The following is a 144,179-nucleotide window of genomic DNA, read 5'->3' as shown; positions in this document are numbered from 1 at the left end:
TAAGTAAAAGCTTTGATGAATGTGATAATATTCCTTAAAGTATTGAAAAGGATTTTGAATGATAAATTCTGATAAGAATTGCTGATAAAATTTGTTGTAAGGCAACAAATTAGATCTTAGATTTTGCCATAGACTCTGAACCCCCAATGGATTAGGCACTGATCAAGTTATTTCAGCTGAAGGAGAAATATCTTACAAATGGTTTTTTCAAATGCATCATCAAATCAAATTTTACTTTTATTTCCTGTAGATCTTCAAAGTTGGCCAGCACTTGTCTGCATGGAATTTTTTTTAGCTTCAGTTAGCCATTTTTGTTGAAAATGTCTGCAGATCTATAGAAGACTTCTTGGCCATATCTGTTTATGGGATGTGTTTAGCAAGTTAGTGAGAATTATGTATATATTTGAGGATCTTGAAATGAGAATCAGAATGAAATTAAGAATAATCCTGATACAGTCGTTTCAATTTTGAACCATCCCTGGGTATACCCACCCTGGTTGTGCAGAGCCAAAAGAGTAGAAAACCATTTGTGGTTTTGTTGAAGTTGGGTCCAAATACCTTACATATGCAATTGTTGATAAGAATAGGCTAGTCTTTAGATTGTGTATGTACTGTCATTTTGGTATTAAGCATTTTTTTGGTTAGTATTTTTAGTACCAATTTTTAAAACACCAACAAAATGGCGACTCTGCTGGGGACTTGTCCAACACCTCTGTGAAAAGTACTGCAGTTTCTTTTGTCCTTCTATGTACGTGTGTGTCATGTGATCTATGTCTTGCCTGTGGTTATAAGGGAATCTTTTAGTGTCAAACCTTGATAATTTAGAGAAGATAGAGCCCAAGTACCATTGCTACACACTGACATATCCAACCTATCCAAGTGTCTTATCTAAACAAGCAAGAGTTGCAGTCTTACGACATCAGTGATTGGTCTGTCTGTGCCATTTATTTTTGTTCTTACTTGTGTATCATTTTCTTTTGATTAGCTAAAAGTGTCATTATATATTTTCCTGAAATAGGGTGGCGACTCAGTCAAGGTTTTGAAGCTAGTGCTTATTGTAACAAAAAGGTAAATATGGCTGACAAGAGGAAAAATACAAGAGCTTACATGAGAGCCAATCCTGATGTATCAATGTATACTGATTTACCCCAAGGTGGTAGGAAGAACCAAAATAAGAAAAAGATAGATCCAAATCCCACTTGGAAACCCAGAGGTAATGCATCCGTCAATTCCCGTTATCAACCAGTAATAAGAAGAGTCTTCTTCGCTTAGCTCTAAATCCGAAACTACAAGACTCTTAGGAGGCATTTTTAGTACCCCATTACCAGATGAGAGAGTTTTTCAAGACAAGGACGTGTCTACTATGGGACTTTCTTCATTAAGACCAGATCCTATAGCCGATATAAATTATAGGCTAGGATTTAGGAGTTCATCTAATAATCTTTTTAATCCCAGAGTAGCCCCATACATAGAACCAAACCTTATAGATTTGGATGACCCTGCTGATTCTGAGGAAACTTCTATAGATCCTAAAGAAGTGCACTCTGAGATAGAATTTTTGAAGAAATGGATTGCTGAGGAAGAAGCTAAATGCATTCGTCTTGAAAAAGAGAAGGAGCAAGCCACCTTAGATGCCATAATAGAGAGAGATGCTCTGTTATGAAGGATGGCTGCTTTGAAAGAGCAAAATAAAAAATTAAAAGAGAATACCACAACTCTCCATAAGGATATTTTTGGAGATGTTGATAATCTGAGAGATAAAGTGCAAGAATAGGAGAAACACCTAAATTGAAGGCAAGAACCAGTTATTGCTCAAGTTCAAGCCTATAAACTTGTTCAAGTTGATCCTGTAGAGCCCACTGCAAAAGCTCCAGATAAAGGGAAAGGCAAGGCTATAGGAATCCAAATAAATGAGCCTCAAGCTATACAAGCAAACCTATACAAACCTCCATGTCGAAGTTAGATCTAGATCTTGAGAAAGCTCAAAAAGAGAGGGAAGATCTTGCAAAAGAGCTTGAGAAGGTTGAGAATGAAGCTCAAGCTGCAGAAACTAGAAGGAAAATCCAATTCATAAAGTTGGCTTCATGGCCCAATTTGTCTATCCCACCTACAAATCCTACACTAGCTAGTGCTCCCACAATTTCAACTCAGGGAATACCCCAATCTGCCCCTACCTCATCCTCAAATATTGGCACCCAAGTCCCATTTGTCCCACCACAACAGTCCTAAGCCGCTCCCCTAAGTCGAGCTAATATAGCCAGCACCTCAAATGCTCTTGGTCTCAGAAGAAACCTATATACCTGGAAAAATACAGACAGATATCATTTGTTGGTATTCCTGGTGCCCCCCATCCCATATCATTTGATTTAAGGGATAAAGTGGTTAAGTTTTCTATAAATAATGATGTTACTGGTGAAGAGCATTTGAGGATTTTCATTGACATGTTGAATGATTATGAAGTTGAACACGAAGACATGGTAATGAAATTGTTTGTGCATTCACTAACAGAGGATGCAAGGGATTGGTTCAGGAGGTTGTCTGATGACAGTATTACCTCATGGAGTGATCTAGAAAAGTTGTTCAAAGAGTAGTATGGGGACAATACCAATGCAAGATTCATGTTGAACGAGTTCAACAATATCAAGAAGAATCCAAATGAGTCCACATTTGATTTCAAAGTGAGATTCCAAAAAGGTATGTACAAACTTTTTCAATTTATGAGGTTAAATGAAGACGTCTGTCTCACAACCTATTTCAATGCTTTTGATAGCAAAATGGCTTATCAATTGAGGGATAAAGATCCTAAAACTTTGAGAGATGCCTATAGAGTTGCAGTAAATATAGAGAATAATAGAAAGGCATCTGGAAAACTAGGTAGGAGGGATGATCCTAAGCTTTTGAATTCTAAAAACAATAATAAAAGGGAGGGTGACAAAACTCCTATAGGAAAAAAGCCCGAAGAACCTACTATAGGCCAAGTTTTAGAAATGCTCAAGAAGATGAATCCCACTAGTTTCAATAAGCCAAATGTTGCTAAAAGACCCCTTGTGAATAATAACAACTTCAATAGATAGCCTAGGATGCAGAATTACCCTTATACCACCCAGTGGAAAGATGGTAAACCAGTTCCCAACCAGACCCAAAATGTGAAGGATAAGGGTAATCCAGACCCCCTGCAAAGGAACATTGTAAATATGAATGATGATGTACCATGGTGTATTATATGCCAATCACCTCATTTTGCTGATTACTATGCTATTGCTCAGTCATTTGCCCAAGCCCAAGGAGTGCAAGCTGAAGAAGAAATTGAAGAGAAAAGCCATGATGATATAAGCTACAATATGGTGAGCATGTGTGATGATTTGATAGATTCTGATTTAGAAGAGCTTGAGAATGATGTTACTAGCCAAAGGATTGCTTACCAGCTACATCATCAGCAAGTACTCTCAGATGATGAAGGGTATGATACAGATAAGGTATGCAGTACATTTTCTGACGTAGGTCTCACAAGTCTAAGAATGCCCTCCAAGGAGGAAATTGATAGAATTATAGCCGAAATGATTTCACAAGTCCATAGTAATTATAATTTGAGAAATAGAGCAATAAATAATGATTCAAGAAAGCCATCTAGTGTCTTCATCAAGGACATCACTCATAAGATAAATGATCAAGACAAGAAAGTCCATGTAGATGTGCCTAAAATCAAGGAGAACAAGGGTAAGAAATGGGAACCAAAGAAGAAGGTTCAATTTCAGATAAGTGAAGCAACAAACCCAGTTGTGCAACCAAAGAAGTCAGAGCCGAATGTTGTCAAGCAAAATGTGGTGCCTACTGCTCAAAAGACTCTGACTCCAGGTACTATTGTAAAACCTACTGTGGTTGAACCTGTTGATATGATATCCATGTTATCTCAAATTACTATAAAAGTGCCCCTGTCTGAACTTTTTAGAATTGAAGAACATAAGAATAAGGCTTTGTCATGGTTGGGTGGAATAGCAAACAATATTATTGTTGACCAAACTATGCCCCAACAGACCCCATTAGTAATAGAGGACAGTGGTATCATATCCTAGATTCCTAAAATGTTTCTAGATGATTCCTTAGTGGCATTCATTGAAGATATTGATCCTTTTTTCCTTAGTCTAATCATAAAAGGGAAGACACTAAAAAATTGCATGATAGACTCAGGAGCTTCCAACACTATAATGCCTTTCAAGGTAATGGAAGCCTTAGGATTGAAGGTAGATACCAAGCAAGGCAGATGCAGAGGGATGGATGCTAGAGAAGTCCCAGTCATAGGTACTATAAATGCCCTACCATTCAAATTGGCTGCATATCCTAAAGTAGAATTAACCATGTCTGTCCTTGTGGTAGATATACCTCCACACTACAGAATGTTACTCTCCAAAAAATGGAGTGTTGCCATGGGGGAAAGCCTACAATGTGATCTTACTTATGCCACTTTTCATATAGGGGACAAAGCTATCAGGGTAAATAGGGAACCAAGGGTTAACCACATCTTAGGTGAAGAAATTGACAAAGATACCACTTGTTTCCTAGATACTGGGATTAATGCTTTCAGGGCTGAATTAATTATTCAGGAAGTTGATAATTTACCTACTATCATAAAAAATGAGGTTGAATGTTGCATGAATTCACCAAAATTATGGACAATGTTCTTTGATGGGGCTAGTTCTAAAGAGGGTGTAGGGGCAGGTGTAGTTTTTGTGTCCCCTGAAAATAACACTTTTAGGTATTCATTCACCTTGAAGTTTGCCTGCACTAATAACACTACAGAATATGAAGCATTGCTGCTAGGACTCAAAGTTTCCATACATCATAAAATTAAGAAATTATGTGTCATAGGGGATTCTGAACTAATTATCTCTTAGATTAAAGGAACCTACTCATCCAAGAATAGGAGATTGAAACAATATAGAAATACAGTCTGGGATCAGATAGAATTCTTTGATGCATTTGGGATCTCATGGAGAGATAGAACCCAAAATAAGATGGCCGATCTGTTAGCAAATGTAGCCATCAAGCCAAAAGAAATATCATTTGCAGGAATCTCCCAGATTGAGGTGCAAAATAGGCCTTCCATACCCGACAACATTGAAAATTGGCAGGTATTTGAAGATGACAAAGATATTACAAATTTTTTGTCAAATGAAGACAAGTATCACGGTCAGGAGATGGATTGTAGTGGACTGATTGAAACCATAAATGGGAAGGAAACCATTTTTGACCAAGAAATAATGCAATTGAAAACAAATAAGATGCCAAAGGGGTTAGTAGTCTTGGAAAATATTTTTGATAATCAAGACAGAGTAAAATCCAGAGTAAATGACCCCAAACCCCAGGAGTTAGAAGAAATAAACTTGGGTACTGATGAAGTTCCTAAAAGGGTTTATATTGGCCAACATCTGCCTGTTGAAATTAGGAAAACAATGATTGACCTACTTAGAAAATACAGACATGTTTTTTCTTGGTCATATGATGACCTTAAAGCTTACAGGGAGGATCTTTTCCAGCATGTCATACCATTGAAGGAAAATGTAAGACCTTTTAGGCAAAAACAGAGACCAACCAATCCTACCCTTGCCCCAAAAATGTAGGAAGAACTAACAAAACTAAGAGATGGTGGAATAATCAAACCAATTAGGCATTCCACCTGGGTTTCAAACCTGGTTCCTGTTAGGAAGAAGAATGGAGATATTAGGCTTTGTGTTGATTTTAGAAATTTAAACATTGCATCTCTGAAAGACAATTATGGCTTACCTAATATGGAAGCCATGTTACAACAAGTAACTGGCTCTGAATTGATGTCAATGATGGATGGTTTTTCTGGATATAATCAAGTTCTAGTAAAAGAAAGTGAACAATTCAAGACAGCCTTCACAACTCCTTGGGGAGCATATGTGTATGTGAGGATGCCTTTTGGCTTGATTAATGCAGGAGCTACTTTCCAAAGAGCAATGGATGTAGCATTTCATGAGTATATTGACAAATTTGTGGTTGTGTATTAGGATGATCTCACAACATATTCTAATAAGGATGAAGATCACTGCAAACATTTGGAAAAAATCTTTATAAAAGCCTTGGTATATGGAGTATCTTTAAACCCAAAGAAATGCACATTCGGGGTCATAGAAGGAAAATTATTAGGACACATAGTGTCTAAGGATGGGGTAAAAATAGATCCTGAAAGGGTAGTAGCTATTGACAAAGTCCCCAAACCAAAAAATGTGAAAGGAATTTAGTCCTTTTTTGGCCAGGTCAATTTTCTGAGGATATTTGTTACCAATTTTTCTGAAATCAGTAGACCCATCTCAAAGAAGCTGAAGAAAGGAGCCGTTATAGATTGGAATGGTGAACCCTCACAAGCATTCCAAGATATAAAAACTACAATAAAGAATGCTCCAGTGCTGAGGACCCTAGATTATGCAAAGCCCATGCATATTTTCTCTTTTGCATCATTCCATACTGTGGCTGCAGTCTTATTGCAGAAAAATCAAGAAGGATATGAGCAGCCTATTGCCTTTTTTAGCAAGTCACTACAGCCTGCTGAATTGAAGTATGAAATAAATGAAAAGCAAGCATATGCTTTGGTAAAAGCTGTAAAATCTTTCAGAAGTTACTTGGTAGGTGCTACTATTATTGCTTTTGTACCTAGTGCTGTAGTCAAGGATATATTCTCTCAGTAGGAAGTTTTAGGTAGGAGGTGTAGGTAGATCGATAGAATCCAAGAATTTAACATTGATATACAAATAAAAAAATTAGTAAGAGGTCAAGGTTTGGCCAAACTCATGGCTGAAACTAATCTAGAGGCTATTCAGATAAATCTGGTAAATGAAGATCTCAGAACCCACTTATGTGATATGGACCAGTGTGATTGGTACACCAATGTCATACATTATTTGCAACATATGGAAGCTCCTCCCCATCTGCCTGATAATGAAAAGAGGAATACTAAATTGCAAGCCATCAGGTATGTAATTGTCCAAAATAACCTATGGTGGAGAAATTTTGAGGGAATTCTATTGAAATGTGTTGACAAAGAAAAGGCAAAAGAGATTTTGAAAGAAATGCATGCTGGAGTATGTGGAGGACACTACATGGCCAAAACTACTGCACATAAGATAATGAGGGCTGGATTTTGGTGGCCTTCTCTGTTCAAGGATGCTCAAGTTATGGTTAGAAAATGTGATCCTTGTCAGAGGTTTGCTGGAAAGCTGAAATTCTCAGGAAATACTCCATTGAAGCCAATTGAGACTCAAGCACCTTTTCAACAATGGGGTCTCGACTTCATAGGAGAGATTTTCCCCAAGTCTAGCACTAGCTATTCTTGGATTCTGGTTGCTACTGACTACTTTACAAAATGGGTAGAGGCTATCCCCACAAGAAATGCGACAAGTAAAGTGGTAAATAATTTCCTATTGAATAATATTATTTCTAGATTTGGATGTCCACAAAGAATTGTCATAGATAATGCTATGTGTTTTAGATCTAAGGAGTTCATCAAATTTTGTGATAAATATGGAATGACAAGATCATCATATGCTCCATATCATCCACAAGGGAATGGACAAGCTGAGTCCACAAATAAGAGCCTGTTAAAGGTCATTAACAGAACCTTGGATGATAATAAAAAGGCATAGGATTCCAAGTTACAGTTGGCAATATGGGCTGACAGGGTAACTATAAAGAAAGCAATTGGTGTAGCTCCATTTGATTTAGTGTATGGAATTCAAGCCAGAATGCCTTAGAACAACTTGATGGGACTATACAATTACATCCAGTTATATGATGAAGATACTACAAATGAAATGCAAGAAAGAATGGATGAATTGGTAGGATTGACCGAAACTAGAAGGGAAGCATCTTTGAGGAACCAAAAGTTGCAAATGCAAGTCAAGACACTCTATGATAAAAGAACTGTAAGCAAAAAATTTGAAAATGGAGATCTAGTCTTGATGTGGAATGCCAAAATTGAAGATAAAGGAAAACATGCCAAATTTGATCCTATTTGGTTAGGCCCATATCTCATTGAGAATACTTGGGGTGAAGATTCTTATATAATCAAAGATATATCTAACAATATTCTTGAATTGCTAGTTCATGGACAGTTCTTGAAGAGGTATTTTTCTTGAAAAATACTTATTTTCTTCCATGAACAGTAGTTTTAGGGTTTCCTGTTGTTTTTCTTTTTCTGTAAATCCTTCTAAATATCCTGGTGCAGTCTGGTTCCTTATTTTTTTGTGTTCCCTTGTGCTCTTTGAAGAAGTTGTCATTTTACCAAGTATGTGGTCTGCTCTCCCAAAAAAATTTGAATTCTTGCATAGACTCAGGTAGTCTATCATCCCCAGATAGAGCCACTGTTGGTGTGATTTTTCATAGTATAGGATTTGTTCTGATATTTGGGTGAAAAATCAGCTATGTCTTTGTTCTGTGGTGCCCTAATTTTCATTTTAAAAAAAAGGTACTTACTTCAAATATGTTGGCAGGGTTTCTTTATCCTAAATATTTTATTTACGTCAGAGTGCTTTTTTGAAAACCCTTTGTATGCTTTTAGTTGCGGTTTTCCGTCTGAGAAGATGCCAAGTTAAAATGTTTTTGAAATCATCGTTGATCTATCAAGAATCAAGGGTCAGCACATCCCCACATAATAAACAAACCAAGTTTTTAAGTAATGCGGGGAAGCGCAGTAGTGACACGTAGCCCCTGATTGTTTTATGAGATCCTCTAGGCTGTAAAAGCTCCTGTATGTCTGATTTGTCAATAATTTTGCACATTTTATTTTTCCACTGTATCATTGGTGGATTCATTAGTAGAACTATGGAGCTTACTTATCAAGCAGTATCACCATTGATTATGTCATGATCAACGGTTGACACTTCCCCGCATAATAAAGATGCAAGTTTTTAAAGTAATGCAGGGAAGCGCAGGAGCGATGACATCAAACCCTTGCTTGCTCAAAAGATGATATGGTATTCGCTGAAGTGAAGTGTTATCCGTCAGTATAAGCTATTATGGCAGTTTCCTATTGGTATGTACAGCTAGCTGGCCATCAATACGAAATTAATTATTCTGATCACCGATCTTGTCTTGATCAACGGTTGATGCTTCCCCGCATAATAAAGATGTAGGTTTTTAAGTAATGCAGGGAAGCATGATGATGACATGTAGCATGTTTCAGAAAGGATTGTGAAGCCTTGTTATTTTAAATCAGGACCATGTGATCTGATAAAATCTACGGATGGGATTCAAATTTGAGTGCAAATTGCAGGCAACAGTTACTAAGAGTAAATGTGATCCAGACCTAGTGCGTGCGATTTTAATTCATAAAAAGAGCCCATGATTTCACCACTAATGAATCACCAAAGTACAAAAAGAAAAGGGAGTTCAAGTTTTCAGAGCTAAGGCATGGAATTTCTCGGTTAATACTCCAATAAAATGGTAGAAGACATCATATAGCGCCGAAGTGCGATTTCTGGTGGGTAAGTGCTCCACGACTTTCTGAGTAAAATTTCAAGCATCTGCTCTTGTTAATTTTCCATAGTTTTGATTAAAATGCCGCACCAAAAAGAGTTTACTGGACAAAAAGATTATCTAAAACGTTTAGTACATGATGATTTTCTTGAACAATTCCCTTCATCAGTACATGAAATAACAAAGGGAAGGGAGCTCATTCCAAAAAATCCTAGATTGGTTGTGGTAGAAGGATTTTATGACAAAGCTAATTGGATAAGGGATGCCCAGGTTTCCATGGGAGGTTTGGAGTTGTTTAGGAAATGGTTTTCAGAGTGAAAACTAGACACTCCTATGAGCAATGTATGGGAATTTAACTTTGGAAAATTAGTAGTCCCTAGTGTTTTCTTTGATATCAATTTATTGATGGACCTGGCAAAGAGGTACGACCCTATCACAGGATGGGTAAAAAATTATTTAGGGGTCAACCTTTTTAGGGTTTGCCCTGAATTGTTCAGTGAGATTTTCAACCTAAACCCTAACCACGATGTGCATGAAATCATTGATCTGGATGATTTGCAAGCTAGATATGATGCACAACGAGTGTACTTGAGAATAGGGCCACTACAGGAGCATGCTACTAGGGTTGGAAGTTTGCCTGTGATCACAGCTAGTACTCCAGAGCCATTGTTAAGAAGACATTTCAATCTGAGAGCTCAGGCACTATATTTTTCCCTTTGCAAGATCTAGGAGATAGATGGGGGTGATCAAATTCCAAGTTTTGTGGTCCTTATAATTGCTCAAACCCTTGAATTTGGAATGAGAACCATTCTGGATTTTGCCACTTTCCTAGCAAAAGAAATTCACAACGGGTTGGTTGGAATAGCAAAGGGGAAAGTAAACAAACCATTCTGTTGGTATTCATTGATGATGCATGTATGTTTATACAAAGGATATTCTTTCTTCTCCAAAGGTATGGAGTTAGAAACCATAAAGGATGGAGAAAGGAATCCAGTGCAATTGTGGAGTGTGAATATGACTTCAGAGGCCACTGATGCTAGTTATGTAAGATTTGACAGGTATTTTGCATCAAAACTTAGACTGCTTTTAAGAGGAGATAGCTCTAGAATCCCACAAGCATTATTAGAATTGGTCAGACCCAAGGACCATGCTAAGGGGCTACTTGTCAGTCACAACTGGGGGGATATAATTCCCTACAATGTTTCAACAGTAATAAGAGTTTATGGTTTCTTAGGAAAACCTCATGTGTTACCTTTTCATGTACCTTTGAAGATAGGGATAGCCGAGCTCTTATGGCAAATAGGCACTATAGATGAGAGGGAATTGGTAAAGAAGGGCACTTTCTTTCCAATAGTTACTATGGTGCATGATTTTGTTTTTTTTAAAAAGGGGTGGAAGCATTTAAATTTGTTTTTGAATAAATACAACATGGAAGAGTCTCACGCCATATTCATTGACCCTGAAGGATTCTATGACCTGTTAAGAGAAAGGGTGAGAACTTCCCATATGGTACATCGGGTTTACTATCTAGAAGATGTGATCAAAAATGTTTTCACATTGTAGGAGCAGGAATTAATGAAAGAGAAATGGATAGTTTTCAGTAAAAACCTAGAATTCATTAATGCTTTGGACTCCCAATATGACCCATTGAAAGATAAGAAATACTGGGGAGATAAAATACAGGCATTAATGAATAATTTTGCAACAATAATTCAGACTATGAATGAAAAGAAAGATATACTTATTAAGGCATACCCAGACAAGGCAGCAGAAATACAAAGAAGAATGAGTAGTAGAAATATAGTAACTCCTGGCCAATATACATTGCAGAAAAGGACAAGTTATATCATGGTTCAGAATGTGCAACAGGTACCCACTCACGCGAAGTCAAGGTCAAGAAGTCCATCTGTAGCCAGATCTCCAAAATGACAAAAATTGGAGCAGGGGTCTTCTTCTTCTCAAAAAGAACAATACTCCCCAAGCCAGTCTCCAATCCAAATAGATGATGAGACATCTCTAAAGGAATAGCTTAGACAAATGGGAGGAAGGGAGATATGATTGTCACTTCTACAGACCTAAATGTTGGAGAGCCACAAGAACCTCCTACACCTTCCTTGGACCTGACCATTGCTAATTACCAAGGTAAGGAAATTGACCCAATTGTTGCCCAGGCTTCTGAAAGATTTATTAATAATGAAAATATTTTAAGATCTAGGGCTTTTGCTCAGTTTTTATGGAGATTGAATATAAAGAATTTTGAGAAAACCTGTGAGAAGATCAAGGATGAGCAACCAAATAAATCTGACCTGGTTATCAAGGAAGAGGTAAAATCAAAGTTCTTGAGTGATTTTTCCTAGTTCACTCCTGAAGCTGGAAGGCAAATAGTTAGACAATCAGGAGTCCTCCTTCTGCCAGAATGGGATATAGCGAATGCTATTGTTTTTGATTTAGTAAGGAAGCAGAAGGATGTTCAACTAACAACTGCTGAAGAGATCTTGCAGGCTCATAGAGGGATAAAATTTAGTGATGACCACCAAGCCCTTGTTTTGTGGTCCATAAATAAGAGGGAAAATACCAGGATACATGAGTTTCCCACTGCAAAACTATTACCTCTGGTTTTACCGCTAAAGACTCAAATATAAATCCGCGGCTTGTTCAATGGTTAGCCTAAAAAATTGTTATTTTAATGCCCCAACCCGCCAAAGTTTCTCTTCTGTTAGATTTTAGATGGACCGATGGTCGGCGCGATCTTGTCATCGAAAGTTGCACGGGATATAGTATCAGTGACATCGTGCCCGATTGACACGTGTCCTCGCAGGTCCGGTTTTCGACGTGGCGATTAGCTAATAGTCAGCGGTTAGATGGTAGGGTGACACGATTAGTTCGATGAAGGCGGTCAACCACGGAAGGACTCTCCAGGTGGAAAAACAAAGGATTACGGTTGGCCCGCGTGGCCTAGTCGGCATATAAGAAATCGGGTCGACTGATAGGCTAGGATGATTCATGAACCAAGATGCAGAGACGATCAACGTATCTTGCGATCTGATCTTCGCGATCATTTTCGACCTACCAGGAATGAATGCAGGACATAAGGACACTCCATCCACCCGGTTGATCCATCTACCATGTCAGGGAATGTTGTGGCGTCATTTCTATCTTCTATAGGCTCTTCTCAGAAAGAAATTTTTCTCGGTATGCAGGCCAGGATTTCAATCAGATCCCCGATTGGATTCTCAAGATGGGAAGTTAATGCCAGTAGGTAAGAAGTGAATGTAACACAGAAATCTTCAGTTATGCCTGATCTATAAAGGCAATTTTGTGATCTGTTCTAGGGGATTCTTTTTGATTTTCTCTGCTACTGCTTGCAGACTTGCAGTGTAAAATCCCTTTGTCTCTGAGCCATGTAATAGCCTGTATCATCTCTTTCAGCCATCAGTGTGAATGTGCATCACTTTGCCTCCCATTGGTGTATTGTTGAGATCAATGATCTGCATACTGTATCTATCTTTGGCCTATTGGATAATACATAAGTGAAATCTCCTTTTCCTAGTGTCATTCGGTTGGTTTTTTCTGATCTGTATGTGATTATTGATCGATATAAGTCTGGACGTGTATGACTTTTGTATGTTATTCTGGTTTTGTAGTATATATATGGGTAGGAATGAGTCTGAACACTCTGTTTTGGTGCATCACCGCCTTAGATTAGACTAGGTAGATTTGCTTTAACGCTCTCTTTCTCCCTTTCCCTTTTGAGAATAGATAGGTGCGCCCTGACAGTAAGAGGAAGCTCGCCTTCTCTGGAGACTCAACCTCGTAGTTCAAGTCCCACAGCTTGGAGGTTGTTTCCATGTTTCACTAGGTTGTCCTCGCACATAGGCCTTGGACAAGGGTGCAAACCTAAGTGACAACAATTTTTGGCATGCCCGGTGGGACCTATATCAGAAGATTTCATGTCTACTGGTGTCAAAAGAAGAAAGAGTTTCTGAGATTAATGCTGAAGAAGTAGTGTTGGCTTCAGTATTCAAGCCTTCAAGAGGCTGATTCATCAAGTACTTGGTGACTCTGAGCATCAACAAATCTGGTTTCAGGCCAAAGTTGCATAAATTCATGCCCAAAGCTGAAACAAGGGCATCTTCTAGAGGTAATTTTCAATATCAAGAACTCTCACTTTCAAGTCCTAGAAGAAGGAGGGATGGAGCTTCATTATCACCAGTTAGAGGTGGAGTAACAATAAATATACCTATGAGATCTGTCTCTACTCCTCCTACTATCCGAACTCAGCCTAGATTGCCATCAGCACTCATCAATAGAACACTTGTTTATATGGCACAACCAAGAGTTCATCCTTTTGCCACTTTTAATGGTGGAAGTCCTCTGTTGTTAGCCCAAAGACATGATATACCAATAGCTGCACTAAAAAGCATACCTAATTTTACTGGTGAAACTTCTATTTCCCCCCTAGAGCATATCCAAGAGGTAGCGAATGTCTGCAATATTCATGGTATTACAGAAGATGATATTGCCGTCAGACTTCTAGCCTCATCTTTAAAAGGAAAAGCATTATAGTGGTATAGAGGCTTAGCTCATGGTTCCATAACTGACTGGGATGGACTAGGAGCAGGATTATGCAAACATTTTGAGGATAAGAGTGACCATTTGTCACTATTAGAGCAACTGACTACAATAAAAAGAGCCCCCCATGAATGTATGACTGATTTTAATTACAGATTCCAAAAGACATGGGATAGAATACCTACTATAGTGAAACCTACCCCTAGTAATGCCTTCTTGCATTACCTTAGAGCTTTTAACAGTGATATTGCCACCACAATCCAAACTATGGGAGGAGATACATTACCTAATGCTTATGAGACAGCCATAAAAGCTGAGAACATTCTAATACAAGGAGGAAAGTTCACTCCAAGGCCTCCTATGCCTTTCGTTCCTGATGTTCCCAACCACCAACCAACAATAGCCCCTCTCCCTACAAGTTCTACATCGCAAGCCCTTGCTCTAGTCCCCCAAGCTTCCACATCCTCAAACGGAATAGATGAACTCAAGGAAATGCTCCAAGGTCTAGTACTGAACGCAGATAAAAGAGAAAAGACCCTGGATAAAAAATTACAAGAGCAGGGGAGGGAGTTGAAGGACCAAGGGAAGAGACTAGAGGATAGTTTTTCTCTAATACAAAAGATGAGTAACAAGGTGGTGGCCTTAGAAAGACAGCAGGCCCAAGGTGACAAGCCTCCCCAATTGCAATATTAGGCTCCAAGTGGTGGTAGGCCTCCTAATCAGTGAAATAGCTCTTTTGATCAGAATAGGAAGAATAGTCATGCTTCTGCTTCAAGCTCAAATCAGAACAGAGCTATAGTCCCTCAAAATAACTTGGCCCAAGGCCAAGATTTTTTTCCCTCATGTAACTATTCTTATACCTACTGCCTATGTCAGAAAGCAGAATCTTATTTGGCCCTAACTGTCCAAGAGTCCACAGTAAAGAAATCACACAAAGAAGATCATCCCAAGGAGGCCTCATATGTTCAGAGGCAGGGTGATTGCTCTTTTATGAATCACCAGATGGAGGAACATTGTAATGTAAACCAGGACTCCGTTGCTCATAACACAAGAAGCAAGAAGAGAGCTATGGAACATGCTGCTCCTCCTTCTCTTAAGCAAGCCTCAACTTCAAGTGTTATACCTAACACACAAACAACAAATGAGTAGATAAACACTTCACAACAGCAAAAGCAAGGTCCGAGAAATGAGGACGCAAGTGATCCTTTTGTTGCCCCATCTCAACCTCTTGTAAGTGCAGCCCCCAAAGTTTCTACCAAAATCCCTAGTGCCCCATTAAGTGTGGTAGAGAAAATGAAGAAGACCAATGTAAACATTTCCATGTGGGATGATGTTGCTACCATACCAATGCAGAGGAAGATGTTGCAGCAAGAATTGGAAAGGATTGAGCCCAAGGATCAGTCATCTACCATGGAGAGTGCCACTAGTTTAGTACAACAAGCAGGAGATGTGGAGGCAAATAAAAAGGTTAGACCTCCTCCATTTTATGTTTCTCTGATTATAGGGGCCAAATTAGTCCATAATTGCATGATAGATTCGGGGGCTAGCAGCTCAGTAATGCCTAGGTGTGTTGCTGATGCTTTAGGGATGAAATATGAGCCCATTGTTAGGGATGTGTTACAACTAGATGGGAGTACTGTCAAAACTGTAGGCATCCTTAGAAGTGTGGAAATGGCCCTACATGCATGCCCTGGTTGTACTGTGATTCAAGACATATCTATTGCTGAGGTTAAGCCCTATTTTGCCATCTATCTTTCGAGAGACTTCACCGTTCAAATTGGTGGATTCATATCTGCTGATTGGTCTTACATGTCATTTAAGACCAGATATGGGGCCAATGCTTCAATAAGAGCAGAACCTCAAGCCCTTCATCACACTGAACCCTACACTCCCAACTTCATCAATATGAATTGCCCTATCCTAGAGGTGAACGAAAATAACATAGTAAACGAGCCTGTCACTTCCATTGTAGGGATTCCTGATTTCTTCTTGGATGAGTGGGCAAATACATGTTAGTTTGAACCTATGTCGGAAACCCTTGAGATAGGCCTTAGTACATATTGCATAATAGAGAAGGAGATTCAAGTTCCTGACCTTGTTAGGACTAATGATGACATAAATGGAGTATGGAGTATGTACTTTGATGGCTCAAGGAATAGAAATGGATCAGGGGCTGGTGTTATGTTGATCTCTCCTACACAAATAAGATACTACTTCTCTTTTAGGTTCCAATTCAGTTGTACCAATAATGTGGCCGAGTATGAATCCTTGATCCAAGGTCTCCTACTTGCCCAAAAGAGGGGAATTCAAGCCTTGAAAGTATATAGGGATAGGGAGTTTGTAGTGAACCAAGTGAGAAATCAGAATATCACAAAAAATGGCCTGCTCAAGTCTTATAAACATAGAGTCTGGGATTTGCTTGAGGGTTTCAATACATTTAACATTCAGAGCATTCCTAGGAAAGAAAATAAACATGCTAACAGACTTGCAGCAGTGGGTGCATCTTATGATGTGCCAGGGAATCTTGAGGAAGAAAAGAAACAACAAATAAGGGTAGTGGTGAGGCCTGCTGTTCCTGATAATAATACTCATTGGCAAGTGTTCGAGTCTGATGAGCAAATTGTGAGCTTCTTGCAGAATGAAGCAGAATTTTCAGAGAGAAATCAGCTAAGACTACAAGATCAATATGGTGATCAGATCATTCATCTCAGTTCCAACAAGCTGCCCAAGGGTCTCATTACCTTGGAGGGCATCTTTAATCTTGATGATCAAACAAGAGGCAAAGGGATGAATCTAGCTGCAGAAAAGGATGACCATGCCCCAGTTACTATTGCTGATGGAAAATCTCTTAACATGGGGAAGGTATGTTCTAAACCTGAGCAAGAAGATTTCATTCATCTATGTCAAGAATTTAGTGATGTATTTGCTTGGACATATGATGATTTAAAAGGGTTTGACCCTAGTTTGTTTCAGCATACCATAGATTTAGTTGATAGGGTCAAACCAGTAAGGCAAAAATAGAGGCCAGTGAATCCCAAGATTGAACCTTTAATAAGGAAAGAACTATCCAAACTGATTGAGGCTAACATAATTTTTCCCATCAAACACTCATCATGGGTAGCTAACCTTGTCCCTGTGAGGAAGAAGAATGGAGAAATCAGATTGTGTGTGGACTTTAGGGATCTCAATCAGGCTTCCCTTAAAGATCACCATCCTCTCCCTTCTATGGAGAAAATTTTGTCCAAGGTCAGTGGGTCAAGGAGATTCTCTTTTCTTGATGGGTTTTCTGGTTATAACCAAGTGCTAGTTAAAGAGTCTGATAGATACAAGACAACATTTACTACTAAATGGGGCACCTATGCTTATTGCAAAATGCCATTTGGATTAACAAATGCAGGTGCCACATTCCAAAAGGCAATGGAGGTAGCTTTCAAAAGATTAATTGACAAGTTTTTCTTGGTATACCTTGATGATATAACTGTGTATTCCAAGAATGTGGAGGATCATCTTGATCATTTGAGACAGGTATTTCTAAGATGTAGAGAGTTTGGGGTATCTCTCAACCCAGCCAAATGTGTCTTTGCTACAAACCAGGGAAAACTATTGGGACACATTGTATCTAAGGATGGATTGACCGTTGATCCAGAAAGAACAAAAGCAATACTTGCCCTTCCTCTCCCTAAACACAAGAAAGGGCTACAAAGTTTCCTTGGTAGGATAAATTTTGTAAGAAGGTTTATTCCTAATCTTGCCACCATGGTGAAACCCCTTACAGCCATGCTCAAGAAATATATGGTCTTCTCATGGACCAAGGAGGGGAAGGAGAGTTTTGAAAAGATCAAGGCAGCCATAGCATCGGCCCCTACCCTCATGAACCCAAAATTTGAGAAAGATTTCATCCTCTACACCTTAGGTGGTGAGTCAAGTATCTCTACTGTCTTGACCCAAACAAATGACAAGAATGAGGAGCAGCCCATAACCTTTTTTAGTGAAGGGCTTAAGGAATATGAAGATAAGTATAGCTTTGTTGAGAAGCAAGCCCTTGTAGTCATTAGAGCCTTGAAGAAGTTCAGACACCTCTTATCCCATAATAAGATTCATTTGTTGGTACCCCATGCATGTGTAAAAGACTTCCTGTTAAACAAAGATGTCAGTGAGGAGAGAGCTGGATGGATCACTAGGGTAATGGAATATGATGTTGACATTCAGATTACCAAATTGGTAAGAGGAAGAGGATTATGTAAAGAAATGTTATCAGATCAGAACTCAGATGAAGAAGTTACCATGGTGATAGCAGAGCAGCAGGAGGAAAGGTATGCTGACGGTCCAAGGAGCTGGATAAATGACATGAAGAATTTCTTATTAGGGAATGGATACCCTCAGGGATTGGACAGAACTAAAAGAAGACAATATAGACTACAATCCATTCCCTATGTTGTGATTGACGATATCCTATTCAGGAGGGATTTTAATGGGACCCTATTGAGGTGTGTTGAAGAGAATCAGGCTGAAAGGGTGATTAGAGAACTCCATGATGGCCCTGATGGCAGCCACTTCTCTGCAAGAACAACCGCTATGAAGATCATGAGGGCTGGATATTATTGGCCATCTATGTTCCATGATTGTTACAGGTATGTGAGGAAATGTGAGAAATGTGCTTTTTTCTCAAGAAAACAGAGACTTGCAGCTCTTCCTCTTCATCCTATTCAGGTGGATCAGCCCTTCACTCAGTGGGGGTTGGATTTTATGGGCCCCATTAATCCTCCATCTAGTGCAGGTCATAAATGGATCTTGGCTGCTACTGATTATTTCACTAGGTGGACAGAGGCAGTTGCCTTGAAGGATGCCACAGAGCCATCAGTTGTTGAATTCCTTGATGGAATTGTATCTAAATTTGGTGTTCCTTCTACTATCATCTCAGATAATGCCAAGTCTTTTGTTGGAACCCAAATTTTTGCATGGGCCATGAATCACAATATCTACCTGAGCACATCATCGAACTACTATCTTCAGGGTAATGGTTTGGCTGAATCTTCCAACAAGAATCTGATAAGAATTATGAAGAGGACAATCGAAGACAATCAGAGGACCTGGCACAAGAAATTAAGGACCGCTCTGTGGGCTGATAGGATAACACCCAAGAGATCTATTGGGAATTCACCTTTTGTGCTAATATATGGTAGGGAAGCTAGACTCCCAATCTCATTGGAGTTCCCATCCTTGGAGTTGGCTCATCAGCTGGAACTGGTTGAAGATGATGCCATGTCAATAAGAATGGCAGAACTAATTGAGTTGGAAGAAAAGAGAAACAAAGCCATGAAAACTCTAGAGATTCACCAGCAACAGATGAAGAGGAATTTTGACAAGAAGGCAAGGGCCAGAATCTTCAGAGAGGGAGATTTAGTTCTCAAGTGGGACTCAGACAGAGCAAAACCAGGAAGGCACTCCAAATTTGACCCATTATGGAGTGGCCCTTATCTGATTTCTAGTTGCAAACAGGCCAACGCATTCCAACTAAGCAGGCCAAGTGGTGAAATTCTACCCATTCCAGTCAATGGGATCTATCTGAAGCCCTATTTCTGAAGGGTTGTGAATCCATGTACATAGTTAATCTAGTTGCTTCCTGCTTGTTTCTATTTTGCAATAAGTGCACGAGTACATGGCTCTCTTCGTGAGTCATTTTTGACATGTCTCACGCTACTGAGGAGGTCCTATTTTTTTTGTTTCCAATCATAGAAGTAGAGCTAGAACCTTAAGGGTTTTTAATGTTTTGATTTCCTCTTTAAGGGTTAGGGTTCTTGCAGCTCTCAGCTTTGTGCCTCCTGGTCCTCTTTTCGACTCCATAGCCCAATGGATCATTCTCAGGCACTAGTCATGCATTGAGTAGGCTCATGCCCCCTGCGAGTCGCCAAAAGTGTTACCTCTGGTTTTACCGCCAAAGACTCAAATTCAAATCCGCGGCTTGTTCAATGGTTAGCCTAAAAAATTTTTATTTTAATGCCCCGACCCGCCAAAGTTTCTCTTTCGTCAGATTTTAGATGGATCGATGGTTGGCGCGATCTTGTCATTGAAAGTTGCACGGGAGATAGTATCAGCGACATCGCGCCCGATTGACACGTGTCCTCTTGGGTTCGGTTTTCGACGTGGGGATTAGCTAACGGCCAGTGGTTAGATGGTAGGGTGACGCGGTTAGTTCGATGAAGGCGATCAACCGCGGAAGGACTCTCCAGGTGGCAAAACAAAGGATTACGGTTGGCCCGCGTGGCCTAGTCAGCATATAAAAAATTGGGTCGACTGATAGGCTAGGATGATTCATGAACCAAGATGTAGAGACGATCGACGTATCTTGCGATTTGATCTTCACGATCATTTTGGACCTACCAAGAATGAATGCAGGACATAAGGACACTCCATCCACCCGGTCGATCCATCTACCATGTCAGGGAATGTTGTGGTGTCGTTTCTATCTTCTCCAGGCTCTTCTCAGAAAGAAATTTTTCTCGGTATGCAGGCCAGGATTTCAATCAGATCCTCGATTGGATTCTCAAGATGGGAAGTTAATGCCAGTAGGTAAGAAGTGAATGTGACGCGAAAATCTTCAGTTATGCCTAATCTATAAAGGCAATTTTGTGATCTGTTCTGGGGGATTCTTTCTGATTTTCTCTGCTACTACTTGTAGACCTGTAGTGTAAAATCCCTTTGTCTCTGAGCCATGTAATAGCTTGTATCATCTCTTTCAGCCATCAATGTGAATGTGCATCACTTTGCCTCCCATTGGTCTATTGTTGAGATCAATGATCTGCATACTGTATCTATCTTTGGCCTATTGGATAATACATAAGTGAAATCTCCTTTTCCTAGTGTCATTCGGTTGGTTTTTTCTGATCTGTATGTGATTATTGATCGATATAAGTCTGGACGTGTATGACTTTTGTATGTTATTCTGGTTTTGTAGTATATATACGGGTAGGAATGAGTCTGAACACTCTATTTTGGTGCATCGTCGACTTAGATTAGACTAGGTAGATTTGCTTTAACACTCTCTTTCTCCCTTTCCCTTCTGAGAATAGATAGGTGCACCTTGACAGTAAGAGGAAGCCGGCCTTCTCCGGAGACTCAACCTCGTAGTTCAAGTCCCACAGCTTCGAGGTTGTTTCCATGTTTCACTAGGTTGTCCTCGCGCATAGACCTTGGACAAGGGTGCAAACCTAAGTGACAACAAGAACATACTGCCACATTGATAGTATATAGGCCTAATGAGGTAAGTAGAAAACAAGTAATAGGAATGGCTATAGAAATGCTTAAATTGGGTGGTGTTGTATCTGGACAAGAAGAAGATAAGTTTGCCCAACTCAATGCTAGGTTTGAAGAAGTTTTGAAGGCATATGAGGAAAGGGGTATACAGATACAATCACTGGAAAAAAAAATGTCTCAAATGGAGATGATACTAGGGAAGAGAAAAATGGGAGAGTCCAGTGCACCTACAATTGCATACCCTTCACAGCCATTGGTTGGATCTGGATCAACCCCTATTATTGAAATACCTGACACCCCTGAAAGGCCACAATTCTATACTACAGAGGAATTTGAAGAAGAAAAAACAAAATTGCATGAGTTGCAGATAGAATTGAGAAATCAATATGAAGAAAAGTTAAAGGAGGGTATAATATATTTGAGGGATAAAATACAATGGTCAAAATTCTTTGATCAGTTGGAAAGAATTGCAGCCCTCATGGATGAGTTGAACAGGGATAAGGATAAGCTGACTCTTCTTGCACAAAAATGGAGGGAGAGAAATAATGATATTACAATCATATGTATATTTGCAGTCCAAATGCCTCATCATCAAGTTGAGAAGATTATTGATTTATTAAATAAGCTAGAGAATTTTGATGATGAAAGGGCTTCTTTACAGAGAAGATTAACACTCTGCTTTTCCCAATACATCGCTGAAAATTTCACACTATTTCCTTGTGCTTTAGAATCTGTTGATATGCTAAAAGAAAAAGAAAAGTGGAAAAGGGAGATGGATGAATTATTAAATGAAAGAATAATAAACATCATGAGTGAGACTGCCCACTGGTTCTGGGAAAAGACAAATGAGGAACTAGTAAAAGTACAGTTATTTTATACTGCTATGGGGAAAGAATTTGATGTTTTAGAAGAAAATGAAAATTCTTTAATAATGATACAAAGAGAAGCTCTGAGCTTTGATTGGCCAGATGATGATGCTTTTAATAAATGGAAAAATTAGTTTCTAGAACAAATATTAGAAGATGATGAGGAAGAAAATGAAAAAGTAACAATCACCCCCGAAGTTAATACTAAGGAAACGAAAAATCCCCAGGTTGAAGTAAATTTACAGGTAACTAAAGACAATACATCACTTTCAAACCTCATGGCTACTTACTCTGAGGATGAAGAATAATTGGAGAATTAGATCCTATCTTCTTGTTAAAACAAATGAGAAGTATAACAGAAAGGGACCCACCTAGGATGTTTTGATGTGTTAGCTTTTCTGTTATTTGTTTTTTGTCTTTTACTACAGACATTTGTCAATGTCTTTTATAGGACACACATCACTCTCTTTAGCCCTAAGCTTGTTGCATCTCGCATTATTTAAGTGAGATCCCAAGGCTAAAGAGTGGTCCGAATTCTTTTTCTTCTAAGTATTGTGCTTAGTCTAGTTTTTGGTCCAAATTTTGAAGGCAAGTTTGTAAGGTATTATTTCTGTCAAATTTTCTGAAAATACATGAAGATAGAATGAATTGTGTTTCTTTTGGAAGGCTATTCTGAGTTTATTGTAAAAGATGTACCATCTTCAAAGGAAATGAATACAAACTATGAACTATCCCCATATCAGTTCTTTCTAAATTTTGTCTCCTTCTCAATACTTAGCTACCTTGATGTTGTATGAGTAAAAGCATGTACAATTGAATGCAATCTAGTCAGGTTGTATATCCATCTATCATTGCTGTTAATTCAATGGTTTAAGTAAAAGCTTTGATGAATGTGATAAGATTCCTTAAATTATTGAAAAGGATTTTGAATGATAAATTCTGATAAGAATTGCTGATAAAATTTGTTGTAAGGCAACAAATTAGATCTTAGATTTTTCCATAGACTCTGAACCCCCAATGGATTAGGCACTGATCAAGTTATTTCAGCTGAAGGAGAAATATCTTACAAATGGTTTTTTCAAATGCATCATCAAATCAAATTTCACTTTTATTTCCTGTAGATCTTCAAAGTTGGCCAGCACTTGTCTGCATGGAATTTGTTTTAGCTTCAGTTAGCCATTGTTGTTGAAAATGTCTGCAGATATATAGAAGACTTCTTGGCCATATCTGTTTATGGGATGTGTTTAGCAAGTTAGTGATAATTATGTATATATTTGAGGATCTTGAAATGAGAATCAGAATGAAATTAAGAATAATCCTCATAGAGTCGTTTCAGTTTTGAACCATCCCTGGGTATACCCACCCTGGTTGTGCAGAGCCAAAAGAGTAGAAAACCATTTGTGGTTTCGTTGAAGTTGGGTCCAAATACCTTACATATGCAATTGTTGATAAGAATAGGCTAGTCTTTAGATTGTGTATGTACTGTCATTTTGGTATTAAGCATTTTGTCACTTAGTAGTTTTAGTACCAATTTTTAAAACACCAACACAACAGTAGCTCTTGTTGTTCACATAGGACATGCAGTTGCACATGTAGCCATTTTCTTCCACCATCTTAGCATCAACACCTACTAAGATGAGCATTAAAAACATAAAAATGACTGATGAAATTCTTATCATGATCTGCCCTTTTCTTTCCCTCCATAATTTATATCTTCACAAATTGTTGCCCAGATAATTTTATGAGAGAGAGAATTAATTAATTTAATTAACAAAAAAATGGAGAGAGAGAGAGAGAGAGACTATTTTCTACTATTAATTTTTTTCTCTCTCCTCGTACTACCTTTCTTTGTGTACTCAAACTTTTAGAGAGAAGTACAGGTTTTGGTTGCCTTCTCTCACTCAAAATTTTCTCTTTCCATGTACTAAAATACTCTCCACTATGTACTCCAATTTTTAACCTAATCCTAACCTGAACTTCCCCAATGTTAATTATTACATGAGAACTCAAAAGCACAGAGGTTTTCACTTGGTGATTGGTCAAATAGCTTGCACGCAGTAGATCAGATGTAAAGCAGAATCTCCAGCATGTCAACTCCCAGCTAAAAGGCAAAACATGTAACCACATTGAAAGATCTTCCTCCCTTCTCTAGCTATGGCATTCCATAGAACCAAACAAGGCACAAGAACTATTTGGAAAATGAACCTCAATTTACCTATAGGCATCCTAAAGTATGGGAACTAAAACTTAATCATTTTGCATGGCATCCCAATCATTTTGCATGGCATCCCAATGAAGTGACATCTCATACCACAAATGGTGGGAGATTCTACATATAGAGAGTTTCACTGAATGTCATAGAAAGATGATTAGGACAGCTACTCCAGTGTTAGACCAATTCCATAAAACAATTGATTTGGAGTAATTTTTTTTACAAGAATAACCACATTCCTAAGTGAACGCAATGAGTGAATATGCAGTATAACAAAAATTGAAGATCTTTGATAATAAAAACCAGCACCCATGACATTTCTTGGAACCATAGGCAAGGCATGAGAATTGTTTGATTGCAATTTTCAATGCAAATACATGTGGCTGGGAAAAGATAAATTCCACAAGACTTAATGTAAAACATGCATAAATAAGGTTTGTGACCCGTTTGGCAAAACCATTTCTCATTTCCCCAACCCATAGCAGCATTAATTTAAACACAGATAGAGCATACAAACTGTTTGACATATTTCCTATGCATGATAATCATGTTCAGGGTATAGAAGAAAGACATATGAATAAGGCAATGAAGTCTATGTAGAACAAGCTTAGACCGTGCATATAAATTGTTTGATTAAAGGTTCCCCTCATGTATCAGAAAATAAAACAAAGCATAGTCAAATAATGTGTTGTCCCATTGAAATCCAGTCCTACACAGTCCGCGTCTTTGAATGGAACATTGAAACATTGTTTAAAAAGAAGAATCATGCCATTTATTTGAGAGAATCTATTAACTAATCTATAGCCTAAAACTTTTGTAGAGCATCCTAGTGTAGAAACATATACGTGGAGACCAATATGTTTGGTAAGATGCCTATGAACATGTAGCCATTTGAATGATAGGCATCTCTAATACTTCCAAGTTTCCAAAGGGTTCATGACAAGTGTTTGAAAAATACCTCAAAGAATGCCATTTTTGCTCATCTATCACAAGCCAAACACATTAAATTTTTCAAGTAAATGTCTTTAATCTTGCAACCTTTGGCATTCAGAATTATGGAAGTTGTCAAGTAATCTATGGCTTCATTTTCCAATTTACACTCTTAGTCATCATTCCAAATTTGATAAACATAGTGAATTTAGAAGTATCTAGGAAGACCTTGACTTGTTTGATGAAATGCCTCTATTGTGTATGAAATGTGTGCATTGTTTAGAAGAAGTTAATGGACCAAAATGGTATTGATAAAGGATTAAAAATGTCTTGTGAATGCTCCAGATAAATTTTGGAAGCTATGAGTGAAATGGAGATTTTGATAAAGCTTCACATTGCCTCAAGAAAATGGAACACAGAGTTTGATATGAGGAAAAGGGAATATTGACTTCACATTCAACATTGCACCAAGATAGGGATTTGATAGGCAATACTATGAGGTAAAAATTCCAAGGTAAATAGCCTCATATGATATTGACAAGCACGCTTCCAGAGATATCAAATACAAAGATGGGACAAATGGAAATTGTAGACTTTTGGAAAATGATGAGCAAAGAAGATAAATCACCCTTGGCACAATGGACATTGGAAAGTGGTCTAGCCCATGCAAGGAGGACACCCACTTGCCGTTCAATGTGTGGATTTAGCTTTGGAATGTATCAAGGCATATGATCAAAATTGCAAGGACATCAAGACCTCAAGAGGTACTATCATGGTGAGGCTAGGAATGATGTCTATCTCCATCACATTTAGATTGCTTGTAAGAGAAGAGTTTACAGAAATATTTAAAGAAGATGCCCAAGGATATTTCCATTAGAATAAGAAAACATTTCTAAATGCCATTGCTAGAGTTGGTTGGATCAACCTAGATGAGGATAGTCACAATTAACAAGAGTGTTACGCAAAAATATCTTTAATGAAGACATTTCTGATATGGTAATTCTTCTCAATAGAGTGGTGGGAAATTAGACAACAAAAGTTTTTCAAGATTGGATTTTCTTGTACATTAATACCATCATCACTAGAAAGCAATTTATATATTGGGGAGAAATGATTAGTGATGCCCTTCATCACCAATTAACTAAATTCAATGCGAGTCAGGGGGTTTACATGTCCTCATACCTAATGTATACAATTGCTAGTATGAAATCATGGCCTGGTCTTAATCCTTATGGGGAGTATAGTTTAACCACACAAATTTATAATTATTATCCCTAATTGCAATTAAAACAAATAAATGCACACTTCTACAGGTGAATGATGATTTTTCTATGCTCATAGCTAGGGAGCTACAGGGAGATATAAGACTCCAAATTTCTCCTAAAGCAGCTAGTCTCATTAGTACTTATGGTAGCCTTTTCATACATTACCCTTGATTCACTTACATCTTCATTGGATGTTTTCAAGATTGTCCTCTCATGTTGCCTTTCTTTTTTGATGATAGGTTAGTACTTTTAGAAGTTTACAAGCAAATTTGTCAGGTAAAAAAAAGTACAAGAACAAACGATCAATTCCTTTCCCAATCAGCATTGGGCCCTATAGTTGTCTTTCTTCGTTGGATGCTCAAAATATTGAGAGATCCATGGTGAACATAACTTTACACTCTTTTCATAGTCACTTCCCATTTGATGGCAGCAGGTATGTTAAAAATAACTTGGCACTTGGACCTAGCTATCTTCATTTCCCTACAATGGAAGATTATTGGGAAAACTGTGAAAATGACTTTGAAGTGGGGAGAGGGGACTAGATGAGATTCATAGTACAACAAATCATTGATTACAAAATGGGATGGGATGTGATAGGTATAAAAGAGGATGGGTTAGACTTGATTGATCCTTTCTTCTCTGAGTGGATACAATTATTAGAATTGCCATATATTAATTGATCTCTGCCAGAATTGAAAGACCTTAAGGAAAGAACCTTCTTTGTGATTCAAAAATCTAAAAATTGGTTAAACAACAAAGTCAAAGAAGCCACGGCTACTAGATCAATACAAAAAGGCAATGCAAAGGAAAATAATAATTCTCAAGAAGGAAAATCAGTTTCAGCGATTCCATCTTCTATCCTTACTTCCTCAGACTCTTTACATAGCACACAAGGTGGAGATGATGGTGAAGATCCCGATAAAGAAGTTGATCTAACTTCAACATGTGAACTCAATGCAGTCACTAGGAAGAGGAGGTCAAAACCCAAGGAGAAGACTTTAAAACCAATTCAACAGATGATAGATGAAGCTTCCAAGATGAACATTTTTCCATCGTTTGTAGATGAGATGATTCAATCCATAGCATCTCCTGCATGCTCATTGTCTCTTGAAAGTTTGGAAGCAACTCAAGGGTATGTGCAGGATCATGGTCAACAAAACTATGCTCTTAAGTGGCAATAAAAATTTAGAAAATCAGGGTTATGTCAACTTGACGTGCAATTTCCTACTTTTTATTAACTTTATATCAAAAAGTTGAGGAAAAAAAATCTAGAAAATTGAATCTAGTTTCTAAACTACTAGGACTTATCTCAAAAAAATGAAAATTGATTGGTCAAAATTTTGAATTTTAATGCAATATTACAATAATTTGAGAACAAAAATAAGAAGTAGACATATGTTTGACCACCTTAATCAAAATCAAATGATAATATTTTAAAATTATAATCTAGATATAAATAGTAGACTCATGCCTGGATGTGACACATATTTTTGGGTATTTTTATTCTAAATCAATAATTAATAATTAATTTTTTACTTTTTGTATTTTTGGAATAAAAAAACTCTCATGTCTAACCACCTTAACTAACTCAAAACCCTACAAAATATAATTTTTCATTTTTTTTCCTTATAGTAGAAGAAATGTAGAATGTGATGCATCTTTTGGATATAAAAAATGTTGCAAAATTTGAAAGTTATAGTTATTTTTCAAATAGTGTACTAGTCAGCACTTTATATGTAATGCCATTAGAAAATAAATAATAATTACTTACTAAACTCATAATTTGAAAAATCTAACATTTATGGAAAGGTGAGAACATTCTTAAGAAACCCTTTTTATTTCATTAAATTTTGGTGAAAAAAAAGTCATTAGCTACATGTTTGAAGTAAAAAATCACATAAAAATTGGCCAAAAGCACATTTTAAAGATTTTTTAAAGTTAACCATATAGGTTTGGTATCAAAATATATAGTAGACCTTATAAAGATATTAATTGTTTTCATTTAGTATCAAGGTGGGTGGGAAAAATGTTGGAATAGATTTTGAAATGGTTTGAGATATTTCAGAACTATAGATTTTTTAGATTGCCACTTTTTGGCACACCATGATCCTACACATACCCTCAAGAGGTGCCAATTTTAGAAAATGTACATAACTTGGATTTATCATCTATAGTCCTACAGGTTCCCTTAGTAATCAGCCCATCTACTAGTATTTCAACATCTTGGTTACAACAAAGTTTGGAGAGAAAGAAGAAAAGGATGATCCAATTGGAAGCACCAAATCTAGATGCCATAGCTGATCTAATGCATAAAGGTTCAAAGATAAAGAAGACTAGAATGGATTCTAGACTAGCAGTGAATCCTACCTCAGGAAACTTATTTGTTGAAATTGCACAACCAGACATAGAGAAGGACATAAATGAGGTAAAAAAATATGATTTTAGCATGACTAAAGTGTATCTAGGCCAGGCCACCTGTGAGGGAAGAGAACACAATTTTCAAGTGTCAACTATGTAATGGACACCCAGGAATGCCCAAAAGCTGAACCAACTATTGAAATTATATTAATTCTAAAAATGTTGCAATCAAGTACAAAGAGATGTGTTCCAAAGGCCAAACCCTAAGGGAATGATGTCTAGAATGTTACAACAGAGAATGAACGTCCCCTATTGCCAAAAAAGAGTGTGATTCACACATCCAAGCTCTTAACAAATGCAAGTTATAATCATCCGATGTTCAGCAATGAGACTTTCAGCCCTATTTATCCTTTTCTTCATCCTTCTGGAAGGAACTAAAATATTAATTAATTGCAAGAGCTAGAAGCTTCCTCCTTCCAATAATTAATGCATACCATAGAAATTCCTCCCTGGCAATAATTAATTAAATCACGAGAGGCTTCTATCCTTCCAATAATTAATACAAACCCTAGAAGCTATTAATAAAAAGTCACCTTTTAATTTTAATTGAATGACTTTAATTTTCTTATCTTCCACTTAGACTTTGGAGAACGTGAAGGCTAAAACATGGGAATATTACAGGTCTGCCCTCCTTGAAATTGCTTGCCCTCAAGCAATCTTAGCCCTATTTTCTGTAGCATCTACTCACTCTCCCAAGTAGCATCTTCCTCTGGCAGATATTTCCATTTGATTAAATATTCTTTAATCAACCTGCTTCACAGAGTCCTTTCCCTAGTATCTAGAATAGCCTTAGGAATTAATACAAGCTTCCCCTCCTCATCTAATGGTGGTAATTCTACCGAAGGCACAACTCTTTGTCCGATGGATTTCTTAAGCCTTGACACATGAAACACATTATGCACCTGACTATTTTTTGGAAGCTCTATCTCATAAGCAACCTCACCCACCTTGCGGATCACTTTGTAGGGGCCATAAAACCTAGGCTTCAACTTCTCTGCTCCACTTTTCTTGAGTGATGACTATCTATATGGTTGTAGCCTTAGGTAACCCATATCCCCAACTTCAAAACTATGCTCTATCTAGTGCTGGTCAGCATACATTTTTTGCCAATTTTGGGCTTGCTGTATATTCTCCTTGAGCACCCTCAAAATATCCTAACTATCCTGCAAGAATTTTTTTTCTTTGGGCACTCTACTATCTCCCAAAACTAGATCCATGAAACTAGGTGCTTCATAGCCATACAGTGCCATGAATGGAGTCATCTTAATGGACATATGATAAGTGGTGTTATAACAGTACTCCCCCATATGTAACCATTTGACCCAAGCCCTCTATTGTGTAGTCACATAGTTCCTCAGATATCCTTCCACCCATTTATTCACAATCTCTATCTGCCCATCTGTCTGTGGATGATAACTAGTGCTAGGTGTAAGTTCAATACCACACAACCTAAACAGCTCTTGCCAAAAAGTGCTTATGAATTTACTATCCCTGTCACTAACAATGAAAGTAGGTAGCCCATGTAATCTGAATATCTCTCTAAAGAAAAGATCAGCCACCTGTGCTACTATATAAGTGGATGGAATAGAAAAGAAGTGAGCAGACTTCGTCAGTCGGTCAACTATCACATAGATGTAATCTTTCCCTTGTACTCATGGTAACCCAGTGAAGAAGTCTATGGAAATACTTTCCCATTTCCTATTTGGAATGGGAAAAGGTTGTAGCAACCCTACAGGATATGTTTGCTCTCCCTTATTCTACTGGCAAGTTGTACACTCCCTGACATACTTCTGAACATCATCCTTGAGCCCTTTCCATGTGAACCGTTCATGAATCTGCCTGTAGGTCTTAAAGACCCTTGGATGTCCAGCTGTAGGTGCATCATGAAATGCCTTCAGTATTACTTCCTTATACTGTGATGAAGGAATCAAATATATCCTGCCCTGAAAATTTATCAACCCATCCAACACCACATAGCGATCATCATGTATGGTTCCTGCAATTACTCCAGAAGCCCAAGTGTCCCTCGCATATTCTTCTGTGATCTTATTTCTTAGAACTCTTGTAATCTCAGCTAGAGCACAAATATGAGGCCTCCTGGATAAGGCATATGCACCCACATTCTTCTTACCTTTGACAAACTCAATGTCAAAGTCATAAGCTTGCAACTTTGTGATCCACTTATTTTGTCTATCATTCAAATCACATTGATTCATGAAGTATTTGATGTTGTTGTGATCCGTTTTGATAACAAACTTTCCCCCAACTAGGTAGGACCTAAACTTAGCCAATGCATGCATTATGGTCAACATCTCTTGATAATATATGGAATAGCTTCTCTCCACTCCACAGAGCTTCCTGCTCTCAAAAACAATGGGATGCTTCTCCTGCATCAAGACTACTCGGATCCCATCTCCTGATGCATCACAATGAAGATCAAATGGCTTTGTGAAATCTAGTAGACCTAGTACTAGACATGATGACATCACCTTCTTGAAATGATCAAAGCTTCTTTGAGCTGCCTCTATCCATGTGAAGGCCCCTTTCCTGGTAAGGTCTGTCAAGGGTGTAGTGAGCTGTGAAAATCTTTTAACAAATCTCCTGTAAAATCCACAGAGACCAAGGAATCCCTTAAGCTGTGTAAGATTTTTTGGAGTAGGCCAATCAACAATAGCCCTAATCTTTTCAGGATCTACCTGAACTCCCTTTTCACTGATAATATGTCCAAGATATAGTAGCTCGATCATCCCAAACTAGCACTTAGATTCCTTGGCATACAATGATTTTTTTTCCAAGGTAGACAACACCATCTCAAGATGTTGTAAATGCTCCTCCCAAGTCTTACTAAAAACTAAAATGTCATCAAAGAAAATCAAAACCAATCTCCTAAGCTGCTTCCTAAATACCTAATTCATTCAACTTTGGAATGTAGCAGGGGCATTGGTTAACCCAAATGGCATAACCAAAAACTCGAAGTGGCCATAGTGATATTGAAAAGCTGTCTTCTCAATGTCCTCCTCCCTCATTCTGATCTGATGATACCCTGACCATAGATCATTTTTTGTAAAAAGGCATGTACCATGTAACTCATGAATTAGCTCATCTATTCGTGGGATGGGATATCTGTTCTTAATGGTCTTCATGTTTAATGCCCTATAATCAATACACATGCGCATTGTCCCATCCTTCTTCTTTACCAACACTACTGTTGAAGCAAAGGGACTCTTACTAGGCTTGATATGTCCTATTTCCAACAACTCCTTAATTGCCTTCTCTATATCATCCTTATGTTTCTTAGGATGATGATAGGGAGTAATCATGACTGGTTTAGCTCCCTCTTCAAGCTCAATAACCTGTTCTATCCCTCTGTTAGGAGGAACCTCATGCGGAATCTTTCCAAATACCTTAGTGTGCCTGTCAAATATCTCCTGAATCTTTGGTTTACGACTCTTCACCTGTGGCTCTTGTGAAGTTGGCATAGTGAAGCATTCTATTGCGCACTCTATGTTACTATGCCGAGAAATTTTTTGCATTCTCCTCAAGGAAACTACTCTGCAACTCCCATCTGAAAGTCCTCTAAGTACCACAGTTCTTCCCTCATGCTGAAACTTCATCTCCAATTTTGCTAGGTTAAGTGTGAACTCTACTAGCGAGGCCATCCATACCATGCCAAGGATGATATCATAGTCTCCCATGTCTGCCACATAGAACTCATCTTCCAACTCATAGCCATCTCCAAACTTGATGTGAAGATTAGATATCTTCTGAGTGCATTATAGTTTGTCACCATTGGCTACCATAACTCTAAATTTGGCATGCTCCTCAGTCTGTAGACCTCTCTTGGCTACAAATTGTGCATCTATAAAATAATGTGTAGCCCCAGTGTCAATGAGTGAGATCACTTTTTGCCCTTGGATAGTACCTCTAACCTTAAATGTGATTGCCTTCTGAGCCCTCGTTAATCATGCTAATGACTTCTCATCCTCAGGAATGTTGCTCTCCTCTATGGTGCTATCATCATCTGAATTTGAGTGTTGATCCTCTCTCTCTGACTGTGACTCTTCTGTTGAGAAATACTCCATTTTATTTTCCTTAGCCTTGAGTGGACACTTATAAGATAAATCCCAAGGCTCTCTACAATGAAGACATAACTTTTTCTTTCTTAAATCATTCAAGATGTCATTATCCAACTTATCTCTTTTGGGCTAAACATCCTTGTGAAAAGGTTTTTTGTCCTTCTCCTTGTCCTTTTTCATATAAGAATCCTTTTGCTGAAATCTGCTCCTAAATGAAGAAGGTGCTAAGTCATGAGCCTTTTTAGTGGCCTCCTGCAACGTACCTGGGTCATGTCCCTTGACCCAACCTCGCAAGGCTTCTGAGAGTCCATCCATAAACAACACTACTAACCTCCTCTCTGAAATATTTGTGACCAACATAGCTAACCTCTGAAACTCGCTGATATATGTTTCAACTGATCCCCACTGCTTGAGTTGTGCAAGCTCCTTAAACTATAATTCAAGATCCCTAGTATCAAATCTCTCTATGGGCTTCTCAGTGAACTCCTCATAAGATGTGATTTGATTATGTCCCAAGGTTATCATGCCATGGTGCCACCACTCATGTGCTGGTCCATCCAAGTGAATAGCTGCATATTTTATAGCCTCCTCTTTAGGCATAGGATTCAGCTACAAGTATGTATCCATCTTCTGCACCCAAGCTCGTGCGGTCATCTTCCCAGAAGCATCATAATAAGGGAAAGAAATTTTCTCCACTTTCTTTCTCAACTCAAAGTTTTGACTTCATCCTCTTGATCTGGGCATGTGTCTCATCCTCAAGTCCAAGTAATCTCTAAGAGAGATATCTGCCTAAAACTTTGGCCCACTGACCTCCCAATCCCTCCTAAACTGATCCTGTAACTCTATAATCTTTGGTTCATTAATCAGTTGAACTGGTGCTCTGGCTGGAAAGGTTGGTAGAAGAGGTCTCGAGCTAGTTGTTCGAGTTTTTCATGCAACATGTCTAAAGTTATCAGCCTCATTTCCATTGTTTTCATGTCCATTATTACCATTAATGTTGTCTCGGCCTCCATTATCATTACCCCTATTATTATTGTTTCCATTGTTGGCATCACCTAGATTAATATTGATGCCCATCTATCTAGCCATTAGCTGCAACATCATATCATTTCACCTATTTTGCTCCTGTTGCATCATATTCTGCTTTCTATCATCTTGGTCACCCATTTTGTTGTCTTGTCCAAAGAATTTCTCCTCTGTGTTTGTATGAGTGGATTGTATGTCCTCCTGTACAAACAAACTATCTCATTCGTTAAGCGAGTTTGAGCTCCTACTTTGTCTTGCTCTGGTATTGCGAAAATTATAAAGCCCTTGTCGCATGCTCAAACATAAATGTTGAAGATCTCCACAGGATGGCAGGACTTATAGCTCTAATACCATTGTAATGGACACCCAGGAATGCCCAAAAAATGAACCAACTACTGAAATTATATTAATTCTAAAAATGTTGCAATCAAGTACAAAGAGATGTATTCCAAAGGCCAAACCCTAAGGGAATGACATCTAGAATGTTACAATAGAGAATGAACATCCCCTATTGCCAAAAAAGAGTGTGATTCACACATCCAAGCTCTTAAAAAATGCAAGTTATAATCCTCCGATGCTCAGTAATGAGACTTTTAGCCCTATTTATCCTTTTCTTCATCCTTCTGGAAGGAACTAAAACATTAATTAATTGCAAGAGCTAGAAGCTTCCTCCTTCCAATAATTAATGCATACCCTAGAAATTCCTCCCTGGCAATAATTAATTAAATCATGAGAGGCTTTCTTCCTTCCAATAATTAATACAAACCCTAGAAGCTATTAATAAAAAGTCACCTTTTAATTTTAATTGAATGACTTTAATTTTCTTATCCTCCACTTAGACTTTGAAGAACGTGAAGGCTAAAACATGGGAACATTATAAACTACCATCCTAATGGAATAGTCAAGGAGAGATAAGCAAGCTAAGAATCAACTCAAGTGTCAAGTTTGGGCCCTTTCTTCATGCATCCGATTGATGGTCAATGATTCCTTTCCAGATCCTAGCTCATCTACGGAAATTATAGGAGATCCCAAGAAGATGTTTGATGAAGAAACCATTCATGACATAGGAGAATACCAAACTTATAGTAAGATGGTGAAAGCATGGGTAAAAATCATGAAAGAATGAGCATCAGGCTTATTTCAAGAGGTTAAGGTTACATTTACCAAATAAGATCATATACAAAAAAATATTCAAAAAGAGTTAGCAAATCTCAGGAACAACAAACATTGTGGAGATAAATTGATACTAATTTAGTAGAGATTAAAGGAATGGAAAGTGATATAGTCAAATCACTAAAGTTAATCATGAGTGGAGAAGAAGAGCAAATTGACATATGGCTCGAAAACATCAAATGGAAGGATGAAAGCATGAATCAACGATTGGGTGAAGGAGAGCAATTCTTGAACTCCTACAAGTTACTGAAAAAGAAGGCCTTGGGGAATATACTGATGATCATAGATGGTATTCCTATTAGCGAACACACTCAAGATCTAGACATATCTTCCATTTTGGAATGCATAGAGGTATAAATCAGCACTAAACTTGGTAGTAAAAGAAGCTCAGATGCTACCATTACGATGAGATTGAGCAGTCTCTTAGTAGCTTTGGACTCCTATATTCAAAACTTACCAAGTTATGTCATAGAGTTAAATGAAGTTAGAAAGAGACATGATCTATGCAAGCTGAAAATACAGAGCTTAATCATCATTAAAAATAAGGCGTTGGCTTAGGTCATCAAATATTTAGAGCACACAAGGAAAACTTGACTCAACTACTCACAACACGTACAAATCAAAGAGCAAGCTCAAAAAATATTATTGATCATAGTTAAAAGTTAGAAGTGCATATGTCTAAAGTTGTCTCAGGTTTCTATTTATGTATTTTGTGAAAATGGTCAACTTTGGAATTAACTTTGGTTTCGGTTGATGTCTTAACTTTTTCTAACTGTAGTTAAGCATTGAACGTTAGAGTTGGTTGTGAACTATTTTTGGAGTAGTCCGAACTCTAACTTTTTGAGTAGTTATGGACCCGAAAGGTTAGTTATTCTAGAATAGCTATAAATTCTAAAACCTCAATATAATAAGGGACTTTTTTGGACTTGGAGACAAGTGAAAACTTATGTTTTGACAATAAAGCAATTTTTAGAAGGTGTGTACAATTTTTGTTCTTGTAATCAATCATTTCTTATATTCTTGGTACTAAGAAATAAATAAAGTACACTTTGCATTCTCTCTTTCTACATATCTAAAATGTTGAAATATTGATTCTTTCTTTGTAATGGGTGTTTTTACAGTATTGTGCAAATGCTCCTAAATGATTGAATCAACATTGTGTCAGTGACAACTCTCAAGCATAGTTCTTTATTGTTTCCATTAATAGTTTACATTGATTTTATGGAAACATTGAAGTCATGTGGTGCATTCGCTATCAATGATTTCCTTTTTAAATTCTAAGTTCTAATAATTTATATTGAAAAATCAAAATTTTATCTTACTAGGGAGTTGCCCCTCTAAATGTAGAGGAAGGCTAGATATCAAAGGCCTATCCAACTATTGGAGAGATCAGTTTGCCACACATTCCATTGGGCTAAATCGCATATTTTCTAAGTGACAAATTTGTTTACCAACACAAATAAAGGATGAAGTTGATCTATTGGTGATTATATAACTGCAATAATAGCCTTCATATGATTCCATTCCACCAACATACAACATATTTTATTGAATTTCCATAATGTTACTTTTCCTTTGTTTTCACATGTAGTGAGGTAGCCAGAATTTCCTAGGGTTCATGCTCACAGTTTCTTCATCAATGTCGCTTCCATGCAACAATTTGCATGGGATTTATCTTTATACACCATTGTCTATGTACAATTCCCTATTTTTAATAATTGAATTAAAAATGACTTTAGAACTATAAATTTATGTTTAGTTAACTAAAATATAAAAAATAAATCTTTTTGAGGTGGACATAATCATTGTCTACTTGGGTTTTGTTTTATAATTAATGAAATGAATAGATGTCTACCTTATTAAAAATTATCATTTGATTATTAGTTTTTGTTTTCTCAGATATTTAATGAAATTATGTCATTGTATGGGAGATATCTTTATATAATAAATAATTGTCTTTTAAAAATATAATTATTAGTTAATGAAACTATTATATGCTACTTTATTTTTAATTGTATGGAAGACATCTATATTTTTTTCTCATAAAAATAACAATGTTCTTTAAAATAGAATTATTAGCTAATAAAATCATTAGATGCAACATTATGTTTAACTATAAAAGAAATATATTTACTAGGCAATCTATGTTTTTTTTATAAAAATAATAACAATATTCTTTAAAATATAATTATTAGCTAATGAAATTATTAGATGTCACTTTATTTTTAATTGTATGGGAGATGTTTTTATTAGGCAGTCTATATTTTTTTAATAAAAAATAATAATTTTCCTTAAAAATACAATTATTAGATTTTATGGGAGATATCTTTACTAGGAAATCTTATTTAATAAATAATAATATAATGTTCTTTAAAAATACAATTAATAGCTATTAGATGTAACTTTATTTTTAATTGTATGGGATATCTTTACTAAGCAATCTATTTTTTTAATAAAAATTAATAGTGTCCTTTACACATATAATTATTGTACTTCCATCAATGTACTATTACATTCAATTTTCTTTTTCATCAATTAATTTCTGCCCACGACATCATTTATTTTTCTTGATTTAAAAATAGTTAATGTAATTTGAGGGGAAAACCTTAATAAATTAATAATATTTTAAAAATCTCAATAAAACAATTACATAAGAATGAAATGAATGCCATTTTATTTAGAGTAATAATACAAAAATCTTTTAGATAATTTTATAACAAAGAAAATATATTAAAAAATTAAAGTCATAAATATAAAATTTGAAATAACCAAAAAACATATTACTAACATTCCATGAATATTATTTTGGTAGGAAATCAAACACACAATTTATTTTTATAAATGCTTATTTTTAATTTAGGAATTTTAATCTTATCTTCATAAAATTAGATATATATATTTTTTGGTCAGTAAAATTAGATATATTTTTAGTTACTATATATTATAACAAAACTATAAAATATATTATTTAAATTATATTTTCTATTACTATCAAAACTATAAGGCAAATACACCCACTACGTAGCACTTGTTATCTAATGAAACCATTAGATGCCACTTTATTTTTAATTGTATAAGAGATAGCTCTACCAAGCAATAGATCTCAATTTATTTTAAATGGACTAGTTCTTTTCTTTTTAAAATTAGGTCTACCTATATTTGCACTAATCTCATTAATTTCAATGTATTTTAAAGTTAAAAGAATGTAATTTATTAAAAATTCTATTGGATCACCAAGAAAAATGCTATGAAAAAATACATTTATGGAATATCAAATCAATTGTAATAATGAATGTCAGCCTGTCCAAAAATTTCATTGGTTTAACTAGCTTTTATGCTTTAGAAAACTTTGGGTAAAGCTTGAATTAGTCAAGAAGAAAAAATAAATTGTTATTATGTCCTGTAAAAGTTGTTATTATGTCCTTGTGAGAACCTCAACTGGATCAACTCATTAGTGATTTGAGACATGATCTTCTTCATTTGGCCAAGCTCATATGCAATGTTATTCTCTATTTTATTGGATGCCATTGCTTTTTGCTCAAAGAAGGCAAGTTTTGGAGATTCATATCCTGGGTATGTTAAAGCTAATACTTGTGGAGCAAGTGCCTACTGTAATGGAGTTAGATTCATTGGTATAAATTGGCTAGGCATCAGTGGTGCTCCAATAGGATATGTTGGTATTGTAGTAATAGCTTGTGTTGGGGGCATCAATCCTCCTCCATTAGGATTGGCCTTCTTTTTAAAAGTAATCGCTTCTAAGAAGACTTTTTTCAATGTGTCAATATACGTCTTAGGAAGCCTTCTTAGAAAAATGGTTGTTAGATGGTCCATACAATTTAGATAAATCTGAATAGCAGCTTCAACTGGTATAGTGTATGGTGTTTCCAACTTGTGGTATGCCATATGAAAGTGATGCTTGAGGCATGAGACTATCTCAAGTTGGTCCCTTTTGATTGATATGAATTGATGATGTATCATAGCCAGGTTGATGAAAGTTTTGAATTATTCCAAGAATAATTTTTTTTGAAAGTATCCTAGTCTCTGATGCACCCTAGTGGTAAGTTGACATAACAATTAAAAGAAACTTCTCCCAATGAGTACAAGAATAAACAAAGAACCACATTCTTGTTAGCAATATGTTTTCAGTTGCAAATTTTCTTGAATACCTCGATGTGATCTTCAACTATTCTTGTCTCTCCATAAATGAACCTTGGCCAAAAATTCTTAGGATTTTTAGGAAGTTCGTTGAGTACTCCTATTAAGTTGATTGGTGAATTTATAACATTTACAAAAAAGGCCATTGGAGGATTTGGTGGAATAATGGGTGGTTCTTGTGGAGGTGGAACTGAAGAAGATGATGAAATGTTGAAGGGTAAAAGTACAAAGTTGTGTCACCTTTCAGGCTAACTTATTAGAATGATAGAATTTGAGTATTTATATCTAAAAATAATTTTTTCCCAAACATATGATCTAGATAAATTCATTTTAGCTAAGTTAAATATGGTCTTGCACTTTTCCAATTGGAAATGTCTATTAAATGCATGCTTTATACTAGTTTGTATCCAATTACTAAAGAAATACAATTATTTTAGAACAATGGCATTTCAATAACTCTTACTATTTTTTATGATTTTTTTAATAACATATAAACACTATTTTATAGAGCTTAGAGTCAAGATAATTCCCAAATAGAATTTATAATTTTTTAATTAGATATAGTATATTATAATTTAAAAAATCTACAAGCACATATTTTAACAATCCAAAAGATGTCAATTTGGAGAAATAAAAAGTATTAAATCATATCAAAAAAACTTAAAAATTGTATGGTGTTCTAGAGGAGAGAGTCCTCTTTTAGAATGTATAATTTTTCTCCTGGTTAGAATAAATTTATTTTCAAAAATGTGGTGGGAGATAAAAACTATCGATTTCATCTAAGTTGAAAATTGAATCATTATGAAAGAAAAAATATAGGTCTAAAACTGATTTTTATTTTTGATTGCTCGAGCTATATATGTTATCTATAACATAGTCTGAGATCAAAGGGAAATAAGTTTGTTTACATCTAGTTTTGTGGTTAGAACTAGACCCATAATTTTCAGCATTTTTTAGCAACCAAAAAATTATCTGTAAAAATTAGGAAAATATATCAATTCTTAATCCAAATAGTTGTTAAAAAATTATAATCCAAAACTTCATCCATTTCTACACAATTCATTAGTTTACTTCATTTTCAAATTCAAAATGATAATACCAATTTTATGTCATTGAAGCTGAACTAATATACTTTTGTTAGCCTTTTCCTTAACGAAAGGGTGACATAGGTTTGTGCTTTTACCTTGAATGGAATTGGCAGAATTGAAGGTAATCCTTTACCACTATGAGGCTTGTGAAAATGGCTATGTTCAAGCAACTCATGTGTACCAGTGAAGATCTTAAAGCTCACTGAAATGGAGATGATGGATTAGGATCTTCCAGTTTGCATCAATTCTGGAAAAAGTGCACCTCTATAAAAGTACATTTTTTTAAAAATATGGTGCACCTTGGAACACTGATAGTTCAAAAAATTTCAAGGTTGCTTTGTGTGTGTAGGTTGCAAGAATGAAGTGCACCTCTATGGTGTGGAGGTGCGCCTTCCAAAGATTTCAAAGAGGAAATGAGCAAGGAGGAAGGGGGGGTCTTGGGCTTTTATAAGCCCTAGATGGAGCACGCCTTTGGAGGTGTGTACGTATGCATGTGCTTAGGTGTGCACTTTTGAAGGGAAGCATTCCCACACTAATGCATTGAGTGCACTAGCACACCTTGAAGGGTGTGCTAGGAGTGCTAGGTGTGCTAGTGCACATCTTAACTACCAAAATTCATTTTTTTCTCAAAATATTTAGTTTTTGACAATTGGGTTTTTTTGGAAAAGGGCCAAACTAGGCTTAGACACCAAGTAGAGCCTTAAAAAAGACTTAGTCAAGCCTAGACTAGGGGTTTGGAAAATTAAGAATTATACTAGGGGGTTCCCATTTCTAGTAGAAATGGGGCATGCATTGTGAAACCACAACAATATTAAGCTCAATGATCTTTTGTTTAATTTCACACTACTTCCTAGGGCTATTCAACCCTCTCACATTCTAGGATATAATCTTCATCTTTTATGATGTTGTGTTTCCTTTAGGGTTTTTTGTTTCCCCTATGCTATATCCTTCTCTATTTCCTTTTGACAGATGTTCTTGATTAGTGGTCTCCCAACCCTTCTTGATGACCCAACATCTTCCCTATTTCCTCTACTGGGCTTTCACTTTGGGACCATCCATTTAGCATCATTGGTAAGGAGATCAAGACTTCAAATCTGAGGAGTTGGGGAAAGCATTTCAACAATACCTGGGAGTGAGACCACTATGGTTCCTTTTGTGAGTGGTGATCCATTCCCCATCAATAGGGATGAAAGATAAGGATTATCAACCCTATCCAATTCCATCACTTTGTCCATCAATCCTTCACTAGGTTGAATCAGTTGTAGAGTGAGCATGTTAATAATTGCTCCCTCTTCATGGTCAGTTGCATCATCTATACTAGTTTAAGTACAAATGGCTTCTTCACTCTACCCAACAACATCCTCCTTTAGAGGGGTTCTAACCTTCTCACCATCTTCCCTAGGAGTTTCTTACAGATCCTAAAAGTCCTCCACACAAGTTTCATTTAGGCTTATCGATTCCTTATTTTTTGGCTTTTGGCCTTCCTAGACATCTTAGCTATTTTCAAGATTTCAACCACCACCACACCCAGTGATGACACTTTGTCTTTGAGTTTCTCACCCTTCAAATAGTCCACAAAAAAATTTCTAAACATGTTGCACTTTTGGAAAAAGAGAGCAACATTCTCATAGACTATTAGTTACGACCAAGTGCCCCATTTAGATTTTAGATCAACCTTGGTCAGCAAGGGTTTGTTCATTCCTACATTGACACAGAACTTGGAAAAGCTCAATTTAGTCCTAGAGCTAGCCATAATATCCATTTTGATGAACTAACCAAAGAACTTGCCTATCCATCTGAACACATGCTCATCCCTGAACTCCAAAGAGAGACCGAGTAATCTTATCTAGACCAAAGCATATCTGTAGAGGCCACTCTCTAGGTTAAACCTTAGTTTCCATTTTTCCATCAACAATGGGTTTTTACCAAAGTTCCTAGAGCTCACCGTGACCAAATCATAATCCTTTCTAGCAGTGAAACTAAACAGGAAGAGGGAGTCATCCATTGCAGAGATAGACATCAAGCCTGAGAGTTTCCACCTCACTAAGCACCATTTCCTAACAATATCTATCATAGGTTAGGATGAGACAAACTTATTAACAACCCATAGGGTAAAACCCAAGGAAATCAAATTGACCATTAAGTCTAGTAGTGAAATAATAGGACCAATGGCCCCTAGAGAGATTGTGGGTTTCTCACTAGAATCCACAGAAATCTTGGATCTGATAACAGCCCCCAATCAGTTTGAGTTAGGGGTTTCCACCATTATAGATGTCAATAGGGGACTATTGAGGGGTTTGGGACCAAGAAGGCATAGTCATCATGGATAGTACATGGTTTCATCAGGGGAAAATCTTCTTGGTGCAAGTCGTAAGCACTTAGTGAACAAAAGTAGTTCTCAATTAGGACACACAGTAGTTGGCTCCAATGGCAGGGGATAAAAGGTGGGGGGGGACCATCCCCTTGAAGATTAAGAGGGCATGGAATTGGAAAGGAAGCCAAGAGTGGGAAGAAGTTGCAGAGCACAAAGATATCACTTTGTTGTTGTTTTGTAGGACATAAAAGTATGTGTTAATAAGAGCCTAATTTTTTTCTCTTATAAAACATATGTTAATAAGAGCCTATATTTGGGTTTCTCTTATAAAACATCACTAGGTTACAACAATGTTAATGGTGTATAAAACATAATCTCTTTATAGAAGATATTAGAGAGAAGTTGAGAATTTACAAAAGAATCACTCATGTTTTGCTACTAATTCAAAATGATTTAACTAATCAAGTAATCCTTTGGGATAAAGCATATAGAGATCACAAAAACAATGAGGAGGGAGGCCATGAATACCAATCATATAAAAATAATTAGGAAATTAAAAATAACAAGAAACCACTATAAAAATAATAATAAAGGTAAAAACCAATCAAATACAATAAGTGAAATTGATGTGTCAGTGCAAGTGAATGTAAACATGGACCTAGAAATTAGTAGACTATGCATAGAAATAAAATATGATGCAAACAACTAAACAAGGAAGTAGAAATTAGTAGATCTAAGGAAGACATAAAAAAAGAATAAAAAAAAAGTCATAAAAATAAGACAGAAATGTTGGTCTCAGAATGGTTTTAACATTTGAGTGTTAACACACTTAACCACTTTCTACATGGAATTTGAGTATACTATGTATGCCGAGCTATATTATGTGTCAAGCCAGAATCTCAATAGGTGTCGAGTGACTTCAGGTGCCGAATGAACAATAGGTGCTGAGTGACTTCAAGTACTAAGTGAATAATGGATGTTGAGCGATATATTGGTGTCAAGTCATAGTTGATGCTGAGTGGGCCAGAGTCATACATGTGCCAAGCAAGACAGAGTACAATAGGTGTCGAGAAAAGTAGGATAGTATATGTGTCGAGCACTAGTAATCTAGTATGTGCCGAGTAACACAGAATCAACATATGAGTTTGTGCCTTCAAAAACATATATGTAAACCATTTTTTGAGCCAACATAGAAGGATCTAAAAGAATAATAAGGATAAGAATAAATCTTTTATATTTCCTATGCAATCAACATGCAACCAATAAGAAAAATGGAGAAGGCATACAATCAATGAGGAAAGTGCAAGGAATGAGCAAGAATTAAAGATTCAATATGGATCATAGATCCATACCTAACCCTAAGTCTACGAAGTCTTTATAAGAAGGCTTATACCCCATTTTTTGAGATGCCAAGGAATACCTAAGAAAAAGAAAAGGAAGTTGCTAAGAAAATAGCAAAAATTGTAGAATAGGGCAAGCAATAGGGGTATCAAGAACTTAGTGAATTGAGAAAAAATTACGCATTCAGTTGATCAGAACAGAACAAGGGCTACGATTAGATATCAGATCAAGTAAGGATCACATCAGAATGAGTAGATCAAGTGCCTAAAATCAGCAATTGAAGATTGTAAGCAATCAAGTCAAAAGATTTCTAATACTTTTTAATAATTATATTAGATAGTGGAAAATTCTATGTTGATAGGTTAGCTTAATAGCTATTTTGTAGATCCTTTGAAGAGGTGACTAAATCCTTTAACAAGGTGACACTTCATGTAAAGTGTTGTAAATCCTTTAACCAGGTCACTATTGACATAATGTAAAGCCTTTAATAGGGTAGGCCTTTCACATGGTAGACCATCAGAAGTGGTCAAACAAATTTTATTATTTTAGTGATTTTATGGGTATCATCCCCACCCCAATTTTACCTTCTTATTCTTAGAGAGTTTCTAGGTTACCAAATTTTGGTGTTATGTGTATTGATGCATGTGTTTACTTTGTGTTTATTTAATATGTTTACATGCATGCAGTTTACTTTTAGTTATGTGTTTTAAAGGATTTTAAAAAGGTTAAAATGTGCTACTTCTAATTCACCCCCCCTCTCAGAAGTACTCTTCCCATTTGAATATTCCAACAATTGGTATCAGAGCAAGATACTCACAAAGAAAAGCCTAACAACTTAGAGATAAGATCTGAAGATGGAGGTCTTCAAACTTGGAAAGATCATAGATAATCAGGTGATTGATGTGCACCTCGCTCTACACAAATTGGAGGAAGCTAGAGAAGAATTGAGAAAGTCCTTGAAAAGAAGGAAGGATATAGCCATAGTGGAAAATGACACACACTATAAGGAGATTGATACCACACAAGTTTTTTCCAATGAGGATTCCAAAGAGTTTGATGCGACAATAGCAGAATTGATGGAAAAGAATAGAGCTCAAGAAGAAGAGATAAGGTCTCTTAAAATTGAGCAAGAGTCACAAGCCATGATGTTGTGTGAGATAACTGAACAAAAGAAAAGAGTCATTGAGGATAGCGCCTTGCTTGAGGATGATAAAAGAACCCTTGTAAATAGACTAGAGGAAAAGTCCATAGATCTTGCAAAAGTCTCCAACATGTAGTTAGATATCGTTAGCCAAATGATGAATGCTCATCATGAGCTAAACATGAAGGACATTGAGATCTCCACCTTGAAAATGCAAAATGAACAATTGTAGAATGAATTAAGGAGAGAGAAGGAGATAGCAAAAAGCTTCAAAAAATCAAGTGAATCCATCAAGTACTTTGAGGAGCTACTGAAATCACCAAGATCTAGTAATGACACTTCAAGACTTAGTTACACCAACACAAAACAAAGTGAATCATCAAAGAGTGTTGAGAAAAGGAGTGACAAAGGTAAGAACTCTAAACCCACTTGTCATTTCTATGGTAAAAAGGGATGTATGTAGGAGTAGGAAGACCAATCAGTAGGAGAAACCCAAGAACAAGGGTCATTGTCACAAATGCAACAAGCAAGGACACCTAAGACAAGGCTAGAGGACCAAGACCATGAGAAAACCAAGATTTGATGGTCACTACTACAATTGAAAGAAATATGGACATAGAGATTTTGAGTGTAGATCAAAGCCTATGTGGACACCTAATCAGCTTGCAAGAAGAAACAACCATGGTCATCACTACAATTGGGACTACAACACTAGGTATAGCTGTCACTACTGTCAGGAATATGGACACATTCTTGAAAATTGTATAAGAACACATTTCAAAGGGAACTATAGTAGGTGGTTAAGTCAAACCACATGTTTTAGTTGCTTGAAGACTGGTCATATCAGCAGAAATTTCCCAACAAAGTCAAAGGCACCCAAGTCAGAAGTCAACAAAGGAAAAGAGAAGGTAGATGTTGAAAAAATTAGAGAGCAAATGAGCAAGACATGGAAGAAGAAAGATGAGTGCAGAACATCAAATGGAGGGATCACTTCACCCAAGAGGTCAAGTGATCACACCTCATCACACTAAGCATGAACAAGTATATAGGACTAATATAAAAATTTATATCATACATCAATCCCAAGACAAAGTAGTAATACAAAGAAGAAATCAGCATGAGCAAAGATGCCAAGTCAAAATTTGAAGTTTTTGAAAATATTATCAAGTTGTCCTCAAATGCTGAGTAAAGCTCTAGAGCATGCTGAGTTGCTAGTAGTGACCAAGTTAATGGTTAGTGCTGAGTTGCGAAATGTTAATGGGAGCCAAGTGAAGTGGAAATCCAATGGAAGTCGAGTCACATGGAAACCTTCAAAAGTCAATTTTATAAATGTATGCACGAAGCATTTAATGTTAGGTTTTGAAAGGTATAAGGTCAATTTTTAATCATTTTTATACCATTTGAATGCAGAGAAAAGATGAGAAGAGTGCAAAAGAGATCAAATAGTAATCTTGAAGCCTTTTGAACCAATTTCAACAGTGATTCAACATAAATTTTATCGATCTAAGGTATTTATCAAGTGCCAAGCTACATAGTGTTAAAGTTTTAATATATTGAAACCCTAGATCAGTATAATGGCTTCTAGTTCTAATAACCCCTAGGGAAAGGAAAGTCATGAGGTCCAGCCAGTTAGTAATGAAGTAAAACAACTTGAGTTTAGACCCATCCCTAAAGTCGACTATAAAAATGACCTTACTAGCTCACTCTCCATTATTCCACCTAAGTTTTTGATGGTGCAGGATGTGAGAAAGTGTTACAACTATAAGGTAGGAGTTGTAGGTAATCTTGAGATATTCCAAACCTATGACAAACTATGTGAGAATAGAATTTTGAAGGACGAGTTGCAAATTGTAGAGAAAAAAGGTTTAACCCATGCCCTAGTTTACCCTACAGGTTTTAAAACAGAGTGGATAAGAATTTTTTTAAGCAGGATACACAATGGTTGTTTATGGTTAGGAGGACCCGTGAAGATAACAAAGAGGATAGTGTATATGAGAAATGTTAGTATGCTAATAGAAACCAAATTTAAATAAAGCTTCTACAAACTAAACAAAATTCATAAACTTCAAGATAGACTAAGATAAACTCTCAATTGAGAATATGAGCCATTAATGGACTCTCTCAATGAGAAGCTCTCTTGTTGAGTGGCTTTGTCTAAATAGATAGGATGTATGCTCAAGCTTATGCTTCAAAAAGGGCTTCAAATGGAGTTGGAATTTGGGTGTGAGTGTATGGTTTTGATGTAAAATGGCTTCTTAAAATGGCATTATGACTTTACTTCATGGATTGTGTTATTTTGCAAAGGGGAAGGATCCAATTTATAGGCAAGAGGCTTGAGGGATTGAGGGCTAAGATGCAAGGATGGGAAAAAGCTCATGGAGGGCTCAGATTGCATGAGAGGAGAGCACATGGATTGTGCTTCCTTACAACCAATCAGGGAGTGACACATGTCACAGGGTGGGAGGATGGAGGAAAGGGGAAGGATGAGTCAACAAAGGAGGCTCAATGGGATAAAATCTTCATAAAGACCCTCATAATGGCTTGTAAGAGCAATAAAAGGGGTTGGAAGAGTCATTTATAGCCTAGTGGGCTTCATAAAGTTTTATGGTTGGGATATTTTGAGGGAGATGAGAGGAATTTCAACTTGGGCTTGATTAGGAAGGTTTTAAGCTTGCTTAGGCTTGTGCAAATGATTAGAGGATGGATTAGGATGGTTTAGGATTAGCTTAGGGATAGGCAAGTGGATGGCATTTAATGAGGGTGGGTGAAGGAGGAGATATTTGTTAACTTTGGCTTGGGTTAATAAGTCTTAACCCATGTTTAGAGAATGTGACAAGGTTAGGAGGGGATTAGGATTAGGTTTAAACACATCTTCTAGAAGAGTCTAGATTTTGGATAAGGATAAAGACTTTCTAGAATAGTCTAGAATTTTCTAGGATGAGGATGAAGACTTTCTAGAAGAGTCTAGAACTTCTTAGGATGAGGATAAATTAGATTTTTAGGAAATAAATAAAGTTTTATTTATTTCAAGGGTTTGGGTTGAGGAGATATTTATTAAAACTTTTTTAATAAACATGAGGATTAATATTTAATCTTAATTAAATATTTTGAGTTGGGATTAGGGTAGGAAATGATGGGATTAGCCTTTAATCAAAATTAAAGAAGGATTAGAAGATTTTGGAAGAGGTTAGTGGTCTTAAGGAAATTGGCCAAGTTTTGGGCAAAAAATAATTTTTTTATTTATTTTGGGTTTTTTGGTCAATTTATTAATTAAATAATTAATAAATAAGGAAATAATGTTTAAATAAGATTTAAACATTTTTGGGAGGGATTTCTTAATTAAATATTTTTAATTAAGATAAAGGGATTTAATGGCATAAAAATAAATTAATTAATTAAATAATTAATTAATTAATAAATGATGATGTCATCTGGAATTTTTCAGAAAATAAAAGTACTTTATTTTTTAAAGGTTTTTAGGTGTCTATAAATAGTACATAGGGTTATGTGTTTCCCAACCCTAGATTGACCTAATACCCTGAGAAGTGATTCAAAAGAGGTCATTGAAAAGAACACAAGGGCTAAGTGGAATAAGAAGGGTATAAAAATTGATACCATAATAGATCCTCTTGTATATTTTGCAATGAGATTGATATCTCACAAATTTTACCAATCCAACAGATTAAACAGTGTACCATGTATTGCTGTTGATGTAGCCTATAAGCTTGTAAAGAAAGATCATACATATGATCTAGCAGAACTGATGCTTCAGTAGATAAATGAGAAACTAGGAGTGTAGACACCGAAATTTGATTACACCACTTTGGTAATCCTATTTAGCTATCTCTAAAGGCATCATTAATTAAATTCTTATTTAATTAATCCTTTGTCATCCCCTAGCTGATTAATTTAATTAATCATTTATAGTCCTAATTGATAAATAAAATAACCCATTATTTATCAATTAATCCTATTCGCCTATCCAATTCCAAATCCCAAATTTATTAAAATCACTTTAATAAATAAAACTCTCAAATCTAATAGCCCCTAACCTATCATTAATCCTCCATTTAGCCTAATCCACCCCATCTTCCCATACTAACCTAGCGTAGCCACTAATTCACCCACCTTCATAAATGACATCCACTTGCACATCTCTAACATCCTTAATCTAATTTTAAACCAAGCCTAATCCCCACCCTAACCTTGTCACATTCCCTAAGCAAGCTTAAGACTTTCCTAAACTAAGAAAAGTCAACAATTTCAACTCCCTCCAAAATATCCCAACCACCCAACCATGAATGCTCTTACAAAGCCATAAAAGACTCTTATAAACTCATTCATTGCTCTTACAAACTATTATGAAGGGTCTTTATGAAGATATTATCCCTTGAGCCTCCTTTGTTGACTCATCCTTGCCCTTTCCTCCATCCTCTCACCTTGTAACATGTGTCACTCCCTGATTGGCTATAAGGAAGCACAATCCATGTGCTCTCCTCTCATGCAATCTGAGCCCTTCATGAGCTTTTCCCCATCCTTGCATCTTAGCCCTCAAACCCTCAAGCCCTTTTCCTATAAATTGAATCCCCTCCCAAGCCATTTCAACACAATCCTTAAGCTAAAGTTACCATGCCATTTTGAGAACAAACTCCATAGCTTTTGCATACATCCACACCCAAATTCCAAGAATCCATTGAAGCCAGCTTGAGTACCTTGAGCATACATCCTAAATCTATCAAATAGACTCATCTCCAAAACAAGAAAGGCCTCATTGAGAGAACCTCTTAATGGTTCATATTCTCAATTGAGGGCTTGTCTTAGTCTCTCTTATATGTTATAGTAGTTTAATGTGTAAATGCTTTTTTTTTCATTAAATTAGTGTTTTTAACATATTAGATTAGTGTATACATTTTGGCATGCTCGATGGGACCCTGCTATGGGTCATTCAATCCATGTTTTGGTATTGTAAATTAACAATCTAACATTTTTTGTTGTTTGAGTGGGTTCTAGGGTGTTTCTCTTATTTTTGCAAGTTGAAGGACACATTTGGGAAGAAAATATATCCTCAAAAATCCAAAAAATACCAAAAAAATAATAAAATTTTTGGAAAAACCCATGCCCATCAATTTTGTTCGCGCAATGTCATCTTCGTAGATTGGCATCTTCACCTGGTTGTTTGTCGTCTTTGCTAGCTTAACTGTCATCTCTGCCAACCTAACTGTCGTCTGCGCAGTTCAGCGTCTCCACCTGGCTTCTAGTTGTCTTCATCACCAACCTAACTATCATCTCCGTAGTTTGGTGTCTCCGCCTGGTTTCCTATTGTCTATGCTACCAAACTTAACTATCGTCCCCATAGTTAAGCTTCAAATTTTGGATGACTAATCAAATTGGCTTTTGTAGCTTTGCAGGTTGGAGCATCCATGAAACCACTAACCATGTTTCTTGCAGGTTCTCCTTACATGGTTTAATGCTCTTGAAAAACTTGAATGTTTAAACACTTGTCTTTGAATGCATGTTGATAAAATGAACTTGAATGTTTAAACACTTGTCTTTGAATGTATGTCGCTTAAATCAATCTTGAATGTCATGGATTAAAATCAATTTTTTCTTGGAATGCATGCTTAAAACAACAAACACAATCTTAAATGCAAAAGGTCAATTAATCATTACAATATCTCACACTTCATCTTTTGAGGCATAAAAAGAATCCACATTTTAGAAACTTTCTAAGTTATAAAAACCAAATAAAGATGCTTTGAGTGAGTTTGTTGTTGGACTCACCTCCTTTAATCACCCATCATTCTAACCATTGGTTGCAATCTCAGCACCATGTATGGGGATGGGTCTACCTAAGAGGGTGTTAAGTGCTCCACAAAAATCAAACTCCACTTGTGTTTTATTAGTTTTTCTAAGTTAAAAAATTCTTTGAATGCACATTAGTCTCGCTAACACTTCATTTGGGCATAAAAAAATTGAACAAATCTTGGTGTGGAGGGCCTTCGGGTGCACGCTTGAAATTGAATTTCACACATCTTTGTTTTGGGCTTAAAAAAAACTCACACTCAATCTTGAATGCCTTAAAGAAAAATCAATCAATACTTGATGTGGAAGGCCTCTGGGCACGCGAATTTACCTTTTGTTGACCCTAAATCTTCTTGGTGTATTTATTCTTCAATCACTTCTCTTTTGTTGGTGCATTTCAAATTGGAATTGAACCTTTGCATCTTAAATCACAAGTATTTTCAAAAGGTCTAGATCAAAAAACTTAAGCGTCAGTTGGAAAAGAAATTTGTCTTTTAGCCCAAGATCATCCAAGTCTTCTCTCCCCTTGTCATCTTTTGAGGCCATCTTGGGTGCATAAGATTAGGATCCAAGATCTTGTTTAAGTTTTAGGAGGCCTACTTGAGGATTTCATCATCCCTTGGGATGACCTCAACTCCAGCGTTTCGACAGAGTATAAAGATTGGGAAGTGAATCCAAAGACACCTCTCTTGGAATCAAGATTTTGTCACTTGGGCTAAGCCTCAAAGAACTTTATACCCTTGAGAAGTGAAAGAGGAGAAGTGGGTTACTGCTCCTCTCAGCTGTGTGACATTGTTTTGGTTTCATCTACGGATTTGTGCCTCATGTACCTTTGTTATATCAAGGAATCCCTAGCTAAACCAACTGTCAGCCTTGTAGACAACCATCTAGGATGTTAATGTGTTTGAAGTGACTGATCGAAACATTTGTAAAACATACACACTCCTTGGCACAAGTATCACATTCTGAGAATCACAAACTTCTATCTGGTTGTTCTTATCTATTGCTTGATTTTTTACTTGTTGAATGAATGTTTGCCAAACTTGGTCAATCCTAGCTTAAGGAACACTTAGCGTAGTCACTGCTTATTTCAGAAGTTGAACAAGTTGAAGCAAAACAACCATGATCTCTCAAAGCCAAACGAATTCAGGAGTTTATGTCATAACAACCCAAACCCAAAAAAAAGTTTCACAAAGCCAAACTCAAGCCATCTCAGGTATATCAAGAAATTTCAGCCAAGAGAAAGGAAGTAACACCAAGCCCTCGAATTACCAAACTCCACAAAGCAGAAGACAAAGCTATCGATGAAGCCCTTCAAGATGCCTAGTTAGATCGCACTATCAAATTTAGCAAACATCCAAGAGTTAACCCTGCTTATGCCTTACCAACTAGACATGATTTCTATGATTAGACCCCCTTGTTTCTCCACATCTTCTTGCATAAGCTTCACTTTAGAGTCATCCTTGTAGGTAAGCCAGCCATTCTAGGTTATCCCATTAAGCATTTTAGCTCATCCATCTCATTTAGATCTTTGCCTTAGAACCAAACCAATCCCCTCAAACCTAGCTAGCATCCCAAAAGCCTAATTTTCACATCCAAGCCTTCAAAATTGTTGTCACCTTGCCAAAGGTTTTCCATTCCTACCATCTTGCAAATCCACCAGCCTCACCAAGGTTATCCCTTTGATAGAGCTTTGTCTAAGGTAATCTAGCTTTGTCACTTGTTATTCCTCAGCACCTTGAGCCAAAGGTTGGGATCCACAAGTGGTCAATCTCATGTTTTCCCTAAAGGATCATCAGTCTATCCTTAAAGTTGACACAATAACCACCAAGCTTGCACATAGGAAAGTAGACCTTTCATACTTTGGCAACATATCTTTGAAGTTAGAATCCCCAACCCAATCCTCTGTAGGTTTTTCATATAGCTTTGCCTCAACCTAGGGAATCATTTGCATAGAAAAGCCTTCCCCTTTTGCATCCATCAACATTATTGCATCTCATCCCTAGGAACATTCTACATTTTCATGCCACCCGTCACTCGCTTAGATAAGAAGAAGAAGGAAACAATGGAACCCTATCATTTGGATCAAACAACATTGCTCCCCTTGAGCACTCAACCATCCTTCAGCCCAGAGAACATTATACCATCACCTACTGACATTGAAGCTTTCATGAACCAACTAGGAAATGCAGTATTGCTGAACGCCATTATAGACAAGAACAAAGAAACAATCATGGCTAACTTTCAAAGGGACAACATAGGAGACTTTGACTTTGGAAGACCTCCTCCCTTATCAAATCCATCTCACCCATTGTTTGGACAGCTCCCACTACCCATAGGCTCTTATGATTCAAATTATCCTCAGTATGTGCCAAAAGAAGAGCCTCAACCCACCCCATATGATCCAATAGACCCAAACATACTAGCCTCCACTCAAGTTGAAATCTCCCTTCCACAAACCAATCCAACCACCACCAGTCCACCATTGGTCCATACCACTCCATCCCAAATCCCCTTCGCCCAAAACACCTCATCATTCACTCCCTTCACTATTGCTGCTACTGCTCTCCAACCCAGCCTTCCAAATCTACCCATCTCCCAAATTAGTGCTAGTATCTTTGGCCAACCTCAGCAATATACAATCAGAATGCCACCCATGGGGCCAAGTAATCAACTTTTCATCACCCCTAGCTTGTTTACCTCAGCTCAGAGCACAATTCCATCATTTCCACTAGGTCCTTAGAGCTCAGTGCCATCAGCCACAAATCCACAAGCTACTACCAATGTTCTTCCAAGCTCTCAAGTGACCCAAGCTTCTGCCACGACTCTACCAAGCTTTCAAATCTAGCCACCAAGCTATCAAACCCCATCAGTTCCATTTCCAAGCTTTCAATTCCCACCACCTCCACCACCAACTAATCCATTACCTCCTATTACTAACTATTTTTCTATGCCACTTCTAGGAGGAAATCCACCACCACCATCCACCAATTACTTGGCCTCTTTTTCCATGCAGATACCTTCCCAAATGGGGGCACAACCCACATATATTGGTCAAACTCCTCAAATCCAAAGTCAAGTTCCACAAGCTCCTCGATCCTTTCCCCAAGCTTCACAACCATCTTATACCTTACCTCCAAAAAGTAATCCATTTATCCCATAGCCAACCTACATCCCTCAATCCCTATCCCAAATCTCATACCAGTAGCAAGCCTCGCAACACATGTAGCAATATGTGCCACCTCCACCTCAGCAACCCATCATCCACCATTCAGTTGTCCAAGCAATATACAACCCTACCAGCCCATACCTCAAAGCCATCCATGTTCCATTGCCCCATCTAGCACATACCTACCTCAAGGCACTCCTACATTGGGGGCACCCCGGCCATCACCCATTAATTCAGAATGGGAAGCCATGAAGACAGCTTTGAAGAACATCCAAGAGGGAAATGATCCAAAAACCTTCAAGTTTGAGAATGTGTGTCCTTACCCATTTGACAGAGCCATTACCATGACACCATTTCCCGAACACTTTGAGATACCCAAGTTTGACAAATTCAGAGGAAAAGGGGACCCTGTCACACATATCAAAGAATTTTACATGTACTACCAAGAAGTGGCATACGGTGACTTCTTCCTCTTATGTATCTTTCCCAAAAGCTTGGCCAGACTAGCTCTTGAATGGTTTTATAGAATCCCATATGGCACAATTAAAAACTTTGTTGAATTGCTTGAGGCATTTGTAGCCTAATATGTCCATCTTGTTGAAACAGAGCTATCAGTAGTTGATCTTGTCCACACTAAGAAAAAAGGTGGAGAAAGCCTTCTTGAATATCTACAAAGATGGCAAACCCTTACCACTCACATATCTTGCACCTTACCAGAATGTCATTTGGTGAAAATTTTTATTGATAATGCCCATCCCAGCTTGGCTTACCACATGACCATGAATTGTTTGTAGACCTACAAAGATATCAAAGAAAAAGGAATGATCCTTGAGCAAGGACTCATTAAAGATGGTGTGGTCAAGATTTACAAAGAGGCCAACCAAAATCAATCACATTCCAATGAAAAGTCTAGGTATTGGAACAAAAACAAGCACGTTGCAACAGATGGGGTTATCGATACGAGACATGTGAATATTGTTGGTCCTTCCCAAAATTAGTTCAACCCACTATATCAACCAAACAATCAACAAGCTATCAACTACCAATAGCAGAATAACCAAAGCTATCAAAACCACAATCCAAAACCCAACTTTCAAGGGTCTAGAAATCAATCTAATGCCATCAATGTAGCTATAGGACCAAAGCCTAAGTTCCAACCTGCACCTAGAAACTATACACCCCTTGGTGAGCCATTGGATGTTATTTTTGAGAAATTGACTAAGGAAAACCTCATCAAATTTCCTCCTATCTAGCAAATTGACCCAGGCCAATCCAAAGCTGCATGGTACAAAGACAATTAGTACTACAAATTTCATAGGGTAAAAGGTCACACTACCCTCAGATGCATGAAACTGAAAGATTATGTGCAGGACCTCATTGATCAGAAAGAAATCACCGTTGGTGCCCAAACCTCTCCCAATGTAGGCTTACAGATCTATCAAAATGCTTTTCCTCCTCACAACAACTAAAATCTTGGAAAAGCACCTATCCAAACCAACAACAACAACAACAACAACCACCAGCCAAACCAACAGCATGGGAAGAACAATGACCACACTTCATCCTACATAGACTATGGTAGCCTCATAGGTTGTATATCTGAGAAAGAGCCTTCTGTCAATGTTATCAATATCCAAGGCCCAAACAATGAGTGTGCAGTCACCACTCAAAGAGCACGATTCAACATCGCAGCCCCATCAGTCCCATCAGCACTATCAACCCCAGCAGTATCATTAGCTCCGTCCAAAAGCCAATACAATATCTTGGAACACCTTGGGAACATGCCAGCCCAAATCTCCATCTTAGACCTTCTCTGCACTAGTCCTGTGTACAAGAATATCCTTGACAGTGCTCTCAGAGAATCTTATGTCCCTTCAGATATCAATGCTACTAATTTTCATAATCTCGTTGGACACCTTTCATCCTCATGTGCCCTATCATTCAAACCCACCGACATACCCATGGTTGAGCCAAATCACACCCTTTTGCTTCGCATAACCATCATGGTATCCAATTTTGTCGTAAAAAGAGTAATGATAAATAATGGATCAGCCTTGAATATTTGTACCCTAAAATTCATAAAACAAGTTGGGTATACTAAGGAAGATATCATCAGTGAGGTTATCACCATCAAAGCTTATGACAACTTGGAAAGAACCACAGAAGGAACTATTTTGCTACCAATCAAGGTTGGGCCAGTCATCCAAGAAACACTTTACCATTTTATTGATCTAAACCTACCATTTAACATCCTCCTCGATCGCCCATGGATTCATGCCATGAAAGCCGTTCCATCCACTTACCATTAGTGCGTCAAATTTTTGCATCAGGGTATTGAGGTAACCATCCATGCCAATCCAAAACCCTTTGCTTACTACAATGTGGTTGAAGCTTCATATACAAACCATTTCCCTGGAATTGATATCGGCACAGCCATCACCAGCTCATCCCACACTTGTAATGACCTAGAAATCACCCTCGCCTCCACCCTATCTACTGTGAAGATCAATAACAAAGGCTATGGAGAGTATAGTCTATCAGATGCATTTGCTGTCAGGGCAGTCCCACTTGATCCACATGCCCATGGATGACTGACATATCAAAAAGCTAAGGAGATTCCACCTCTTTGATACAAACAGTTTGGCCCAACAACCTTTGTATCCTCAAAAATCCCTCTTCATAAGGAGCTCACTCCAGATATTAATAATTGGTTACATAAGGATGCACCTCCAAGAAATCAAGCACGCCTTAATCACTTCAGCTAGAAGTATCCCCAAGAACATAAGCTCATCACCGACAAATGAAACTATCAAGGTGGTGGTCTAGGACCAAAAGAAAGAGGCATGCAGTGCCCCATTGATGCACACAAGTGCGAATCAAAGTCAAGTCTTGGCTTTGGCATACCCACAACTGGGGCCACCAATGAAAACAGTCATGCTTTTTTTAACATTCACTGCGACCTTGTCAAAATTGAAGACATTCCTGAGGAAGTTGAAAAGAGCCTATGACGATATCCTAGACTAAATCTTCCTTAGAGACTTTGTTCTCCAAGAACTATCCATCCATTTCATCGACCTACCACTTGCCTATCCACAACTCATAGATTGTGACCAACCAAGCATCATACACATTGATGAGTTTACATCAGAGGAAGCACTTCTGAGATTCATGGGAGCTGAAACTCCTCACAAGAAAACAAAGCCAGATTCTACCTATATCTATAAGCTAGATCCCAAGGGGTATTTTGGAGAAAATTTCCAACCTAGTTCTGATACACCCAAAACTAGAACTAAGGTGAATCTGAGACTAGCCAAGGCAGTGAAGAGAACCCCTCAGCAAGAAAATCTAGAGCCACAAGCAGAACATGAGGATTTAGCATTACCTCCTCAAGATAATCAACCAGAGGTGTCTTCTATTCTAATTGAGGATACTAGAGAAGTCAACATCGGTTCTTCAAAGATCCCCAAACTTGTTCACATTACTGCATCCCTATTGCAAGACCAATCTGATCTCCTCTTTGAGGTCTTACGAGAGAAATTGGCCGATTTTCATGGTCATATCAGGACATGCCAGGGCTAAATCCAAAGCTTGTAGTTCATCATCTTGCAGTCGATCCAAAGATCAAGCCCATCAGACAAAACCTTAAAAAAATGCACCCCAAGGTAGCATTACTGGTCAAAGCTGAATTAGAAAGAATGTTAGCTGCTAAGGTTATCCAACCTATCAACTACTCAAAGTGGATCTCCAACATGGTCCCCATCACTAAACCTTCCGGTGACATCAGAATCTTCACTAATTTCAAAGATCTTAACAAAGCTTGTCCAAAAGATGATTTTCCCTTGCCCAACATAGATATGATTGTAGATCTTACAACTGGACATGAAATTTGGTCCCTCATGGATGGATTTTTTGGGTACAATCAAATCAAGATTGCAGAAGAGGATCAACATAAGACAACATTCACTACCCCTTCAGGAACCTTTTGTTACAACATGATGCTTTTTGGCCTAAAGAATGCTGGGGCTACCTATCAAAGAGATATGACAGCCATTTTTCATGATCTCATTCATAGCATTTTGGAGGATTATGTGGATGATATCTTGGTCAAATCTCTTACCTTCATGGATCATCTTGCTGACTTGGAGAAAGTCTTTGATAGGTTAGCCAAATATCATCTCATGCTGAATGCCAAGAAGTATGTCTTTGGGGTCACATCTGGCAAGCTTCTAGGCTTTATAGTTTCTAAACGAGGTATAGAGATCGACCCCAAGAAGGTCAAGGCTATCTCAGACATGCCTCCTGTCCAGACACTGCGATAGCTTTGCACTCTTCACGGAAAGCTTCAATCTATCTAACACTTCATCTCCTAGCTTGAAAATAAGTGTACGCCATTTGCACATTTACTAAAGAAGGATGAAAACTTCAAGTGGGATCCTTTATGTCAATGCAGCTTTGATCATCTCAAGCAGTATCTTGCCAATCCCCCTATCTTGGTTCCACTAGTTCCTGATCATCCCTTGATCTTGTACATATCAGCAATGCCTACTACTCTAGGGGAACTTCTAGCACAACTCGATGACTACGGTAGAGAAAGAGCCACCTACTACATCAGTAGAACCCTAGTTGGTTATGAGCTCAATTATACTTCTATGGAAAAAGCTTGTTTGGCAATTGTCTTCTTAACTCAAAAGCTTTTCCACTACATGCTAAGTCATACCATCCAACTAGTCTCCAAGATAGACCCTCTCAAGTATATGCTCTCTAGAACAACACTTACAGGTCATTTGGCCAAATGGGTTATGCTCCTTAGCAAATTTGACATCCAGTATGTGGACAGAAAGGCAATCAAAGGGCAAGCTATAGAAAATCACCTAGCTGATGCACCTCTAATAGACGCATATCCTTTGATCACAGAATTTCTAGATGAACATATCTTTCTAATTGAAGAATAGCCCCCATGGAAACTTTATTTTGATGGCTCATATACATCTCATGGATCAGGGGCAGGAATATTGTTGGTCACACCTCAAGGAGATTACATTCCAAAAGCCTTCAAGCTACAATTCCCTAGCACCAACAATATAGCTAAATATGAGGCTCTCATAGTAGGATTAAAGATAGCTATAGAATGGAACATCACTGAGTTACAAATCTTTGGCAATTCTTAGCTCATCATCAAGCAAGCCCTAAATGAATATCAAACGAAAGACAAAAAGCTCTTACCCTACAAAGAGCTAGTTGATCAGCTAACCCAGCATTTTACAAAGCTTTAGTTTACACAAGTGCCTCGAATGCAGAACAAAGCAGCGGACACGATGGCTACTATCGACTTGCTCTTGGAAATTCCCCAAGCAGCTACATAGTATGAGTTTTTAGTCGAACAGCTCCTCACACCTGCCTATGCAAATGGGGATTCAAACCATGTTTGTATCTTGGTTGGTCCCCAATCCCCTTGGTACCATGAGATTCATGATTACCTTAACAATGGTATCATATCCCCTCACCTCACACGTACCCAATGCCAAAACCTCATCCAAAAATCATCTCGCTATGTTATCATAGCCAATACCCTATATCTTCAAGGTTATCATGATACTCTCTCTCGATGTTTAGATGAAAATGAGGCCACGATGGCGTTAAAAGAAGTACACTCCAGAATTTGCAGTTCCCATAGGAGTGGTATTGTCCTAGCATCAGAAATCCTTAGAGTAGGTTACTATTGGCCTACCATTGAAGAAGACTCATGTGACTTTGTCAGAAAGTGTCTCCCATATTAGTAGCATGCAAATCTTGTGCACGCTCCAGCACAAGATCTACAGCCTATTGCACCACCTTGGCCTTTCACTTGTTGGGGCCTTGATCTAGTTGGAACTATCACACTTTTCTCATCTGATTGACATAAATGGATAATAATAGCTATAGACTATTTCACTAAGTGGGTGAAAGCAGTCCCCCTAGTCTCAACTACAGGAGTTCAGGTCTCCAAGTTCATCTTGTACCATATTGTTTGCCACTTCGGCATCCCATCCACTATCTTTACCGACCACAGAGGTAACTTTGAAAATCTCAACATGGAAGAACTATGCACTTCCCTCTACATCCATCACCACTTTTCTAGCCCATATTTTCCACAAGGTAAGGGCTAGGTAGAGGCAACTAACAAAACCCTCCTCAAAATCTTAAAGAAAGTTGTCAATGATTTCGGCCGCGATTGGAACCTACAAATAAATCCAGCCCTATGGGCCTATTGAACCTCCTTCCATACATCCACAAGAACAACTCCATACTCCCTAGTCTATGGTGCCAAAGTGGTACTACCCATAGAGGTTGAACTTCCCTTCTTGTGCATATCTTTGCGAGGGAAAATATCAGATGAAGAATATAGAGTAGCCAAACTCACCCAACTAGATCTCTTAGACAAGAAGTGAAAACAAGCCTATGATCATCTCATAGTTTATCAAACTCGTCTCAAAAGAAATTTCAACAAGAAGGTGCTTCCATGACACTTTCAGTTGGGCGACATGGTCCTCAAAGAAAACATGAAAGTCCAAGCAGATTGAGAAAAGAAAGGCAAGTTTAAACCTACCTGGCTTGGTCCTTATGTTGTCACTGCATCCTTTGGCTCTAGAGCCTATCAACTATCTACACTAGAAGGAGAAATCTTGAATGATCCTACTAACATCATTCATCTCAAGAAGTTTTATGCTTGAAGATCCTTGGTATACCCAGCTTTTTGAAAAATATAAAAAAATAATAAAGAGAAATAAGCGTCCAATGGTGAAAACTTGGCAACTCAAGCACCTTGGATAGGTACCTTGGTGAAAACTTGGTAATTTAGGCACCTTGTGTACTAAGACTAATCCATTATCTATCACTATCCTATCCCTCATCCATTCACTCACCATCCCATAAAACACCTGCTTGTTCTCTTGGTGTTCCAACCAAATATCCAAAATCTAATGAAGCTTGTAAATACCTCCAGTATAGCTTGTAAATCTTGTACCTCAGCTTGTAAATCTTGTATCATCCCTTGTATCATAGCTTGTATATCCAAATCTTTTCCACAGCTTGTACCATATTCCAACCTGTATTGTATACCAAAGCTTGTATCCTAGTTTGTATCCTATCACATTGCACACAAAGAACCCCATTTTCACTTAAGCTTTTCGCAAACCATCTACCTATCCGCCTATCAACTATTATAGACATCCCACCCTTCATAAACATTTACATCTGAAAAATATCAAAACATGAAAAACCTTGTACATTTGTAACATGTATTGGTCTGTCAGCTTGTACATCCTCTTTAGCTTAGTACCATTGTATCTATCCAGCTTTCGTGTCAGTTCTTCCTTGATCAACATCTTGCACACATCGCACAAACCCTTGGTTAGCTACTCCAATGCATCCTTTAGCTAGATCTCCTATCACCAAAGTGTTCTCCTTCTTAGTTTAGCTTGCCATATGCATCACTCATCTAGATCCATAAGCTTAGGTGCTCTCAGATAGATCCTTGTAGGATATAGCTCTCCTCATGTCTGATCTTCATCTATTAGTACCTCATCCTACCCATCTCATTGAAAAATGGTTCTCTTTTGGGATTTTCATTTTCTTTTGATTTGGAATCTTCTCTTTTGGGTCTTGAAGTATCTTTTCCAAGCAATCTTCTTGTTCCCTCCTCAAGGTTGCCACGATCTTCCATATCATGGTATACTACGAATGGGGCAATCTGGGCGTAAGGTTTTGATCAGGTCTTTTTTTTGTTTTTCTTTTCTTCTTCTGGGTTACCCAATGTCAGTTCCACACTACTTCCTCTGGGATTCATGTGTGATACTGGGGCAATCCTTGTGTGTTTGTTTTGAGTCAGTCTATCAGTTCTCTGGATGGTTGGTGACACGCCCTTGATGTTCTTGGTAACCTTAGCAATTAACCAACAGTCTTATAAAAAAATCCAGTGCTCAACTACATGGTGGTACTTCTCTTTGAAGTATCCCCCCGCTCAAAAAGCTTCAATGGATTTCCTTCATCTCCATTATCCCCCATCCATATCCAGCATTTGTCTCTCCTATCCTAGCTTATGCATCAGTATCTCTTTGAATCAATCTTCACTTTTAGCTTTAGGGATCCACAATCCTAGTCTTAGGGATCCACCAATCCAATCAATCCACCAAGCCTCATCTTTCGAGATCCACAATCCTAGTCCTAGGGATATCTGAAACCCATCTTCTGCCAATCTGACTCTTTGAAATCCTATTGCATCAGCTTTATAATCCCCTCATCCATCTCCCTATCTTGGATTCCTTTTTATAGTGCTCCACTCCTTCATCCTCTCCCCCAATACTGGAACGTCTTAAGCTTGCTTATGCATCTGATTCTCCTTTATAATTCTCCCATAGTGAGAGTTTGAGCTAATTCAGCCCCTTCTCTTTGCCAATCTAAGTCTCCTTGATTATCCTAGATTCTTTTGCTTTTCAATAAGCCACCGAGCCTCGTCTTCTCTCCTCCCCGCCTTCTTGAGGGGGCATCTCTAAGTCTAGTCTCTCCTCTTCTTATCCGAGATTGGGGCAACCTTGTTGCTAAAGCATCTTCCTCGTGTCATCTTCGTTCGAACTTTTTTGAAATAGTGTTGTCTCAACACTATGTCAAAGAGGGACAAAATGTAGACACCTAAATTTGATTACACCACTTTGGTAATCCTATTTAGCTATCTCTAAAGGCATCATTAATTAAATTCTTATTTAATTAATCCTTTCCCATCCCCTAGCTGATTAATTTAATTAATAATTTATAGTCCTAATTGATAAATCAAATAACCCATTATTTATCAATTAATCCTATTCTCCTATCTAATTCCAAATTCCAAATTTATTAAAATCACTTTAATAAATAAAACCCTCAAATCTAATAGCCCCTAACCTATCCTTAATCCTCCATTTAGCCTAATCCACCCCATCCACCAATACTAACCTAGCTTAGCCACTAACTCACCCACCCTCATAAATACCATCCACTTGCACATCTCTAAAATCCTTAATTTAATTCTAAACCAAGCCTAATCCCCCCCCCCCAACCTTGTCACATTCCCTAAGCAAGCTTAAGACTTTCTTAAACCAGGAAAAGTCAACAATCTCAACTCCCTCCAAAATATCCCAACCACCCAACCATGAATGCTCTTACAAAGCCATAAAAGACTCTTACAAACCCATTCATTGCTCTTACAAACCATTATGAAGGGTCTTTATGAAGATATTATTCCTTGAGCCTCCTTTGTTGACTCATCCTTGCCATTTCCTCCATCCTCTCACCCTGTGACATGTGTCACTCCCTGATTGGCTGTAAGGAAGCACAATCCATGTGCTCTCCTCTCATGCAATCTGAGCCCTTCATGAGCTTTTCCCCATCCTTGCATCTTAGCCCTCAAACCCTCAAGCCCTTTGCCTATAAATTGAATCCCCTCCCAAGCCATTTTAACACAATCCTTAAGCTAAAGTTACCATGCCATTTTGAGAACAAACTCCATAGCTTTTGCATACATCCACACCCAAATTCCAAGAATCCATTGAAGCTAGCTTGAGTCCCTTGAGCATACATCCTAAATCTACCAAATAAAGAAGAAATTTGGTGCGGAATTGAAGAGGCAGTAGGTGCTCAAGAGGAAGACAAAAAGAAGGTGAGAGTGAAGAACAAGAACAAGAAAAAGGGGAGTCGACCCAAGGCTTAGGAGAAGACAAGGCCCAACTTTTAGCCAAGCCAAAAGAGAAAAAGAAGGCTACAGAAACAACTCAAGCCAAGCCAACGCCAATAAAAAGAGCTACCACAAGAGCATCTTCACAAAAGGCCAAGGAGCAAATAAAAGAGAGGAAGAAGGCCACTGAACATACTAGTGCAGTGTAGAAGAAAAGAAGGAAATATGTAGCACATCCAGATTTTGAGGAGGAGAGAATAGAGTCAGAGGATAATAGCCAATTTAGAGTGGTAAGCCATCCTTCCAAATCTGCCATAGATAAAATTTGTGAAAATATTAAGAAAGCATATTTGATTGATTTGAAAAGCCTTGAATTTAACAAGTTAAGTAGAGAAGAATAAAATAAAATAGAGGAATCTTTATATGCCATGATGGTTGAATTTAAGAACACACCTCTAGAGCTAGACAATACCATGCATAGGTAGTTGTATGAGATAGTTGAAAACAAATGGCATTATTGTCTCAAAATGGAAAAGGAGATCAGAGAATCAACACTGGCACAAGTGATGCCTAATCTAACAAGAGGTCAAATTACTAAGGCTACTAAGAAACATGGTGGAAAATCTACACCAAAATATACAGCCTTTAGTATTCTGCAAAATAAAATTGTAGATGTAGTGAATAAGTCCACACAATTGTGGAAGTCAATATACAAATTAACTAATGACAAGGATGAAGAAGAAAATAAGGCTAAAGCCGGTGAGAAGAAAGGAGATGAAGAGAAGAAAGGAGAATAAGAGAAGAAAGAGGAAGAGGATAAGGAAAAAAGAGAGGAGGAAACAAAAAGGGAGATGTAATGACAATAGTTGAGCAGCAATAGCAAGAGGAAGAGAGTGTCCAAGACACACAAATGCCACCTCCTAGCCCTCCTCATGTAACCATCACACCTGCAAACACTATAACTATGAAGGATGTTCCTAACAATTCTACTCAGAACATCGATCCACTAACTGTAGAGGATCTCAAAAAGATCCTTCACCAATCAACTCTGCAGGCACAATTATGTACAAATCTTGTAGATGAGCTACAAAAGGCAGTAGATGACTCTTCAAGAGACAAGGTGAATCCACAAGAACCACCTTCTATCTCTATAGCTACAAGTACTCAAATTTTAATGCTTCCACTACCATCTCCAACAATTGCAACAATTGACACATTAGGAGCAAGTGACACTATTCAGAAGCTGAGTGCAGAAGAAGGGAAGGATACAAAAACAAGGCCAACAGGATAGATTTCTACATCTAATTCTATAGTACAAGTAATAGGTACATCCCAAGTAATTATCATTGATCAAGGGAAGTATAATGAGGAAAAGGAGGCTAAATCAAAAGAAGAGGAGCAAGCCACAATACAAACATTGGTAGAATTACCTAAAATTGGCAATCCTACATAAACTCATCAGAAGCCGAGCACTGAGATGATATCATTGAAAATCTCTACACGAGGCTTGAGCTCTATAAAGGTCGTCAAGGTACTTCACTATGGAAACCCCGAGCTAAATGAAGAGATAGTCATACCTACCTATGACTCAAAGACTATCACCATTGAGCAGATTATAGAGATGTGGGATGCATTAAATAGAAGGAAAAGATAAGAAATACTCAGAAAGGAGTATAAGCACAAGAAAGCACTACTTGAGATAACAGACATCTTTATGGATGCCTTTAGCTTGTAATCACCAGATGAGTCAAAGCCTATAATGGAACAATTATCAGATATAGTTGACCAGGTGACAAGCAAAGACTAGGACACAAATGTCAAACTTATGGAGTGGTTTGAAAGGAAATTTTAGGGAAAGGTAAATGAGAAAATATCAAGTGGTATAGCACTTGCACAAGTATAATTGGCCAAGAAAATTGAAAAGGTCAAAACTGTACTTGAGAACATTTTCTCACTGTACAAAAAGGTATGTGATTTTTCCAATTTCACACAAGAGACAGCCTAGAGGATATTGAGCTTGGAGAGAAATCTTAAGATTTCTAGCATGCAATTACCAAGAGATCTAGCTCAAAGTGAGAAGCATTTTGCTCAATCACTTCATACTCAAAAGGAGTTAGTTGCATTAGCATGTGGAGAGGCCAATATAAAGGCCAAATTGATGCAAATACAGTCCTCCATAACCCCACATTTGGAGATCCTTCATAAAGAGCAAACCTATGCAGAGAATGTTCTAAAGAAAGATCCTAATCTTTCTACACTTGATGGGCTTGTACATCTTGTTGCAAAGACTACTATCCAGCACAAGTCACTAGAAATAGCTTTGGAGAATTGGGATGAAACTTTGAAAATGATCATGGAGGTAAATAGGACATTTTTGTCTAAATATGGTATTACTCCTTAAAACCCTTTGACATAAGTGTCAAAAAGGGGGAGAAATAACAATAAGGGAGATATAATGTTTTGGGGGAGAAATAATAAGGAAGATATAACTAAGGGGGAGAATACTAAGAAGGTTGATTACATTCTTTCATTCATTCTTTTGAAGAATAAAGGGGAAAGATTGTAGATAGCCAAAAAGGGGAGATAAGAGATAAGATATAGTGTGGGGGAGATACAAAATTTTGGGAATTATATGGAAGATAGCTCTGATACAAAATATAGGAATACAAAGCATAGGTATAGATTATAGAAAAAGGGAAAAAGAAAAGAGTATCAGGTATATTTAGCAAATAATTTTGGTTACAAGAATAGACAAGGCACAATCAGCTCAGGGGGAGTTATAAGGTATTTTGAACAAATTTTGAAATTTGGTACATATGTAGAGAAGAATGATTAATGTACTCATAAGGTCAGATCAATAATGTCTAGTTAAGTGTTTTTGACACTCATGTCAAAGGGGTAGATTATTGGTCTTAGAATGGTTTTGACATTTGAGTGTCAACACACTTAACCACTTTGTACATGGAAGCTGAGTACACTATGTATGTCAAGCTACAGTATGTGTCAAGCCAGAATCTCAATAGGTGTCGAGTGAACAATAGGTGTTGAGTGACTTCAGGTGCTGAGTGAACAATAGATGCTGAGTGATATATAGGTGCTAAGTCACAGTTGATGCTAAGTGAGCTAGAGTCATACATGTGCCGAGCAAGACGGAGTGCATTAGGTTCTAAGAAAAGTAGGCTAGTATATGTGTCGAACACTAGTAATCTAGTATGTACCGAGTAACATAGAATCAACATATGAGTTTGTGCCTTCACAAACTCAGATGTAAACCATTTTTTGAGCCGACATAGAAGGATCTCAAAGGATAATAAGGATAAGAATGAATCTTTTATATTTCCTATGCAATCAACATGCAACCAATAAGAAAAAAGGAGAAGGCATGGAACCAATGAGAAAAGTGCAAGGAATGAGTGGGAATTAAAGATTCAATATGGATCATAGATCCATACCTAACCCTAAGTCTATGAAGTCTTTATAAGAAGGCTTAGACCCCATTTTTTTGAGTTGCCAAGGAATAGCTAAGAAAAAGAAAAGGAAGTTGCTAAGAAGATAACAAAAATTGTAGAATAGGGCAAGCAGTAGGGGTATTACAGACTTAGTGAATTGAGTAGCAATTACACATTCAGTTGATCAAGATAGAACAAGGGCTATGATTAGATATCAGATCAAGTAAGGATCACATCAGAATCAACAAATCAAGTGCCTAAAATCAGCAATTGAAGATTTTAAGAAATCAAGTCAAAAGATTTCAAATACTTTCTAGCAATTGTATTAGAAAGTGGAAAATCCTATGTTGATAGGTTGGCTTAAAACCTATTTGTAGATCATTTGAAGAGGTGACTAAATCCTTTAACAGGGTGACACTTCATGTAAAGTGTTTTAAATCCTTTAACTAGGTCACTATTGACATAGTGTAAAGCCTTTAACAGAGCAAGCCTTTCACAAGGAAAACCATCAGAAGTGGTCATACAATTATTGCTATAGTGATTTTTTGGGTATCCTCCCCACCCCAATTTTACCTTCTTATTCTTGGAGGGTTTTTGGGTTACCAAATTCTGGTGTTATGTGTTTTGATGCATGTGTTTACTTTATGATTATTTAATATGTTTACATGCATGCAGTTTACTTTTAGTTATGTATTTTAAAGGATTTGGAAAAGGTTAAAGTGTGTTACTTCTGATTCACACCCCCCCTCCCCCCCTCCGCTTCTCAGAAGTACTCTTCCAATTTGAATATTCCAACAGGAAATAGAATCTCAAAATAAGGAAGAGTTAGAAAGATTGATTAAGGGTGATGAAAAAATCATTTTTTCCAGAGTAATGACAAAAAATCAAGTTAATAAGATAGGTGATAAAGAATTGGGAAAAATAGAAGATAGTGACAAGAGGAAGAGGTCTAATGAGGTTAATCAATAAACTTATAAGTTTTGGCAAAATTCAACAAATGGGAAGAGCATATTTGATGATGAAGATTTGAAATATCCCACTATAGAAAAGAAACATGGACAAAAAGGGCTAAATATTCCCATAGAAATAAAGACTATAATTAGTGAAGGTGGAAATTTAAACACTAAGGAAACAAATCATGTACATGTACAAGAAATGTAAGAATGGAAAGAATTTGGTGTTTAGCTACGAGAACATGGGATGCAAGGTCAAATTATCAATGATGGAAATGAAATTACAAAAGAGAATTTAGATCTAACTCATATAGATGAATTTAGATTCCTAAATAAGTGAGTTAATAATTCAAGAATTAATAGGAGAAGAAGAGGACAAATCATATTGAGGCATTATGTCAATTACTTTAGTTCCTTCTTTAGGATGCCAATAGTATTGCTTGAGGTATGCTTTATCACTTTTTCCACTCACATAACTTATTACACATGTTGGGTTGGTACCACTGGTAGCAGTTCACATATGATTCTCTTCATAGCTTTTATGTTGAATTGTGTCTTTATTGTCTACTCATTTGTTGAATGTATTTCCTTGATAAAGCGTAGAGGCATTATGTTGCACAACTGTCATATGTTCACTAAATAAATCATGCCTAGTTGGCATTTCAAATGATTTTGTTCACATGGGATCAAACATTTGGCTCAGATGGTCCATTCATCCTTTCTAACATGCAAAAAACCATTATCACCTTGTTCGTAAATAGATTTGTCACTGTAAAAATGACCCAATGGAGTGTATGTGGAAAACTATTCATAATAGTTGGATGGCCCTTGGTATGCATCCTTCCTCTAAGTTTAGAGGGGCAGATCCTTCATATGATATAATTTTGAGGTTTTTAAATAAAAATGAAATCAAACTTTAAAAGATGAAAAATCTCATGATGACAAATGCACCACATCACTTCATAGCTTTCTTGAATTAACATAAAACTACTAATAACAACAATCAAGATCTATGTTTGAAGGCTACTATTAGCACAATGTTTCTTTGATAATTCATGAACATTCACACAATACCATGAAAACACCCAATACAAAGAAAGGATCAACTTCTCAACTTTCAGATATGTAGAAAGAGAACTCAAAATGTGTTTCCTTTTTATTTCTTTGCACCAAGAACATAAAAGAAAAATTTTATCACATGAACAAGATCTATACACACTTTCCAAAAACATTGTCTTGCTACCAAAACCACTATTTTTCCAATCCAAAAAGTCCCTCACACAGCCAAAAATGACTCCTTTTATAGACATAGAGGTTAAGAACTACCTCTTCATGGTTAATAAGTACCTCCAAAATACATAATTTTGGAGAGGTTAATTAACCTCACTAAAATTAACCTATAGAAGGAGAACACCAAAAACAAAACTTTAGCTAAAATTACTAAGAATGCATACATATCCAATAACTGGTCTTCTAGCTATGAACTCTATCTATGTGGACATGATTGACTTATCCCGAAAAACCCTATAAGTTTCAAGGATCATCATCATTGAATCATAATTGGGAATGAACACATTCTCCATCCTGAGTTTAGCTGTAAAGTATTTATCTTGGATCTATTCTGACTCTTGTCAATAGGCTAAAATGTTGCAATCTCCCAAAGTGACTGCGACCAGACTGAGCTTCATCATAGTTTCAGCATCTGATAATTGATTCTCTAGTTTTGAATGAATTTAGATACTGAAGGAACTAAGAAGAAATTGGAAATCAATATGTTGAAGATCATTTACTGCCGCCCTAGCTGTGATAGTAGAGAGTAGTTCATCCACAACTTTTCTTTTCAGCTATTCCAATGAAACTATTAGTTTTTCAAACTCAGTGATCCCTTTGTTGATATTTATCATCTTCCAATTAATACTTTTACTCTAGGTATGTGTCTGATTCTCACTTGGATCATCAATAATCTTCTCAAGAATAGGGTGTTTGTATCTAACTTGGCCATTTCTCATAATTCGTCAGCTATTTTTTGCTAGTGGCTTTCTGCTCTTTCCTACTTTCTAGATCTTTAGACATTTCTTGTATCTATTGAATGGATTTTCCATATATTTCCTTCACTCCAATTATGAGTTTTGAAGCATCTTCAATCATTCTATTTATCCAAACTTTGATCATCATACTATGTGACCTGTGTTTGTTTACTCTTTCAACAACAACATGATCAGGAATGCCATTAGGAACTACTAAGGCTAGTGAAGTAACTACTACCTTTGCACTAGAGGACTCACTAATCAAATTGATGTAAGACACTAGCATCTGAACTTTCTCTTTGAGTTGCTCCTTGGATCTTTTCTCTTTCTTCGCTCTTTGTAACATTTGGGTATCAGTCACTTCAAAATTATGAAAATCACTTTCTATAGTAGATGGACCAAGATCAACCTTATCTAGAATGAAATCCAACTCAGATGATTCATCAACATTCTTTTCAATTATGGGCTTGGATATTTCTACACATAGATTTCCTAAAGTTTTATCAACGGCCAACCTGGACATCACTTTAGTCTTTTTCACTTTGGGAGGCTTCTAAAGGAAACTAGAGATTACATCAAATGGAGGTAGGATCATCTAAACAACTTTCTTCTTCTTTTCGAGACTAGTTTTGAGCCATGAATGCATAGTAGCTGGAAGTGAAATTTCCATGTCACGTGTTATATTTTCAATAGTCATCATTAAATCTTCTAAATTAGATAATTGATTATCTAACTATGTGATGTCTATTAATGATATCTTAGTAGGGGAGAGGCTTGAAGGAGGAATTACTACATCATGAGAGGATGTAACTAGGATGTGTTGTTCAACAGTTTAAGGAATTATTTGATCCTTCTCATTAGGTTCATTTCCTTCCTAATTCACTCTAGTAGATTTACTTTTCATTTTTGTCCTTCTTCTTTTGACTATAAACTTAGTCAGCTGATTTAGATCTTCATCTTGATCTAGTACACTTGTATCCAATTGTTGTATTTTCACACCAGAAGTTGCCTCAAATGGAATTTGAGATGATTCTCCTTGATTACCTCTCTTCTCTTTACTTTAAAATTCACTAGTCACTTTTTCTACTTTGAATCTACTGACCCAATCCCTTGTTTTTTAAGGATGTAGGCAGTTCTTTCCTTTAGGATTTTCAACTCCTGAACTAACCAATCAATAGGAGGAAGATCTAGTAATTCAATTTTCTCATAGTAGAAGGGATTGACCAAGGAAACTTCATCATCATTTATACATGTCACATCGATACCCACCTTGAAGTCTATCACCTATCTTACAGTAAGTTGCATCAAATCTCTCTTCCTAACTTTGAAATCAATTTTGCAATCTTCTCAAAAATCTTCTAGAGCCAAAAAGTGACTGATTCTAGGGTTTAGATTTAACTCATTAACTACATAACCTTTACTATCATAAAGGAAACACATAGTATAAGGATGCAAATTAATTATATCAATGGGTCTCTCTATGTTACTTGCATCTAATGCAGTATTACAACTATAATATCCAATGCTAATAGGGAAAGGTATTTCATCTATCCTCCTATTCTTGCAAAGCTTATTGATTTGACTAATCTATCTACACATTTCAATCAAGACCAATTTATCATTGATAAATCTAGGTAGCATAAGGGGATACCCATCATAGGCAACTAACCTGATAGAAATGAACTCTGGAAACTATATGAAAACATTTCCATATTTTTGAACTTTCATTGCTAATTCTAATGAGATTCTGAGTCCCATGTTTCCCTGAATTTCTCTTATAGTCAACATTGTGAATGCATCATTCACTCTTCTAAAATGTTACAAGTTATTGTCATTTTATATCTAAGGAAGATGGTTGTGAAAAATAGTCGTATCATCATATATACCTTTCCGGTTAAGCCTTGGCCAACTTTTGGTGCTTGTAATAGTGTAGAAAAGGTAAGAAGTCATGTAGAAATAATCATTTTCTTGTGTATGAGTTGCCTATGTAGTGATTCACTGATAATTTCAGCTCAATCAATGTGTTTTTTCCTTCCCAAACCATGTTAATAAATAGGAACATCCAACCTTCGAACTCATGCGAATCCTGAAGTCCTATTATCCTACTTAATAGAGTTACCATATTTGCTACATCTTCTTTTAACAATGATCTATGGATGGACTTGGCTAGTTGAGATTTCCCTTTCATTGGTTGCAAGAGCCATGATCTAGCAATAGTGTTTAAGCATTGAGTTTGATTCTCTATATAGTACTTGTTGACAATTCTTAAATTAATGTTAGCATATTGCACTCTAGTAGGTAATCGAAAGGTAATAGCAATAGAAATAGGATCTAGATGGACAATCACTTCATTATTTGATGAAATGGCTTCCCTGGTATTTGGATGATAGGCTTTCATGCATTCCAGCACTAGATCAGGGAATTGTGCTAAGATGGGGTACCCTCTTGCTTGAGCTAGGCTGCTTTCCAATATTTTTCTGGCTAAAGGGATCTTGTTCTCACTTTCAAGAGATGACCAAAAATCTTGAAGGCAAGCACTTCCTAAAATGGTGCCACCAATGTCAGGAAGTGTACTTTTTTAAATGGGAGTATAATTTGGCCTTTGATATTTGTACTTCATGGTTTGGTTGTTGATATTGCTATTGATTACTTTAAATGCTTTCAATTTCCTCAATGTACTCCGTAGATTTGAGTTGCTTTTAATAACTCTACATATATTTGATCAATGTATCATTCGAAGCAACATATATATAGAACTCTATCTTGTAAAACATATTTCCATCATTGCAGGTACAAGATATATATATGCTTAAGCTTTCTTCTCATTTTGGGTGTTGTAGAAAAGCATGGCATGGTTGCAAAAGGGGTTGCATTCATAAAGGAATTATTTCAAATAATTCACATACCTAAGTTAACTCATATGCAATCTCAATGTTTCAGATTAATCCATGAAGCTAATGAGGTTGATTTCCATCGTGGAGTATTATGTTAGATGGTTCTCATGCATTGTGATTTGTATTGTACTAATGCTTAGAGAAATCCTCACAGATTTGGAATGCCAAATTCATTGCCATCATGAGTTACCAAACTCTAAAACACCACTTTGAATTAGGGGAATATAAACAAATAGTTCATGGGCAACGTGATCCCTACTATGTAAATATTCACATTGAGCTTTATGTATTTGGAATGTTGAACTTATTGCGAGTGTACTTTACCAATTTTCTAAAATGTTATGTGGCCACAATCTAGGAGGAGTGTTCCATCAAATAGTCATCATGCCTTATCATTTTTGCCAATTGAATGTCACCAATTGGAATCAAGGCTAAAGATGCCAAACATTGGCGTGTATTGAGATGGAGAAACCACATATGATATGGCTCTCACACAGTGGATAAACAATCATTCTTCTTCCTCATGGTGGCTCCAAGGGACCATGGATTTGTTGATTCAACCACCATATCTTGAATGTCGTTGGTTAGAGGGTGCAGATAAACTAACAAAATAGATCACAAATCTGACAAGATATCTACATCCTTTATGCTTTCATGGATGCTCATACCCTATTCTATAGCACCAATTTGGCATAGGCAGGGAGGATGCCAATGTAAACTTTTCATGTGTATTTCCTTAGCTCCCATATGTGCATGGATTATAGAAAATACTGGTGATATCTCTTGAAAACCATAGGCTCCTTCACTAACCTAATCTTCTTTGCACATGGCTCCATTCTCTTTCCTCCAAATCGAGTTCTTCTTTCTCTTTGAAACCTGGGCCTTATTCTCATTTTTTTATCAGTCTCTCTCCATTTTCGAGACCTGATTATTATAATTAGTTGTGTATTCTTGATACATCTGTATTGAAGTTGCAGGTTGGGGAAAAGAGGAAAGCCGCAAGCAAGTAGATTAATTTATTAGAAATTTAAATCAATCCATTGCTGATTACATAGGCTCGTTTAATTGATTTGTATTATTCACCATCTAATAGTTGGGTGGAGAGTGTGGCATGGAACAATTTCAAGGCTCTGAATTGGTCATATCAGATGCACACATGAATGCATATAAAGATACAAGCTCCTTTATGTAACACTATTCCTAATTGGAGAGCAAACAAAACTCTCTCTCCTTATGCAGTGGATTCAAATCATTGAGTCATGACATAATGTGGGCTGAAATTTGAATAAAATGAATCATGCCCATTATCCATCATCAAATAGAAATTTTGAATCTTGGAGAGCCACATGCCATTGAATGGAGCACCAGATGCAAGGTTGAACTAATTCGTAATGATTCACCTTTCAATTCTCATTCTTTACTAACTTGACTAGAGAGGTTAATAACCACCTCCAAAATACATATTTTGAAGCTCAATCTTAACCTTTGAGACAAGAAGTTAAGCTTAATGATGGAGGAGAAAATATGTGTTTTGGAAATTTATCTTAACCTCTTTGATGGAGAGGTTAAGATTTCAAAGTGAAACACGTGTTTTGGACCTTGAATGTTAACCTCTTCTCAAAAGGTTAATGGTTAATGATTTGGTTTGGAATACATATTTTGACCCCAAATTGTAACCTTTTTTTAAAAGGTTAATGGTTAATCATGTAGTTGAACATACGTATTTTTGGTTCCTTCATTAGTGTGCCATAGTTTGAGACTTCGATGGTGAAATTTGGAAATTCAAAGTGCAAGGTGGGGCTAGTGATTAGCTGGAGGATTTAAAATCATGAAACTACCAAGAATTGGATAAGTCCTCTTGATCATTTAGATTGACGATTTGGGTATAATAAATACCAAGGCAACACACCTTCACACAATAATGTGCCTTGGGTTTTTTTTGTGTAGCGTGCCTATCTCCAAGAAGTTTGATATTCATAGTTGATATTAAAATTGATTAGATATTCTCCTAACAGAAAAGGATTGGTCCATTATTCTTAAAAATAATTATAATTTTGTGAAAGATGATATTTTATATCATATTCATCTGCATACATTATATTACATATTTCATTTCTTATACTTTATATTTAACAAACTTCATACACACTCAGTGTATTCAAGAATTCAATTTCTCTTTGAGAAGATATTTGCCAACTCAATCGTATCAGTCATAAAGTTTGCATCAGCAAGCCTCAACCCATTTCAAGGGTTGAGATAAAGGTACACCTACCTATGTCCATAGAGCCTGAAGTGTGGAGATTCAACAATCAAGTTTATATTTCTGACATTGACCAAGATTGTGTTGTGATTCCCAGAATGACCTCTTTATGAAGTGTGGAGATTGAACAATCAAGTTTATATTTCTGACATTGACCAAGATTGTGTTGTGATTCCCAGAATGACCTCTTTATAATATCTTTGGTTGATGAAAGATGAGCTATTATTGTTGGTTATTTTGGAGATACTTTAATTTTGGTATGTGTGAGGGAAAAATATTGAGAACACACTATTGTTCTTTTGTATGTTTCCTTGAACAATTGTATAATGGAAATACAAAATTTGGTTGTACTCTTTTAGTACATTTCTTTTAAATTAGGTAAAGTTTAATCATATTTTTTTCTTCTAAAAACATCCTTTATAGAAGGTTTGGTTCCATTCTTTTCTTATGTTTTGTTCTTTTATATTAGGTAAGTTTTAATCATTATCAATATTTTCTTACTTAAAGTATGTTCTTGACTTTTATTAAATAAAATATTTTTTAATTTCTTAAAACTAATAATTTTGATGTTGTTTTAAATTGAATGGTAACCAAAAAATAATATTTCATAATTAATGCTTGTCCTAGGCTAAGTATTGTTGTGATTTTTAACTCTTATATGGGCCAGTTTTCAGAGATTGTTAAATATGATAGTTTTTAAGAGTTATACTTTTAATAATGTGATTAATATTATTTTAAATTGGATTGTAAAACATGATATTTGATACTTTTTAAGATTTTTAATATAATATTTTACAAAATAATTTTTTGAAAAAATTGTAATATTATACATACTTATATTATACAATTTTTAAGAAATACTATTATTTATTTTATTATTATAAAAATACTATATAATATTTTAATTAATGTAAATATTCGATATGCTACAATAAATTTATTAAATGAAAATTAATTTTATACTAAAACTAACTAAAAGTACCAATCCATTATATAGCATTACTAAGTGATTTATTGATATGTTTATACTGAATTTAATATATGATAATTATGCACTTCAGTTCTCAATTTTGTATTCTCATAAGGCAATAATAAAATTCTTGTAAATATAATTCTTAAATGAAATAAAAGAATTGGTTCAAAATTAAACAATTAAATAAATTAACTTAGAGAATAGATATGTCCTATTTTATATATACACTGAATGGATAATAATGATCAATATAAAATATACAGGCAAAAGAAAAATCTAATAAATATTGGTTTAAATTAAAAATAAATAATATTTTAACTCCAGCCGTCAAGATTGGGAGGCATGACCTGACGTCCATGATGTCTAAATGATAAGAGTCTTCAGAAGAAAAAAAACTAAGATAACTAATTTGCAGAGAGCTCATGATTAAATTTTTTGCGAACTTGACAATACTGCCTTGATTCGTGGAGAATCAGAATTAGGGGGAGAGTTTCGTTGCTATTGCTTTAATTCTTGTAACAATAAGTAACAGATTACAAAATTAATGAGGAATGTAAATGGAAGTAGAAAATTATTGTAACGATTTAAGCGGGCTTGTTAAGTCCGTCCTTCACTTATCACTGTGTCATTCATAAGCTGAACAACGGATCTTTAAAAGAATACAATTTTCCCAATAAACATATCTATAAATTGTGATATTTGTTATGGGGATTAAACTGTGAAGTTTGATTCTAAATTATATACTTGAATCCCCCTAGCAATATCACAATTTGACATGTGGGAAAATATATACTACTTACATTACATAGGCGATAATGTCCAGTGTTTTTAGATCATATTAATCAACAAGTGCCACATAGTGGCTTGTATTTGCCGTCAAGTTATAATAGTTTAATTAGATAGAGTAGTACATTAAATTTAATAATTAATAATTATAAGACAACCAATTTATTGATTGGTAATGATAATGTATAATATAGTTTAATTATAGTTTTAATATTTTGATGTTAAAAATTTTTATATTCAATTTATAATTTTTAAAATTAATCGTTCTATTTTTATAAATTGTTAGCGTTTAAAGTATTAATATTTTGAAAATGTATTAAAATATGTTTGATCTATTTCATATTTTCATATATTCTTACCAAAAATATCGCTTCATAATATGGGTATGCTTCCTGGAAATCCGCCCTATAAGACCCCAAAGGTATGAGCCAATAAAATTGAAGTAAAATAATTGTAAAAATTTTAGAAATTAAAAATCTCTCATATATATATTAGAAAAATAAAAAAAGGAACTTCAAAATAAAAATACTAAAATGTAATTGGTTCAAATAAATAAAATTAATCACAACTTAAGTAGAACTAATTGCAATAGTATATTGCCTATGGCAAATACAATAAGAAGAAATTAGTACTAGGATAGGTGACCTTCTAGAAAGTTCTAGTGCTTCAACTCTGTAAGCATCAACTAGATCTAGTGAGTGCTAAGATTGAGCATCAACTACATCGAATGAGTGTTAAGTATTCTATTCACATAAGAAATGAGTTTGTGTAAACTAGTACTTATGAAATATAGATTAATAAAATTAACTAAAATACTACACAACTAAATTCTAATACAAATATCACTAGTTATATAAATTCAATTATTTATCATCAACACACGAAAAAAAAAACCAAAAAACCCCTTTTAATATCCACTAAATATCTATCATCTTTCAATTTACATCATGTATCATGTATGCCCTAATGATTCCATTCCACCATCATAAGACAAATTTTATCGAATTGCCAGAATGTTACTTTAACTTTGTTTTCACTCCCACAATTTCTTTGTCAACACCGCTTTCATACAACAATTTGCATGGGATTTACACTTACTTATTTTTAATAGTTTTTTTTTTTTTAGAAAGAGAGGGGTAAAAACTTTATTGAACTTCAGAAAAAAGCAATACAAAACAGCAAAGGGTCAAAGCCCCAGGAAACACTAAAGACCACAAAAAAGACAGAAACTAAATCATCTCTCCCTAATTCCACTTACATCCTCAGCCAAAGTCCTCTCTAAGTCCTGACATAACTCGTCTAGTAGTTGCTCCCACTCATCAATCTTCCAACCATCTATATTCCCAGACACCCATTTTGCCAAGCTATCAGCCACCCTATTCCACTCCCTTGGAATATGGGCATAAGACACTAAATCCATCATAGAGCTAACCTGTAAAATCTGTTGCGCTATCATAGACAACTGCCAGCTAACATCCAAACTCTTCCTCTCAAGGAGAAGATTCACCAAAACCTGAGAGTTAGATTCACCAATCACCTTATGCCACCCTAGAGCATAAGCCCGCTTCAAAGCATAGAGGATAGCCAAACCTTCCATCCTATTAACAATCTGCATCCCTTTATCGACTGAGAAAATAAAAACCACTGATCTAGAAGAGTCCCTACCAATCCCACCAATACCAGCCGGCCCTGGATTTCCCCTAGAAGAACCATTCGTATTAATTTTCAAAATGCCAACAGGAGGGGCCATCCATTTCCCCATCCTTTGAACTTTTTTCTTCACACTTCTACCTCTCCTAACACAAGTTGATGCTAGAGATATTCCCTATATTCCAAACCTTTCAACAATCATTGCATCATCCCTCTCAAGTGGAAACACTACCTCACTCTTAGCTAAGACTGTATCCTAAATCATTTGCATAATTCTAATCTAAACCTGTTGAATCCCCAATGTTTCTCCCCAGAAGATTCTTTGATTTTGTTCCAGCCAGACTTGCCATAGCAAAAAGATAGGTCTAGCATACCAAACATCCTACAAAAAGGGAGCAAAGGATAGGGGCCTCCCTAGGATCATCCAAAAATCCGCCAGGGAGGAGGCATGAATGCATGGCCATTTCCAAATATCCCACCAGAAATGCCATAGCTGTAGGGTGAATGAACAATGGAAGAACAAATGCAAAGAGTCTTCCTCCTCACAACTGCAAAGGACACACCTCGAAGGGCTGGAGAAACCCCTTTTGCGAATATTGTTCCAAGTCAAGCATCTATTCTAGACCAAAGTCCCAATAAAGAAATTACATTTTGGCCAAGAAAACTTATTCTAAACTTTCTTCCACCATTGAACCTTCCCCCCCCACTAGTTGTTGGGAGAGAAACTCTCGATATCAGGAGGAAACAGTGTAAGCACCCTTGGGATTAGGGGACCAGGCCAACACATCATCATCCATAAGGGCACTACAGTTTTGGCCAGAAAGAATATACTGGAGCTCAACATGCTCCACTTCCAAACCAAAAATAGGCCATTCCTCCAAGTTGTTCCACCTTGCCTCCACCAGCTGCCCCTGAAGGGAAAAGGACTTAAAGCCGCACACCCTTGACCAACTAATGCCACAAAACCTTTGGGCCAATATGCGCAAATGAGGATATTGAACAACCATGGGAGGGTAACCATCCCAAGCATCATACCAAAAATGAGCCTCTGATCCACCCTTGTAGATCCAGAATAAGCCACTCTTAATGAGCACAGCCCCTTTCTTGAGAGTATACCAAATCATCGAGCCTTTCCCATACAAGCTATACAGAGGGATATCTTTCTGGAGGATCCCTAGAAAGTACTTCTGAGTCAAAATTCTAGCCCATACTTGGTCCTGTTCCAAACAACATTGCCAATACAATTTTGCTACCAAAGCAGTACCGATTAGCACTGATTGCCATAATCCAAGACCACCAAACTATTTTGGGCTACAAACAATCTCCCATTTGACAAGACTCCACTTAGTTCAAGATAGATTGCCAGCCCATAAAAACTGTCTTGCTAAGGAATCCAGCTCCCTAACAAAGCTCATTGGCACCACCTAAACCATACTCCTATAGAGAGGAAGAGCTTGAACCATAGATTGAAGCAGCTAGACCTGACTAGCAAAGGATAGCCAGCAATGGGTCCAATGAGTAACTTCGACACGAAACTTATCCAGAATGACCTTCTAGGACTCCCTACACTGCCTACCACCTGAGATAGGAATCCCAAGGTAGAGCAAAGGAAGACTTCCAATTTGGAATCCGAGAATATGAGCGACCCTCCTCTGAATAGAAGGTAGAGTGTTGAAGAAAAAAATAGAAGACTTGCCCTCATTAATCAGTTGATCTGAAGCCGCAAGATAAACATCCAGCACCTTACATATATTAGAAGCCTCTTGAATGGTAGCCATGCCCATCAAAGCTATATCATCCACAAACTAGAGGTGAGATTGCACAGGAAGGCTTCCTCCCCATTTCCAACCATGAATAAAGCCCCCTTCCACATTCTTTTTTATCAACCGTCCCAAACCTTCTGCCAAAAGAAGAAACAAGTAAGGAGAGAGGGGGTCACCTTGCCGTAATTGTTGAGAAGCACCAAAAAGATCAGAGTGTTCCCCATTAATCAAAATTGAGAAAGAAGTCGAATTCACACAGTTCATAACCCACCAAACCCATTCCTCTTCAAAACCAAAGGCTCCCAAAACTTTTTGGAGAAATGACAAACAAACTCTATCATATGCCTTAGCCATATCTAGCTTGATGAACATAGCCTTATCTTTAGAGTTGGTGATAGAGTGAATGGTCTCAGTAGCCACAACCACCCCATCCAAGATCTGGTGACCCATCACAAAGCCACTTTATTCTTCATAAATTAACAATGGAAGCCACTTTTTTAATCTGTCAACAATCAACTAAGATATAATTTTATAAATAACATTGCAAAGAGAGATAGGGAAAAATTGACTTATCCAGTCAACCCCTTCCCCCTTGGGGATGAGAGAAAGGAAGGTAGAATTTAGGGCCCAAAGCATTTTCTTGTTCTTCTGGGATTCTTGAACAATAGCCAATAAATTTATCTTGATAATATCTCAAAATTCCAAGAAGAACTCAATCGGAAAGCCATCTGGACCTGGAGCTTTTCCTTTCTTCATATGGAAAATAGTCCTCTCTAACTCCTCCAAAGATATGACACTCATAAGATGCTCTTTCATTTCCAAATAAACCAAAGAAGGAATACAAGAAAGGACCTAAGCCTCTTCAACCGAGTTCCCCTGCGATTCCTCCCTAAATAAAGATGCAAAATACTACATAGCTTCACTGAAGATACCCTGAGAAGAAGAGAGAGCCTCCCCCCTATCATTCACCAAAGTTGATATGGAATTACCATGACATCTGGCCTTCACTGAATTGAAGAAGAAAGCAATATTCTTATCACCTTCTTGAAGCCATTCAATCTGAGCTTTTTGTTTCCAATAGATTTCCTCTCTCAGCTCCCACTCCTCCAAGGTTTTCAGAGCCCTAGCTTCCTCCTGCAACAAATACTTTGACACCCCATCCTCCCTAATCCACCTGGTAATATCATTCAACTCAACGTGGGCCACACTTTTCACCTGGAAAATATTTCCAAAGCAAAACCTGTTTCACTGTTTGAGCTGATACTTAACATGTTGTAGGAGTTTAGCAAAAATATACATTGTTGTACCAAAGGTAGGTATACCATCCTTCAACCACTTAGCCACACAACTATACAGGTCTAGGTCCCTCAACCACATGACCTAGAATTTGAAAGGTGGCCTCTGAAGCAACTAGTTAGAGTAAATAGCTAACTTAATGGGCCAGTGATCCAAACCTCTCCAATCTAATATCTCATACCTGGAAGACCACAATCCACCCACCCAAAAATAGGAGACCATGAATCGGTCTAATTATTTAGCAATATACATGTCTCCCATCCTTCTATTATTCCAAGTGAATTGGCCATTTCTAGGCTTGATATCCACGAGATTGAGTGTGGATATATTATCTCGAAGAAGCACAGAGGAGGGCTCAAGTCTTGCAATACCCCCTCACTTTTCAGATAGATCAAGAATAGCGTTAAAGTCTCCAACAATAATCCATGGAAAATAAGGAAATAGACCACGAACAAGATGAATATTATTCTACGTAAGAATCCTACCTTGGAACTGAATAGGAGCATAGACATTGGAAAAAAGAACAGACTCTCCTGACTCAAGGCATAGAGAGACCAAGGATAAGGAGGACCTAAAGGATATCCACCATAGAGGTTGGATCTTCTATGGGTTCCAGAAGCAAGCCACACCCCCCAAAGATCCCTAAGCTCCAATGCACTGACATTGACCATTCTTCCACAATTTGGGTGCTATACTCATCATGCACTCAACAGAAACCTTGGTCTCCTGAAGAAAAAGAATATCAAGGGAATGAATTCTAACCAATTCTCATACAGCTTTTTGTTTAGGGTTGTTGTTCAAGCCCCTTACATTCTATGAAATAATGATCATTTTGGGGGAGTCAAAAAATGGGAATCCATGGTCTTTACAGATCCTAACTCCACCAGAGTCTCCCCAATCATCTTAATATTCTCTATGTCCTTCCTTCATCCACTTTTACCACTTTTCTCAGAAACCCCCTTCTTGTCATCCTTTTGAAGAATACCCAGATGAGGAGAAGACTTTCCACACTTATCCATATCTGAAACAACATTCTATGCAGGAAGGGTAGTGCCCTCTTCTCCCTGTCCCAAATCAACATTTGACCCCAGAATCACCTAAGCCCCTGCCTACTCATCAGTGACCATAGGCATGGTAGATTCAACCTATGGAACAGGAGGAGGACTGGAAGAGACAATCTCTAGGTCAGCCTCCACAACAAATTGATCCACACTGATAAATCTTGGATTAACTTCTTACTTTCTCAATTCATCCAAGACCTCAAATATGTTAAAGGTATCCTCCTCTTGTCTCTCCTTTAGAGTCCTCTTCTATCCTCTATTACGATTATGAGCCTTGACCTGAACAAAACCCTCAGCATCCTTACTCTTTCGATAAATCGGCTTCCCTTTATCAACACCAAGAATGTTACAAGGAGGAGGCAAAGGTTGTTGCTCCACTGTCTTAGCCTTCAGGCATCTACATAGCAGGTGGCCATATTCATGATACAAGCAGCACTGGAAAGGAAGGGTCTCATAATCCAATTCCTGCATCCAAGAATGTGAACCAGCGCACATTTCTATCACATCTGGCAATGATCTACTCAAATCAAGTTCCACACAAAATTGAGAAAAAATCATAACCTTCTTACCAAGGGTTTGATTTGAAGACCCCACTAGTTTCTCCAACATCAAAGCAAGCATATGAAGAACATCCTCCCGACAACACTCTATTGGAAATCTGGGTAAGCAAACCCACACTGGAACCCGATTCGGGAGCTCCTTAGAGGGATCAAACCTTGCATGCCATGGCTTAACAAATAGCCCAAGGTGTTTGTAAAAATAGGGCCCGCCCTCAAAAACCCTATTATGATCAGCCATGTAGGTGAATGATACCATGAAAAAGTTATTTGCAAGCAACGTGACCTCCATTTTGCCCTCTAGTTCCCAGATTCTTCAAGCCCAATTTTCCAAAAATTTGCAATACAATGAATGTTTTGAATAGTATTCAACATCCTCAGTAATCATTTCGTAAGGGATTACTAGTTTGGGTCTTTCTTTGCATCACTCAAGGTACCCGTTAATCTTCATGATCCAGGATCCACCAAGCAAGCTTGAATCTATAGCTCTTAAGCTTTAAGAAAAGAGGGCATTATCAAACACCCTCACCCCTTGTTTTGATGGATGCACAACCTTCGCATCATGCAAAACTATGTCGGGCGAAGCCCTAGAGGGCTCACCCCGAGACATAGCCTCCCTCAAGCCTAGAGTGATCATGGTAGGGGACCATCGTGTAGGCTCCACACGAACACAACGACCATACTTCCCGTAGAAAGGTGAACAGTAATGATCTGCCAGTGATTAAAACACGTTCTGCTACAAAAACCTTCCCCCACGCGATCAAAAACACACCCCCCCTCTAACGCACACATAGTAAGCACAGGAACAAGCTAGGGCACGGCTACCCTAGCTTGGCAACAGCATGCAGAGATCACACGCAGACATACTCCTATCGACCATCGCTAAGTAGTTTGAGATCATTTTCTCGTATAATTAGTTGAATGATTAGATGTCATTTTATTTTTAATTGAATGGGAGATATGTTCGCTATCTATAGTATTTAATAAAAAATAATTATGTCATTTTAAAATATACTTATTAACTGATGAAACTATTAGATGCTACTTTATTTTTAATTGTATGAGAGATATCTTTACTAGGCATTGAGGCAATCTATGATTATTATTTTTTAAATAACAATGCTCTTTAAAATATAATTATTAGCCATTAAGATCATTAGATGTGAGTTTATTTTTAATTGTATGGGAGATACCTTTTCAAGACAATCTATATTTTTTAATAAAAAATAATAATGTTCTTTAATATAATTATTAGTTAACCAAACCATTACATGTCACTTTATTTTTAATTGAATGAGAGATATTTTACTAGCCAATATATATTTTTTTATAAAAAATAACTATGTCATTTTAAAATATAATTATTAGTTCCTATCTTTGGTATCTAGCTAATAAAATTAGTATATGCCACTTTATTTTCAATGGATTCCTTAAATTTTAAAAAACTTAAGATTTACTTATATTTGCAATAGTCTATATTTTAAAAGTTTTAAAAATCCAATTTATTAAAAATTATATTGACTTACCAAGAAAAAGACAACGAAAAAAATACATTTTTGAAAAATAAATAAAAAATAAACTAGTCAACAAAAATTCACTAGTGGTACATTTATGTAACATTCAATTAATATTAATAATGAATGTCACACCTTTCAAAAATTTCATTGGTTTAAATAGGTTGTATGATTTAGAAATCTTTGTGTGAAGCAAAAGTTCCATCTTGTATTGGTGGGTAAATTTTAATTATTATTTTTAACATAATTTTAGTTCTTCTTAAATTTTCAATACCAATTTTCTCATTGTAGCCCAAATTTTTTTTGATATGTGATTTGGTATAAATTTTAGAATTTTTTTGGCCTGAACCCACAAACAAAAATCAAAAATTTGTGATTGAAGAGAAATTTCCTTCAGGTCTATGTTTTCTCAAGAGATTTTTTTTTCCTCTATATTTGTGAATTTTGTCAAGTTCTTTCAAGTTCTTTAGCAATAATTAGAATCATTTCAAATTTTCAAATTTTCCAATCACTTTGGATCAAACCCATTTCAAATTTTCTACAGTTTTAAATAGTTTTGTAATAGTCCAATTTCATTTGTTTAGACTTTTGAATCCCTTTGTTGCATACTCATTTTATAATTTGCAAACTTTGAAACTCTTTAGAACCATACCCATTTCATATTTTTAAGCTTTTAAAATATGAGAAATAAAACCATTTCATTTTAATGCTTGCATTTATGTTGAGTTTGAGTATAGGGAGATATAACTTATCTAATGCACACAAACAAAATCTTAATAAATTCACAAAAAGAAAATCTATGATTTATAACAATTAATACTTTAGATTTTTAACTAAAACTAAACACAAAAATAAAATAACAAAAGCCAAACACAATTAGACAATAACCCAGGAAACTCTAGCTTGGGGAAAACCCTCAACTGGTGGATCTTCTATTCATCTTAACAGTAAACTTTCTCTTCTCGAATACAATTACAAGCTTTCCAGTGCAATCTTATGTATATAGAACCCGAATTCTCTATTTAACTTGCAAGAAAAAAATGTTTTCTTGCTTGCTTAGGCTTTAAATCATATGTAAAATCACTTCATATTTTTCTCAAACTCACAAACTTAGAAATATTTGTTTGAATAATAAAAATAGATTTGTTGCTTTATATCCATCTCAAGTTGTTTTAAAACAACTTCTCTCCACATTCCAAGATAAACAACAAAAAACTAACTCCCTCTTATTAAGGAAGGTGTAGCTTATCTCTAAAAAATACAAACTTATTCTTCACCAAAGCTTTGCTAGTATATCTTCCATTTGTTAGTCAATAGGAAAATGTTAAACCGTTTCTATTCAATTTTTCACTCAATTATTCAATTCTCCACTCAATCTTTGATGAAGAAAATCTACACCTACACCTTCTATCTAGCTTCAAAAGCAATAAGAGATTGCAAGATTGCCACAAAAGCTATACAAAAAAGATATTCTTTTGTATGTTTCCTTTAACCATTATATAAATAATGGAAATACAAATTTTGGTTTTACTCTTTTAGTATAGTTCTTTTAAATTAGGTAAATTTTAATCATATTTTTTCTTCTAGAAACATGCTTTATAGAAGTTTTGGTTCCATTCTTTTCTTATATTTCCTACTTTTACATTAGGTAAATATTAATCATTATTAATGTCGATAGGCATTCTACAATGGCAAAATGGGTGAAGTGGGAGAGTGTGAGTGTGTTTAAATTTGACAACATCTACATGTCAAAATCCTAATATCTATTTTATATATATATATATATATATATATATATATATATATATATATATATATATATATAGTTTTTTTTTTTTTTTCAATTTTTTTTTGTAAAATTAATAAATATTACATAAACTATTTGGAAAAATTATAAATTAAGAGATATAAATAATCATTTAAAAAACTTAAGTGAAAAAAAGTATCAAAATATTAAAAGCTTAAGAAAGCACAAGAATGGAAATAAAAATATTTTTAGATGTAAGAAATTAAATTTTAATCATGTTTGTTGTAAAATTTGAAATTGAATAGTCACCAAAAAATAATATTTAGTTAGATGCAAAAATTTTAACTTAATAATTTAAATTTTCATGGATTATAAAATATGATATTTTTTAAGAGTTAATTTTTAATAATGTGATTTATATTATTTTAAATCGGATAGTAAAACATGATACTTTGATATTTTAAGATTTTTAAAATTATATTTTAATATAATATTTTATAAATTAATTTTTCCATAAAATTAAAAACATTATATATACTTATATTATACAATCTTTTAAGAAATACTATTATCTATATTATTATTGTAAAAATACTATATAATATTTTTATTAATATAAATATTCTATATACTACAATAAAAAAAATTAAATTTATACTAAAACTAACTCAAGTAATTCATTATATGACATTACTGAGGGCTTGATTGGCTACGGGAATAGAAATAGAGGAATAGGAATACTTATTCTGGAATAGAAAATGGGGGTGCATATTATTGTTCTCTATTTGGTTAGCCAGAATTTGATGGGGAATTCACAAACCCAAAAATTTATGTTTTCCAAAATAAATAAAACTGGAATAGGAATTCGTATTCCAATTCCACCTATTTAGGTGGAATTGCAAAACCTTATTTTTGGCCCAAAATTGGAATATGTATTCCTATTTTATTTCTTATTTCAATTCTGATTTGGTGTATCCAAACGAAGAATTCAAATTTTTAAAAATTTACATATGCCTATTCTACTTGTATTTCAATGCCAAACGGGCCTTAAGTGATGATTGATATGTTTATACTGAATCTAATATATGATAATTATGCACTTGAATTCTAAATTTTCTAGTCTCAAAAGACAATAATAAAATTCTTGATTAAGTCTAATTATTAAATGAAATAATAGAATTAGTTCAAAATTAAACAATTAAATAAATTAACTTAGAGAATAGATATTTCCTATTTTATATATACAATGAATGGATAATCAAATCATAATAATTATTAATATAAAATATACAGGTAAAAGAAGAATCTAATAAATATTTATTTAAATTAAAAATAAATAATATTTTAACTCCAGCCATCAAGATTGGGAGGCATGACATGATGTCCATGATGTCTACATGATAACAGTCTAAAATATTTATTTTAAAACTAAGATAACCAATTTGCAGAGAGCTCATGATTAAATTTGTTGCGCACTTGACAATATTGCCTCGATTCTTAGAGAATCAGAATTAGGGGGAGCGCTTCATTGCCATAGTTTTAATTCTTGTCAACGCAACTTTCATACAACAATTTGCATGGGATTTACCTTTATCTGCCAATGTACATTTCCCTGTTTTTAATAGTTAAATTAAAAATATATATATATATATCGTTTTGATAAAAATTATGTCGTTTGATTGTTAGTTTTTGTTTTCTTTGATAATTAATGAAATGATTAGTTGTGTACTTTATAAAAATTATGTTCGTTTGGTTATTAGTTCTTGTTTTCTTGGGTAATTAGTTGAATGATTAGATGTCATTTTATTTTTAATTATATGGGAGATATCTTCACTGTCTATAGTTCTAAAAAAAAAATTATGTTATTTTAAACTATAATTATTAATTGATGCAACTATTAGATGGTACTTTATTTTTAATTGTATGAGAAATATCTTTACTAAGAATTGAGGCAATCTATGATTATTATTATTTTAAATAACAATGCTCTTTAAAATATAATTATTAGCTAATGAAATCATTAGATGTCACTTTATTTTTAATTGTATGGAAGATATCTTTTCTAGGCAATCTATATTTATTAATAAAAAATATTAATGTTCTTTAATATAGTTACTAATTAACCAAACCATTACATGTCACTTTATTTTTAATTGAATGGGAGATATCTTTACTAGGCAATATATATTTTTTATAAAAAATATTTATGTAATTTTAAAATATAATTATTAGTTCCTATCGTTGGTATCTAACTAATAGAAACAATATATGCCACTTTCTTTTGAATGGACTACTTAAATTTATAAAAAATTAAGGTTTACTTATATTTGCAATAGTCTCATTAATCTCAATATATTTTAAAAGTTTAAAGAATGCAATTTATTAAAAATTCTATTGGCTCACAAGAAAAAGACAATGAATTTTTTTTAACAAAAATAAATAAAAAATAAACTAGTGAGAGTACAAATGTGAACAAAAAAAAAGTCATCAATTATGCATTTATGGAACATTCAATTAATATTAATAATGAATGTCACACCTTACAAAAATGGCATTGATTTAAGTAGGTTTTATGATTTAGAAAATTTTGTGTGAACCAAAAGTTCCATCTTGCTCATCGTGGTAAAATATTTGTTTACCTCTTAAATTTTCAATCTGAATTTTCTCTTTGTAGCACCAATTTTTATTTGGTATGTAATTTTGGTATAGATTTTGGAAGTTTTTAGCCCTGAACCCACAAACAAAACTCTAAAATTTGTGTTTGAAGAGAAGTTTCCTTCAAGTTATTTCAAGTTCTTTGGCAAGAATGAGAAGCCACTTCAATTTCCCAAATTTTCCAATCACTTTGGAGTAGACCCGTTTCAATTTACCAAATTTTTGAATAGTTTTATAGTGGTCCCATTTCATTTCTCTAAACTTTTGATTCCCTTTGTTGCATACTCATTTCATAATTTGTAAACTTTGAGACTCTTTATAACCATACCCATTTCATATTTTTAAGCTTTTAAAATCTCGAGAAATAAAACCCATTTCATTTTATTGCCTGCACTTATGCTGAGTTCGAGTATAGGGAAATGTAAACAAAAAAACCTCAGATAAATATTCTAAATGGGAACTCTTTCAAATAAAATTGTTGTCTAATGTTCTTTGGGTATTTGTAGTGTTAAATTCTCATAGCCAACTACTGATTAATTGCAAAATAAATTCATAAAAAGAAGCTCTATATGATTAATAACAATTAATACTATGGATTAATTAACTAAAACTAAACACCAAAAGAAAAATAACAGAAGCCAAATACAATTAGACAATAACACATATATACCCAGGAAACCCTAGGGAAAAACCTCCAACTACTGGATCTTCTCTTTAGCTTAACAATAAAATTTCTCTTCCAAAATACAGTTCCAAGTTTTCTATTACAATCTTACATATATATTTTCTTTCTTTCTTAGAGTTTAAATCATATTTAAAATTACTTCTTATTTTTCTCAAACTCACAAAGGTAGAAATATTCTTTTAAATAATAAATACAAAGTTGTTAAATATCCAACTCAAGTTCCATTAAGATAAATTATCTACACCTTCCAAGGTAAACAACAAAAAACTAACACGACCTCTAAGCAAGGAAGGTGTTCTGCACAACAACCAACTTATCTATGAAGAATACAAACTTATTCTTAACCAAAGTTTTTTCAGTATATCTTCTATCTGTAAACCAATAGGAAAATATTGGAGCGTTTCTATTCAATTCATCACTCAATCTTTGATGAAGAAAATATGCAACTGCACCTTCTATCCAACTTCAAGAGCAATAACAAAATTACCTTCGGAAGAATCTAAAAAATTCATAGTTGAAAGTATGCCAATTTCTTGTCCACAAGAATAATTGCCTCGATTTCCTTTGCTAAAATTTTTCTTTCTCCTTCTTCCCCAATTTCTCTTGGAAATCTCTTCCTCTCTTGAAAATCTCTTCAAATTTTATTTTTTCCTATAAAATTTGTCATAGATATTGGCATGGTATTCAGAGTTCATTGCTCAATAAATTGACAAAAAGAAAATCTATATGATTTATAACAACTAATATTGTGGATTAATTAACCAAAACTAAATAGTGGAAGAAAAATAACGTATTGTTTTTCTCAAACTCACAAACTTTGAAATATCCTTCTAAAGAATAAAAATAAAGCTGTTGCTTATTATCCAACTCAAGTTGCTTTAGTAAAACTTCTCTCCACCTTTCGAACTAAAAAAAAAAAAAACTAACATGTCCAAATGGTTTTTTAAGGCTTTTTATAGATTAAAGGTATGCTACCCCTTGGCTTCCCCTTAAAATTTACATTTGGGAGGGAATATGCATAATGATTTAAAGACTAGAAAATAAAGCTTTGGTTCCCAATTCATGTAGTGCATTAAGAAAACCAAAAGTTAGTAGATTACAAGACAAACTTTATGTATGTGTATTATTTTCTCTCTCTTTTGTCTAGAGATGAACTAGTTGTCCATGGGATTCGAGATTGCCACCTGCAATGTCTTAGGGTTTCAAGCATATTCTAGCTTGTCTTTCCTCTGCAAATTTGTCCCCAGTTTTCATTTTCCCTTTTTCTTTAATGAATCTATTTAATCAATAGAGTATGATCTTATATAGTGTATGCACGTACACTTTTATCTTTTCTTGATGTAGTTGACAAAAAAAAAAATTCAATATTTTTTTTTTAATATTAGAAACATTATATATATATATATATATATATATATATATATATATATATATATATATATATATATATATATATATATATATATATAAATGACTGAATATATCTACATATTCTATGATATTTTTGGCTAAATAATATTGTGGAATGATGATGACCAAATATTACACAATAACTATTTAGGGACATTTATAACACTAAAGGGTCCAACAATTTAACATTTATGGCTAGAAGAGATAACTGATTGAAACTTAAACAAGTAAAGAAACTTATATCTTCATTAGACTATGGTGACATATCAAGTGTCTTTTAGAACAATCTTCCAAGATTTAATGTTTGTAGAAGCTAATTGTGCTCTTCTTGGCATTTCTCTTCGCATATATCTATCATTTTGTAGCTTTTATCATGATGATTATGAGGCCTTGGAAGAAGATAAGACATCAAGTAGGTGAGGTCTTAGGCACTAAATTTTTGCATAAATTTTAGAATCAAAATCTACCAACATGTCTATAGGAAGGCTTGAACAAAATTATACATTAGTATTTAATTAATTGGAGAGCTTCACAAAAATTAAATATATTTAAAACTATATAATGGTATTTGTAATTGAGATAATAAAAACATCTATTTATTGAGTAAATTTTATAATTTTAGCAACAGGTAATTCAAACCTAAATTATACTAATTTTTTCTGTTCAAATCATCTATATCTTTCATCCTCACAAAGCATTATGTAAATTTAGAAATAGCTCTCTTCACATTGTTATTTATACACTATTTAGTAAAATCAAGTTTTTCTTAATCCCATAACTTATGTAAGGCTTGAAGGAAATTGCAAAGGAAGGAGAACAAATAATATTAAAAGCGATAAGCATCAAGGTAAGTTTTATATATATTAACAAAGATTTTAAGTTATGTTTTGCATACCAACGTTTATAGCACAGTGCTATGTTTCATTATAGACCTTTGAAATAACTTACGATAGTTTAAATGATCATACCAAAAATAAATTTTATTTCCTTTTAGAAAAAAATATAAATAAATGGCATACACTTTTATCTAATAAAAAATAGAAAAGAGGAATCAAAAGTTTAACATGGTGTATGCAAAACCAACTTCTTATATTTTCAAGGTGGGTAGCTATGTTTTGAGATTCTAGGGAAATAATTCTGCATTAACATATGTAACCTATTTTAGCAATGCATTCTCTACATATTCAAGCATAAGTTTATTTCTCACCTTGTTAGAATGTATATTAACTGAATATGCTAAGTTTTGATTATAAAATTATAGATATGCTTCATGTGTTGGACTATATTCTTGTATATACATTAGTGAAGCTATAATTAGTCTCTAATACCCATTTTGTAAACACAAATATATGAATTGTATTATTATTTTTAGTTTTTTTACATCATCTATTTTATTTGTGTTGTTGATGTCATTACACATGTTCAAAAACAATAAGTTAAAATTTTGACTATCTCTATCATCATACTAGTTCATTTTTTCTTTTCCATCTAAAAGTTTATTCATGCATATATTTATGCATCTTTGGTATTTCCCTTTTACCATTTGGTTGCATGATTATGGATTTGTTAATGCCTCGGTTTGAGCATGGGCAAATGTATCTTATCTAGTTAGCAAAAATAAAAATTTTAATAATAAATTGAAACTCTTTCAAACGTAAACATAACCCTTTCCTTTATCTTATGAAGCTCAATAAGAAGAACTAGCATGTCATGTCCAAAAGAAGATGATATTAAGAAGGAATGAAATTTTTTGGAAATAATTGTCGAGGATTCATTGGCTAGCCGAGGGTGATAGAAATACTATTTTTTTCCATAAGATAGCTTCAAAAAGAAGAAAGAGGAATGCCATAATAAAACTAGAGGATAACAATGGCCATGAGTTGTTGAATGAGAAAGAGATGGAGGATTGGGCATCAAACTACTTTTAGGAAATTTACTATCCTCCCCATTCCAACATAGATATCAATACTCAAGTAGAATCATTATAGCTTGTAAACCTAGTCATTGATGAACAAATGAATAAGGACCTAACTGAGAAGGTTACATAAGAGAAAGTTAGAAAAGTTGTTTTTGTTATTGGCTCATACAAAGCCCCAAGACCAGATGGTTTTCCCTAGCATTCTTCCAAGAGTTTCTAGAAATTGTCAAGTATGATGTTAACCATGTTTTTTGGGATTTTTTTAGAATGGGAAAGTTTCTGAAAGAACTCTTGACCAGTACTTTATTGTCCTAATACCAAAAACCAATGAACTAAAGTGACTCAGGAAATTTAGACCTATAAGTCTATGTAACATGATTTATACAATTGTGTCTAAGGTGATGGTTAACTACATTAAACCATTGTTAGACAAATTCATTGACCCCTATCAAAATGGGTTTGTCCAAGACAAAAAAATTCTAGATGCGATGATTACCACCCATGAGGTGACATACTTCATGGAGAAATGTGGGAACCCAAGTATGGCTCTAAAAATTTATATTTATAAGGTTTATGATAAGGTGAGAAGGGGGTTTTTAATTGAAATTTTCATCAAGATGGGATTTAAAGAAAATTTTGTAAGAATAGTTCTAAATTTGATCAATACAATCCAGTTTTTTATTCTACCAAATGACACCCTAGCAAGATTTTTCACCTCTGGCCAAGGTCTTGAACAAGGGGCCCCCTATCACCTAACATTTTCATCATTGTTGCAAAGGTTTTGATAAGAAACTTAATGGCTTTAGCACATCAAGATAAAGTCAAAGGCATAAGACCTACCTCCTCTCTCCCACTACAGGTTCTATAATAATTTTTTTGATGATACTATCTTTTATATTATCTCTTTAATCCATGAAGCCAAGGAATGGAAAAATTTACTAGATTAGTATAAGGAAGTTTCGGGGAAATTTAAAAACTATAATAAAAGAAAGATGTTCTTCTTTAACATGGAAAGGGACCTTAGGTGGAAAGTGATTAGAATACTGGAGTGCCGGGAAACTAATTTACCAAAAACCTATCTTGGTCTCCCTCTCACAATTAAGGAGGTAACATCCCATTACTAGAATGGGCTGGTTGAACATTTATAGAGAAATATTTTAGGCTAGAAAGGCAAGATCCTGAGCAATGTGGGGAAAATCCAACTCCTTTAGTCTTCCTTACAAGTTATCCTGGTGTACTTTCTATCCCACTTTGAACTCTTGAGTAAATATAAGGAAATTATTGAGAATATTCAAATGAATTTTCTTTGGTTTGGGATGGAGGAGAAGAAAAGATTAAGCCCTGTTAGCAATTCTTCAATCCCAAGCCCCTAGGCAATTCAAACATTAGAGGGATTAGTAATTTGAATAGAGCCATATTATCTAAGGTGAAATGGAAAGTTACTATTGCACTATTATTCATGCTAAATAGTTAAAGGGAGAATCATTTCACTGTCATCTCTATAGTAGTAGTTTCACCCTAGGGTCCAGAATTTGTAATAACATATTACACCCTAGAAATTTTTTAAAGAAGGGCATAAAATGGGTGTTAGGGGATGGAGCCACCATTGACTTCTAGGAGGACCACTAGGTGGATGAAGGACCCCTTACCTACTCCAAATTGCAACCTAGTAGGGATTATTGCTTCAATCACTTTGGAGGTCTAGTGCAGAACTATATCAACCCCAATAACCAATGAAAGAGATTACACACTCATGAAAATCCTATGGAGACTACATTTCTCAAAGAACTATAGGATACTATTAAAAAAAATGATATCCCCATAGCCCCTTTGGAAGATTTCTTAGTTTGGAGCCTAGCCGCCTCAAGAGAATTCGCTATTAAATTTCCTTACTCTTATTGTATTGAGGGAGAAAATGCATCAAAGGATTGGAAGCATGTATGAAATCCATGGATCTTTCCATTGATAATCTCCAAAAAAAGGTTTTGAGCTAGAAAATTATTGTGTTCTTTGTAATTATGTTGAAGAATCCATCCCCCAACTACTCATCCATTGTCCCTATGCCAAGGTTATCTGGAGCAAGTTCTCTCTAAATGGGAGGTTTAGTGGTGCTTTAATGAGGAACTACATCAGTTTGTAGATTGTAAAGCCCATCCCACCACCCATTTATAAGATTTTTCTCAAAGATCACCCCCCCCCCCCCCCCCCCCCCCCCCCCCCACCTTTCATGCATTGGAAAATTTGAAAGGGATGGAATAATCACATCTTTTGGGACAAGTCATCTTTCCATCAGTGGTTGTGATTCAACTGATGAAGCTTTTGTAGGAATATAGTGATATCTCACACTAGAAACCTCCACTAACCCCCCTCGAGTGACTATGAACATACTAAATGTGTCAACTCATGGGACCTTAGTCAGAGGGTGGAAAAATTTATTCCAAAATAAACACCTGATGTAACATAGTGTGGAAACCAGCCCCCCTCTTCATGGATGAAGCTAAACTTTGATTGCTCTACCATTGAGGGAAGGACTATGGCTAGTGGGGTTATCTATGATGAAATGGGAAGGCATGTTTTTTCCTATGCAAGAAGCAGCAAAAGGGGATCAATAATGAAGTAGAAGCCTTGGCCCTTCTATGGGGCATGAAGATAGTGGAAGTAAGAAGAATGGAAAGGTTAGCTATCAAAGGAGATTCTATGTTAATTATTAATGCCATGAAATGTGATGGAAATAGAAATTGGAACACTAAATCAATTATCCAAGAAATCCATACCTTTATGAGTAGACTTCACAAGGTTACAATGGACCATGTCTATCAAGAAGAAAATAACATAGTTAATGACCTACCAAAGATAGTACATAGTTTTAGTGGGATGTAGAATTGGGATGATGTCAGCCAGATCCCACTATCCACCAAACTTCATGTGGATAACGAAAGAGAAAATATCAATGTGGTACAAAGTGTTATAATAGGTGGCAAGTTGACATTGTGCTAGGAGGGCAAGATTCATTATGGGTTAAACATTGTAATGATGTTTTTGAAAGGGAAACTTCAAATATTATTATCCTTTATGGCATGCCCACCAAAAAAGTTTATGATGAAGGTGAAAAGATGATCTATGGGGATATTGTCAAAGGAAAGCAACCAAAAAGGATGGGGACACTAAAAGATCATAATTGCAACTTTATAGTGCATCATAAAATGTGATGGTGCTACATCTAGTATTCCTTGAGCATGATGGGGAAGGTACCCTTAATACATGAAAAGACAAGGTGGAATTTGGAAAATGTGATGCCTTTTGATCATAATACGGTGATCAATTATGACAATAACGTCATTCACAATGATAAAGTCTCAAAAATCTCCCTAATTCAAGCTCCTACCTAAAATAGGGGTATTTTAGTGGATACTAAGGGTTTTTTACTTGAGGTTGAGGAAGGAGCCATGGGTGCCAACTCTAACTGCATTGAGCTAGATAAGATTGAGGACTAAATTAGGGACAACAAAGAAATGTGGTTTCATTTGAGGAAATGAGGTCATTTTTGCTAGAATATTATTGGAAGCATGAATGCTAATGATATTCCTATGGGATTATTGTACATATGTTACTATGATGATATGTTGCATTCATGACTGAGTTTGTCATTGATGTCAGCATAGTAGTTTTTTGTGGTATCTGAAAAAAGAATAGTAGAGAGATCAAGTTGGTACAGATAGCTAGTTGAGTGTTTACACTATCCAAGGTTATGGGAGATACTTCTAAGTATCTCGTATATGTAGTTAATTTCAGGAGAAGAAATGATAAGTCTGGAAGAAGTTATGTAAGTTTTGGTGATGTATGTTCTAAGACAGAGTTTACAGAAGCATGTTCTGGTAAACTTGTTATATCTCTTAGTAGAATTGTTATTCTAAAAATCAAGGTTGAGGACATCAAGAAGACATGTTGGTGATGATGTGGCTAAATTCACTCATCATAATATTGCATGTATGGAAAGTGATTCAAATTACAAGGTGGAGATTTATGTTATCACTAAGTGTAACATGTTCTTAATGTGGTCCTATTATAATTAATTGAGAAGGTCTAACAAATGACTCAGGGAATTGTTTTGAGGACTTAGTATAAAGGAAGGAAATTTTCCTTTATCATGGTATGAATGATATGGTTTTGTGATTGATGATAAGTAGCAGTAAGAGCAGAATGGAAAGTTGAGGAAAGCACTATGAAAGTGAAAGAAACTTCATTGCTGAGGTTTTGTTGTGTGATCTGAGGTTCATGACCTAGTCTACAAGGTATGCAAGTAATTGGTTTAGTTGATAGAACAAAGGAAATAGGAACACAATAGTAAATTACATGTTTGAGTAGTGAGCTCTTCTTGTAATTGAAATTGCATGTTTGGGTAGTGGGCTCTTCTTGCATACATTATACAACTCCTAACAGGGTTGGAATCTCCTAATAGGGATTCTATGTACTAAATGTTGTAATAGCCTACTAATAGGGTCCATCCTCTAACAAGGACTATTTATATTATTAAATCATCGTGTAGGCATCAATCCCACCTGGGTTTTCCCTCTGATCAAGGGTTTCCCTAGTCAACACATATAGTGTAATTGTCTATGTGCATTTTATTATGGTTGTTGTTTACTTTGGTTGAGTGTTTAAGTTTTCTTAAAGAAGATAAATATTTTAATTATCAGATAATTGATTCACCACCCCCACCCCACAACCCTCTCTCAGTTATCTTGGTGGACTATTCTTTGTAACAATTGGTATCAGAGCATCAGGTCCTTGAAGATAAAGTTTAACAACTTTGGGAGATCATGGCGAGAGTAGATAGTCCTAAGTAAAATAGTGGAAATTTTGACACAAAAGATAGAGACTCTTGGTGAGTAATCTAAAGAAGACATGAGGATCAATGAAGGTATTGATCTAGTTATGAAAAGAGAAAAAAAAAGGTATGGACATTTTTTCTTGTTGGATATGTAAACTAGAAAGAGTTTTCTTTTTGATGAAGATGAAGAATTTAAAGCAAGTATGGAAAGGTTCTTGAATGATTGTGATAAGGATAATTTGGTTTAAAAAGAGGAAGTATTAGAAGCTATACCTTTGGTAACTATTGTTGATCCAAAGGCTAACCATGAAAAGTGTGGAAGTTATCATTAACAATGATTTGCAGAATGGAAGAAGAATAGAGATCTTATCCTAGAGCAAAAGAAAGAGTTGAGTTGAAGACCCCTGAACCAAAAGGTGTTGCAAAGAGAAGGAACAAGTTACTTACAAAAGCTACAAGAGCTATGTTAGAAGAGAATGAAGTATTCAAAACATTTTGGATTGACTCTTTCTTTATAATGGGTGTTTTTCATGGTATTTTGCAAATGCTCATGAATGATTGAATCAGTATTGTGTCAGTGATAGCTCTCAAGCGTAGTTCTTGATTGTTTTCATTAAAAATTTTCATTGATTTTATGGAAACATTGAAGTCATGTGGTGCATTTTCTATCAATGGTTTCCTTTTTATATTCTGAGTTCTAATCATCTTTGTTGAAAAACTAAAAATTTTATCTTACGAGGTAGCTGCCCCTCTAAATAGAAAAGAAGGCCAGATAATAAGGGCCTAACCAACTATTGGAGACATGGATTTGCCACACATTCCATTGGGCCAAAGCACAAACTTTCTAAGTGAAAAAAATGTTTACAAACAGATTTTTGGAAACTTTACTGGAGAGACTAAATAAGTAGAGATTGACAGTCACTTATAATGAAGCACGATGGTGCTACCACATGAGAACATTTTTCCTATTCTCTAACCAAATCTTGGCTTCCAAGACACCTAGGAGGATATTATTTCAGATTTTAACACTCTAGCTTAGAGGTGTAGATGAAGTGCACAACAATATCATCAAGTAAATCAAGTTCTTGAAGAAGAAGAAGAAGAATTTGGGGAAATCTTGCAAAGATTTCCTATTGGTCAAAATGTTGTAGTCATTGAAAGAATACTAGTTATCTTGAGAAGAAATAGGCAGAATCTTGGTCACATCCAAAGGCAAATAAATAATAACCAATAAGCTGGCTGACAAAACATACACGTAACTAGACAGAAAAAAGGGTCTATTAGACAAAGATTTTGAAGCCCTTTAGAAGTTAGATCTCAACCCAATTACTCCTAAGAAGAAGAAGGTTAAGTCTATTAGTAGGCTATCTTCACCACCCAAGGCTACTATTTCTCCTACGACCTTTCAAGCTTTGATCCTACCAGGTACCCTTGTACTTCTAGCCATAAATTTGTAGCCTTTGAACATCATTCTCCCAGCCATGGTACAATAAGCACCACAACCATTGGTCCCATGGGGAGCTACTATTGGTCCTTTAGCTTTAGGGAACCAATTACAGGACATGCCTGTTGGCTCTTGAAAAAATTTTCCTAAGTTTTTCGGTGATGGAAAAATCAGTATTGATCAACGTATTAGTGCCTTTTTTATGGCAACTAGGGTTCTTGCAATTCAACATGAAGATGTTTCTATTTTCCTTTTTGTTGAAACACTCATAGAAGTTGCAACTTAATGGTTTGGTCAATTGCTAGCTAGATCAGTTACTTCATGGGCAACCTTGATTCAAGCTTTCGAGAGGAGATTTAAAACTATCAAAGATGAACATTTTCTTCTCTACTAGTTGACTCAAATGCAGAAGGAAATCCATGAACCAATGTGAGAATTCATTGCTCATTTTAATTAGATAGTGAACCGAATTCCCATCAACAAAATACCCACTAAAGAAAATCAAATGACTTTCTTCATTAGCGCTCAACCTTCTAATGTAAGTTTTCAAATACAAGGGTGAGAGCTCCTAATCTAGCAGCCACACAAAATTTAGCCATTGAAAGTGGAAGATGACTTGCTTATTTTGAGTAAATGGAGCTATGATCTGCAAAAAAGAAAAACTCAGAAAGCTCCTATCACTACCACTAACCCTTTATATCAAAAATTGGCTAATGATGTGTAACAAATTAAGAAGTAGTTGCCCCATAATCCTCTACCTTTGTATCAAGATATTCCGAGGAATTATATACCATATCAACAGAACAAACAATCTAAATGGTTACCCTAGCCAACACCAAGATTAGCCATTGAGCATCCCACGTCATCCAATAATCAAGTTGCTATGTGTGATTTTAACCTGACGATAGATCATGATGGTGCAAGTTGTCTCGAGATGGCCAGATTCATGCAAATGCATTTGATGGCAAAGAAAATAGAAGAATATGTGGCCCCTAAAGATGTAACAAAACCTACTATTGGGACTTCTTCCATAAACTTTCTAGAATACGAATCTAATGGTGAGAAAGCTCAAGACATTAACAATCATTCTTGCAATGTGGCTTCACCAAATTGGAGATAGAGATTAGAAGAGAAGTGAAGTAAAGAAGCAAAGGATAAAGCCTCTAATGAGACTACTAAGTAAATTCTATCTCGTAAGCATACTCTGAAAGAGCCTTCACAAGTGAAGGAGAGGGATAAAGGAAAATCCTCTCCCATTGTTGAAGACTCTTTTGATTTTATTGATCATTGTAAGAAGACTAAAGTACACATTTCTTAGTTGGACTACCTAAAAGTCAACCCACATCAATTAGATAGGTTAATTCAATGCATTGGTAAAGGGAAAGGTTCTCCTAAGATTACTATCAATCACAACTTAGGAATTTCTCTAGAAGAAGAAAATTTGGAAGGGCTCATGACTAAGAAAGAATCATTTGTTGCAACTTCTCTATTAGATAAACCTAATCCGTTCTATATTTCCCTCTATATAGCTAGATGCAAGTTAAGTAATTGTATTATTGATTTTGGTGCATCTGATAATGTTATGCCTTCTAGGTGGCCCATGCCCTAGGTCTTTCTCTAAAAAAACCATTAGGAAAGGTGTATTCTATGGAGGTGAAACAAGTTCTGCCAGTTGGCTAGTTAAAAGATGCTCAAGTAGCTCTTGCAGCACATTCAGAAAAGAAGTTAAAATTGAATATCTTGGTCATTGATATCTGAACTAGTTATGGGATGTTATTAAGAAGAATTTTTTTCAAAGATCTCAATGGTGAAATCAAGATGGACATGTCTCATGCCCTCATCTTGATTGGAGATAAAAAGGTTAAACTTAATCTTGAAGACAAAGCTAAATATAGTCATGAAATTAGATGATCCAAGGGCCAAAATATTGTATGTTGATACCAGAAGTGGTTGATATAACCAATGAATTATGGTCAATGGAGTTTGATTGAAGTTCTTCTTCATTTGGTTCAGGTGTCAGGATGGTTTTGATGTCACCAAAAGGAGAGAAGTTCCCAAAAGCTTATAATTTGGCTTTTGAAATCACTAATAATGCTATAGAATGTGAAGCTCCTATAATTGGCCTTGAGTATGCAAGAGAAAAAGGGAACAAACAACTCAAGGTATTGGGAGATGCAGAACTAGTTGTCAACTAGGTGTGAAGGCAATATCAAAAAAAGAATGCAAGAATGAAGGCATATATAAATAGAGTGTTGGATGAGATTGAGCATTTTGATGCTTTTTCTTTATCTGATATTCATTGTGAACAGATTTCTAAAGTAGATTTTCTTGTAGTCTCTACCTCTCTCCTTATTTCTCATCCTGAGTTCAATAGAGATATCTACATAGTAGAGATGATTCATAGACCTAGTGTGTTGGATAATGATCGACACTGGCAATTCTTTGATGATGATGGGAAAATTATTACATTTCTTGAGGGAAGAGCTCCATTTTCATATTTTAATTTTGAAGGATCACATAATCATGATGGAACACTAGGAGATAATCTTGAGATTATTCAACAACAAGGTAATGTTATTCCAAGAAGGTTAGTCACCCTTGAAAGTCTTTTTGATAAAGAAGAAAAAAGGAAAGAGAAAGTCAAAGATACTAAATTTTCTAATTCTTTGGGTTATGAGAAGGTAAACATTGGTTCTGAAGAAATCCCAAAGTTGGTCCTAATAGGGAAATATTTGTCACTAGAGGGTGAACCCACAATAATGGGTTCCACTTTAGTGGGATGAACAAAAGTGAAAAAAATTGCAAAATGGGAAATCATGCTCGCACAAACATATTTTGTATGTTTGCATGAACATATGTGATAAATATGTTTGTGCGAATATGATAAGCATGTTTTCACGAACATACATTCAAGCAAACATGGTAAACATGTTCGCACGAATGCCATGTTTGCACGAACATGCAAAATCACAAAAAATTTAACCTCTTTTTCAATTTTTTTTTCTCTTTTGACTTCCATAATTGCAAGAGAATGATCTCCTACTGTAAAATAAAACATGTCAAAATGTGTTACTCGGAGTAAGCTTTCCAACGACTATAATTTTAATACATAATTTAATCATTAAGACTTTCAAATATGGTTTTAACTCATTATAGGTTCATTACCGATTGAACATCAACCGACTTTGACACCTCGGGAAAATTAGTAAATTAGATCAAAAAAATTTTGAAAAATATGGAGGAACTGGCTTATTGAGATACCTTTCTATTTAAAAACAAAAAAAATGGTTTATGATCAACTGACTTCAAATTATCTGTGTCAAACGGAACGTATGTTTAATTATGGTTCATGTCACTTCAAAACTTCATAAACTATACAATATTCAACCAAAATAAATCAAACCAAATGCATCCTCTGAATATTGATGTTACAAATGTAATGTTCAAAGAATTACTTCATTATCATTTCTAGAAAAAAAAGTTATGTTTGTCGAACGGACTATCACTTTTTAAAATATTGAATTTTATTATGTACCACTTTTCAGAGGAGATAAAAAAAATTTACATAAATAATTTTTTTTTTAGATTAAAAAAAATGGTTACAAAGTAGGAACACAGTACTCAAAATCACTAGTTTATGTCATCTTGAAATTATTTATAGTTTTGTGGATATAGTCACTTGAATGTGACATTTGTTGCAAAAATATTGATTTCAGTGTCAAAATTGGTCAAAAAGTGGAACCCATTATTATGGGATCACCCTAGAAGAGAAAGAAAAATTCATGAATTTTTTGAAGGCTTACCAAGATTTTTTTGCTTGGGGTTATGAAGATTTGAAGGAATTCATGAACGAAAAATTTAAACATCGGATTCCTTTGAAACTTGGTTCAACTCCATTCTGGCAAAAATAAAGGCAATTCAATTCAAAGGTCGCTAATGCTATATTCAATGAAGTTGATAAAATGCTTAAAGTAAAGATTATTTACCCTATCCACCATTCAACATTGGTAGCCAATATTGTTCCAATTAGGGAGAAGAATTGTGAGATAAGAATAGGTGTCGACTTCCAAAATTTGAGTCAAGCATCACTTAAAGATAATTACAAGCTCCCCATCATGGATCATATTTTGCAGTTGGTATCTGGTTCTGAACTCATGTCAATGTTAGATGGTTTCTTTGGTTATAATCATATCAATGTCACACCAGAAGATCAACATAAAATATCTTTTATCACTCCATGGGGTAGATTTTCCTACAATCATATGCCTTTTGGTTTGATAAATGCCAAAGCCACCTTTCAAAGAAAAATGGATCATTCATTTGAAGATCTCAAGAATAAGATCATTGTCCTATACCTTGATGATCTTACAATGTTTTCAAAACATAGAGGAGATCATGTGCATCATCTAGAATCTATCTTGCATCAATGTCAAACCCATGACATCTCACTAAATCCTAAGAAGTCTATATTTGGAGTGACAGAAGGAAAACTACTTAGACATATTGTCTCCAAAGAGGGTATTCGGATAGACCCTGAAAGGGTGAAAGTTATCCAATAGTTATCACTTTCCATGAGTAAACTAGGGGTTAGGTCTTTCTTTGGGTAGATAAACTTCATAAGGAGATTTGTATCTGACTTCTCTGAAATTATGAAGTCAATTGTGGATATGATGAAAGGGAATATAGATTTTAAATGGACAAAGGAAGGAAAGGCTTCTTTTGAACAAATCAAGTTTGTGATTGCTAATGCCCCTACCCTTTCTTATCTAGATTTTTCTTTAAAAAATCATTTGTATTACTATGCATTTAAGAACACTTTATCTGCCATACTTACTCAACCTAACAAAGAAAATGTTGAGGCCCCAATAGGATTCATGAGTTTCCCTCTTAAGTAACATGAATTAAAATATTCTTTGATCGAGAAGAATGTATATGCTCTGGTCAGAACAGTGAAACAATTTAGTTTTTACATCCTAGACTCTCACTCCAAGGAATTTGTTCATGATTCGGTAGTGAAAACTCTTCTAACACAACATGAGATCAGTGTGAACAAAAGAGCTTCTTGGATAGCTAAAGTACAAGAATATGATCTCAATATCAAACCTACAAAGCTTATTAGAGGAAAAGGTTTTTGTAAGGCTATCGCAAAGGGATCTTCCAGAGATGAAGAAGAGACAGAGAAAAAATAATAATTAATTTTATTCATTGGTAATGTTGATGACTATTTCCCAATATTGCCTATTTTATAACATATGGAGAATGCCTAGCTCATTTATCATCCAAAGAAAAGAGGACCTTAAAAATGAAATCTATGAAGTACATTATCTAGGGTGACATGTTGTACAAAAAGGGGATAGACAGTACCTATCTAGGATGTGTAAATTTTGAGCAAAGGAAAGAGTTGCTTCAACTATTTCATAATGAAGCATGTGGAGGTCATTACTTAGCATTGGTAACAGCCTATAAAATTATGAGAAGCTATTTTTATTTTCCCAAAATGTTCAAAGATGCAGAAGAATGGGTCAAGAGATGTGACTCTTGTCAATATTTCAAAGGAAGAGTCCAACTAGAAACACTACTGTTGAAACCAGTACTGACTGAAGAACTCTATCAACAATGGGGCCTAGACTTTATTGGTCTTATCCATCCTCCATCCACTATTGTAATACTCACATTTTAATGGCAAATGATTATTTCATCGAGTGGGTAGAAGCCATTCCAGTCAAGAAAACAACTTTAGAAGTGGTTAGCAGTTTCATCATGAAAAATATTTTGGTTAGGTTTGGGGTTCCTAACAAGATTGTTACTCATAATGCTACAAATTTCTCCTCCCAAGAGATATCAGCCTTCTATTATCAATATGGAATCATTCTGTCTCACTCCTTATATTATTTTGCACAAGGAAATGGTCAAGCAGAATCGAGCTGTAAAATTTTGTCCATTGTGTGGAAATTGATAGATGTTAATCAAAGGTCTTGGCACAAACACTTGTATGATGAACTTTGGGTAGATCTTACTAAGAAGAGAGAAACAGACTTATCTCCCTTTGAAATCTTATATGGTACCACAGCAGTTTTCCCCCTTCCTCTGGAATTATCTATTATGAAGTTACAGAGTGCTATTGAAAACCGTGAATTCAAAGATGCCCTTAAAAAGAGAATATTTATATTTGACCAAACTAGAAGAGGAAAGAGAAGTGGTTTTAGATAAGATACATGAACATCAATCCTATCTTAAAAAGTTGTTTGATAAGAAAGCTAAACAGAGGGTCTTCCAGGAAGGCGATCTTGTCTTGCTTTGGGACAAGTGTACAGAGCCAAAAGGTCTACATGGAAAATGTGACTCCGTATGGAGAGGCCCATTCTAGATTAAAGACGTATGTGGAAAAAATTCATTCATCTTATCATATCTCAATTGTACTCAATTGCCCTTGCTTTATAATGGGAAACATTTGAAGCATTATCATTAGTAAGGTGTACAGTCTACAGCTTCATACACATCTTAGTTAGGAGTTTTTGTTGTGCCTTCCTTTCTTTTTTGTTTGGTAACATTGCTAATTTTGTTGTGCTTAGTCCCTTTTTCTTGGATTTATCTCCTTTTTGGGTGACTCTATAGCCCTTTTCATAAAGCATTGCTCTTTCTTAACTCAAGGTTCATTCAACATCCTGCACAATTCTTGTCCCTAGATAGAGCCAATTGTTGCCCAGATAATTTTTATGACAGAGAGTTAATTAAGCTAATTAATGGAAAGATGGAGAGAGAGAGAGAGAGAGAGAGAGAGAGAGTATTTTCCACTATTCAAATATATTCTCTCTCCTAGTACTTTAACTTCTAGAGAGAAGTTTCGGTTTGAGTTTGGATTGCTTTCTCTCCTTTAAACATTTTCTCTCTCCCCGTACTACCTCTCTTTATGTACCAAACATTTTAGAGAGAAGTACAGATTTGGGTTGCCTTCTCTCACACAAACTTTCTTTCTCCATGTACTCAATCCTTCTTTCTCAAAGTACTAAAATACTCTCTCACTACGTACTCCAACTTTTTAACCTAATGCTAACTCAAACTTTCCAACCCAAACTCCAACTTTAAAACAACCATCAGCTAGAAATAAAATTCACAAATATAATCTAGAAGCCTAGTTTTATCTGTAAAGAAGTGCCAAATGGTTCTTTGAGCAATGGTGAATAGGAAATTTTAAACTCAACCTGCTTCAATCCAAGTGCCAATATCCTACATGCTCGTGTAGTGGATTCGAGTATCTATTCTATTATACACATATAGTTTGAAGAGAAGTGAACCATTTGACAAAATGCTTGAATATCAAAACAAAATGTAGAGAATAGGTAGGGCATAAACTATTTGACTAAATTCCTTGGGAATAAGTTGTTTCATGTGTGAGTTGTTGGGAACATTAGAGAGAAACACAAGAATAGGATTTGTACTCCTTCATAGCACAAGACCAACCATATACATATTTCAGATTAGCTCAACATTGCATATTAAGAATCTCCAATGCTATTTATATATAACTTAAATTGGCAATTATCTATGCAATATGAATTCTAGCTTTCACTTGTTCAGATAGTGGTTACGAGCATATATATATACCAAAGCAGCTTGAAAATGAGACAAAATCTAACATTAAGAATGGCACACATCACCTCATCTAGTCCAAAGCAGTTTCTCGTGAATGGTCTTCCTTTAGCAAATAATCAACATTTTGATGAATACATATAAGAACTAAGTTCCTAACAATTTGATGGACACTCAAACCAAGTGCTACATGAGTATGCACTCCCAAAAATCGTCACTCCTCTTTGAGATTACATGTTTTGGTGCAACCTTCAGTTTCACAATGATGTGAATTAAAAATATGTGTATGTGACATGCTATCCTAAGCCGCAACTTCTAAAAACCCCTACCACCTAATATGCAGATTTATCTATGTCGAACAAGCCAAAATTAGAAATTTTGATGTATGAAGGTAATATGCAAGAGGGTGATTCATAATTTTTTCGATTAAATGTCTCATAAGTATATCGAAATAGATATAACCAAGCTGTGTGAGTGTATGGTGATAGATAATGAGAAACATAAAGATTGGGTTTAAAGAGAATGCTTCACGGAATTCACTTGCCTCATTGATTGGTGTGATGTTAAAGAATAGAGAACTGGTTTGAAATGCTTGATATAATATCATTTCTTTTGATAGTTAAAAAGATAATACATACCAATGTCTAATTTCAGCATTGGAGATCAGTACAGAGAGTTTGATATATAAAGATGCAATTAATTCAGTTGTTAAAAACTTATATATCTGGCTTCATCATTTGAAAGATCATCCATTCTCCAAACCTCCATGAGAATTGTATGAATAAAAAAAGATGTCAGGTACTTGCACTTCAGGCTTGATTCTTTGGGCAGCTCAAATGTTGGATGTACTGCCTTTACAAGAGAATAATATATAGTTTGACCAAAGCATAAATATATTGTCGCTTACATGCCAAATGAAGAATCTCAATGTGTAGATATGAGAGTTTCAAAGTTTTCAATGAGAGAAAATTTGAAATCTTGGGTGGCACAAGCATGCTAACTATCTAATTGAATTCCCCTAAACCACCACCTTCATAAGTTTACCAAAATGGATGCATGAGGATTAATTGGCATGATACTTCAGGTGAATTGGTGTGCCTAGAAGTCAATAGTTTGAAAATACAGAGTTCAAGGAACATTGATCAAAGGATTTGATAAGCGATACTATGAGGTACAATTTCCAAGGCAAAAAGCCTCATGTGATATTAACAAGCACACTTTTGGAGATATCAGATACAAAGATGGGACATATGGAAATTGCAAACTTTTGGAAAATGATGAGCAAAGAAGATAAATCACCCCTGGCACAATGAACATTGGAAAGTGGTCTAACCCATGCAGGAGGACACCCACTTGTAGTTCAATGTGTGGAATTAGTTTTGGAATGCATAGAGGCAAAAATCAGCACCAAACTTGGCAATAAACAAAGTTTAGATGCTAGCATTATGACGAGATTGACTAGTCTCTCAGCAACATTGGACTCTTGTATTCAAAACTTACTAGGTTATGTCATAGAGTTGGATGAAGTTAGAAAGAGATATGATATATGCAAGATGAAAATGTAGAGTTTAATCATTATCAAAAACAAGGCTTTGGCATAGGTCATCAAATCATTTACAACATACAAGGAAAACTCAACTCAGCTACTCACAGCACCTGCAGATCAAAGAGCCAGCTCGAGAAATATCAGTGATCATGGTTAAAAGTTAGAAGTAGATATGTCTAAAATTGTCTCAAGTGTTTATTTATGTATTTTTTTAAAAGCTCAACTTTAGAATTAATTTTAGTTTTGGTCAATGTCTTAACTTTTCCTAACTGTAGTTAAGCATTGAAAGTTAGAGTTGGTTATGAACTATCTTCGGAGTAGTCCAAACTCTATCTTTTTTAGTAGTTGTGAACCTTAAAGGTTATTTATTCTAGAATAGCTATAAATTTTATGAACCTCAATGTAATAAGGGACATTTTGGACTTAGAGATAGGGAACATGTAACACCCCGCCAAGGGATCCAAAAGAATTAACCTAAAGTTTTACTAAGTTTGCTAAAAAAAAAATTTTGAAACAAGAAAGAATAACATACACATCAAACACATAGTAGTGGAAGAAATAACATACAATCAACTATAAGCATACATAACAGATTACATTCCTTAAGGATCCCATGATGTTGAGTCACATTTAAATTTAAACTAATACTAACTCTAACAACTACCACATCCATATAAAAGAACAATAGAAAGTCCAAAGTCCATAATATACATTTGTTTCGAATGCCACTTGGCAAATTAATTCAAATTGCTCAATCGTCCACTATACATGTCATAGGGTATGAAAGGCTAAAAGAATATACATATGTAAAAATAGAAATATATCATCTTCTTCGGATCCATGATATAAAGTACAATAAAATAAATGAAACCATCTACCATACATGATACATACATCCATCATAAAACACATCTATCCATCATAAAACACAACTGAGTGTGTGGTTCCTCCCAACCATCAATAGCATCATAAGACCATCATGGGCCCTAGCCATCCCCTACATGTTACATCCCAATCCATTGATTAGATCATCGGTACTATCATAATAGGGATGTCACTGCTAAACATACTAAAACATAAGCATAAAGAAATCTAACATGCTAGAATAAAGCATAATATGATCCTACAAAGTAGATAACATTACCTATCACATGCTAATCATCAATATAAGGAAATGTGTCAGTAAATAACATCATCTAAACATGATAAAAAAGCATCCAAAGAAGCTCTAGCCACGGTGACTACGAACGGATCTCAATCGTAAGAGTAAAAAGCACTACCACCCAACCGCGTGGAACTTAAATGGCCCACTCCCATCGCACTAAGGAGATAGTCTCAAGTCCCAAACATGATATCAAATTACATAACACAAATACTCTTTAATTCCAAGAATAAAAGTATACTAACTCAAAGGTTCCAACATAGATCAACATCTAGACCCAGAGGCACACAAGACACATAGGAAACCTGCTATGTAAGGGGGCAAGTGTCATCACAAAAATCACGCTAGAAGTTACCCTAGCAGTTTCTTAGGACTCCAGGGTCCCTAGTGATCCCTATGCGGCCACTAGTATCCTCTCATACTGGCAAGGCATACTATGGAATGCAAGGTCGCAACTAAGTGTTCTCTCTACTCCCATCCTAGTTTGTACTAGCACTCGAGGCATGGGCAAAAATATACAAAGACTCTTATTAGGTTCATTTTAATCCCGATTTAGTGTAATGTTTTCACTTATTAAAACAACTTACAATGGGTTACCCCTAGGACCACTTAAGGTACCCGGCCCCCATTGCAAGCCACTTCCTGACATCTCATATATCTCATAAACATACACATAAACATACACATTAAAATGGTTAAGTCAGATATCTCATAAACATACACTTCAGCTTCGCATAAGAAGACTAGAAAGCAATATCAAACAGTAAATACATCCAATCATAGAGCATACTAATCACATTAACATGGTTGGGTTAAAAAAAAATCGAGAACAAATCATCATAACATCACATTCATAGAAACCCCAAGCCTCTGGTAACATCCTACGACTGGTCAAACTAGGTCAACCCCAAAACCCTAGAACATAGACAGTACATAGAAAACATCATAGTCTATTAATTTGGTTTAAGATGAAAGCATACTATCGAGTTAATGTAAGGTTTTTTCAGTTTTAGTTTTCAAAGTACGATACAAGTAAAAGATTACTAGTTAACACTTATACGTTAACCCGCTCATCTCCTTGAATAAGATATAAGGAAAATTACCCTCCCATAATATTTAAATCAATTTCTCCTAAAATATTTAAAGGATAACTAACCATGTATCTAAATTATTACAAATAATTCCATTGATTTTAAAGTAAACATCATACAACTTTATAAAAAAATTAGATTTGTTATTAATTAAATAAATCCCCATTGACTTTAAATAAAATAATCAACCAATTTCATTAAAACCAAATTTATTATTAATAATAAGACCCCCATCGAACATCTCATTAATTATTAAATATTAATAATTAATAACAATATTAATATTTTTATTACCAATTAATTTAATGACTAAAACTCATAACATTAATAAATATTAATGAAATTAATATTAAAATTTATTAATAAACTTACTAAATAATAATATAGTTTATATTATAAAACTTATTTATAAAATATTATTAAATGATAATAAAGTTAATATATTAAAATTTATTAATAAAATTATAAATAATATCAAAACTTATATAAAAGTATTATTAAATAATAATAATAAATATTAACTAACTTATAATTAAAAACTTATATCTATAAAAAAAAAAATACATGGCATATAAATTAAAAGTCGTTGGCTTTTATATAGCCATGTGGCCTCCTAAAAAGGGTTGCCGACCTTTAAATGTCACTATGGTTAATGCAGATACAACATGTGTGGCGCCGCCAACAAAATAAGAAAGGTCAGTGGGGATGGGGTGAGGTAAATCCCCCCCTCCCAAATATATTTAATATTAATTTTTCTAGTGTAAAAAAATTTATTTATAAAAAAAAAATTAAATTTTAATAATATTTTTATTTATTATTTTAAAAACATTTTTAATAAAGTATAAAATTTACAAAACAAAATTTTTCTTTTTAAAATATATTTATAATATTTTTTTATTTATATTATTAAAATTTTTTTCAACATTAATCTGATAGAGAAAATATTATTAACCATCTGAATTTTCAATCTAAAATTTTCATTTTAAAATTCAAACCCTTCTTGATTAAATCTTAATATATTTAATCTAGAAAATGAGATTTTTTTATTACTTTTCTAATCTCCACGAATGTAGACAATATTGGCAAGCATTTAATAATTTATGATATTGAAATGTTTAAGTGTTCGTCGTAGAGAATTCGGATTTACAATCCACAGACACGAAGAAGACATGGAAGGAAAATTGCATAATTAATCAATGATCAAAACACAAGACCCTACCTGCCCCTAATGCTAATACACAACCACTCGAAGGCTATGAGAGAATTCGCTTCTATCCAAAAATCTCTTTCTAAAACTTTCCAAAAATTCCCTTCCAAAATTTGCTTCCAAAAATTCACGTCCAAATTTGTCTCCCTCGAAAATCAACCTTCAATTGATGATAAGGAGTTCTCTCCTCAAATCAGGGTACTAATTGTCTGTTCACCTAAGATGACTCCTTGCTCACAAGACTCAAACTCTATATTAACTTTTATTAATCTTTCTTAATCTTTTCATGCACATCAAATGTATTATTAAATAACTTTATTTAATTTCCACTTGACTCCTTTTTAATTGATTTATTAAATTTAATTTCATGCAGGCATTATGCAACTCTTATTAAATTCACTAGTTTTATCCTTTTAATTAATTTCTTATATTTTCATCTCATGCATCATGTGAACTTAAAACTTTTAATTAAATTAATATATTTTCACTTTTTAATTTATTTTCAAATGTTTAATTTCATAAAATATTTATTAACTTAAATAACAATAATATTTAGCATTTAATTAAAAATGAACTCTAAATATATTATTATTAAATTAAATTAATATTATCACATTCTAAATTTATTCTTATAATCTTTTATCTTCAAATATAATTATTTTATTTTATTAATTTCTTAATTAATTAAATATATTAAATTATCATAATAATTTCCCATTAAATTAAATCATTAATTTTAATCCTTTAATAGACTTAATTAATAGAAAATTCACCAAAAACTCATTAAACAACATATGAAAACCCATCAAAGAAAAATACATTCAAAATCAGACTAAAGGGATAAAATCATGAATTAACGTCATCTGACGCATTTAGAGGGTACTCAACTCAGATACGTGTCCTAATTTTCAATTAGGAAAAATGGCCTAAAAGTTTAGGATTTGGACTTAAGAATTTATCTCCCCTCTCTTACCATTGAGATAATGCAATACGGTACGCTCATCCTAGCAATTCAAGGAAGTCAATACCTGGTACCTGCAATCTGCATAAAATCTATGCATGTACAAACACAATATTCTAAGCTAAATAGGCAATGGCAACAAGTGGTGCATCGTGTAGATCTCAACCAACAGGTGACTACGACTCGCTACCTTAACCACATCAGAAACACCAAACATAAAGGAAACAAACACACACACCATACACATGTAGTATGGGGTAAGTATCCATAAGAAAGCACATATGATAATACATCTAACTAATCATCATCAATAACTAAAAGCACTATAATAATCATCATGCATGCATAAAATATAGAGTACCAAGTAATCTCATCATAAATCAACTGAATGTAAAACAATATCTGATAACCTCAAAATAATGCTACTAATCATCAAGCATAAAATTGGCCTAAAAGAGTTCGGCAATGATAGAAAAAATGTAACTTAGGGGCATACACTACATAACACTTATGCTCTGATAACAAGGCAATTTTTGCAAAGTGTGTACAATTGTTGTTCTTGTAATTAGTCATTTCTTATGTTCTTGGTGCTAACAAATAAAGAAAGTGCACTTTTCGTTCTCTTGTTCTATATATCTGAAATGTTGAAATATTGATTCTTTCTTTGTAATGGGTGTTTTTCATAATATTGTGCAAATGCTCATGAATGATTGAATTAGCATTGTGTTAGTGATAGCTCTCAAGCATAGTTCTTGATTGTTTTCATTAATAGTTTACATTGATTTTATGGAAATATTGTACTTGTGTGGTGCATTCGCTATTAATGGTTTCCTTTTTTATATTTTGAATTCTAATCATCTTTATTAAGAAATTAAAAAAATTATCTTACGAGGGAGTTGCCCCTCTAGACATAGAGGAAGGTCAGATATTAAGGGCCTATCAAACTATTGGAGGCATCGATTTGCCACACACTCCATTGGGCTAAAGCGCATATTTTCTAAGTGACAAATTTATTTACCAACTAGTTCTTTAAAATTAGGTAAATTTTAATCATATTTTTTCTTATAAAAACATGCTTTATAGAAGTTTTGGTTTCATTCTTTTCTTATGTTTCTTGCTTTTATATTAGATAAATTTTAATGATTATCAATATTTTCTTGACTTTTATTAAATAATATGTTTTTTAATTTCCTAAAACTAATAATTTTTCTGTTGTTTTAAAATTTGAAATTGAATGGTCACCAAAAAATATTTGAAGTCATATATAGACCAATTTTCATGGATTGTAATGTAGTGCCTGCCCCTAGTTCGCATTTTGTTATCGTTGCTGAACTCTTTTAAGGCTAGTTTTATGTTGATGGTTAGCAGCATTCTTTTGAGATTATCAGATATTATGTTGTGGATTCAGTTTATTATGTGATGAGATCACTTAGACTTTATATTTCATGTATGTATGATGATTATTTTTAGTATTCACAATTATTGATGATGATCATTACATTGCTTTCAGTTATTAATGATGATTAGTTAGATGATTTATTATCATATGTGTTTTATTATGGATACTTACCCCATACTTGCATGTGTATGGTGTGCGTGTTTTCGTTGCGTGTTTACTTTTGTATGGCATGTCTGATGTGGTTAAGGAAGGGAGTCGTAGTCACCTGCTAGTCGGGATCTACATGATGCACCACTTCCTGCCATTGCCTGTTTAGCTTAGTATATATTATGCTTGTACATGCATGGTTTTTATGCAGGTTGCAGGTACCGGGTATCGACTTCCCTAAATTTTTCAGGATGAGCGTACCCTATCACATTATCTCAATGATAAGAGAAGGGAGATAAATTCTCAAGTCCAAATCCCTACCCTTTAAGCCATTTGTTCTAATTGAAAAATTAGGACAAGTATCCGAGTTGAGTACCCTCCGAATATGTCAGATGACGTAATTCGTGATTTAAACCCTTGGTTTGATTTTGTATGTATTTTGGCTATGATGGATTTTCGTATTTTTACCTTGTGAGTCTTTGAAGTATTTTCTATTAATTAAGCCTAATTAATGGTTTAATTAAATAGAAAATTAATATGATATTTTAATATTTATTTTATTTAATTAATTAGAAAATTAATTAAATAAAATAATTAAATATGAAGATAAAAGTTAAAAGTTTAAATTTGGAATGTGACAATATTTATTTTAATAATAATATATTTGGAGTTCATTTTTAAATAAATGACTAAATAATATTATTATTAAAGCTAATAAATATTTTAGCAAATTAAGTTTTGGAAAATGAAATTTAAATGTGGAAAATATATTTAAATTATTAAAAGATTCTAAATCTCATGTGATTAAAATATAAATATATTAAGATTGAAAAGTAGAATTATTAAAGTTAGTACATGAGATTTAATAAATAAATAGATTAAATTGGAAAGGGTAAATTAAATATTATATTAATTAATGTGCATTATTTTATTATTTGCTCACATGGGAGTTAGCAAATTCTCAAGAGTTGTCATGTAGACAACACTGGAGTTTGCACTCTAAGAATGTACAAGTTGTCTACACTTAGGAGTTAGCATTTTTATTTGAGCACATGGTGTCTACAACCTTAAGACTTATCTAGAAGGTTGGAGAAGACTCATGCTTGGTTGTCATGCTTATCTTCTAGTTGTCTCTAGAGACACTCTAGATGCATCTTAGAGGCCTTTAAATAGAAGCTTCCCTAGTGTGTTTGGACAAGCAAAAATGAAAGCGGAAGTAGAAGCTTTATGGAAGCTGCAAGTTACAAGCTCGTATTCTTCTTCATATGCTCATATATTTTCTACATGCTTCTATGCTTCTTTTAGCATTTTTAGTCACTTGGAGATTCTCGGTTGGCTTGGATCTGGGAAAGATTGCGAATGATGGAGAAGGAAGGGATTTTCTATGGACTTCTAAGGCATGGAAAAATTAGCATCAGTGTCCAGGTGCACTCGTGATAATCGCATATTCTCTTTGCACCATTTCTCTTCCTGTCTTCATCATGTTGTTATATGTGTCAGATTATATTCCATGAATGAATTTGCAATTTGAATTGGAATCTAGATAAGTTATTGGTTGAGTAGAAAACATTAGAAAACCCTAGATCCAGTTAAGGGGACATTAGATCTAAATGGGTTTGGGTTCGAATTAGAATTAAATTGAGAAAGATGATTTCAAATTTATAGTTAAACCCATTGGATGAATTAATGGATGTGTTTAGAAAACAATTATTTCAAAGGAAAGATACTTATTTAGAAAAGTCCTTTAAATCTAAGTATGCATTTTCTCTTGTAAATCTGCATATAAATAAATACATATATCTGTATTTTAAAATATAGTGATGGTTGATAACAAATTTTGTATATATATATATATATATACATATATATATATACATATATATATATATATATATATATATATTTATATATATATACATATATATATATATACATATATATATATAGATATATGTATATATATATATATATATATGTATATATATATATGTATATATATATGTATATATATATATATGTATATATATACATATATGTATATATATATATATGTATATATATATATGTATATATATACATATATGTATATATATATATATGTATATATATATATATATATATGTATATAAATATATATACATATATACATATATGTATATACTTGTAATGAGAAATCTTATTATTAAATCCGAATCGCATAAAATATTATACAAATTGTTTTTATTAAGTATAAGGGGGGCGGGTTATATTTTTCCCCATACCCCACCCTGCAAAATGGTGGCTGCGATCACATGTCGTAGGGTACCTGCTACGCAGTGTACCCGCGATGTAGTACTGCTTTGATGCAGTGGTCACAGGGTACCTGCGTGAGTAGAGTACCCGCGATGGGTTGACATTGAAGGTACATCGCGATGGACTGTCGTCGAAGGACACTCGTGACAACGATGTCCATGCGGTATTTAATATAAAGCTACAGTGATATGTATATCACTTTAGACAAAATTACTTACTTTGCTATGTGATTCAAATTTTATAATTCGACTTTATATTAACCATTTTTATACATTGATTATTTTATGGTATGTATAAATATATATATATATATATATATATGTATGTATGTATGTATGTATGTATGTATGTATGTATGTATGTATGTATGTATACTTATATATGGGTATTTGATATATTTATATGTGTGTGTATATATATATATATATATATATATATATATATATATATATATATATATATATATATATATATATATATATATATATATATATATATATATATATATATATATATATATATATATATATATATATATATATATATATATATATATATATATATTGATTTAAACATATGTTATTTATATATATGTTAGATGATAATTTGTCAATTATCGCTAGTCGAAAAAGACATTGAAATTCATTTAAATTATTAATTTGAGTCTTAAAGGATTAGTAAAATGGTTGACTTTAATATTGATCTTATTTAATGTATATTAAATACTATTTAATATATATTAAATAATTGTGAGATGATAATTTATATTGTTGGATTAACATTGAATCATTATGTTATTGGTTAACACGTTTGATTTATTAAATAGCCTATTGATATACCTTAATAGTGTTAAGGGTTAGTCAAATATTAACTAAGTTTATGTAAAGATTCTCTAGATCAACTATTTATAGTTGTGATTAGTTTATTTATTAATGTTTGTTGGGTCTAACAAACTATTAATAAATAATAAATAGTTTAAATAGATATCAAATAATCTGATTAGAATTAATCTAGAAGAGATTATTTAACGATTGAAGTCTTGTAAAGACATTAGTTTTTTTTGAATTTGGATTATAAATTGATTAATGAGTTGTCAATATAATTAAATGCGATAGAGATTTAACTAGGAAATGATTATCATAAATACGAAATCGTTAAGAAAGATGAATGTAATCATTATGGATAAGATTTCCAAAATAACTTGTTAATATTATTATTATTAAAATATTAATATTTGTGTATTGGATTGAAGTTGACTTTGACGTACAAACTATTGTTAGTCAACTAATACTCATTGGGATGATAGTTTGGTTGTGAAATTATTAATTAAATCAATTAATCAGAGTTAATTGGATTTAATTAATAATTAGGTTATGTAATAGATATTTATTTGATATAATTATTTTAACGAGATTGTGGATTATCTATATTGAAGTTGATAAATCTTTTGACTTGAATTTATGACTTTAGATATTATATGATTGTCAATGATGATAACGATTGAATTAAAAGGCTTAAATTTTAATAATATTTAATTAAGTCTTAATTAAGTTTCTAATTGAAGTCTATTAGAATATTAATAGGTCATGGATGGTGTACCTATGTTAATTGATTGATCAAGTTGACCATTTTAATTAAGTTATAATTCTTCTTATTCGAGGATTGATAAATGGTTCTTTTATAAAAGAATAATGATCCTTTGATAATGTTGGAATGTAGAAATAACATTAAGGAAGAGTTATTCAATTAGAATATGGATCATGGTTAAAATAGAGAACAATTTAATTAAGGTCAATGATGATCAGTTTAGTGAATATCTATCCTTAAGTTATTCTTAGGATAATGCTATCGGGGAACAAATGGGTTGACTTGTAGGTCAAATGATGAAACTTAGACATTTGAAGTATACTTGAAAATGGAAACTGAAACCCCTACACTTGAAAATGGAAAATGAAACTCTACACATTATTCAACTATGAGATTTTAGCAAAACCAAAACATGTGTTTGCATCGTGTATTTTTTATGCTTCTTGTTTTGGGTTTTGGGTTGACTAGTGTTGACCAGTCCTAGGTTGTTACTAGAGGCTCGGGGGTTATGAGATGTGTTGGCATGTTAATTTTATTTCGTCTCGATCTTTATAAGCCCAACCATGGTTATGTGATCGTATGCTCTATGAAATGTTTATATTTGTTCATCAGTCTTCATGTGTGAAGCTGAGATGTATATGTATTTGAGACACCTAAGCTAATCATTTTTGAGTCATCGATCAGTTATCCTTGGTTTGTTTTCTAGTCGCCATGATGGGACTAATATGTGGATTTATTCTTGATGAGGTCATGTTGTGACATGTTTGACTCAACCATTTTGGAGTCTTCGATCAGTATGATTTTGAGATATTCTTGGTTGCTTGTTGAAGAACCAATGAATATGGTGATTATTTTGAGATATTATTGGTTGCTTGTTGAGAACCAATGGATGTGATGATTTATTTTTGTTATTGAGAACCAATGGATACTTATGATTATCAGTGATGCCTTCAGTTGCCAATAGAGAACTGTTGTGGTCATGATTTTCTATGGATGTTGCTCATGGAGATTTGATGATTTTATTATGGATATTTGATGCTTATATTGTGGATATTTGATCATTCTTTTTATGGATTATCTTTTGGATTTTCTTTACAGTCGCTTGTACAGGACTGTGGTGATTTATGATTCCATGAGCATTAGGGTAGGTAATCTACTTGTAGTGTCGGGAAGTGGCTTGCAATGGGGGCTGGGGCCCTAAGTGGCTGTCAGGATAACTCATTGTAAGTTTGGTTAATAAGTGATAATATTTACACATTAAATGGGGATTAAATGAACCTAAAAAGATAATTGTTTTGGATGTTCTCGCCCATGCCTTGAGCGCTTGTACAGGCTAGAATGGGAGTAGTGAGACGCATGGTTGCGACCTTGCATTCCATAGTATGCCTCGTCAGTATGAGAGGATACTAGTGGCCGCATGAGATCTGTATGGACCCGTGGAGTTTAGCTAACTGCCAGGGTAACTTGTACGAGATAAATGCGATGACACTTTCCTGCTTGCAGAGTAGGTTTCCTACATGTCATTGTTGTGTGCCTCTGGGAATTAGATGTCAGTTTTGTGTGTGATGGAACCTTTGAGTTAGTATACTTTTAGGATTCCTGGACTCATAGAGATCTATGCTTTGTGGTTTTGATATCCTGTTTGGGACTTGAGATTATCTCCTCAACACGGTGGGAGTGGACCACTTAGGTTCCACGCGGTCGGGTGGTAGTGTTTTATCACTCTTATCATTTGAGATCCATTGTGACACCGTGGCTGGAGTATTATTGGTTGGTATTTATCTTCATTATGTTCTTAGATCATTATGATAGATGATATACTTTATGATAGCTATATTTATTGGTATGGTTCCTATATTGATGATTTGCATATGTTGGATGATGGTATCCTATGCTTTACTTTGCATGTTAGTAGGATGTTTTAGGAGTGACATTCCTACTATATTAATAGCCGATGATCTCTTCGGTGCTTTGGAATGTTGCGCACGGAGGGATGGCTAGGATCCATGATGGTCTAATGATGCTATTTACGGTTGGGAGGAACCGTGCACTTAGTTAGTTATGTTTGTGATATATGGTTATCTTTTATGATGGATGTTTATATCTTTATGATGATGATGTATCATGTACAGTTATGGTTTCATTGTGTTATTACATCATGGAATTAATATTGGATGATGATGTACTTTATTTATATGGATGTTTATTCTTTTAAGCTTTTCATACCTTGTAACATGTATAGTGGATGATTGAGCAACCTAAAAGGACACTTGTAATATTGTTTAGGAATATTGGATGCATCATTGTTATTTCATTGTTAAGGATGAATGTTAGATGGATAGTTATAATTAGAAGTAATTCAATGTTAAGGGATCTTTAAAGAATGTAATTTTTTATGTTATGTTATTTTCAGTTGAATGTTACTGTTGCTTCCACAAGTGTTGCATATGGTTTTACTTTCATGTTTAAAAAAAAAAAATTGTTTGGCAAACTTACTGAAATTCTTTGGATCTCTTGGCGAGGCATTACATGCAAAATATGATAGTTTATAAGAGTAAATTTTTAATAATGTGATTTATGTCATTTTAAATTAGCTCGTAAAACATGATATTTGATAAGTTTTTAGATTTTTAATATAATATTTTACAAAATAATTTTTTTCATAAAATTAAAAATATTATATATACTTATCTTATACAATCTTTAAAAAAATACTATTCTCTATATTATTATGAAAATACTATATAATATTTTTAATAATCTAAATATTCTATATACAAGTACTAATCCATTATATGGCATTACTAAGTGATTTATTGATATATTTATACTAGATCTAATATATGATAATTATGCACTTTAATTCTAGATTTTCTAGCCACAACAAGTGCCACATAGTAGCTTTGTCTTTAATTTTAGTATAGCTATAGTTTTAATTTAAGAAATTTGTTATAATTTATAAAATATTTTAATTAATAAAAAGATTATATATTTATAGTTTTCTATAATGGTATTAATTTTTATTTAAGATTAAATTTTATTTATTTATTTTATTTATTAATCTAAACCAACTCACTTACATTCAAAGATATTAAAAATGAATCATAGTCACTTAATAAAAACAACTATATTCACTATTGCTAGTTTAAGTGTAAAATTCAAAATGTGTTACAATAGTACTTAGCCTACCAAGCAAGTACTAATAATAAAATTTTTAATTAAATATAATTATTAAATGAAATAAAAGAATGAGTTCCAAATTAAACAATTAAATAAATTAACTTAGAGAATAGATATGTCCCGTTTTATATATACAATGAATTGATAATCAAATCATAATTGACCAATATAAAATATAGCAAAAGAAGAATCTAATAAATATTGATTTAAATTAAAAATAAATACTATTTTCACTCCAGCCATCAAGACTGGGAGGCATGACATGATGTCCATGATGCCTACACGATAACAGTCTAAAATATTTTTCTTTAAAACTAAGATAACTAATTTGCACAGAGCACAGGATTAAATTTGTTGCGAACTTGACAATATTGCCTTGATTCGCAGAGAATCAGAATTAGGGGGACAGCTTCGTTGCTATAGTTTTGATCCTCGTAACAATAAGTTACAGATTACAAAATTGATGAGGAATGTAAATGGAAGTAGAAAAATATGGTGAGTGGGCTTGTTAAGTAAGCTGAACAAGGGATCCAAAACAGAAATAGAAATTTTCCAATAAATTGTGATATTGTTATGGGGATTCAACTGTCATGTTTGATTCAAAATTACATACTTAAATCTTTCAACCAATATCACAATTTTACATGTTGTGGAAAAATATGTCTTACTTACATTATATACAGGCAAGTGATAAATGAGAAGAAAATACCTCTGTGAACATCACCTAGGCAGGTGATAAATGAGAAGAAAATACCTCTGTGAACGGCACCTAGGCAGGTGATAAATGAGAAGAAAATACCTCTGTGAACGTCACCTAGATCCAATAAATGCTAAATATTCTATTCGCATAAGAGATGGGGTTGTGTAAACCACTCATCCCTCATGATATCTTCAAGATTTGCTTGCACTCAGCAAGACTTGATCCCTGATGAACTCTTTGTGACCCATTCAATTTCACCAGTAAACTAAGGACCCATTGACATGTAAACTACTACTTATGAAATATAGATCAATAAAATCGATTAAAAAACTGCACAACTAAATTCTAATATAAATATGACTACTTATATAAATTCAATTATTCTTCATCAACAAAAATTCCTCTTCCAATATCCACTAAATATCTATCGCTTTTCAACATTTATTAAGATTTTAAATATTCATAAGCGAAAGCACAGATGCCAAACCGAAAAAAACTACAATTCAATATTCATATATTTCCTTGTAATACGCAACAAACAACTCTGCTATATAAGTCTATATAGCCTTATATAGTGTAAGCACACACACGCAAGCTCGCTGTATAGTATAATTCAGCCCTATTCTCATGGATAGATAGAGAAATATAAAAAGAGCAAATCATTGTCTGATTAGAGAAGATAAAGAACATCACGTACTAAGAACAAATTCAAATTCTTATTATGTAATGTTTAGGCCAACCGATTTAACAGCAATATAAATAGTCCCCGCAGTGCGTGCAGCCGCAAATGTTGGAGAATTCATCGGGCTCCACAACGTCTTTCATAGGAGTAAGCGTGTCATCAGAGCAACAGTAGTACGTCTCGTACATCCCACAGTAGAAGCAGCTACACGCGTAGTCATCTGCTTCCACCATCTTAGCGCCTGCTAAGATGAGCAGGACCAACATAAAAATGAGTGCGATGAACTTCTTATAACGCCCACGATCATAATCTGCCCCTTTCTTTCCCTCCATAATTTCTATCTTCACAAATAAAAGATGAAGCTGATCTACTGATGATTATACAACTGCAGCAGCCGCCTTCATATGATTCTATTCCACCAACATACGACAGATTTTATCGAATTGCCCCAAATGTTACTTTGCCTTCGTTTTCACATGCAGCGAGGCAGCCGGAATTTTCTAGGGTTCACGCCCACAGTTTCTTCGTCAATGCCGCTTCCATACAACAATTTGCATGGGATTTATCTTATACGCCATTGTCTATGTACAATTCCCTGTTTTTAATAGTTAAATTAAGAATGAGTTTAGAACTGTACTGTAAATTTATGTTTAGTTAACTAAAATAGAAAAAATAAATCTTTTTGAGGTGGACATAGTCATTGTCTACCTGGGTTTTGTTTTATAATTAATGAAAAAGATTAGATGTCTACCTTATTAAAAATTATGTCATTTGATTATTCGTTTTTGTCTTGTTAGATAATTATTAGATAATGAAATGATTAGATGTCATTTTATTTTTAATTGTATGGGAGATATCTTTACTGGATAATCTATTGTCCTTTTATAACAAATAATTGTCTTTTAAAAATATAATTATTAGTTAATAAAACTATTATATGCCACTTCATTTTTTATTGTATGGAAGACATCAATTGAGACAATCTATGTTTTTTTTCATAAAAATAACAATGTTCTTTAAAATATAATTATTTGCTAATAAAATCATTAGATGCAACATTATTTTTAATTGTACGAGAGATATCTTTACTAGGCAATCTATGTTCTTTTTTATAAAAAATAACAAAAATTTTTAAAATATAATTATTAGCTAATATAATTATTAGATGTCACATTATTTTTAATTGCATGGAGATATTTTATTAGACAATCTATATTTTTAAATAGAAAATAATAATCTTCCTTAATTTAAATACAATTATTAGCTAACAAAACCATTAGATGTCACTTTATTTTTAGTTGTATGGGAGATATCTTTACTAGGCAATCTATGTTTATTTAATAAATAATAATAATATTCTTTAAAAATACAATTAATAGCTAATAGATGCCACTTTATTTTTTATTATATGGGATATCTTTACTAGGCAATCTATTTTTTTAATAAAAATTAATAATGTCCTTTACACATATAATTATTGTACTTCTCACAATGTACTATTTCATTCACTTTGCTTTTGATCGATTAATTTCCACTAATGACAATCATTTATTTTTCTAGTTTTAAAAATAGTTATAGTTTTCATAAAGTTTAAATTCATAATTATTAATTTTTCTAAATAAATAATTATTGATAAGTTATTGGGGGGTGGGCCCCTTCACCTATTATGTTGGGGTAGGTAAAATAACCTATTATTGTGGGGTGGGCCCCTTCTGGATTATTGTATGGGTAGGCCTCTTTCCGTGTGTAGGCTACCCCTACCCTACCTTTATAATGGCCCCTACTCTAGTTATAATGGGGTGGAGGGGTAGGCCCCCTACCTCTAGACTACGCCCCATCACCCCCCCACCCTCCACCCCTAGAATAGTTAGGCAGAGGTAGGGGGTAAAGCTATAGAGGTCCACCATCGAGGTGGCTCTACTCAATTATTGTAGTGCCTGCCCCTAGTTTGCCTTTTTGTTATCATTGCAAAACTCTTTTAGGCTAGTCTTATGCTTATGATTAGTGACATTGTTTTAAGATTATCAGATATTGTTTTACATTTAGTTGGTTATAGGATGAGATTACTTGATACTCCTTACTTCATGTATGTATGATGATTATTATAGTGTTTTCAGTTATTGTTGATGTTTAATTAGATGGTTTATTCTAGGTATTTTCTTATGGATACTTACCCCATACTGCATGTGTATGGTGTGCATGTTTGTTTTTTTTGTGTATGGCATTTTTTATGTGGTTAAGGAAGGGAGTCGTAGTCACTTTCTAGTCAGGATCTACACGATGCACCACTTCCTGTCATTGCTTGTTTAGCTTAGAATATTATGTCTGTACATGCGTAGATTTTATGCAGGTTGCAAGTACCGGATATCGACTTTCTTGAATAACTAGGATGAGCATTCCCTATCGCATTATCTCAATGGTAAGAGGGGAGATAAATTCTTAAGTCCAAATCCTAAAACTTTAAGCCTTTTGTCCTAATTAAAAATTAGGACAAGTATCTGAGTCAAGTACCCTCTGAATGCGTCAAATGACATTAATTCATGATTATAGCCCTTTAGTTTGATTTTGTATGTGTTTTTCTTTGATGGGTTTTCATATGTTGCTTTATGAGTCTTTGATGGATTTTCTATTAATTAAGTCTAATTAAAAGATTAAATTAATGATTTAATATAATGGAAAATTATTATGATATTTTAATATTTAATTATATTTAATTAATCGATAAATTAATTAAATAAAAAGAATTAAATTTGGAGATAAAAGTGATAAGGATAATTTTAGAACATGATAATACTTATTTAATTTAATAATAATATATTTAGAGTTCATTTTTAAATAAATGCTAAATATTATTATTATTTAAGTTAACAAATATTTTATCAATTAAGTTTCAAAATAAATTAAGAGTGAAAATATATTAATTTATTTAAAAGTTAATAAATTAATTGAAAACAAAGTCAAGTGAAAATTTAATAAAGTTAATTAATAATTCATTTGACGTGCATGGAAAAGATAAAGAAAGATAAATAAAAGTTCATTTTGAGTTAAGGGTTGTGAGCAAGGAGTTCTCTGGGGTGAACGCGCAATTAGTGCCCTGATTTAAGGAGAGAACTCTTTATCACAATTAAAGGGTTCATTTTTTATGGACACGAATTTGGAGACGAATTTGGACGCAAATTTTGGAAGGGAAATTTTGGGAAAGACTGTTAGAAAGAAGTTCTTGGATAGAATCAAATTCTCCTACAAATCTTCTAGGTGTTGCAATTTTAGCATCAGAACTAGGTAGGTTCTTATGTTTTGAATCGCATAGTTAATTATGCTATTTAAATAATTATGTCTTCTTCATGACTATGGATTGCAAATTCGAATTTCTCTGCGATGAACTGTGAATATTTCAATGTTGTAAATTACTGAAAATATGACATTATCTTCTACACACATGGTGATTAGTAAAGTAATTGAAAAACCACATTTAGTAGATTAAAGAAATTTAGAATTTGATTGAGGAAGGGTTTGAAATAAAAAGAAAATTAGAAATTAGAAATTAGATTGGTTAATTATATTTTCCCTATTAGACTTAAATTGCAAAGATTTTAAATATATATATATATATAAATTGGAGACTTATTTTATTTAAATTTTATAATTGATAAAAAAAAATTAATTAAAATCAATTTTTAAAATATATATAATAATTTAAATCTACATATGGAAGGGTGTTGATAGAATTAGATAAAATTTATATTTAAAAAATAAAATATTAAAATTATATTATTGTAGGGGAGATTTTTTTTTAATTAAACAAGTCATATTAAAAAAATATGGTTGGACAAATTTTATGTGATTTAATATTTTTTTTTTTAAAATAAAAATAATAATAAAATATATTTTAAACTATATTGGAAAGCGTTTTTGTAAAAATAAATAAATTGTAAATTTTATAATTCATTATATATATATATATATTTATATATATATATATATATAACTTGGAAAAAACATTTTATAAAGTTTTTAATAAATAAAAAATAACATAAAACTTACCCATTTACCATTTAAACTGCCGCGACCTGCACCTTGTCCTACATGCTGCATTGGAAACTGGGTCACACAGCTTTAATTATGGTCGGTGGGCCCTAAACTTAAGGTGTAGTTTAAAAGTTTTAATTTATTTTTTTATTTTATTATGTTTAAATGAAAGTTAAGTCATATTTTTTTTTTTTTGAAAAAAAGGGGGTAAAAATTTATTCAACCAAAATCCAAGTACAAAGCAAAGGCACGTGGCCCACAAAAAATTACATGTTCATATCTTCCAATATCAGTTGCTCAATAGTCCCACTGAACTCAGCATGTAACTCCTCCCTTCCATTAATATCCCATCCATCCACATTCTCTGACGCCCACTTCGCCAAACAATCAGCCACTCTATTCCATTCTCTTAGGATATAACAAAAAGAAACAGAGTCTAAAGAACTACAAAGCAAAGGAAAAAATTGTCTAACCAAAGCAGCCAATTGTCAACTAACATTTTCCAAGATTTGACTATTCAACATGTCCACAACAATCTGAGAATCAGACTCACAAATGATCTTCCTCCTGCCCAAGGAACAACCTCTCTCAACTGCAATCTTAATAGCAAGGGCCTATATCAGATTATTAAAGTACTGACCTTTATAGGTAGAAAAAAAGAACACTGTACCACCATGATTATCTCTACCTATACCCCGAATACTAGCATGACTAGGATTCCCATGGGATGAGCCATCTGTATTGATCTTCAAAGTTCCAGCAAAGGGGAGAGTCCACCTCCCATCTCGACAAACCTTTTGTTTGCCCTAGTGTGGTCTTGTTCTAAGAGTGTCACCCCATTTGCTCTCTCCCAAATTCAAATTTTGCACAATAGCAAGATCCCTAGGATCAATACTTGAATCAGACATATCACATTTTGCAGAGATGGTCTCTTGAAGCCTGCCAAGAATAATTCTCCATAAATGCAAAATTTCTAACTTCGAGTCACAAAAAATGCTGCAGTTCTGCTCTAACCAAAGGTTCCATAGAATGTGAGATGGCCCGACCATCCAAGCTACCTACAAAAATGAAGTCTTTTCAGGAGGGCTTCCCAACCTCTCCCAAAAGTCTATTAAAGAGGATGTATGTACACAACCCTACCACCAAACCTCCCACCATCTATGCCTTATCTCTCCCGAATAAGGGCAGCAAAAAAACAAGTGAGATTTACATTCCTCATTGTTTGAATAGAGGAAATAGATAGATGGTCCTTGGAAACCTCATTTGCAAAGATTTTCCTAGGTGAGGCATTTGTTCTGAGCTAGCAACCATAGGAAAAAATTACATTTCAGCCAAGAGAGGTTAAACCAAACCTTCTACCACCAGTTCACCTCATCAGGACCATGCAGGTTCCTCTCAAGCATAGCATAACCTTGAGCCATAGAAAACTTTCCTTTTGGGCTAGGACTCCAGGCTAAGACATCCTACTCATGAATAGAGCTGCAAAACCTACTTTCCAAAGCTTTAGTGAGAGCAGCCCAATCTTCCTCAGAACCACCCGCTGACCACTCCTAAGCATCTTTCCAACAAGTCACCTCCACCTGACCCAAACACTTGACTATCTTATAGTGCTCCACTGTAACCCATCTAGCATTAGTAAAAATGTGGCAAAGATTCTGAAGCTGGGGGAAGCTAAAGAGGATGGGAGGATGGCCATCCCAAGAGTCCTACCAAAATAGGTTATCAGAACCACTGTTACAAATCCAGAAGAGGACCATCTTGATTAGTTGAGTGCCCTTCTTAAGAGTGTCCCAAATACAAGAACCTTTACCTGTCAGAGCAAGCCTTGGTATCTCAAGATAATCAACACTAGGAAAATACTTGTGAACAAGAATCTTGGCCCAATCTTGGTCTTGACATTTACACCATCTCCAGTACAATTTGGCAGCCAAAGCCGTGACAATAAGAGCCATTGACTTGAGACCAAGGCCCCCTGAAAATTTCAACCTACACAAAGAATCCCACTTCAGAAGGCTCCATTTCGAAGAAAGAAGGCTACCAGACCAAAGGAATTGCCTAGATAAAGCATCAAAATCCCTTAAAAAGTTGGAGGGGGGAACCTGAATACAACATCCATAAATTGGAAGAGACTACACCACAGTTTGAAGGAGAATCACTCTCCCAGCTGAAGATAACCATCTATAAGTCCAATGACTAACCTTATTCCAAAATTTACCCAAAATCCCCTACCAGTAGTCTCTTCGTTGAGAACCCAAGACTAAAGGAACCCCAAGGTACATCAAAGGAAGAGATTCAATTTGAAATCTAAAATTCCTTGCAATCCTATTCTGAATAAGATGAGGGGTATTAAAGAAGTAAATAGATGACTTATCCTCATTAATATGATATCCTGAAGCTTTCAAATAGATATCCAAAGCCCGTCTAAAATTCACTGCCTCGCTGATTCTAGCCATGCCCATTAACCCAGTGTCATCGATGAACTATAGATGAGAGTAAGGGGGAAGATTATTATTCCAGCTCCAACCATGGATAAGACCCTACCTCACTTGTGACTTTAAAAATCTGCCAAGACCCTCTGTCATGATGATGAATAAATAGGGAGATAAAGGGTCCCCTTTCCCAAGTCCCCAAGAAGCCCCAAACAATTCAAACGGTTCTCCATTAATGAGAACTGAGAAGGAGGAATAAGTCACACAACTTAGAACCCAACTCACCCACTCCTCATCAAAACCAAAGGCTAGAAGAATTTTTTGAAGGAACTCCCAGCTCACCCGATCATACACTTTAGCCATGTCGAGTTTAATAAGCATAGCTTTCTCTTTGGATGATGACATGGATCCAACTATAGGCCTGAATTGATCCAACTTGTTAGCCTCATCCTTCTTAGATATAAGAGCCAAGAAAGTAGAATTCAAAGACTTTAGCATCTATTTATTTCTATGGGATTCTTGTACCACTTCAAGGAGACCAAACTTTATTATTTCTCAGAACTCTTGATAAAATTCAATTGGGAAGCCATCTGGACCAAGGGCCTTTCCTTTTTTCATATTAGAAACAACTTTCTCAAGCTTAAGTAACCGAATAGGGCTTAAGAGGGCTTCATTCATTTTAGCAGACACCAAGAGGGGGAAACAATCCAAAATGGCATGCTCCTCAGCCTCAATAGAAAGGACGTCCCTAGTAAAAAGATTAGAAAAATAATTGATATCTTCCCTAGAGATTTCTCCACAAGATGAGATCTGGTCACCATCAGATGAAACAAGAGATGAAATAGAATTACCCTATCTCTAAGCCTTCACCGAATTGTGGAAGAAAGCAGTGTTCCTATCCCCTTCCTATAGGCAATCAACATGAGATTTTTTCTTCTAGAAAATCTCCTCCCTAAGATCCCACTCCTCCAAATCCTTTAGGTTCGAGCTCTCATCTTTACTCAAATCGAGTGTCATCCCCTGATCTCTAATCTACTAGGTAATACTATCTAGCCTTGTCTGAGTGGCTACCTTTTGAGCATGGAGATTCTCAAAATGATGCTTATTCCATCTCTTAAGCCTATACTTCACATGTTGAAGCCTCTTACTAAAGGTGTACATTGATGTTCCATGGGCAGGCTTCCCCTCATACCACCAATCCACCATTAGGTCAAGTAAAGACAAGTCTCTGAGCCACATCAGCTGAAATTTGAAAGAGGGACATTTGGTGACACTAAAAGAGGTGATGTAAAGCTTAATGGGCCAATGGTCAGAGCCCCTCCAATCTAGAATTTTTGAGTTAGTAACCCACCTATTGCTCATCCAATAGTAGGAAACAAAAAATCTGTCGAGCCTTTCTAAAATAGCCTCACTCCCACATCTCTGATTATTCCATGTAAAGACACCATTGGATGTCTTCACATCAATGAGATTCAAAGAGCCAATCATATCTCTAAGAAAGTTTGAAAATGGATCAAGCCTAGCTAGCCCACCACATTTTTCCTCCAAACTAGTGATAGCATTGAAATCTCCGGCCATAATCCATGGGAGAAAGGGGTCCAAGGACTAGATGAATCTAATATGAACCCATAAATGTGATTTAGCTATAGAATCAATTGGAGCATATATATTGGATAAAAGGCACCTTTCTCCAGTTTTAAACATTGAAGCAACCAAAGAGATGGAAAATCGACTGGAGATCCACCATAAGGGGGAGACTTTTCTAGGATCCTAGAAACAAGCCACCCCTCCCAAACTATTTAAAGCACCAACTCCCTACCAAGAACCTTGAGGCCAAATCTGTGAGGGACAACGAGCCAAACCCTCCACTGAAAGCTTAGTTTCCTGAATACATATCACATCAGGAGACTAAGACTCAATTAATCTGCAAATAGCCTTTTGTCTGGGGATGTTGTTCAACCCGCTTACATTCCATGACAACATAATCATTTATGGGGGTGAGAGAAATGAGAATCAATGGGTCTCATAGACCCCGACTCAACCAAATTTACACCCATTATTTTCACCTTCTCTTGATCAATCTTCCTGCCACTCTTTAACGGTTTATCCAAAGACCCCTTTTTGAAGGATTTTTGTTGTATACCTAAGACAAGAGGAGACTTACTAGCCTTTGTCGAGTTTGAGGATCCTTTGGGTTTATTGGGAATAGGAGCCGCCAATATAGGACTCGTCAAGCCCCGTGAATCACCAATATGTCCAATATCTGGGACAAGCGGAGCCAACTCAATATCCAACTATCTAGCCTATTGTTCCTTTGTAGTTAGAATTTGATCTTTGTTCTACAAATCCCTGACTTGGGTCTCTTGTTGCCCTTTAGCCTCTGAAAGAAGCTCAAGTGGGATACCTTCCTCTTGGGCCAAATCTTCAAGAGCCTCAAACCTGTTAAAGGTGTCCTCGGTTCTCCTATCCCTCCAAGTTCTCTTCTTTCCTTTCCCTCTATTACGAGACTTGACTTGAGTAAATCCTTCACTATCAACAGGTCCCATAGATGAGGTAGCCTTCCCCTTATCCACCCCAAAGGGTCCAAGAGCAGCCATGGAGGGGGGCTTGTTCCTGGGGTAGTTACAATATAAATGCCCATATTCATGATAAATTCTGCATCTGAATGGTAGGGTCTCATAGTCCAAGTTTTGGATCCAAGATGACAATCCCATGCAAATTTCCATAGAATCTGGCAATAGATTATTTAAATCAACTTCTACACAGATGTGGACAAAAGAAATTACCTTACGATCCTGCGTCTGTGTAGCTGAACCCACCGGTTTCCCAAGAAGCAACGAGATTGAGTGAAGAATATCATCTCTCTAGAATTCCAAAGGTAGCCTCGGTAATCAGATCCATACTGGAACCCATGAGGGAATTTCTTCTCCCGAATTAAAGCCCATATGCCAAGGCTTGACGAAAAGCCCCACCTCGTTAAAGAAATACGAGCCGCCTTCAAATGCCTTGTTTCTATCTGATATGCTTGAAAAGATGACCATAAAATAGTTATTGGCAGCTAACAGAATTTCCATGTCACCTTCTGGGTTCCACATCCGGTGAGCCCAGGATTCTAGTACGAACAAGGAAAGGTGAAGGCCCAAAAATTTACAGATAAGGGCATGATTGCTCCAGTATTCAACATCTTCTGAGACTTGTTCAGGTTGTATAACTAGAATTGGTTGGTCCTCGGCTCTTTGCAAACACCCATTCACTTTCTTTAGTCAAAACCCTCCAATTGGAGAAGAATCACCCTCCCCCGATTGCAGCTTACTAGTCAAATCCTTGTTACTAGCATGCATTGAGGATGAAGGCTCCCCCATCACTGCATCATCAGTGAGAAATTGGGAGGAAGGTTTGTCTCAATTCTTTGTTCAAAACAAAGCCAAGATTAGAAAAAGTGAGGAGGGACTAGGGCCAAGCCCCCACAAAACTCCCCCATCGTAACCCTACCAATGACAGTAGACAACAATGTTTTATACCAGCAAAATGCACTCCTGTGGGCTAGAACCCGTGGCCACCCAATCCTCCTGTGCTGACCAAGGTGGATAGCAACAGACCAAAGGCCAATAGACCTCCAATCTACCAAAACGACAGCTAAATGTTTCATGGGCTAGGGCACAAAGGCCTAGCGGGAGCCTAAATTCGCATGCACTCCATCTTCCTCCTCTAGGAGAGCATTCACATATGATAATCAGTTATATTATATATTAAATTTAATATATTAATAATGATTTTAATAGTTATTTTAATAGTTGTTAATTTAATTAATAGTTAATGAAATTTAATATAGTTTATTTTAATTTAGATATTAATAATTTTTATTAAATAGTTTTGCTAATTATTATGTAATTAATAATTAATAAAATATTAATATAGTTTTGTATTATAATTAAATTTATTAACAGATTTAAATTTTAATGATCAATTAAATGATAATTGTCTAGTTATTTTATAAATAACTATTAATTAACTTTTTTAATTTGATTTAATTGTCTTATTTAAATAATGAAAATTATTTTAAAATAGAGACATAGATTTAATTATTGATAATTCTAATTTTAGTAAAATTGCAAATTATCTTATTTAAAATCAATGAGTATTATTTATTTTTATAATTTAAATAAATAATTACCTATTTAATATTTTTAGGAAATTGACTTTAAATATAAAAGGGGTAATTTTGTATTTTATTCGAACTTATGAATAGGTAAGAAATATGGGTTAAAAAGTTAATAGTATGTACTCAAAGACTTATATTGAAAATGGAAACTAGAAACCTTATTATAAATTAAAAATATGTGTTTTCAAGACTAAACCAAACTATGAAACTATACTCTTTTTTTTGTACTGTCTATGCTTTGGGGGTTTGGGGGTTGATTAGTGTTGACTAGTTTAGGTTGTTACCAGAGGCTCAGGGGTTATATGGTCGTAATGTCGTGATGATGTTTTGATCTCGATCTTTTTAACCCAACCATGGTAATGTGATCATATGCTCTATGATGAATTGTATTTATTGTTTGTTACTACCTTCTAGTCTTCTTGTTTGAAGCTGAGGTATATGTATATGCGATATCTGACTTAACCATTTTTGAGTCTCGATCAGTTATATTTGATTTTCTTCCCAGTCGCTTTGAGAGGGTTGCGGTGTTTTGATTGGTTTGTTCTTGATGATGTCATGTTGTGACATGTTTGACTTGACCATTTTTGGAGTCTTCGATAGTATTATTTTGAGATACTTTTCGATTGCTCGTTGAGAACCGTTGGATATTATGATTTATCATTTGATGTCTTTCAATTTCTCATTGAGAACTGTTGTGATCATTATGATTATCTTTTGGTGCTTTCCAATTGCTCGTGGAGAACTGATGTGATTATTGTGGCTTATCTTTAATTTTGATGCTTTCTAGTCACTTGTATAGGACTAAGGTGACTTTTTGATTTATGATTTCATGAGCCTAGGGTACGTTATCTATGTGTAGTGTCAGGAAGTGACTTGCAATGGGGGACGGGAGACCCTAAGTGGCTCTGGGAATGACTCATTGTAAGTTGTTTTTTTTAATAAGTGGTAACATTTACACTAAATGGGGATTAAAATGAACCTAATAAGATAATTGTATGTTCTCCCCCATGCCTTGAGTGCTAGTACAGACTAGGATGGGGTAGGGAGAACACTTGGTTATGACCTTGCATTCCACAGTATGCCTCATCAGTATGAGAGGATACTAGTGGCCGCAAGATCATTGGGGACCCAGGATTCCTAAGGGATTGCTCGGGTAACTTCCAACATGATTTGTGTGATGAAACTTTCCCACTTACATAGTAGGTTTCCTACGTGTCTTTGTGTGCCTCTGGGTATAGATATCGATCTATGTGTTGGAACCTTTGAGTTAGTATACTTTTAGGATTTCCTAGACTTGGAGAGTATTTGTGTTATGTGATTTGATATCCTATTTGGGACTTGAGACTATCTCCTCAGTGCGGTGGGAGTGCGCCATTTAGGTTCCATGAGGTGGGGTGGTAGTGCTTTTTACTCTTACCATTGAGATCCATCTATAGTCACCATGGTTGGAGCTTCTTGGGATACTATTTACTAGGTGATGATATTTACTGATTCATTTCCTTATTTTGATGATTAGTATGTTAGATTTCCTTATCTATATGTTGCAATATGTTTTAGTAGTGATGTCCTATTACAAAAGTACTGATGATCTCTTCAGTGGCTTGGGATGTTACGCATGGGGGATGGCTAGGGCCCACGATGGTCTAATGATACTATTGACGGTTGGGAGGAACCACGCACTTAATTAGTTGTGTTTTATGATGGATAGTTGTATTACATGTTGGATGTTTATATCTTTTATGATGGATGGATGTATCATGTATGGTGGATGTTTAAATTTATTTTACTGTACTTTGTATCATGGATTTGAGGAGGAGGATGTATCTTTATTTCTACATATGTATATTATTTTAGCCTTTCATACCCTGTGGCATGTACAGTGGATGATTGAGAATTATGAATTAATTTTCCAAAAGGCATTCGGAACAAATGTATAATATGGACATTGGATTTTCTGATTATTCTATCATTTGGATGTGGTAGTTGTTAGACCTAGAATTAATTAAAATAAATGTGACTCAACATCTTGGGATCCTTAAGGAATGTAACCTATTATGTATGTCTTAGTTGATTGTATGTTATTGCTTTCGCTACTATGTATTAGATGTGTATGTTATACTTTCTTACTTTAAAAAAAAAGTGTGGCAAACTTAGTAAAACTTTAGGTTAATTCTTTTGGATCCCTTGGCAGGGCATTACAATTCTAGTCTCGATAGGGTTCATCAAGGGCATGTTACGTATAGAATTTGGTGCACCGGTCCCCTTATAATTTTATGGATCTTCCCTTACCTTGGAATAGTATGGTTAGTGGGGAACCTAAAATTTTATGGTATTGATCTGCCCTTACCTTAGAATAGTAAGGGGGTGGGGGGAATTATTATAGATAGCTCATACCATACCTACCTAAAATTATAGTAGGCAAGGATGGATAGCTAGCTGGCTATAATAGTAGGGTAGGGTAGGGTAGGGCCCATACCATAAAAGGGGTCCTTTTAGGCTAGGGGGCTAGGGCCCCAAAACATAAAATTATAGGGATCTTCTTTAGAATAGTAGGGCCCATACCATAACTAAGCTAAAAATTCTAGCCCATAAAATTATAGGGGGCCCTATCCCTAGCCTAGCCCTATAATTTTTAGATATGGGCCCTAAATATATCCCTAGCCTGGCCCTATAATTTTTAGATATGAGTATAGGCATACCTACCTACCTACCTAAAATGATAGCCCTTAAAATGATAGTAGGATAGGGCCCTATCCCTAGCCTAGATCTATAATTTTTAGGTATGGACCCTAAACATATCCCTAGCCTAGTCCTAAAATCTTTAGGTATGGGCCCTAAACATATTATTTCATACCTACCTACCTACCTAAAATGATAGGCCTAGGGGATAGCATACCCCCATAAAATTATAGGCCATACCTAAAAATTATAGCCCATAAAATGGCTAGGGGGCTAGGCCCATAAAATTTTAGGCTAGGGGGGCCCATCCCATAAAATTATAGAGATAGGCCATCTTATTAATTTCTCTATATGGGGGGGCCATAAAATGGCTAGGGCCGCCATATCATAAAATTCTAGGTTCCCTATAATTATAGCCCATAAAATGGCTAGCCACCATATCATAAAATTCTAGGTTCCCTATAATTATAGCCCATAAAATGGCTAGGGGGCTAGGGCCCTGATAAAATTATAGGTTCCTTAAAATTATAGCCCATAAAATGGCTAGGAGGCTAGGGCTAGGGCTAGCAATAATAGAATAATAGGGCCCATAAAAGGGGTCTTGAGATGGATAGTTGGCTCACTATAATAGTAGGGTAGGGTAGGGTAGGGCCCATAAAACCCATACCCATAAAACCATAAAATTATAGGGGGCTAGGGGGCCCTCAATAATATGAATAGGGCCCTTGAATAACTTTCTCTAAAATTCTATGGGTAGAGGGGGATTGATTGATTATTGGCGGGTAGGGCACTGGTAGCATAGGAGGCCCCCGCATATAATAGTAGGGCATGTTGGTTGGGGGGGTCAATGTAAGGGGTGTGGGTATGGTTCAGTCAGCTCAATGCCTACTATATTGGAAAGAATCATACTCAAAACATGAGTTTGATCCTGGCTCAGAACAAATGCTAGCTATGTGCTCAACACATGCAAGTCAAACATTTCTCTCCCCAAATAGATTATTGTGCTTCCTGGTATTCAACTCAAATCCCTACCATGGCAATAGGGTTCAGGGTGGTGGAGTTCATAGTTGAGAAGAAAGTGGTGAATGGCTTTGTAACACATGGGAATCTACAGAATAGTTTGGACCAAATCTTGAATTCCATTCACCATTCTACACCATCCCTCGATAGGGCTATAGTTGAGTAGGGAATGGTAAGGCCCCAACACCCCATTTATATAGTAGGGGCTAGTGGGGGGGTTTTGAATGAAATGTAATGAAAGCTATTTTTCTATGGAGGATTTAATAATCACCAATATAGAGGTAGCGTAGCCCCCTACATATGTAGTAGGCACTGTATGATGAGCCCACATAGTATTAGGTAGTTGGTCAGGTAAAGGCTTACCAAGCCGATGATGCTTAGTTGGTATATTTGGATGATCAGCCAAACTGGAACTGAGACATGGCCTGGGATCCCACGTGGGGCAGTAGTGGGGAAACTTAGATAATGGGTGAAAGCCTAATCTAGCAATATTGTGTGGGTGAGCAAGGGAAACTCTGCTTGTAAAGCTCTTTCATTGAGTGCATGATCATGATAGGACTTGAGGAAGAAGCCTTTGCTAAGTCCGTGCCAGTAGCCACGGTAAGATGGGGGGCAAGTGTTATTCAAAATGACTAGAAATAAAGGGCATGTAGGCAGTGAATCTGCAGGGTTGGAAGTGAAAGTTGCCAACAATTAGCAAGGTGCTTTCAGTACCAATTCACTTGAGTGAGATAGGGGAGAGTGGAATTTTTTTGTAGGGATCAAATTTGGAGATCTACGAAGGAACACCAAAAGTGAAGGTAGGTCTCTGGTTCTACACTGACACCGGGGTGTGGAAGCATGGGGAGCAAATAGGATCATAAATCTTGGTAGTCCATGTCGTAAATGATGAATGTTCATCCTTGGCCCCCAACTACTATAGTTGGGGCTGAATCAGGGACCTAGATAACATGTGAAACACTTCACCTAGGGAGTACGGTCACAAGACTGAAACTCAAAGGAATTGATAGAGGCCTGGGCAAGCGATGAAGTGTGTGGTTTAATTTGATATAATACGTAGAACCTTACCATCCCTTGAAATATGAACAAGTGTGCCTATCCTTAATAGGATGGTTTGAAGCCTATGGTTCATATAGGTGTTGCATTCCTATCATTAGCTTATGTTGTGAGATGTTTGGTTAAGTCCCATAATAATAAAAACCCTCATCTTCTATTGCTGGGGTGGTCTACTAAAGTAGGAAGGATGGGGGGGGGCATGCAGGTGGTGGTGCAGATGCAAGACCCTACTATTCACAACTTTGCACAGACTCCCACCCAACTATATCCACATGTAGGAACTATAGTTTAGTTTCCCACCCCTATGCACAATTCTATGGCCTAACTAAAATTCACTAGGGGGGTAGGGCCCTTTTGAATAGTAGGGACCAACTAAACTATAATAATAGGCTAGGCCCATAAAATTATAGGCTGGACTATCTACAATATACTATAGTGGTGGGGATCAACTAAACTATAATAATAGGCTAGGTCGGGCCCATAAAATTATAGGTTAGGCTATCTATACTGTAGTGGTGGGGCCCATTGGGATTAACTAAACTATAATAATAGGGCTAAAAATTTATGGGCTATAGTAGTTGGGAGAGCAGTGAGCCCCTCTTTATATAGTATTTTTCCCACCCTTATTATTCACTTGAGACCACTAGATTTGAGTTTTGAGAAATTTCACCAGCAACTTACAACTTTCTACCCATTTATTTTATGGGTCGCCCCTCTAAAATATTGGGAAAAATTGTTCTAAAAAAAAGGCAGATTCTCTTATCATAGGGTGCCATGCCACTAAACTATGACAAGGGAGTGTTCATGGGAGGAGGTCTGCATTCATGCACTCTACATCCTGACACCCTATACACCTAGAGGTGGGGGAGAGGATCGGGTTAGCTATTGATGACACTCTGCTAGCCCCCTGCCTGAAAGAACATCCTTTCTATGGGCTATAGGAAACTATACCACTCAGTGTTGCACTCACAAGAGACTACCAATGATATGCTGGAGGAAGGTGGGCATGGCATCAAGTCCACATGGCCCTTATGGGCTAGGCCATACATGTGCTACAATGACAATGACAATGGTGTAGAATGCCATAAGGTAGAGAAAATCCAAAAAGGTTGTCATAAGTTCAGATTATTCTTTGCAACTCGAGAACATGAAGCTGAAATCACTAGTAATCATGGATCAACATTCCATGGTGAATATGTACCTGAGCCCTATACACACTACCCATCACACCCTGGTAATTAGTTTCACATGAAACATCGGACCAAGAATCACCAATCCCAATCCTACACCCCTACCACTATAGTAGTGGTAGGGGTGGTCCTACCCCTACTAAGATAGTTGGATAGTTGGGTTTGGTCCTATTGGCACATACCACGGTGGGGTCTTCAGCTATGATGAACTTGTGGCTAGATCGAATTCCACCCTTCATCAAATCAAACAATGTAGGTAGGGGTGATGGTATAGCCATACAATTTTAGGGGATTAGTGCTAAGGCTAGGTGAGTGTCATGGATCCCCTTATTATAGTTACAATAATGAGATGCAAACACTGATAGATAATTAGGGTATAAGGGAATAGAAAGACGATGCATAAAATTTTAGGCAACAATGTTGGAACTTATTAGTGATCAGGGATCCCTTTTATTGTTTGAAGCTATCTTCATCAATGCTAGATTTTTCTCTAGATCCTTAGAATAGTAGGGAAAAATCAACATAAAGGTATGGTGAGATTGTAAACAAAGGCTCGCCATCGACAATCTCCACATTGGTGAGACTAGAGAATCTCTTCATGAATAGATGTCAGCTTGGTATGCCAACATGGTCAAATGGATGAATTGTTGCATAGATAAGACAATGAGACAAAGGTGCTTAATTATTAGGTTGGTGAGGAAATGGTGAGGATAGGCTAGTAATTATGATGTTAATGATAGTGCGTATGGCCACTTAGCAACAAAGTGACTACCTTTTAGAATAGTAGGGGGCCCTGGCCAAGCGACGACTATAGTAGAATAACAGTAAGGGCCTAGACTATAATTCTCTATAAGGCCTACCAACAAGTAGAGTATAGTAGCAAGATGGGGGTGGAGGTAGGGTTCATCGGGGAAGAGGTTGAAGCACCCACATCAATGCCAAATAAGAATAGGAAAAGGTAGGGTTGAGAGGTGTGATACCATCCCCCTCCTAGAGAGAAGAGGACAATATAGCCTTGACTGGGGAGGGGAGAGAATAGAAGAGAAAGACTCGGCCAACCAACCATGCTTCACTCCTATCAACTATGGTAGCAGTAGGGGCTTTGTACCATCGCTAGCTTAACCATACAGGGAGAAAACCTCATCCACCCACCCAAAAGGCTCTATTTCTTGAGGATAGGGCCAAGATATAACTAGAGAGTGGAGCAGAGGGATGCATTGCCTATGAAATTGTAGGGTTTCTACCCCTATAATAATAGAATAGAGTAGATACTAACTGGGCCAATGCATCAAGAGCAATGTGAACATCCAAATATCACACCCCACTGCACTTCTTGGCACTACCTCACTACACAGCCATTATCATAGGGAAGGCCAACCTAGCTACCTAGGCTTTTTCTCTATCTCCTCCTTTTTGGTGCATCGGGTCCAGCTCTAACCCTACCTCTTGAGTTGGATACAGACTAATGCCATGCCTTTGAATGTAGAGGAGCCAACTATAGTTTAGTTGTTGCCAAGCATAGGGGCCCTACCGATGAAGAATAGAGTTAGCTAGTTCATGACACCTTTACTTTATAATATTAGGAGTAGGGAACTCAATGATTGTTTGTACCAATTACTTGCATTCGAATCGAGATCATGCATGGTCGGTGGGGGGAGTTCTCACACAACACAATATTCTAGGCAAGTGGGGATCCAGAATTTTGTTAATCCAACTACATCCTCTACTAGAATCACCTTGCCTCTATAGTGACCCTAACTAGGACTATGCAACTATTATGTGTGGTGCACCCCTGTTCATTACCCCAATTTCTAGAGTTGTTAATGTTACAGTACTACTGCTATTATGATTACCACTGCATCATTATCTCTACCAGGAGGGCCCTACAATTCTATGGCACCTCCTACCTCACAATTATTCTCATCCCCTATAATTATAATTGGAGGGAGGGGTGAACCTAGGTGATGATACTTGGACCTTCCCAGACCATTTCCTATTCCTTCTTGTCTTTAGTACTCAAACCCAAGATCGCAATCAAGTGGCCCCAATGAATTGAAAGTTGTCGATCTGCATATCCACTAATTTGAAAACAATAATAGAATGTGAGGTGTGCTTAGGCCCCAACTCTATGAGATCCACTCCCTACTAGCCCTACTATCTGAGGAGTATGATGAGCTTCTATACTCCTACCAGTTGGCATTAACTCAATAAATTCAAGTGACCATTCCCAATAGCTCAGATCTCCTATCCCCTAGTAGTTGACCACTCATAGCACTGAGGTCCCTACTATTCTATGTTAGACAAGCCTAAAGAAACAATAGGGCATGCCCATATATCCCATCTCCCTCTCTCCCCACTTGACAAACTGATCCATCCATAGAATACTAGTGGCAGATGGAAGGGTGTTATCGGAGAACCACCATATATTTTTTAGAAATGATGTAGTGTGTACCCTATAGGGCAGGTGGAGGTGGTTCATGTTCCCCTAGTGTCCCATTATAATATAGGGTTTCTCAATGCAATTGAAACTAAGATAGTAGGGCCTTAGAGTATACCCTCACTAGATCTATCTATGAAATGTATGAGCATGGACCAATGAATCAATCGGGGAACCCCCTGGCATGTCCTACTATTTATAAGGGAACATCTATGGGTAGGTGTAAACATTTGACTCGATTGACTATGGCAAGAGGAGGTAAGGCCTATCAAAATTATGCTCGATTGTTAACTGACTCCTCCCTTCACAATATAGAAGGGCAACTAATGAGGCCATGGCCCTCTCAATATCCTAGTGCACCAAAAAGGGATATGGGAGTATCAATGATTTTACTGAAAGGTAATGCCAATAATTAGGAGTCAAGTATCCCATCTCTACCAACTATATCACCCACGGGGTTGGGAACCCCTTACCTTACCCTTACCCTTCGAATATAGGGGTGGGGTAAGGATAGGTGTTGGATGAGGTGATTGACCAATTTTTTGCATGTGCTCCAATAAGACTACGAGGAAGGAGTGTTGTCTCCATGGGATTTGGTCTAATTCTCTAGTTGGGGACTCGATCCAATCGCATCTAATCTAGCCTCCATAGAAATTTAGATCCCACCAACTATTTTGAATGCTCTAACCCTACAATAATAGGTGAAGGGGGCCCTGCCCAATATTCTAGAAGGGGTCCCTATAATAATAGCTGAAAGGTGTCCCATCTAATAATAAGCAAAGGGGCCCCTATGATAATCTAGAAGGGGCCCCTACAATAATCTAGAAGGGGTCTCTACCCATACTATTATAAGGTAAGGTAAGGTAAGGTAAGTCCTCCTTTCAAATCCATAAAATTATAGGGCTCCTTTCATATTATTTAAGGTAAGGTAAGGTAAAAGTAAAAGGACCCACCCCGGCTGACCTAAAGAAACAATAGGGGTACATTCCTTAATGAATATGTAGAGTGGTTGTAAGCCAATGCCTATAGTTTAGTAGGGCCATAGAATAGTAGAGCCTAGTCAATAGCCCCTACTATTCTATGGTTCAGTATGATAAGGAATCAAAAAATGGATCACCATGCTAGGGCTCTCTCATATCTAAGAATTTATCTTTAAACTAGGTAATAGATCAATCATCTTCGCATACTAAACCACAGGCACTCCCAATAATTTCTTAGTTGGGGGTGTCCTTTCTCACTTCATTCCTTGCCTTATAGAGGGTGTCTCCTTATGGAGGCTATTTGTTCCCCCATTCATTCTATTCCCAATCACCTGCCTGGTAAGGCCCTGTCCAATTGGATGCAACTTGATATCCATGTAGGCAAGTTTAGGGTGGGTTTAGAAATAGATCCCATTATAATATAGGGGGCCGCCCATATCCTAGCCTAGCCTAGCCTAGAACTTATAGGGATAGGGGTAGGGGTAGGGATACAAATACTGATATAGATATGGATACAGATATGAATACGGATACGGATATGGCAAGGGATAGGGCTAGGGATAGGGCCCCAAAGACTAAGAACTCAAATTCTAAACCACCTAGAACACCCCTCACCCCCACTATATGGGTAGGAGGTCAGTGGTTGGTGGTCAGTCAGACCTCTATCTGGGACTCATTGTATATTCTTTATGTCCTATATAAATAGTAGGGCCCTTATAATATTAGGGGCTCCAGGCTATTCATGTGGCCCCTAAAAAAATAAATTATAGAGAGGGGGGCCAGGGGGGCTACTATTCTAAA

Source organism: Cupressus sempervirens, chromosome 11, assembly GCF_028749045.1.
Source record: "Cupressus sempervirens isolate cs-2001-9-10 chromosome 11, ASM2874904v1, whole genome shotgun sequence".
Classification (NCBI taxonomy): Eukaryota; Viridiplantae; Streptophyta; class Pinopsida; order Cupressales; family Cupressaceae; genus Cupressus; species Cupressus sempervirens.
Note: the sequence above shows the minus strand (reverse complement) of the source record.